The following is a 144,179-nucleotide window of genomic DNA, read 5'->3' on the forward strand; positions in this document are numbered from 1 at the left end:
TTGGATAGTGTCAAGTGGCATTCTCTGTGGTGGCTAAAAGCTAGTCATGTCGTTTTTGTTTTTGGTTCTGATTTGTGGTGGTTAAGACTCTTGGATTGTTTGGGTCTTGGCTAATTCTTGATTGACATTGTATATCTGTAATTTTTTGGGGTCCCCATGGTATACCTTGTACTAGGGAGAGTCCTTGGTTTGTTAATATAAGCTCCATTTTTTATTGATAAAAAAAAATAAAAAAAATAAACAAAGAGAAGTATACATAATACTTAACAAACCAAGCAGGAGAAGTGCGAGCGGTACTCTGCCTAACAACCAACTATAAAAAAACACCTAAAAAAGCATACAAAGAAGAGGTTTCAAGAACCACTCATATTACAAACAAAGACCCCCTTTATTTGTCCGTTGTATGTATTTCAACCTCTGTTGTTTCAACTATGATTTATTTTTTTTAAAAGAAATCATTCAGTTAAAATTAAATTTATTGAATAGTTAGTTTATGATTGTTATGGAGCAATTCGACATATGTAGGCATGGCAATGGAGAGATGTGGAGACAAATTTTACATTCCCCGTCGTCATACCCTACTCCTATATACATACATGTTACCTTATCCATATCCAACGAGGATGAGAAAATGAATATCATCCTCGTCCCTGACAGGTTTGGATATCTCCGCCCCATCCCTGCAATGCATAATTTTTTTTTAATGAGAGAAGAAGTATTTTTCAGCCCCTGACACAATGTTGTCGTATATTCTTTAGCAAATAGATGATGACAATTGATGCATATGGTGATGGAGAAGAGATAAACTGAGGGTGTTAGATGTAGAAGGAGTCTAATTGCTCCTTCAATTACTTAGTTTAGGTTTTGATGATGTTATGTGTTTCTTTGCTCTTGTTAAAATAGTATAGGTTTTGATGATGTTTTTTAGTTCTCTAAATTTTTTTCTTCAACTTTAAGTTCCTGTAAAAAAAATTAATCATTACTTTAGGTCCCTATTTTTGAGTTAATTTTTGTAATGAAATTGTGCATAAATGTGGAGAATTGTAAAAACCATTCGCAAAAAAAAAAAAAAAAAAAAAAAAAAAAAAAAAAAAAAAGTTTTTTTTTAGCAAAACATAAATTAAATATGAATATTTAACCATAAAAATTTATATTTAATTCATGTTTTGTTAAAAAATTCTAATTTTTTTTGTGATAGATTTTTATAATATTATTAATTTTTCTACAAAATTTTTTCAAAAATCTGAGTTCTACATATGAGTTTACTTTAAAGGAGGGATCGAAAGTGAAAATGAAAAATATATTATGGACTAGAAGTTGAAGAAGAATTTTAGAGGGATTAAAGCGAAAAGTTGACATATTTACAGGGATCAAAAACATATTTAACCCTTAAAAAAAGAAAAACAAAGGGACGATGGTAGACAACAACCACTATTCAAATAATAACATTCACAAACTATTTCTTAACAACATACCTCCAACAATTTTTAAGTTTGGCATTTCGAAGATTGAAATAGCAGGTTGCAATTGATGAAATCGCAGCAGTTGACGAGGAAATTGCAGCACCGCAAACAGGAAGGACGGAATCTCAATAGATGAAAGGTTGAAGATGTAGTCTACATGTCGTAGTTGATGAAATCGCAGAAGACGAGGGACGAAATGGAGGGAGATATAGGTCGCATGATGAAAGTCACGATGAGGTTTGCAGGATGAAGGTCTTGATGGAGGGTGTAGAATTGAGGACAAACGTTAAGAAACTCAATATCAAAATAAATATCTTAACATTCGTTCATTCAAATATTTAAAAGACATAATAATATATTCCCTCCGGTCCTATTTATAAGAGAATTTTGGGTCAACAAAAGTTGATGTATCTAGTTAAAAATTCAGTTCAAATACATTCACTTTTGTTGACCTAAATTTCTCTTATAAATAGGACCGAAGGTAGTATTTGTCAATGCAAAATTTCTATTATTAAATTTTTAACACGAGCCTTTAAAACACAAATTAGAAAATATCTAAAAAAAAAAATTATATAAAAATTAAACTTGTTTTTGATGTAAAAATTAAACTTACAATATCCTCATTTTGAATGAAAGAAGAACATATATATTTTGACCAACATAAAAAAGATGTCGGCATATATGATACAACGTCGGCATATATGAGACAATTGTACAATGTTGGCATTATTGTTTCTCAAGCTCCACCTGTCCATATTTTCTGTATGCTCACGTGCTTCTGCAAATGATTCTTCTCTTATATATTTTCCCATACCCTTTCAATTCTCAATATCTTGCATTCAACATACACAACTTGCACAACTTCTCTATATTCAGTTTCACTTTCTCTATTTGACAATTTCGCAATGGCATCATCGGCTACCACAATGAAGATCCTTTCCTTCCTTTTTGTTGTCGTCTTAGCCGTCAATGTAGTCTCGGCCCAAGACCTCAGTCCCTCGTTGGCTCCGGCACCAGCACCTGATACCGGAGCTGTTGGATCTCTTACAAATCCAGTGGCTATGATGGGAGCTTTGATTGTGTTGTCAATGCTTGCTATCTTTAAGCATTGAGAACAAGACGGTTCCACTAAATTTATTGTGGAATATTATTGTAGGTGTTAAAGAAAAATATGAAGGATTTTATTATCTTTGTGGTGTAAAGGATATTTACACCGTCATCCAATAATATTGTCATGTCAATTTCATGTATTTGAAATGAATTTAGTAACTCGTCTTTCTCATATTGAAGTATCTTTTGCAACAATATTGTTTTGTTTTGAGTTTTGGCAGTTCCACTCCCTGGCTTTAATTTGCTACTTCCTTTATTGAGTTTTGTGAGTTTGGAGGGATAGAGAGGGGAGAACTTTAATTTGAAATAAAGGAAGTAACAAATGGAAGTAACAAGGAGTTTTTGAAGGAGAGGGAAGAGCTTTGGAGGGTTTAGTTTCCTTCACAATAAAAAATCTTAATTTAGAGAAACTAAAAAATTGTGTTAAGGTAGTTTTGGAGAATTTTACGAGGTTTATACGAATTCTTTTAATTTAGTCTATGTTGGTATAATATTCTTAAAATTAAAAATATATTAATTATGAACATTAATTTATCATCATTATATAAAAACTAATGTTCCAACAATCCCCCACTTGAATTTAGAAAATGGTTTCAATAACAATGTCAAAACATTTCTATAAGGTCGCTAATAAACAAAGGTGTCGCCTACAACTTGTATCTTTGCATAGCGGATAATATTCTGATTTACAAGAGTTGCATACAGCATTGAACTCTATCTCAGACATAGAAACCGCACACAAACCTTTTCCTAAGGTATATATCTTTGGATATTTTATGCCTTTCAAGAAGTTAAAGGTGATGGGTATTTGAATGGTCATAGTACCATATAGATCGTTTGATGCTACAAGTTAGAATGATGGTGATAACATTTTTGAGTGGTCTCAACTCTCAATACCGTAATAGAATGCTCATAGTATCATAATTAATTGGTTTCAGTATTAAAAGACTGATTTTAGTAACCATATAGGAGGTGTAATTGTCGAGCAGTTAGCTACAGTGCAGTAGTTAATCGCACAGTGCCATGAAGCGTCTTAAAGAAAGAGTGATATTGTCGTGACTCAGCCTATAAACAACTTCAAAATTATTTTTTCAAAATAGAATTTGGAAATCCAAAACCATCATTTTTAAGATGGAACAATCATAATTCCAACAAAATGCTTGTTGACATTGATCATAAACCTAAAATTTTGATCCTAAGTACTGCATATGGACATTTAGGTGCCACTGCTATATATTGCAGCTAGTATCAAGGAGATTCTAAAACTTGAAGGTTTGTCTCTCTATATTTAGTCTTCTAGCAGACACATAATGTGGTTGTGGCTGCAAAAATCCACAAGCTTTTGTGACATTTTCCTTTCCTTTGCTTATGTGACATACTTCTGTGATATTTTCTTCTTTCTTGTTTTGTCTCTCAGCTGCCCATCTTTCCTCCAAAGATTTCCACTTCATCTCAAATAGCTCACTTAATTTCATTGCTATTCTTTGAATTTTATGGCTCATGTGATGCAACTTATTGGCATTGCAAAATATGATCCTAACATCACTTGCAAATTGATCTGTTGTGAGGTATAAACCCTTCTCCAACTTCAACTTTATGGTCTGAAATTCCATTAATGCTGGACCTGTTTTTAGATTATCCCAAAATCACAATAGCAGGAATTAGCATTGATTCCACATTAATCACATATATTTGGCTACTTTTAATCAAGTCTAGAATTAGCAAGAGTTACTAAGATAATTTAATTTTCATATTTGTGAAATAAAAACTAAAGTTCAGCTGACGAGGACAATGCATTATATATATGCAGGGGTCGAGATTCGAATTCCAGACACCCCACTTCTCCACATTTAAAATGTGTGAGCTCCAGTCACTAGGCTACTTGACAAAGAAACAATACAAAAAAAACTAAAGTTCATGATACCAAAACTATATATTTACACGGTAAATTCATTTAAAATCAGTTATTTCAGTTAACACTTGACAAATCAATTTCCCTTAAAAATAATAATCCTTGACAATCTTTTCAAAGTAATGAACAAATAACAAAGCTTTAAAATAACGAACATACCTGAAATATCATCAGAATAGCGACGAGCCAATCTCTTTGAAGCCATTGAATCCTTGAAATCTTCTCCATCCGGATTTAACATTAGCCTTTTCAAAGTAACAAAACATTGTTGTTTCTTAAACCGGTCCATTATATAACCAAGGAACCTTTTCTCTGAGTGCACTTTAGTATGTGTTTGTTGAATCTCCTTGTTGGAACGAGAAACCAAAACATCATTAATTGTGTGTAGTGATGTAGCAGACTTTGGTTTGTGATTTTTGTGCAAAACTTCATAGAAAAAGTTGTTTTCCATAGTGATTGTGTTGTGTACGTTTAACGCTCAATGACAAATAATATATGCGATACTTTTTTGTAGTGGGTTTTAGGGTTTTGTAAATAAAAAAATAAATAAAAAGAAATAGTAATAATGAAATAATTCTATTGGTTGCTTTCTCATGTCTAGGATCAAGATCCAAATACTCTTCCATCATAAACTCACAGCCGTAGATTTCCACTCCTATCAACGGTTCCTATTCTTCAATATATTTTTTTTGAAAATTTAGCTAAAATTTTGGTTGTGTTGATATTTTATCCCTTTTTTTGAGGGATTGTTATTCTATCCCTTGTTTTAATTTTCTCTTAACAGATTAACTTAAATTGTTTTGAATTCCTTTATTTAATAAATATGACAAGTGCACGACACGAATGCTACATACAATTTACTTATGTGAATTTTTTTATTTGGATTTTTATTTGTTAACCAGGGGTTGAACCCTAGCCACTACCAACAAAAAAAAAATCTCTTGAGTTCGAACTTCAGCCACCACTAAAAAAAATGTTTGATAGTACGTTTTAGGGTTTTATGAATAAAAATATATAATGAAATAAAACTCAATAAAAAAAATAGTAATGAAATAAAACTCAATAAAAAAAAATAGTAATGAAATAATTCTATTGGAGACTTTCTCATGTGTAGGATCAAGATCCAAATACCCTTATCTCATATATTGTATTTGAAAATTTAGCTAAAATTTTGGTTGTGTTGTTGTTATTTTATCCCTTTTTTTTCTCGTTACAGCTCATTTACTTTTTTTTCATGTCTAGTATATCTATTTTTTTTCACACAAAAAAAAAAAAGATATACTTACTTTTGATAGAAAAATACTAGATATACTTACATTGAAACCATGCAAATAAAATCAATTCTTCTAAATTCATACCCTAATTTGTTAAAAAAATTCTTTTTTAATTCTTTTTTCTCTATACGTTTTAGTATAGATAGATAATAAATATTCATTTTTTTATCCAATAAAATAATTATATTCACTTATTTGTCAAAAAAAAAACATCCACTTAGTCCACAAGTCGACTTACCAGGGTAATTTTTTTTATTTTTTTGGTACAACTTACCAGGGTAATTTAATTTCATATTGTAGAGAAATAAAAAACCAAAGTTCATAATACCTATAACATATATTTATATATTGTAAATTTTAGACAGATACTATTCACACCACAAAAAATTTAAGTTACACCCAAAAATTATCAATATATCCTTTAATTGAGTTCACGCGTTCACACACATTAGTTGTATATACATAAACTCAGTTTATTTAGTTTATGTAAATTAAGTATACATAAGTTAAGTAAACTACGTTTACATGTACATGTATAAATTGAATTTACGCATTCACGAACATTAGTTATATATATGTAAACCCAGTCTATTTAGTTTATATAAATTGAGTTATACATGTATAAATTGAATTCACGCGTTTACGCACATTAGTTATATTTATGTAAAATGAATTCACATGTTTGATACGTAAACTAAAGTTGCACTACCTTACTACTTAATACGTAAACTTAAATTATGTTACCTTGCGCAAATAATACATGTTTAATCTAAATTCACGTCTATCCTATATGTCACACACAGATCAGAACAAAACAAAATAAACGACATCGAACAAACAATAAATAGAAACTCTTCAATGAAGAATTTCATGAAATTCACTTATACTTGTATGAATAAAGTACGGATCAATGAAAAACATGATGATTCAATCTTTAATCATGGTAGGTATTGGTTGCACATCTATGGTGGAAGGGTAAAAAGTGGTCCAGGTTCAAAGTAATGATGAAAAAAGGTTTTAAAAAATTTACATTAAGAGGTGGTTTCGGTATTATTGTAAAATTTTAAGTAAATTTGGGTGTAATTAGAATTATATGATGTGAGACTAGAAAAAGTTTAAATTCTATTTAAAATCGGTTCTTTCGGTTAAAAACTTAACAAATCAATTTCCCTTTAAAGGAATAAATAAACTTTAACAAATCAATTTTAACAAACAGTGAACATTCCTGAAATCATATTAGAATCACAACGAACAAATCTCTTTGAATCCATTGCATCAATTTTTTATGCCAAATATATATTTATATATAAAATATAAAGGGGAGAAATCTCCTACAAGAGTCCAAACATACATACAAACTTGGTATATAAATAATATAGCCCAAAATGATTTTTTTAAGACTATTACTTCTCTAACCATGTTGCCTACTCGCGCGCCGTATAAAAATTCCAAAAATACCCCTGGTCCGGATTACGTATTCCGAACCAGATTGTTAGTGTTTCTGGAATATATAATCCGGTCAAATACGATATGAATATTGTGCATTTCTTTGATGTCAAGGGTCTCTGTTGACCGTTATAGGACCCCCGCATAAGCTGCAATGCAATTGCAGTGGTCGTATGAGCGGTCAACAATGACCGTGACACCACAAACTGTAACGCCCTCTTTGAATTATTAGATTTATTTCATTATTTAATTGAGTCTAAAATTTATTAAGAAGAGTTTAAAATATATTTATTTGATTATGTGATTTATTAAGTGGCTTATGTTGTTATTTAATAGATTAAGATTTGAAAATAGAAATAAGATTGAGTTGAGAGTTTGTTATGAGATTTTAGAGAGTTTTGGGGGAGAAAGAGAAATAAGATAAAATAGAATAAAAGATTATAAATAGGCTAGTTTAGAAAAATAGAACGTACGACCAATTTTGGAGAAAAGGGAGAAAAAGCCAAGAGAATGGAGAAGCACATAGAGGCTGCGATTTTCTTATTCTGAGGTAAGGGTGGGACTAACATTCAATAATCTTGAGTCTATGATTCTGAAAATTGTATTTAACATGTTGTAGGTTTTAGTTTTTGAGAATTTGGGAATTAGGGTTAAAAGTGATTAATTGATGATTTTCTAAAATAATGTTTTGGGTCAAGTTTTATGTGGTTTTGAGTCTCTTTTGATGTATATAAATGTTTAGACAAACTTTGGGATCAAATTTGGGCATAGGGAAGTTAAAATTGGGATTTTGGGGTGAAAAGTGTGTTTTTCCAAAGTTGCTCTCTGACAGCATGTTCTGTTTCATGTTCTTGCGTCTTTTTCACACGTTTCCGTTTTGAACTGGGTTTTGGTGTAAAGATGAAAGTTTTAGATAATTTTGTTAGCTTTCCAATGGCTTTGGTTTAGCGTAAAATTGATTTTTGGTTTAGGAGTTTTGATGAAAATACTCCAAGGAGGTCTTAGTGAATTTTTATGAATTTCAGCACAACTTTGTCCGAATTTGAAATGAAAACTGGTATTGATTGGTACAGAATTGGTCATAGGTGTAAACACGAAAGTTTTAGGTATGAATGTTAGCTTTCTAATGCCGTTAGTTTGACTTCAAAAGGATTTATAGAACTTGAGTTATAGTCAAATTACTGCACGTAGGTAACAGTGAATAATTGTATATGATTGATGAATTAGTATATGAATGTATATGTTGTGAATACGATATTGTCCATGATTGATGAAGTGTTATATGTATATATGATGTTTTAAGATGTTGATTATTATTTGATGTTGTTATACTGTGATATAATTGTATATGCATTACTTGAATTATATGTGAATAATTGAGACGTTGTTGACTTGCATTTGATATTATTATGTCATGCTGTTTTTGTATACTGTTGTGTTGCTGTTGTTATTTAACTAAAGCTGCATGAGTCGGTCTAAGTTGATTAAGATGATGAAGTTCCAAATTATTGGATTATATAAGAGGTTGTCGATTTAAGATGTTAAGAGGTCGAGTCCATGCATTAGCATTTCATTGTTGGGGGCTTGATGCCCTGGAGCCTTTGCTCAATTAAGTTGAGGGCTTGATGCCCTAGGAGCCTTTTTACGCTCAAATAAAGTTGAGGGCTTGATGCCCTGGAGCCTATTTACGCTCAAAGATTGGTACCACATGCATGATTAGAAGATTAAGTTGCATAGTCAAGAGGTTAAGTTGTCAAGTTATCAAGTTATCAAGTTGTCGAGTTGTTAAGTTGTTAAATCATGAAATTGTTTAAAGCTGTGATTCTTTATATGAACTATTAAAGAAGTGAATTATGATATATTATTATCTATGATGAATATTATGATGATTACATGATGTTGTCTATGAGTTGTTAAATATGATTGATGATGCTTATGTTGTTAAATGTAATTGATGAATTATATGCTTAATATTATTGTTTGTGAAATCTCACCCTTTCTGTTTGCCCACCATGGGTAACTAACAGGTAACCAAGAATAGTTGATGTCGTGTGAGCTTTCCTTCTCGTGTGTCTTAGGTGCTCTGATACGTAACGGGATGAGAACTTTGTTATTGCTTTTCTATTCTTTACGTATTGTTTTTGAAGATTTATGACTATGTTTTTAGATTGGATTTTTATGCGACATTTATGAAGAGGCCTTCGTGCCAAAGACTGTTTTAGTTATTGAAATAAATTCCGCTGCGAAGTATTAAAGATCTTGTATTTGAATTTTAAAACATAAATAGTTATTTATTCAGTTTATGATTTTAAGAAAAGAATGTGACATTCCGTTTATGTTGAAAAACTCTGATTATTTATGCGAAATTTTTATGTTGGGAAAATGGGGTGTTACACAAACACTCATAAAAGCTACCTAAAAAACTAAAATAAATTGAAGAAAATGTAAGAAAGGAGGATGAAGAATAATGAAGGAAAATGTTGAAGATCCAAGCCTGTTTATAGCCTAAAATAAGTCATAGGTAATTTGGAAGTCAAGGAAAACGTGTTTTTCATTCAAAACCGTCCAAAAAACGTATTAAAACTCCACTAACCGGCCTAACCTTTGGTGAAACGCCACCGGCCAAAATGTTTATGAGAGGTCCTGATTTTATAATTCGGAATGCTTGAAGCTATTCCGGATTGTAAAGTTTGAACTGCATCAGACTCTTTTGTTTGGATCGTTTTAGTTGCAATTGCCTTAAAAAAAATAGAACAAAGGTACATAACATAAATATTAATGTATTATTATAAATTGCATCTTTATTATATATATGGAACAGTAAGAACCAATATCTTTTATGAAAAACGAGAACTATTTATGTCAATCATCAGATTTAATAAACGTGTAAGATTTAATTGTTTCCTTGATTGCTCGCGTTTAATTGATACACAAGATTAAGTTAGCAAACTGAGTGGCTGAGCTGTGCTACAATCCCTCCTCCTTCTAACAACATAACTGCATAGCTGAATCAATTCTTTTGTTTTTTTTTTTTTTGTTTTGAAAGAACAACATGCCTTTTTATATTCCTTCATAAAAAAACATGCCTTATATATATACACACTCTGTTTCAAAATCTTAAATTGAGTTTTTTTTTTCTTTCTTTTCATCCAACCGAATGCATGCATCATCTGGAAAAATGCTTTTTATATAGTTTAAAACACTTTTTCTAATTAAAAATTACTAAAATAATTAATAATTTTATTTACATATAATTAGATTTACAATAAGAAAATTGGTGATCTATTCCATATTTTCTTATTAATTAACATCTTGATTCACTTATGATTAAAAATTGATTACAAAAAATATTAGTTTTTTTTAGGAAGGGAAACCATAGTTTGTCAATTGATTCAGCTATGCCGTTATGTTGTTAGAAGGAGGGGAGGGATTTGAGAAAAGTGTGCGAACTTGTAGCACAGCTCAGCCACTCAGTTTTCTAACTTAATCTTGTGTATCAATTAACGCCAGCAATCAGGGAAACAATTAAATCTTACATGTTTATTAAATCTGATGGCTGATATAAATAGTTCTCGTTTCTCATAAAAAATATTGGTTCTCACTAAATAAGTTCCCTATATATATATATATATATTAAGGAACCCTTCAAAAAATTTGACAAACACACAGCAGCCGCCGTTCTCCATCCTCCACTCCTTTTTTTTTTCTTTTCCAAATTGCTCCAGCGAGATGTAGATTCAGTTACGGTGGTGCGATGAGTACCTTTGTCCTTCGCACCACCTTTTAGTCGTCAGGTTTGTCGATTGGTCCGCTTTTTTTCATCTTTTCTCGCGGTCTGGCATATGGGTTTTATAATGCGTTGGTGTGTGGTTTGACCACCATCGTGTCTGTTCTGATCGGCGAACACTCTGTTCGACGTGGCCTATTTTCTGGTAGTGTCGAAAAGCCAAATAGGGTTAGTCCTCACATCCGTCGGTGTCACCTTGGTTTGCTCATGATCGTTTTTGAAAGGAAGTTGTTGTTGGTTTCATGATTCTGATCTTTTAAGGTATGCTATCGATTTGAGGTAGGCGTTCCGATGTTTTGACTCTCTGATCAATATCCATGTTTGTTGAGATCAACAGGTATCGAGATTAAGGTTTGCCTCCTCTGAACAGTTGCCGCCTTAATATCCGTATCAATTTTCATTATTGATTTCGGATTGTTTTAAAATCCTCATCATTCTATATGTTTGATGTGTGACTCATGGGCTCGAAAGAGTCGTGTAGAACTTGTTTATGTTTTTACGAATTGTTTTGTGCTGGCAGACGATTCATATGCCAGACTATGAACTATCATTCACTTTGTTTGATTGGAAAGTGAGGCTCGAAAGCGTCGTTTAATTTTTTGCCATTGTTGCAGGGAGTTGACGATACATGAACCACCTCCGTCTTGAGCGAGGGTTCAATCACAGCATCGAAGACTTTTAATTAGTTTTAGGATTAATTAGAGGTTGATACACTTGTATGTTGTTTTTATTTTTGTATCACCCGTTTGGGGTCGACCAACACTCTTGTGTGGTTTTACTGGGTTAAGTTTATGTCCCCTAATTTTTAGGTATTTTTTCCTTTTTTTTTAATAAAATTTATGAGCATTTGACAAAGATTAGATTATGATACCAACTTAGTTGGAAGCCTCTCTATCTGATATCATTTTGCTTTGGCCTTATAAAATAAAAAAAATAAAAAAAACAGTTACGAAGTCTTTATATAAAATAGAGGACTCTACTCAGTTCAACAGACTCAGTTGTGGAAAACTCTTTCTCTTTTCTTCCTCTTTCTGCTCGATGCATTTTTGTGCCACGTCTTCCTTTTCTTCTACGTCCCTTCGGAATTAAGAGTGTTCTTAAGATCATGGTCTCTTTCGAGATATAATGTCTCTTCGAAATTAATGATGATCGTAAGGGAATCATCCATTCGATAATCTATGTCTCTTCGGAATAAAAGAGTACTTTTAAGATCATACTCTCGTTTTTAGAATGAAAATGTCCATTCAGAATTAAAAATGATCTTTAGAGTATTGTATATATCTTTGGATATTTTATGCCGTTCAAGAAGTTAATGGTGTTGGTGATAACCTGTATTTGAATGGTCATAGTACCATATAGATCGTTTGATGCTACAAGTTAGAATGATGGTGATAACATTTTTGAGTGGTCTTAACTCTCAATATCGAAATAGAATGCTCATAGTATCATAATTGATTGGTTTCAGTATTAAAAGACTGATTTTAGTAACCATATAGGAGGTGTAATTGTCGAGCACTCAGCTACAGTGCAGTAGTTAATCGCACAGTGCCATGAAGCGTCTTAAAGAAAGAGTGATATTGTCGTGACTCAACCTATAAACAACTTCAAAATTATTTTTTCAAAATAGAATTTGGAAATCCAAAACCATCATTTTTAAGATGGAACAATCATAATTCCAACAAAATGCTTGTTGACATTGATCATAAACCTAAACTTTTGATCCTAAGTACTGCATATGGACATTTAGGTGCTACTGCTATATATTGTAGCTAGTATCAAGGAGATTCTAAAACTTGAAGGTTTGTCTCTCTATATTTAGTCTTCTAGCAGACACATAATGTGGTTGTGGCTGCAAAATCCGCTCGTGTCGTATTACAGAAACAAGGTCCAAATGTTTTCTGCTCCCCTAGGACTAGCCAAAAAAGCAACGAAAACACAAACTGCCTAATACAAACAGCTAAAAAGCCACACCACGCAGCAGAACAGCACCAACAATTCAGCCGACAGAAAGCAGCAACCACTTCCAACAGCCCCCAAAACCAGAAAAAAGACATCCAGACGGACCACTGATCTGCTGCAGCTCGACTCCTCTTCAATCATTCTCCCGGATCTCAACTCCATTCATAGAATAACCAAGGGCTCCCCTTTAAACGGCTAAGACTCCATTTCAAAGATAACACTTTGATCTCATCGACAATCTCTAGCCAAATTCTTGACGATCTTTTCATTCCTAGCCTTCCAAAGAACCCAAATAACGGAGTGCCATATTAACCAATAACCCCTCTTTGATATCACCAATGAACCTTTCTAGTTGCAAAAACAAACTACTTGGTCTAATAATATCTTTGATCACACCTTAAATGCAACACATAATATCTTAGATTACAGTAACTTATAATTGACCATCAATAACTGTTGAATGAGTATCAATGCTTCACAAACATCAAATAAAGACATTGGCAGTAATAACTATAAGAGTAACTGATAATATCTTAAACCAGACGTTGGCAGTAATAAAGAAACCAGACAAGCAATTGAGGAATAATGAGTGGATAAAATTTCATTATATATATTGAATATGAATATAAATTCTTACATGAAGTTCCTTCCTTTGATAATACATTACAATCAGCTGCAGTCATTCCTAAATATAAAAAGCTAATTAATCGAGAATGATAATTTCTCCTTCTTCCCAATCTCTGTTAAGAAATTTCTCCTCATTCAAATCTGTAACTCCCATAATATCATCCTTTAGAACCAACCCTACAAATGTCTTCAATGGATTCAACTTGTTGCAATCTTGCAATGAATGACCGCACAGATTCTCCAGCTCGTTATAAGACAACAAATTATCATCAATAAACGCCGTTCTTTTTATGCTTTGTATCATCAATTTAGCAGCTTCCCTTTGTTTCTTCCTTTCCAAGCTACCATTATTGCAACCAAACAAATTACTTTGTGCATCCAATATGCTATCCACAACATGTTGCTTCTTAACCTTCTTTTCCACGGAATTCGGACACTTCTTCTCTTCAAATTCAAACTTCCTTTTATTTCTTGCACTACAAGACATTGATCCACAAGCTTTTGTGACATTTTCCTTTCCTTTGCTTATGTGACATACTTCTGTGATATTTTCTTCTTTGTTGTTTTGTCTCTCAGCTGCCCATCTTTCCTCCAAAGATTTCCACTTCATCTCAAATAGCTCACTTAATTTCATTGCTATTCTTTGAATTTTATGGCTCGTTTGATGCAACTTATTGGCATTGCAAAATATGATCCTAACATCACTTGCAAATTGATCTGTTGTGAGGTATAAACCCTTCTCCAACTTCAACTTTATGGTCTCAAATTCCATTAATGCTTGACCTGTTTTTAGATTATTCCAAAATCACAATAGCAAGAATTAGCATTGATTCCACATTAATCACATATATTTCCCTTAAATCAGTTATTTCAGTTAACACTTGACAAATCAATTTCCCTTAAAAATAATAATAATCCTTGACAATCTTTTCAAAGTAATGAACAAATAACAAAGCTTTAAAATAATGAACATACCTGAAATATCATCAGAATAGCAACGAGCGAATCTCTTTGAAGCCATTGCATCCTTGAAATCTTTTCCATCCAGATTTAACATTAGCCTTTTCAAAGTAACAAAACATTGTTGTTTCTTAAACCGGTCCATTATATAACCAAGGAACCTTTTCTCTGAGTGTACTTTAGTATGTGTTTGTTGAGTCTTCTTGTTGGAACGAGAAACCAAAACATCATTGATTTTGTTGTTGTTATGAGAACTGTGTAGTGATGTAGCAGACTTTGGTTTGTGATTTTTGTGCAAAACTTCATAGAAAAAGTTGTTTTCCATAGTGATTGTGTTGTGTACGTTTAACGCTCAATGACAATTAATATATGCGATACTTTTTTGTAGTGGGTTTTAGGGTTTTGTAAATAAAAAAATAAATGAAATAAAGCTTAATGAAAGAAATATTAATTAAATGATTCTATTGGTTACATTCTCATGTTTTGGATCAAGATCCAAATACTCTTCCATCATAAACTCACAGCCGTAGATTTCCACTCCTATCAACGGTTCCTATTCTTCAATATATTTTAATTCAAAATTTAGCTAAAATTTTGGTTGTGTTGTTTTTTTATCCCTTTTTTTGAGGGATTGTTATTCTATCCCTTGTTTTATTATTCTCTTAACAGATTAACTTAAATTGTTTTGAATTACTTTATTAATAAAGATGATAAGATTAATGTTAAATCCTTCAAAAAAAAAAAAAAAGATTAATGTTAAAGTGCACGACACGCAAATGCTATATACAATTTACTTACGTGAATTTTTTTATTTGGATTTTTATTTGTTAACTTTTATATTTTCTTTTGGCAAACCCTGGCCACTATCAAACAGAAAAAATCTTTGGGTTCGAACTCCGACCACCACCAAAAAAATGTTTGATAGTACGTTTTAGGGTTTTATGAATAAAAATATATAATGAAATAAAACTCAATAAAAAAATAGTAATGAAATAATTCTATTGGAGACTTTCTCATGTGTAGGATCAAGATCCAAATACCCTTCTCTCATATATTGTATTAGAAAATTTAGCTAAAATTTTGGTTGTGTTGTTATTTTATCCCTTTTTTTTCTCGTAACAGCTCATTTACTTGTTTTTCATGTCTAGTATATCTATTTTTTTTCACACAAAAAAAAAAAAAAAAGATATACTTACATTTGATAGAAAAATACTAGATATACTTACATTGAAAACGAGTTGTACCTTACCATCCAAATAAAATCAATTCTTCTATATTCATACCCTAATTTGTTAAAAAAATTCTTTTTTCTCTATACGTTTTAGTATAGATAGATAATAAATATTCATTTATTTATCCAATAAAAATAATAATATTCACTTATTTGTCAAAAAAGATATTCACTTAGTCCACAAGTCGACTTACCAGGGTTATTTTTTTTATTTTTTTGGTACAACTTACCAGGGTAATTTAATTTCATATTGTAGAGAAATAAAAAACCAAAGTTCATAATACCGATAACATATATTTATATATTGTAAATTCTAGATAGATACTATTCACCCCACAAAAAATTTAAGTTACACCCCAAAATTATCAATATATCCTTTAATTGAGTTCACGCGTTCACACACATTAGTTGTATATACATAAACTCAGTTTACTTAGTTTATGTAAACTGAGTTTACATAAGTTAAGTAAACTACGTTTACATGTACATGTATAAATTGAATTCACGCGTTCACGCACATTAGTTATATATATGTAAACCCAGTCTATTAATTAGTTTATATAAATTGAGTTATACATGTATAAATTGAATTCACGCGTTTACGCACATTAGTTATATTTATGTAAAATGAATTCACATGTTTGATACGTAAACTAAAGTTGCATTACCTTAATACTTAATATGTAAACTTAAATCAAGTTACATTGCGCAAATAATACATGTTTAATCTAAATTCACGTCTATCTTATATGTCACACACAGATCAGAACAAAACAAAATAAACGAGATCGAACAAACAATGAGTAAAAACTCTTCAATGAAGAATTTTATGAAATTCACTTACTTGTATGAATAAAGTACGGATCAATGAAAAAGATGATGATTTAATCTTTAATCATGATAGGTATTGGTTGCACATCTATGGTGGAAGGGTGAAAAGTGGTCAAGGTTCAAAGTAATTACGAAAAAAGGTTTTAAAAAATTTACATGAAGAGGTAATTTCGGTATTATTGTAAAATTTTAAGTAAATTTAGGTGTAACTAGAATTATATGATGTGAGACTAGAAAAAGTCTAAATTCTATTTAAAATCGGTTCTTTCTGTTAAAAACTTAACAAATCAATTTCCCTTTAAAGGAATACATAAACTTTAACAAATCAATTTGAACAAATAATGAACATTCCTGAAATCTCATTAGAATCACAACGAACCAATCTCTTTGAATCCATTGCATCCATTTTTTATGGCAAATATACATTATATATAAAATATAAAGGGGGGAAATCTCCTACAACAGTCCAAACATACATACAAACTTGGTACATAAATAATATAGCCCAAAATGATTTTTTTTAAGACTATTACTTTTCTAACCATGTTGCCTACTCGCGCGCCCTGCAAAAATTCCAAAAATACCCTTGGTCCGGATTACGTATTCCGAACCAGATTGTTAGTGTTTCCGGAATATATAATCCAGTCAAATACGATATGAATATTTTGTGTCTTTCTTTGATGTCAAGGGTCTCTGTTGACCGTTATACGACCCCCGCATAAGCTGCAATGCAATTGCAGGGGTCGTATGAACGATCAACAATGACCATGAAACCACAAACACTCCTAAAAGCTACCTAAAAAACTAAAAAAAAAGTTGAAGAAAATGTAAGAAAGGAGGGTGAAGAAGAATGAAGGAAAATGTTGAAGATCCAAGCCTGTTTATAGCCTAAAACAAGTCATACGTAATTTGGAAGTCAAGGAAAACGTGTTTTTCATTCAAAACCGTCCAAAAATCGTATTAAAACTCCACTAACCAGCTTAACCTTTGGTGAAATGCCACCGGCCAAAATGTTTCTAAGAGGTCCCGATTTTATAATCCGGAATGCTTGAAGTTATTCCGGATTGTAAAGTTTGAACTGCATCAGACCCTTTTGTTTGGATCGTTTTCGTTGCAATTGCCTTGGAAAAAAATAGAACAAAGGTACATAACATAAATTGAAGCAACATAAGATAAATAAACAGTTAAAAAAAACGATAATAACAGAAATGATGAATCTTTTGGGAAGGTGTTTTCAAGAGGATTTCTTTGAGTTAGATCATGCTGCCTTGCCAAATGACATATTCATCTGGTAGGCAGCAAGATCTAACTCATAGCAACCTCTTGATATTTTTGAGTTATCTATCTATCAAGGAGGCATCAAGGAGTATCTATATATTTTTGACAGCATGATGAGGTTCTTCATCATGCTGTTATATAGAGATCTATATATTTAAAACAACATGAGAAAGATCCTCAGCACAATGACAAAAATTTGCATGGTCTCTTTGGTGTGTTTGTTTGTATTTTTGACAGCATGCTGAAGATCTTCATCATGCCGTCAAATAGAGAGCTAATTCATCTATTTGCGACGGCATGAGAAAGATCCTCAACTTAATGACAAAAATTTGCATGGTTTTCTTTGGTGTGTTTTGATGGTATTGAAACTGAAAATCGGGGTTTTGTAGAGGTCCTTGAATGTTGTGGATCACATAAACTCTTGGTGCAATATGGTCCACACAAAAGGATCCTATGCTGATGCTTTCCGGAATTTGAATTCTGAAAAACACTTACGCCCTATGTCAATCAGAAATATATAATTCGGACTGCATTTATTCAGTTATTTTAACGATTAAATGAACATCTTTGACGTAAATTAAAACGTAATGAAAGTTTAAATAATAATATATATATTATTCAAAACATAATGCAACAGCTTAAGTCAACAATACATAACTAACACACAATTAAAATAACATAAAACACGCGATTAATTAAAACATAACACATCATCACAGATCAATAGGGAAGGGGTCAGTCTAGGTGTGAGGTTGGTTTGTCTGGGTGTCATATTGACAATCATGGTCTCTTGTTCCCTAGAGGCCCATGTGCCCCCTCTGTCTCCCCACTAGCACCAAAGCTACTGGTATGTTCTATCAAGCAGCATTGTTTTCTTCTTCCCCCCCATCTTCTTTCCCCGCCCCCCCCCCCAATGGTTGGAGTCATCGGTATAGCTTATGTAATAAGATAAGAGTAGAAATAGATTTAGGATCTTATGTAATAAGCTTAAAAAGCTTGAAAATTATTGTAAAATTAATAAAATGAGTTGTTATTATCTTTTTGTCTTTTTATTTCTGTTTTATATGTTTATTTGCATTTATTTTACGAATTGTAAAGTTTAAAATTGCAAAAGTTATGGTAAAACACTATTTCGTATTTGAAAATCTGAAAACATCTGTAAAATTCTAACAATACAATTCGGAAAACGAAATCCGAACCAGGGGTAAAATTGAAAAAAAAATCGGGCGCGCGAGGAAAGGCATAGGGTCGGAAAAGTAAAACTCTTTTTAATTTGGGTCCAAAACAATTTTTTTTTTCTTAAAGCCCAATTGAATAAGAATTTTATATTTAGCCCTTTTTTTTTATCATTTGTTTAACAGATTTTATTGATTAAATAATAAAAAATATAAAATGGGGTGGTTGCCAACGCTGATCAGCGACAATCAGCATTGACCACGATGGTCCGACAACGGAGCGTTGGCGATTCACGGCGGCTCTTTTGTAGGTTTTCGGTGAACGACGACAAATGTTCAGTGGCTGACAACGGAGCACAGCGGAGGTCTGGCCGTGGTGTTGGTCAATGGTGGTTGCTGGCCGATCAACCTCCCCTTAATTTATTTATTAATTAATATTAAAAATTTAAATAAAATTGTTTTGGGCTTGGGCCCAATATCATCTTTTTTACAAATGGATTTAATGAAATTTTTTGTTTTTCACCCCTATTAAATTTCTATATTTTTATGTTTTGTATTTTCAAATTTTTCAATTTTTTAGTTCAAAACTATCCAATGGATTTTAAAAATAAACCAGATGGATTTAATCCAACCATATTTTTAAATGGATGGATGGAATCCAATCCATTAAAAAAAATGTTAAGAGTGTGTTTGGATGGGAGACTATTTTGAGGGAATGTAATGTTTTGATGGAATTCAACTACTTTAAGTTGAATTCTATTGTTTGAATTCACCTCAAAGTAGTTGAATTCCCTCAAAACATTACATTCCCTCAAAACATTCCCTCATCCAAACACACTCTTAATGAATGGATTTTGTAGCGGATGGAATGGATGAATATGGATTTGGTGGATCACTTTGCCACCCCAAACAATAAGTAGTGGGGCTAGCTAATAATGTGGCAACCCCTGCTAAAGTGTAAACTACCTCATTTGTTTGTCGCCTATTAAATTCAACTTTCGAGTTTGTGAAGTGTGAAGTCTACATTATCGAAGGACATGTCACTTAGCCATTCATAGTATAGTATAACGCCAAGGCTTCCTCCATTGGAATTGAACAAACAACTAAAAAAACTAATTTTATTGAAAAATATTTTAAAATGAAATTAGAAAAATTTAAGATATCATGAGTAGTTTGTTGAGATATTAATGCTACATAAAATATTAAAAAATATTTAGTGGATAAGATCAAAGTAATATACTCACTCCGGTCACATTTATAAGTAAATGTTTTGCTCTGATACCATAAAATAGTTTCAAATTCTGATTTGACAGTAGAGAGATACATCAGTATTTAAGGTACAAGAGAGGAGCTTCAGTTCCTAATCTTAAGGAGTGGAGCGTATAACTTATTGTTGTTGCTAACCTATTCCTAAGGCAGTGGCTATGACTCCAACAACTCAACACAGTCAATTTCCTGTTACTAAGGAATACTAACAATCAATACTTATCTCTATTTTACAATAATTTATATATTATGCTTATTACGCCCCCGCAAGATGGGGTCTCCATCAATGACACCCATCTTGTCTCGAATTAGAGTGAACCGCAAGCGTGAGAGAGGTTTTGTGAGAATGTCTGCCAATTGATCCTTCGTGGAAATGTGGGAAACCTGTAGCTATCCATTCTGAACCAGTTGACGCACAAAATGATAATCAAGAGCAATGTGCTTCATCCGTGAGTGAAAAACTAGATTGGCACAGAGGTAAGTTGCTCCGATGTTATCACACAATAGGACGGGTGTTGGAGTGTTGACTCCAAGTTCACCGAGGAGGTGGCTTAACCACCTAACTTCTGCAGCTGTATGAGCTACTGACCTGTACTCCGCTTCCGTCGACGACCGTGCTACTGTGCGTTGACGTTTTGACATCCAAGAGATTGGATTTCCCCCAAGATAGATGATGAATGCTGATGTTGAAGTTCTGTCATCGAGGTTCCCTCCCCAATCGGCATCACTATATGCTTCAAGTTTTAAAATCTTGGGATTTATGAGTTGCAGGCCATGATTGATGGTTTGTTTGAGGTACCTGAGTGCGCGCTTGAGCTGCTGGAGGTGAGTTTTTGTTGGTTGATGCATGAATTGAGACAACTTGTTGATCGGAAACGAGAGGTCTGGGCGAGTCAAGGTGACATACTGTAGAGCCCCGATGATACTTCGAAATTGTTTTGCATCTGTTGTAGCGGAACCCCAAGATGCAACTGTTTTTCAAGTTTATTGAATAACCGAAGACTATAATATAATGCAAATACTATAATATTGCTTATAAATTTGACCATATGAAGTACGAAGTTTGTTGAGATATCTATGCAAAATAAAATATCAATTTTAAAAAATAGAAAAAAAAGTAAATATATTGAAAATAAACGTGGAAATGACATGTGGCATAAGAACCTTACCTTAAACACATACTATACTATTGATTGACCGATGAATAAATTAGTTTTATTTTTTGTAAAATGCTCATTAGACACATAAAATTAAGAAGATCGTGAGTTTAAAAAAAGGATAATCATGATTTTTATTTTTTGGAGTACGATTTTATTATATTAGTAGCAGATTATCGGTGACATTTTTTTTCTTCTTTTTTTCACGATACATATTTACGAAATTTTCATCGCCATTTAGAAAAGACTAGGCTTCGTCTATGAAACATACAATATGTGTTTTCCTCTCCTAACCATGTTTTGAAAACTCAATATTCGACTTAAGAATTGATTAATCTGTCTAATCGTCCATTAGCAATGTCCCATTTAAAGTTAGAACAAAACTCTGTATGAACTTACTCCATCGAAATTAATATCAAGAATGTTAAGTTTGAGAGAAACATACTCCTATATCTCAAGCTCACACCACTCACTCAACCAAAAATTATTTTATAAATTGTTAATAAAATTAATGTTTCTTCCTAATCTTATATAGGAGCATGTCTCACCTAATCTTTTTTTTTTTTTTTTTATTAAAAAGTCAAATGGAGGAATTATTTTTTTTTTATTGAAAAGTCAAATCCATAGCAAAATTATGACTTACAAAAAACATATTAATAGTGCTTATTAAAAACAAAAATAGATTAAAATAATTTCATTTTATAAGTTAGCCATCAAACAAAGATTAAATTTTTTTGGATTCGTTAATCTCCTAAATCTTGAATCATCTGATCTTAATCAAACGATCCCGATATACTACGTACTTACTATACCTAATTCCATTCCACCAAAAAATCAACGGTGTACTTTCAATTCAAGTGTGCATCTACATTAGAACCTTCCGAGGGCTAACATAATTGGAGTAATGGACGGTGATGCGAGCATCTAAAAGCATGTGTATATCCTACGTGTACAAACCAAAACACGCCACGTGTACTCCGGACCCACCAACTTGCACCACTATACTCTTAACTCGCATATAAATTCAGGTCGAATTTTGCTCCGTTCAAAGCACGCAGCACGCCTCCACACAAATCTCTCTCTCTTTCTCTTCACATCCTTTCGCAAAAACCCTTCGTGAAAGGTAACACTTTCGTTCAGATCTGAATTTTTTTTGTTCATTTTGTTCAATTTTTTCTTCAATTGTTCAGATTTGTTGATGTATGATACTGTTGATTTGATTCATACGGTTTTTGATTTTGGTGTTTATTGTTGATTTTTTGTTCGATTTTTTGTTTTTTTTTTATTATTGATTTGTTTGTAACAGTTACATTGTTGTTTCATTGATAAATTGTAAGATGTGATAGATCTGAGACTGATTGTTTTTGTCTGTTCGGATCTGATTGGATCTGATCTGATTCAGATTGTTTCTCTGTGATTGGATCTTAGTCTTAGAGAAAAAAAAATGTTTTTTTTTTCTTGCTTTCAGAGTTAAATCGATCTATTTTTTAGAAATTATATGTGTAAATTTATCTCTACATTTTCCAATGAGTAGTTACAATTCTGTACTTGGTTTAGATCTTACTTTGCTTTTGATTTGTCTTTGTTTTTTAATTAATTAATATGATATATGTATATAAAAATTGTAGTTCATGTTTGCGTGTGTGAGAAATTTCAATTTTAATGTTTATCAGTTTATGACCACAATTCAGTTTACAAATCTTGGTTTTTTTTTTTTGAGTTTGTCTCGCTTATGTTATTTTTTGTAAACATGATTGAACGTTGGACTATGTTTTAAGATGGATTGGTATCAAGTCTTTGTTGTGGATTATACCTGTAAATGAAGATAATTTAGTTGTATGCTACTGAAATTTTGTGATCCAGATAAGTAGGGTTATTATTCACGTAGCTGTTGGTTGATTCTTTAGATTGTAGTTCTCTCGTTAGATTCAACTGAATGATTGATGTATTTGGTCTATATTATAAACCAGATTCATCAGTTATTCAGGGAATCTAAAAAGAATATATGCTTATAGTAGTGACCTGATGTAGTCCTTGATAAATCTTTCTTGTAATTTGTCATTTATTTATGAACTCATTTACTTTAATCTGATGCAAATTAGTGTTGCTGTTAACTTAATACTTCAGATTATGAACTCTATTACCTCTTGTTTGTCATAAATGAACTCATTGACTTGAATCTGATGCTATTTTTCACTGTTTTGATTGACTTCAATTATTTAATATCCATTAATTATTCTGTTTTTGATTTGGAGATTATATTGGATATGGATTTATGATGGCCTTGGTTTATTTATATTATCATTTATGAAACCTTATTTGACATTAGTTAGATTACATTTTTCAGGAAAGCAAACATGGTTGATCAGGTTAAGCAACCAACAATCATGGAGAAGGTCACTGGCCAGCTCCACCGTCGATCTGGTCTTTCATCTGGTATTAGGGGTTATGAAGGAACCTACCGCCATCCTGCCATGGCCCAAAGATTCTCCTATGGGAACTACTCAAACGCAGCATTGATGAATCCAATGGCACCAACTTGCAGGGCAACTGTTGATTTGTCTGCAGTTGCAACAACTGCTTCACCTGTCTTCGTCGCTGCTCCAGCAGAAAAGAGCCACTTTGTTATTGACTTTCTCATGGGTGGTGTTTCAGCTGCCGTTTCCAAAACTGCTGCTGCTCCTATTGAACGTATTAAGCTTTTGATCCAAAACCAGGATGAGATGATCAAGTCTGGTAGGCTTTCTGAGCCTTACAAGGGTATTGGTGATTGCTTTAAAAGAACAATGGCCGATGAGGGTGTTGTTGCTCTCTGGAGAGGAAACACTGCCAATGTTATCCGTTATTTCCCTACTCAGGTTAGTCGTTTTCTAGTTTTCAATTTTACTTGTGTCCAATTGTTTGTGTATTTAATGTGTTGCTGAATCTGTTATTTAAATTGTTGTAGGCTTTGAACTTTGCATTCAAAGATTACTTCAAGAGGCTTTTCAACTTCAAGAAGGACAGGGATGGTTACTGGAAATGGTTTGCTGGTAACTTGGCATCTGGAGGTGCTGCTGGTGCCTCATCCCTCTTGTTTGTTTACTCTCTTGATTATGCCCGTACTCGTCTTGCCAATGATTCTAAGGCAGCTAAGAAAGGTGGAGAAAGGCAGTTCAATGGTCTTGTTGATGTTTACAAGAAGACTCTTGCTACTGATGGAGTTGCTGGGCTTTACCGTGGTTTCAACATCTCCTGTGTTGGAATCATTGTCTACCGTGGTCTGTACTTCGGATTGTATGATTCCCTCAAACCAGTTCTTCTCACTGGAAAATTGCAGGTTTGTTTTTTTCCCCCTATGAACAAATGATATTCATTTTAACCAAATTATTATTTTTCGTTGCAAGCATGCCACTGCAAGATACTTTAGATTTTTATTCGATCGTCTGCTGAAATCTTTTGAATTCTTGACATTACAGGATAGCTTTTTCGCCAGCTTTGCGCTTGGATGGCTCATTACCAATGGTGCAGGTCTAGCATCATACCCTATTGACACTGTTAGGAGAAGAATGATGATGACCTCCGGAGAAGCTGTCAAGTACAAGAGTTCCTTTGATGCATTCCAACAAATCCTCAAGAATGAGGGTGCTAAGTCATTGTTCAAGGGAGCTGGTGCTAACATCCTCCGTGCTGTTGCTGGTGCTGGTGTGCTTTCTGGTTACGACAAGTTGCAGGTTCTTGTGTTCGGCAAGAAATACGGATCTGGTGGTGCTTAATTATTTAGTGTTTTAAGTCAAATTTATTGTTTTTAGATGGCGATGAAAAGCATTTAAGTTCCGAGAGTTAGACTAATTGCTGCAGCAAATTTTGTTTAATAAATTTACTCGGTGGGATTTTATCCCAAACACTTTTAAATTTTGGTTGGAAAGTTGAAATTGAAAGATGATTTATTGTAGTGGCAGGATAAGATGATTTCTGTCACTTTGAATTTCTTTTTAGTGTTTGAAATATATCAAGAATATTGTTGTTTTTCAAGAATAAAGTACCTAATGACTTTTATTCCATGATCATCCTTATTGGGAAGATCCTTACTCTGATGTCCAGTTTGATTGATATTTTATACAATCAATTGTATGATGATAGGGTAGGTATTGGTCAAGTATTCTATAGCTTTTTGCTATCTCTTGATTATTATTATATGGGGATGGTGTGGTTCATGCCTTTTTCTTAATGGCGTGGTTAAGGCGTGTTTATTCATTTGGTGTTTAAAGACATGCTAACTGGTGCCCCTGTTTTCCAGTTAAGAAGACCAAAAAGGAAATTTTTTTATGTTGAAAACCTAATTTTTTTACGCCTCTAATACTTTGACTTTGACTACACAAGTTTCAAGATATGTATGCTATATTGGTTTCCATCTTGGTTTCCTTAACTATCAAGCCAGTAATATTTGTCCTAGAACGATGAACAATTTCTGGTGAATTTTCTTCAAGATGGCTAAATCATTAGATCTTGCACATTAATTGAAGGGAAATATTAATGAGTGTTCTCTGTCTTAATACTATTTTGTGACAACTTTTGATATAACCATTGTCTCTTTTTATTGGTCAAGCAATGGAGAGAAAGAGTGTAAGAATGCAACGTGAATATAAGAGAGTTGTATGAAAATTGTCTGAAAAGTGTATAATAAAATATACGAGAAAATCCATTTCCATATGAAAAATCCTGGCCCGTCTTCGTTGATTGACAAAGTAAGAATGATAGTAGTGCCAATCAATCATTCATGACAAAGTAAAATCAAAATCCTGGCCTCTGAAACGTAGGAAATGTATGGCTACGTTTATTTCATGTGATTGTGATGTGCAGCATGTGCTTATTTATTGGTTAAGTGGGGCTAGTTGATTTTTTGGGCTAATAAAATCCTGGCCTCTAATTGATTTGGGGATGCTTGTTGATATTTTTTTTTTCCGGTCAAAATAGTCGAGCGTGAATTAACTCATGCAAGTGTATTTTCCAGCGTAAATTAACTCACGTAAGGCGGAAATGAACAAAAACAGATGAGAGAAGAGCAAAGATACTCGTTGAACCAGTCAAAGTGAAATATAACATCTAATTAATTTTTCAGAAAGTTAAATATATCATTTTTTTTCCTTAAAAAAAAAAAATACCATCTTTACTATTTTTTAACACAATATTTTTATATTAACTACTTTAACAAGTGCCTCAATAACACCCTTTAATATTTCCCATACAACAAACACGAGAGAAATGCAAAATAGTATCTGATTCAATATGACTCAAACTATTGAGTTTGAGTAAGTAAAAGAGGAAAACCACTTGGGAGACTTTAGAGGTTGGTGACTTAAATTTATCTCTTTTCAACAATCGTTCTCTCTACTAAATAATTTAATTTGATATTCCATTTATCTCATTTTAATTGTCATTAAACTAAAACTATTTTAATTGCAGGGACATTATTTGAATAACTAAGTAAAATGAAATTCAATAAATAGTAAATAAAATAAAATAAGCGTGCATTAATTAAAAATCTTTAAAAAATGTCTTTAGATGATTCACCGGCAAGACTCTTGAAATAAGACAGAAAAAGAGAGTAATTCATTCATTCCCTATGTGAGAATTAGAGGTGTCAAATGGGCCGGCCCGAGCCCGAGAGGCCTGCCTATAGAAATGGGCCAGCCCGGCCCAGCACGTTTATGATTGGGCCGTGAATTCTAGGGCCCGGCCCGGGTGGGCCATGGGCCAGCCCGGCCTGGCCCGTTTATGTTTTATTTTTAAAATTTATTCACTTTTTTTTATGTATTTTCTTATGTATTAGTTACTCACCATTATTTTTTTGCTAAAATATGATTGGATGGACATAAAAATATAAATAATTTTTACATTAACATTGAATATTAATTAAACTCTAGATTATTCTTTCGATTAAATCAAATTAATAATTTATAAACTTCAAAATTTTAAAACTCTAAGCTAAATTCATCCATATTTATTAAGTTTATTTATTTAAATATTTTTTTGTTAATAAATTTTAAATTAGTTGATAATTTTTGAAAAAAAAATGTTGTTTTTTAACAAAATAAAATGAAATATGGGCTAATGGGCCTGCCCGCCCAACTTTTGTATGGCCCAAATGGGCCTGGGCCGAAAAAGCCTGAGTGCATTTTTTGGTTAGTTTTTTAGGCCCGGCCCGGCCCAAAAAAATGGGCCGGCCCATTTTTGACAGCTCTACTAACACATTTTTTAATATATTTTTTTATTGGTTAAAATTCACATGGGTCCCACCAAATGATATGAGTTCCAGAGAAATTTGGTACTTCATCCGTTCCATATTAGATGACCTAGTTGACTCCGACACACGTACCAATGCATATGTTTTATCTTTGATATCTTGAATTTTCTACTAAAAAAAATTATGAAGATTTAATATTTTAAAAATATTCATCGAGACGAACCCAACATCTTACATGTATATTTATCTTTGTGAATTAGTAGAAAAATATTGTCAAAAAGGACGTTAAGTCATGGTGGATTGTCAATGATGTCATATTGAGTGACGGGAGTAATACATCAAAGTCATCAAGTATTACAAAAATAAATCTCCAACGGTCAGCACAACGTTCCCTCCGTTACATCACGTAACTCATAACGGTCACATTTACACTCTTCAGTGTCTTCTTCACTACACAATCCACCTCTCTCTCTCTCTCTCTCTCTCTCAGAACACTCACAGATTCTCCCTCTCTCTCTTCTCTCCAGCGTGATCAATGGAACCCGCGAAAATCGATTGGAAAAATCTAGAATGGAACTTCACTGTTGATGAACTCTACGAACACCTCAACGCACCCAAGTTTGTTGACTTCTTGTCCCTCAATCACAACACCAACAACAATGATGATGAAGCTTGGTTTTGCAAACCTGGTTAGTTTTCTCTCTTTCTTTCAAGTTATTCCTCAATTGGGTCTCTCAAATTTCGCATCTTTCTTAATTGGGTCTTGTTCATTTATTGATTTTGTAGCTGTAGATTGCATTTTTCACAATTGGGTTTGTTAAAGTTTTGATTTTTATTAATGGGTCTTATTCATTTCTTGATATTGTTGATTGCATTTTTCTCAATTGGGTTTCTCAAAGTTTGGATTTTTATCAATGGGTCTTACTCACATCTTGGTTATTATTGTTGTTGATTGCATTTTTCTCAATTGGGTTTCTTAAAGTTTGGATTTTTATTAATGGGTCTTATTCATTTCTTGATTTTATTGTTGTTGTTGTTGTAGATTGCATTTTTCTTAATTGGGTTTGCTAAAGTTTGGTTTTTAATTAATGGGTTTTAATCATTTATTGATTTTGTTTGTTATTGTTGTTGTAGATTGCAATCACCCCAAAACAGCAGAGGATTTTCTCAGATCACCAAGTCCTTTCAAGGTTTTCAATTCTTGTCTACTACATTTCTAATTTTGTTAATCATAGTTTGAGCTTCTAATCATGGTGTTAATTTAGCTGGTTTTTAACTTTAGCTGGTTTTCTTTTAAGATTCTTTATTTTCCCCAATTTTTTTTCTTATGTTACTTTTTATGCCTGTGTTCATAGTTCTGAGCTTCTATTTATGGTGTTAACTTAGTTATTTTATAACTTTTGTTTTTTCTGTTTTTTTGAGTTGAACTTTTGTTTTTCCTTTTCATGATGTTTAGAATTAGAAGTGGATTTTACATGTTTCTTATATAAGATTTTTTGTTTCTCCCTTTTTCTATGCTTATGTTCATTGTTCTCAGCTTCTAACTTTGGTTTTATTCTATTTAATTGTCTTGTAAATTATTTCTTTCTATTAATTTTTGTTTTGGTATTTTCCTTTTTTGAAGGCAAGAAGTCCATTTTATTTGTCAGAAAATTTTCCAAGTGGTGACCAAATTAGAAGGTACTTGTATCTAAACAACAGAACACCCTTTCCTTTTTCCATAGGAATTTGAGATTTTGCTGAAAAATTGAGACACTAATTAGTGTCAATGTGTTTAATATTTCTATAGAGATGGGAAAATCAAGAGAAGGGTGCCACCCCTTTCATCATCTTCTCCCCAAGATGATAAATTCAGATTCAACATCGATAATGAAAACCAAAACCCGAATTTGGTTACCCCTCAATTTAAGTCCATGAAGTCTTTGATCAAGTCAAGTGAAGAGAAGAAGAAGCTAGTTGATGACACATTGCAAGAGAGTACGGAGGTTCCTTCATTGAAATCAACTCTTTCTGCAAAGAATTTGTTTTCGAGACGGCCTATTCTGAATCAAATCACAGAATTCTGCAATGAATTGAAGAGATTGGCATTAAGAGCTCGGGAGAGAGAAAATGATGAAAATTTGAACCCTGTAGAGAGTATAGAAGAAGAGGTTGTTGTCGTGCATGAGAAGACCTCGCCGGTGAACGCTTTGGCAGAGTTGGATAGAAGAGAGAAAGAAAGGAAACCACTGCTTGAAATGGGTAAGGCTGAAAGGTTGGAAGGGATGTGTGTTAAAGGGAAGCTAAACAGAAAAAAGTAAGCATTCTCTCCCTTGTAATCTGTGTTTCTTTATCTTTAGTGAGTCGTGAATGTAGTAAAAAAAGTTACTTGAAAATTGATAATAATCTGATACTTCAAACTGATTTGTCAAGTTTATGATCCAAATCGATGTAGGACGACGTATGATGATGATTCAATTGATTACATTACTACTTATGTAACACCGGCACTTTAGTTTGAAGGCACGTGTGTTAAGTCTGGCACGTGTGACAATGTCTAACACCGACACATGCGGGTTGTTACGTTCAATCACTTTCAATTTTTTAAATTATTACCGTTATCTTAGTTTTAGTGTCAGTGTTTTATAGGTTGCTAAGGTAGGCAATCTTGGTCCAAGTTAGATGGGAAATTTGAAAGTGAAACATTACAAATATTCAGACAATGCATAACTTATACAAATTATTGGCTAAATTATCTTTTTATAACTTCAGTCGCTAACTCTTTGCTTTAGTTGTATTTACAAGAATCTGCATACAACACTAAGTCTTTTCTAATCACAAAGTAGGAACTAAACTATATTTCCCAGTACTACAATTCTTGTACTATTTCCTTGGTTAATCGTTTTTGTATAACCCTTGTATTGTGCAGAAGACCTGATGAAGCAGAAAACATGCCTATAACTCTTGACTTGGAGAATGTAAGACAAAAGAGGGAGAATAGCTTACTACAAGTTCGTACAAATCCTCCTTCTCCTCAGTGTTTTTCTGCTGGGCTCAATAACCCTAACCCGTCAAAAGGTTCCAGATCCCGGCTAATGGTATGTCTCAACCTATAACATTAAACTATTCATATTTATGAATTATTTGCAAGACAATGGTATCTTTAGATTAGTCAAAATCAAACTATATCATCGACATAAAATATAATAAGCCTAAAGAGATTCATTGATAGATTTCATGAACTGACATTAAGGTAGTTGATCCGTATCACGAGAGCAATATATTCTTTCTAAATTTTAAGTCAGTATAGTATAAATTTGACAAAATCAAACTATAGCATCAACACAAAATATAATAAGCCTCAAGAGATTCATTGATAGATTTCATGAACTGACATTAAGGTAGTTGCTCCATATCAAGTGAGCAATATATTCTATCTGAATTTTAAGTCAGTATCGTATAGATCATATCTATAGAATTTTAGATTTATCTAAAACAATATGTCAATTGGAAGAGGTCTGTGACCACGTTTAATTTGAATGAGGAGTTTGTGCACTCTTTTATGACTTCCATTTATAATATTCTAAAATGCAGGAGAGAGGAATACTTAAAGAAGTTGAGCAAAACAAGGAAGTTGCAAAGGACTCACCAGCACAAAACAACAAAAGTATTACAATCTCTGATGGAAGAGAAACAAAAGCCTTGGACATGTTTTGGTTCTTCAAGCCTTGCACAACATTATCAAGCTGATTCTCATTGAAATTAAACTTGGTCATTAGTGATTATAAATTCATTCATTCTTTCATTTGTTTTGTTCATTACTATTTATATATTGTACTCATGGAGCAAAAATGTTTTATTTAGGTGCAAATCATTCTTTATGACACATTATTGTACCAATGATATAAGAATCTGAAACTGATGATTCAATATACACCTGTACTGAACCTAAAATTTGTCAATAAATTACTTTCATTTGCCTCTGACTTATTTTTTGAAAGTGTAAGTCAAAAAAAACTTAGCCCTTACATTCAAGAATGACACACAGTTAAGTCATTTCATCAAACTATTTTGTTAGGTTACATTCAACAAACCTAATAAAAGACCTACATAACTTTTTTTTTTTCGAGGGAAAAAGACCTACATAACTTCTTGGGTAGTTTTTTAAGCCAAACATAGAACCTTCATTGTGAGAAGCGGGTATGATTTTTGTGCGTACATGTTAAAGAAAGAGGAGAAAGTCATTCTCTACCTTCTACATATACGGATGATATCTTGATAGAAAACTCTAGCAAGGATGAGATTGTGAAGCTCAAAGAAATGGAGAATTTGAGATGAAAGATCTTGGTCCGGTAGAAAGAGTTCTTAGAATTGATATCTTGAGGAGTTGAGACAAAGGCGAACTTTTCTTATCTCGATTGAGTTATTTGAAGAAGGTGGTGAGACATTTTAGAATGTCAAACTCTAAAACAAAGTTGTCCATAAAACAATGTCCTCAATCCGAGGATGAGAATGATGGAGTACTTCCTATGCAAGTGGTGTTGGAGGCATCATGTATGGAATTATTTATAGTAGACCAGACTTAGCTTATGCGGTTAGTATTGAGTTGGTTTATGGCAAATCTGGGTATTGTGCATTGGCAAGCTTTGATGTGGGTGTTGAGGTATTTGAATGAGTCTTTGAAGGGCGGTTTGAAGTACACAAGATGACCAAATTATCCTTTTTGTACTAAAACCCATTAAAATACACCCAATGATAAATAATCACACACAAGCACATATAAACACATATTAAAACAATTAAAAAATAATTTTAGCAAAAATTGGGCTGTTACAGACTACATTTTCTTCAAGACTTGTATCTGTACTAAGTTCAAGTTTCAGACTAGTAGGAATAGTGAAAATATTAACTTTGCTCATTTGGTTAATGAGATGAGGCAGCCACCGCCAATTTGGCAGTAGCTTGCGGTCCTTGCATTGAGGAACGATTGCGAGATAAGGCAGCCACCACGAAATTGGGATGGAAATTAGAAAATTATTCTCAAGATGAAGTTGTGCAAGAAGTATATAATGATCAGGTCATCTTAACAAATTCATAGGCCTAGTTTTAGTTTTATAAAATATGTAAACAAATTTATATCCTCGCCCAAACAAATTAAATAAGTCATTTAAAAAATATTATTAAAAAATGCATTTTAGTGAGACTTGAACACATAACTACACACTCAATGATGACTAGCCACGCCATATAACCGCTGTGAACAGATAGAAACATATAAAAAAAGTATTTTGGGTCTCAAAAAATTTGAGGCTCAGTGGTATAGCCCAACCTCGACGGGCAATGGACCGGCCCTGATAATGATGAGGAATATCCCTATGGTGAGAAATGTAGCCTTCTTAATGAGGGCCCTTCTAGGTTTAGGGATAATTTTAAGAAATTAAGAGATTGTTCTGCAATAAACATCGAAATTATTGGTTCTCCAAAGTCATTTAGAGCTGGTCTAATATTTAGAATCCAATATGGATTTGAGCAATCTATCAAGGGGAATTCCATCTCAAGTGGCAGCATACTGGAAGTTGTCACCATGGGGGAGGTCTGTCACTTAGCACATGGATAAACCTGTAAGGTTTTGTTTTTTTTATCATATAATTCACTATTTAGTTTCTTTAAACCATATAAAATTTATTTATTTAATTTTCTTTTTCTTGATGATTTATAAAAGGACATTTTATGTGATATATGATGCAAGGGTTACAACATTTGAATGCATTAAAATGTACCACATCCGTCCCAAATTATATGACGTTTTGGGCATTTCACACATATTAAGAAATGCACTTAATATTGTGTGGAAAAGATATATTATGAGTTGTTTTATAAAATTGTCCTTAATAAATAATACACCATGAGAAAGATAAATTAAAGAATTGAAAGAAGAGAGAGTAATAAATAACTAAGATTATAATAGTAAAAGTATCATTGATGTTGCATTGATATTGTAAAATGACATATAATTTAAGACAATTTTTTTTCTTCTTAAAGCGACGTACAATTTAGGATGAGGGAGTACGTTATCTTCGATGTTGTTTACGATGTTTTCATGTTTCCCCATATTCTTATTTTCCCATTTCCTTGTCTTCACAGTACGTGTCTTCCTAAGGTAGTTGAACGTATTAAAGGGACACGATTTTAACCTTGCATTTGATATATATATATATATATATATATATATATATATATATATTTCATGCAATAGACGCGGCTTCAACTTAAACATATTGGACTGCTTAAGTGCTTGTCTGTTTGATTAGTGATTACTTTATCTCTAATAGCGAAAACGCATCCGTCTTTCCGCTCATTTAATTGCGTTAACATTAGATAATTATGAACAATGTTTTTTTTATGAAATTTTAATTTTGATTAAAAGTAAAAATGTAAATATTTTTTCTTTCAAATTATAACAAATAAAACTAACGATGATTATCTATTTCAATTTCAATGAAACAAACAATATAACTAAAAAATATAATCTAAATTTTTATTTTTTTAATGACACCAACAACAATTTTTATCATAAAAAAAGTTATTGTTTAAGAGTATAATTGGGATAATGAAAATGTAAGTATAAATACACTAATCTAGTTTGTCACACTTTTTAAATGATAAAGAAAAAACATGACATTTGTGTTTGTTACATATTTATTTTAATATTTAAATTTATTCTTATTTATTTGTTACATGTGTTATTACTATTGAAAATTGATGATATTTTTAAAAAGAAAAATTTAGTCCAAAAAAACTGAAAGATGTTGTTTTCTTTATATATATATATATATTATATAGTATAGATTAGATAGATATAATACTATAGATTGATTTGTGGTAGAATTTCAATTGGAATGTTTGTTTTATTTTTAAATTGTTATGATTTATGTTCTAGGGTTAATTTCATTCCCCAACTTTAGACCCGTGCTTTATTGTTAGAATTTTTTAGGGGTTGGATCCAGTTTGTGGATCTTTTTTATTTTTGTTTTTATTGCTCTGATTTTGCCCGTTAGGGTTGTTAACTGAGTCAGGTTTTATGTCCCTTCAGTTTTTATGTAATTTTTCCTCCTTTTTTAATAATATATATGAGCAATTGACAACAAATAAGAGTATGGTTCCAACTTAGTTGAAAAATATTCTTTTTGATGTCATTTTGCTCTTGGCCTATAAAAAAAAAAATGTTCTAGGGTTAAGAGAGTTTTTGGTCCGTGAGTAAAGTTTGTGTGCATACCTTGGTTGAATCTCAAGTACTACGTTAGTTTCTTAGTTATTTTTATCTATTTTGATCATAAACGAGAAATATATGTAATGTGGATCAAGGTTGTCAAAATCAGGATTTTGCTTAGGTCGAAAGAGAAGAGTAAAATCAACAATCGTAAAATCGTAACCAAAATCGAAAGATTTGACTCAACTATTTTTGTAGAATCGATTATGAAATTGTAAAATCACAATCAAAATCGATAGATTTTACCAAAAACACAATAATATTAAATATGCTATACATGATATATAGTCATAAATAACTTAGTTTATAAGAAATCTATGTTAATTCAGATTTATACGTTTCTATTTGAATTTCAGTCCATTTGTCCTCTTAATAATCAATATGCATTAGTGATACAAGATAAAGAAGATATATTGTTATGACTAGTTCAAAAAAAGAAAGAAAGATATAGTTATGAAATTTCATGATCTACTTAAACCAACTCTTAATCATCTACAACCAAACTTGTTCTTTTTATATATTTAAATTATTAATTAAAAAGTTAGTTAAATTTCATTGAAATAGCAACAATTCTACTGAAAAAAGGAACAATATTAGACACTATAAAAATGGTAAATTTTAATTTTATTTGCAAAATATTTGATCATGATATATGATATATGCTAAAATTGGTATCTCTTTCAACACACACCCACGCGCATGCATCTAAGCGCAATAGAAAAGGGGATAGACAGACATGTCGGTGCTAGTTTTTTCACTAGTATCTATCTACTAGAAGAGTGATCCACCTGCCTATTATAAAAACAAAGGCTTAATTGCACTTTTGGACCCCTATCTTTTCAAAAGTTGCGGTTATGGACTCTTAATTAATTTAAATACAAAACAGCCCCCTATGTTTTGATTCTTTGGCAGTTTTGGACCCCCAAGGCAAAAAAAAATAAAAATTTTGACACGTGGCACCTCGCTTAGGGTGTCACGTCAGCGTTGACCGAGTCAACAATGGACTGGGGGTCCAAAACTGCCAAAGAATCAAAACATAGGGGGCTGTTTTGTATTTAAATTAGTTAGGGGTCCATAACCGTAACTTTTAGAAAGATAGGAGTCCAAAAGTGCAATTAAGTCAAAAACAAAAGGATCCACTACGCAATCTACCAATAATAGTAATTTTAAAAATATCTAAATAGCTAATAAAATACTGCATAATCTCTAAGAAAATATAGCTAGAGATTTAATGGAAATTGTTGCGGCAACATCATAGCTATATAGTTAGGAAACATAATGATGACAGTACTATTTTTAGAGTCTTTTTTAATTAAGTTTTTAGTCTATTTTATTAATTTAGTATTTAATTTATAGTTGTTAATTGTCGTTTTTAAATTATCGAGTCAAATAATGTATTGTTAGGATTATTATTATTATAACTATTATTATTATGTGTGAATGGACGGACATATGAAATAAAAGGTTAAGGCTCATGGATGACCCATTTTGGAGAATAGACGTGGCAATCCTTCCCTTGGTGGTGTGAATAATAAGTTATGAGCAAAAGAAATACATTGGGCTGAAGCAAAACATAAGAAAGAAAAAGCGTAACATTAGGACTTGAAAAGAAAGCTAGGTTACATGAAACTATATATAAGAAGCTATAGCCGCATGCAACAGGGGACAACCAGGAGGGAGAAAAACAAAAAGGCTTGCACAATGGAAACCGGAAAGAAAGAAGAACAACACGAATTGGAAGAAGATTGAGGAGCAACGTCGACATCGACGGAACTTTATCTGTTTATTTTTTTTACTATGTTGTTTATGTATTTAATCATGTCTAGCTAATTCCCTTTGATTGAGCCATGATGAACCTATTGTAATATATGAATCAGTAGTTGAAATCTCTTTATTATCGATATTACTCGGTCTTTATTCAGAATTATTTGTATTCATTGCTTTTCATATGATTGTTTGCATGACTAGTAATCCTAACTTCTTGCAATCACATAAATTGATCTTAGGAATTGAATGACTACTAACCCTAGCTTTTAATCCTGAAATAGTAATTCTATTTAATTCAACATAGGAACCTAGAGATAGGAAATTGAGGGTTATGACATATGAATTAACATTCTGACATCGCTTCCTCGGTTATTCAATCGGTTTAAGAGATTAAAAGGTTATAACTTAGGAAAGGATTTTGAGTCAAGAGATTGATCAAAACTAATTTGTCGTAAAGATTGAATAAGTTTTGAGAGTAAAGAGAGATAATCTATTTCACACAAAGCAATAGAGGATTCACTGACTTGATCATCTGTTTTAATCCCATTATCAAACTATTTTATTTCCTGTTATTTACTTTTATTGCACCCTAATCTACTGCCTAAGGCAACCCTATAAATTTAATACATCCTTGATTTTAACGTTTTTGCCGAGTAGAAATTGAAACAGTCCCTGTGGATACGAACTTATAAATTTTATTATTTCGATTTATTTTTAGTACACTTGCTAAAAGTTTATCAAATTTTTGGCGCCGCTGCCGGGGACTGTTGAATCATTTCAACTTGGCAATTTTGTTTTTGTTTAGGATTTCTGTCAGTTATATTTTTTGTATATATATATTGAAAAAAAATATATGATTTATGCTCATCCTTTTCTTTTCATTGTACTGTGCTACTAAAAAGTTTATCCAAGTTTTGCAGCTATGATAGACAGGTTATACCTCCATGACACAGAAGAGATTTGTATGTTGCAATATGAAAAATATATGCTATCTTTGAAGATAGAATATTTGGACAATAAAATCTCGAGATTAAATGAGAGATGTGGTCGTTATGAGGTGGATCAACCAGGTAGTAATTGTGAAGAGAAGAAAGAGGTTATCAACATCGATTACAATACTCAACTTCAAAATATTTTAGATGATTTCTTGGTGTCAAATCAAGTTTCATTTGAGAAGTTTGTTGTTCAGTGTGGTGATCTTGTTTCAAAAGCACATGAGTCTCAGAGGAAGCTGGTTCAGATGGAGACTGAGTGTCACGAGGTTGTGGTGGAAGAAAATCCCAAAGTGATGAGTGTTGATATTTTCCCAAAGTCTGAACCAACGGGAGTTAAGGAAATCACTCTTGTGCAAATAGATGCATGTCCTTATCTAAGGTGGGAGAGTTTAAATTCCAAAGGTTTAACGGTGGATGCATGGGAACATCTACTTCTTTGTGCTAAGTTCATGGAATTTCTACCAAACAAGAGGAAGAAGAAGGGTGATATATTCCTTCTATCATTTTTGCCACCCTAACAGTGGTTGAAGCGTCAAGCTCAATGACGTAAAAGAAAGTGCTTGGTGGGAGGCAACCCAACGGATCTTAGATCCGCTCAGGTATTGTTTTTATTTTTATTTTATTGCATTTTTTTTACATATAAAAAAAAATTCCAATGTCTGCTACGAACGTGGCACGAAATTTCCTTAACGCGGCACAATCTAACAAAAGAAGAAACAAGTTGCCACTGGAAATTTCGTGGCACGATTGGTCATCTAGCGTGGCACGATTTGAAAAGAAGAAAAAAACAACAAAGAAAAAAAAATGAAAAGATGGACGGAAAAAAAAATAAAATCAAAGTCCTCATCATTTCTTTTTCAATCACTCGTATTTGTCAGTTGAACTTTTAATTGTTGTGTTCTTTATTTGGATAACTCAGTTGTACCCCATATTATGTAATTGAATCTGAACTTCTTTATTATTGACGAATTTGTTTGTTAGTTGACTTTTTCCAGTTTAGTAACAATTGTTTGTTCAAGTGGTATTCCAAAAGTACATAAGGAGGTCGTGACTTGTATTTCAAAGGCGAAGCGTACGACATGTGTGATAGGTAGTCGCAACTCCCATAAATCTAACACTTTAAGGTTCATAGCCAAATTTTATTTTTTCAAAATACTTATATAGAGTGTTCTCTGCAACTAGATTTCTAGAACTTGCATTGTTTCTTTACTGTTAATTGATCTTTATCATATACACACTGAGGCAAAAGTGCTCGGTCCTGTGAGCCTTTTCAAGCCTACCCTGATATTGATTGAATTTATCCTTTTTGAAAGCCAATTTGAGCCGGTAGGTTTAGATCTTTTTGTTCGGTGACAAGCTACATATTGAGCCTAGGGACTTTTAGGATTTGACCCAAATATATTATATTCGAGTTAGGCTATGTAGGGTGTTGCTAAACAATAAGTTTGGGGTTGCTATTGGAATTTGCAACCAACTAAGTTTGCAGTGGAGGTACTAGAGAATAAAGAACAAATCATGAAAAATATACACTCAAAATCAAATGGTGTATCAAAAAAAAAAAAGAATGAAAAGCAAGGGACAAACAAAGAAAAATCTGAGTAACTTTAAACTCGATTGTCCCAACAAGTTACAAATAATCTCTAGTACCTTTACAAATGGTTGTTTCAAGGTTTGAATGTGGGATTGAATCTTTGCTTTAATTTATGTAGGAGTGCCTAACTCAAATTTTGTGTAGCCTACTTATCCAAATATTATCCCGCCTTTACCTAAGCCCCGTTATAACCCTTAAAGACATCAAAGTGTGTAATGACATTGATTTTGATTGACATTTAGAAATTTTTCAAGCGTATGGTAATATGTAGATTGCATGTCGACTGTGTGTGAACCCTTTCATATTTTTGCGTGGAGTTGTGAATTAGTGGATGCTTAAAAGTCAAACTAGCTCATCTTTAGCTAGTAAGGAGTTGAACTTTTGGGTACTATCGCTTGATCAGGTAATTGTTATTTTACTGTCGATTGTCAATTTTGCAAGTAAATTCCTTGAGGACAAAGAATGGTTCAAGTTTGGGGTTGTGATGACAGTCAGTCATGCACTATTTTTAGAGTCTTTTTAAATTAAGTTTTTAGTCTATTTTATTAATTTAGTATTTAATTTATAGTCATTAATTGTCGTTTTGGAGAATAGACGTGGCAATCCCTTGGTGGTGTGAATAGATGTAAGGCTCATGTCTAGCTAATTTCCTTTGATTGAGCCATGATGAACCTATTGTAATATATGAATCAGTAGTTGAACTCTCTTTATTATCAATATTATTCAGTCTTTATTCAGAATTATTTGTGTTCATTGCTTTTCATATGATTGTTTGCATGACTAGTAACCCTAACTTCTTGCAATCACATAAATTGATCTTAGGAATTGAATGACTACTAACCCTAGCTTTTAATCTTGAAATAGTAATTCTATTTAATTCAACATAGGAACCTAGAGATAGCAAATTGAGGGTTATGACATATGAATTAACATTCTGACATCTCTTCCGCGGTTATTCAATCGGTTTAAGAGATTAAAAGGTTATTAATTATGAAAGGGTTTTGAGTCAAGAGATTGATCAAAACTAATTAGTTAATTTGTCGTAAAGATTGAATAAGTGTTGAGAGTAAAGAGAGATAAGCTATTTCACATAAAGCAATAGAGGATTCACTGACTTGATCATCTGTTTTAATCTCATTATCAAACCATTTTATTTCCTGTTATTTACTTTTTATTGCACCTTAATTTACTACCTAGGGCAACCCTATAAATTTAATACATCCTTGATTTTAACGTTTTTGCCGAGTAGAAATTGAAACAGTCCCTGTAAATACATACTTATAAATTTTATTACTTCGATTTATTTTTAGTACACTTGCTAAAAGTTTATCACATAACTTTTAGACAATATGTTACTACATATTGACAGACAGCAAATCAGCTAGGATTTTTAAAATTTCAGCTGCGCATTAGCTAGGAATTTTTTTGTATATTATTTACCACCCAATCCATGTTGCGATAAATATGGCAGCTAATTCATAGTTAATATGTATTTATAAATTAGCTACTATTTTTGTCATAGCTAATCTTATATTTTCTTTTCGTGACAATAAAATATCCCGACCACGTTTAGGACAAAGAAATTGTTTGATTGATATACCCTAGTCTGCTGGTCGTATCGGTGAGAAAAGGCAAGCAAGGTTTGAGACAAAAAATGAAATAGAATCGAGGTGTGTACTAGTTGTATTTCTAGTAAAGCTAAACATGTGTTCATCATTATAACATAATATTTGAGAGGAGTGTTATTTGAACAACTAATTTGGTTGACAACTTATGTGACAACCATAATTTACAAAGAAAAAGTAAGTATTTACATGGAAACCAAAACAATAGATAGATAAAGTAAAAATGATGTGAGTAAATATCATTTCTCTAATATTGATTCACATTTTTCATGGGAGTAATGATGGTTGAACAACTTTTTTGCTACAACTTTTGGGACAACCTTGTTGTGCTCTCTTTTCATTGGTCAAAAACAATGAAGAGAGAAAAAGAAAGACAGAAAATAAGAAGATAATGTGAGTATGAAAGAGAAAATTGTACAAAAATTGTACAAAAATGGTTGTACAAATATCATTTCTCTTTGTGTGGCAAGTAATTCACTTTTCAGATAAGAGAAACATGGCTAGTTAGTTTATCATCTTTAAGAAACATGGGATTCGATATAATGCTATAAAGATATTTTTCCTCATTCATCAAGCAGAATTCATCAATAAGGGCTCTGTTGTATCTTCCTCAATAAAACCAACTGAGTCTGATTCAATTTCATTAGACTTGACTTCTAGGTCTTCCTCAATAATTTCATTTGGACAGAAAGAAGGTTTTGGAGGCATTTCAATATTCTCAATATTTCCTTCGAGCATCTCTATTACTTTGTTCATTGCAGGACGATCACTTGGTTTTAACTGTATACACCATAATGCAATTATGAACATTTTCTTCACATTACTGCTTTCCTCATCAGTAATTTCATCCATCTCTATCTCGTTTTCTTCAATCAATTGATTATAAATCCAATAGGGAAAGAAAAGTTGGCTTGAACGATCCGCATGTGGATTTAAATTTCTTCGCTTACTTGCCATTTCCATCAAAAGCATTCCAAAACTATAAACATCAGCCTTGTATGATACTCCACCAATATTTTTGTAGAACAACTCGGGAGCCATATAACCAATTGTTCCTCTTGCTGCAGTTAAATTTACAATACTATTGTCATTAGGATAAAGCTTTGCAAGACCAAAGTCAGAAACCTTGGGGATAAAGTTCTCGTCAAGAAGTATGTTATGGGGCTTGATATCAAAATGCAAGATTTGCATGTCACATCCTTGATGCAAATAAGCAATTCCACGAGCCACTCCAATAGATATCTCATACATTTTCTTATAAGTTAGATTAATAACATCATCTTTAGAGGAAATGTATTTATCAAGAGAGCCGTTGGGCATGAATTCATAAACAAGAGTACATTTTGATCTCTCCACACAAAATCCAATAAGTCTTACCACATTTGCATGGTGTATTCTTCCTATAGTTGCAACCTCACTAATGAAATCTTGTCCATTACCCTTAGACTTACCCAACATCTTTATGGCAACAAATGCACCACTTCTTAACTTTCCTTTATAAACAGAACCAAACCCTCCTTCACCCAACTTGTCCTTAAAACTTTTAGTCATCTTCTTTATATCTTTGTATGAATACCTGATTGGCATCAAGGTACTTCCACGAAGAAAAACTTCAATATTTTCGTAAGCTGAGGTATGTCTTCTTCTACATGTATATATCAATAGCACAAAGAAAACTACAAGGCCTAGCATAAATCTCATTATAAATGATGGCAAGAGATACCTTCCACTTATTCTTCCTAATTCAATGGCAATTTTAGAATCAGAAACTTTGGATAAATCAAAGGCTCCACCTAATAATACTGAACTTCTTTTCACGCCGACTATTTGGAGTAGTCCTGTACAAGTTATACCACGAAAAAAACAATAAGAACTTGTAATAACATTATTCTGTGACTTAACTTGAAATTTAAGATAAAGAACAATGAAAATAAAAACACAACAAACATTACATACTGATTTTTTTCACATCTCATTTTTTTTATGCTTTTTCTACATATTTAGTTTTGTAGGTGCCCCCACCCACCTTTGAAGGACAAGCCTTCACCACCTGAGTACCTCCTCTGTTGTACCGGTTTGCCGCAGCACGAGCACCGCAGCCGTGTCATCATTAGCTCTATTTTTGGACAGATCAGTTACCATACTACCAATGGTGTGTATAATTTTCAACAGTGTTATGGGTATATATAGAAAAATCATAATTTTCAAGAGTTTTAGAACTCTCTCTTGGATGCAATTTATGTAAGGGTTTATGCAACTTTAGAGCTAGCTCCCAAACTCAACAATCCAAATATTATTCTCTTCATTTTTAAAGTCCCAGTCAATCTCCATTCAATCTTTGGATGCATGTTAGCAAATTTTCCAACCCATTGAGTTCTCTGTTGAGTCTATATTTTCAAGTAAGGAAGATATTCATCCCATTCTTTGTCCATTAAGAAATGATTCTAACTTTAATAATTCACTTGGTAGAGTTCCTTGTTCATTTCTTTTGTCAATTTTGGTTTCCCACTTTTTTTTTCTTCATTTTTTTCCACAAATTTTTTCGCTCTTCCTACACTTTCCCTGAATATCCCAAAAAACATTGTTAAAAAAAAAAAAAGGTTAATGGTGCTTTATCCCCTGTAATATAGATCATTTCTGATTTTCCATTTTTTCATCGGAAATGATCTGTATTACAGGAAATAAAACACCTTTAACCCTAAAAAAAATCAAAACACTTTCCCAAAATATTTCTCTCAAACATAAACGTGATTTCTATCTTTCTCTCAAACCATGAAACTCAAAATCACTTCTCAAACTACCTAAAATCACGATTTCTTATCACCCTCACCAATCCATGAATCACGAATTTGTCACCCGTCACCCATGATCACTTCTCAAAATGGTATCCAAACCTAGAATTCCCAATTTGTGTTGTTCCTAAACCTAACAAAATCATTCCTAAAATTGTTCTTAAACCCATAATCGCTCTAAATCTGCGAAGGATTTGCTATTTATGTTCACCGTTTTTGTTGTTTTCGTACTTGTCATCTTCGTTCTTGCCGTTGCTGCCTTCAAGCTACTTGGTGTTCGCTAGATTTTCTCTTTTCAATATGTCAAACCGGTATACTTCTTTCCTCTCTCAACCGTTCTCTTCTCTTATGGCTTTGGCCATATAATGCGGAAGAAAGTTAGCATCCAAGAAATAAAGAACTTTTCTACATCGGTGAAGAAGAGTAGGATTTACGATGAAGATGATGGAGCTGAGAGAGCCCATCACACAAAATCAAAGATAAGAAGGCACAATCTCCTAGAAATTTTCCAATCATCCGACCCAAGTGAATAGTAAGAGGTGCTATTGGAAGCAATGATGCAATTGCTCCTATTCGATGTGGAAGGTGTGCCAAAAGAGGTCATACTACAAATAGGTGACTTCTTTCAACTGTAACAAGAAAGAGCACACCAGTATAACATGTACTGAACCCAAGAAATTATACCAGCAAGGAAGCTAAATAGAAATAATATAGTTGATGTACAAATAGAAATAATAACGTAGAAATGAAAGAAAAATAAAATAATAAATGAACGTAAAAAAAATTGACTTTGTTAAAAAAAAGAAATATAAATTATTACCTTTAACAATGCCAAGTATAACATCTGCAATGAATTATAACCAATATAAAAAATCAGAAGAGATAATATAACTAAAAAAAAAAAATCGTAACCACCACAACAAATAAACTTAAATTTATATGTTGGTGAACGACAAAACTTTCCATTATATCTAGATTAATTTATGCCGAATTTGTCTTTAGGTGATTAATCTTGAATGAGTTTGTTACAATGTAGATTTATATAGTATCTTGAGATTCTAACTAACTCTCATATAGGGAGGCAATTGGACCATGGTCCGATGGACACCTACAAAAAATATCCGCAATGGATAAGGTAAAATCTTGCTTTTATGGATATTGGCTTGGGTCCGAGTAATTACCCGCAAATTTAGATGGGTATGGGTGCGGGTAAAGGTACTATACTACCCATCCCCGCAACCCGCATGTACATTTTTATATAATATAATAAATATTTTATTTATTTTTGATGTACAATTATTTAATTTATTTAGCTATTGAAGCATAAACTAAACCTAAAAACTAATACGGTAATCGTGTCATCCTTAACTTCATAAGCTCACAAGGTATAAATTTATGATTTAAATCAATTTGATGTTTATTTTAGCATGCACGTTTTGATATGTATTTTGAATATTTTTATTTTAATTTTCGAGGAATATTTGGATGTTTTTTTATTCGGCTAAATACTACGATTTCTACTATTTTATGAGTAGCTTTAAAAAAAATTGGATCATAGTTTTATTTTAATTGTGATGTTTTTTATTGTCTTTTTATAATTAAAGTGTTGGTAATAAGTACGGGTATGGGCACTTAGGTGCCCATAGGGTATGGGGAAGGACTAAAGTTGCCACCCACGAGGATACAGACTCGGGTACGGACATTTTTTACAAACACGGGTATAAGGAAGGGTACTATAGTACCCTACCCTACCCATTGGTACCCATTGCCATCACTATCCTCATAGCTTCTAAATAACTAATAGCTATAACAGGATCAGCTCGTGGTGTTTTTCATTCAGAGACGACACTTTGTGATACAGGATGCGGTCATGTTGAGACAGCCGAACATTTGTTTTTATTTTGCCCAAATTCTGTTTTATTGTGGCAGCAGGTGCACAATTGGCTAGGTTTTATGGGGGTGGATCCTAATAATCTTCCTGATCATTTGGTGCAGTTTACTTATTTGGCAGGTGTTGGTAAAGCTAAACGTGCCTTTCTACAGCTAATCTGGATTCTTTGTACTTGGATTGTGTGGAATGAACGTAATAACCGCCTGTTTAATAATGTTGTAACGGATGTCCCGAGGTTGTTGGATAAGATTAAATTGTTATCTTTAGGGTGGCTGAAAGCTAAAAAAACCATGTTTGTTTATGGTACTCAGATGTGGTGGTCAAGTCCTTTAACATGTTTAGGAATTGGCTAACTACTGCTAGATTCTCTTATTTTGGACTTTGTAACACTTTGTATCTTGTAGTAGTTTCCTAGGCACACCTTATGCTTGGAAATTGCTTTTGTTGTGGTAATATAATCCCATTTTAATATGTTAAAAAAAAAAAAAACTAATAGCTATAACATATAGCTAGATACTCTAAGTGTGGTACTCTCATAGCTATAACAAGTTAACTAATACATAGCTAGTATTTTGCAATTTAACACCCTCCATCAGGCTTAGCACGGTGTAAGTCTAACATGTTAAACTTAGACATGAAGGATCATAAATCCTTTAGGATTTTAAAATTTTTTGATGATATTTTTATATTTTAATGATTTTATTTGACAGATTTTTATCATTTTTTTCTTTTGTTTTTTGTTGTTTTTAAAAGCAAAATTCAAAACTGCTGAAATGGGAGATATTATGATTGCTGATTATACATAAACATATTTAGGATTATAAAATCTGAAGTCACTTTGGATTTTTTAATCCGAACTCCCCTGAAGGCTTTTTTCGAAATTTTAAAAGTGCTTGAGAATGTCATATGGTGGGAAAAATAACAGTCTACGCTAATTGGTGTCGAGATGCATTCCCTTTTTTGCTTAAAAAAAAAAAGAAGATGCATTCCCTTTTAGAACAAGCTTCTTATAAATATAAAATTCAAAATATTTCTTTGCGATCAAGTAAAAAATTTGAAAAACTTATCAAAAGCTCTTTGGTTTACACTTTTAGCAACCTTTGAACCGTGACTAAAATGTTAATTTCTTTTCCAAATACTTCTGTTTATAATTTTGACTATGAAAGTGAATTCAAATAACAAATAATGTAAGATTAATTTTTTTTTATTTGTACTCCCTCTTGTCTCATAATTAAGTAAAAAATATTTTCTTAGGTTCATTGAATCAACTATATTAATTATTCAATGAATTTAAAAAAAAAAATTGCTTACATATAAAATCGTAGGAAGTAACAATGATGTTATTTTCTCCTCAAAGAGTGCAGGGGTGAAAAAGATTGTAGAAAGTATCAAAGTAACATCTTGGAGACGGTTTCTTGCTAAAAAAAAAAGGGGACTACGTTTTTATTATTAACGGTACTCAAACCATCTTCTTTGTTTAAATACTTAAGTTTGAGTTTGATTTTTTACGGGGCAAATACACTTTGTACTTTTCTCGAATTGTAGGTTATGTACTCTTTATACTTCTCTCATTTCCAATAAAATTGGTTGTAAAAAAAATAAATAAAGATGTGCACGGTAAGACTTTGTAACAATTATTGATGGTTCTCTTACTCTCTGTTTCCAATGTTTGGGCTTCTAACCAAATGAGTTGCACATCAAGGTGCACTCACAACTAAAAAGATAAATATGTTTTTAATCCTTACAAAGTAAGAGTTTTTAAGTTTAGTTATATTAAATTTTAATGATAGTTTTAGTCCTTGATAATATTGTAGTTTATAAGTATAGTTTCTATACAATTTTTTTTACAAAAAATGGACATTTTTTACTTCTCCAAAATAGTCCCTTAAAATATGAATAAGGACTAAGAATAAATAATTTTTTTGTAGGAAATAAATTTAAAAACTAATAATTTTGCAGGGATTAAAAATATATTTAACTCTAAAATAATATTATACTCATTTATGTTATTGAGAAGAAAAAGAAAAAAATATATTTTCCATGAAAAGAAAGTAAAATTTATTTCCAGAGAATTTCGTACCTTCAATCAATACGCGCATCTTTGACAAACGTTCTGAAAATGGGAAAACACAAACAAACAAAAAGTTAGCTCCAAGTTTGTTATAATAGAAACAAGACGACTAGTCAGGGAACTTTTTGTCTCAATTGTTTTTTTGTTTTTGTTAACCCTTTGTTCTCAAGGATAAGGATTTTGATAATATGAAGTTGGATTGGAAAGTAAGAACTGTTCCATCTAAAATTTAAACTTCGGTTTTAAATAGCTCTGTTGGTATGAAAAATGCATAATATATGCAAGGTTCGAAGTTGAAATTCGACCACCATAAAAAAAAATGTCATTGGTGAAGTTCATTAACTACTTCAATCAAATTGATTGATATTTTCAACAACTTATTTTGGTGATTTACATCTTCTTCTTTTTTACATGATTTACATCTTTGTTGAATAATGCAATTTATTAACTAGTTTAATATCACAATAACCACTTTTCTTTAAAATGTAATTATCATTTTCTTTCTCTTTCATGTTTGATGGTTGAGATTTTACTCGAGAAAACTTGAGATAATTTTGAATGAAGGGAAATTTTTTTGGGTCAAGTAGCCTAGTGTTAGAGCTATCACAATCAGATGTGGAGAAGTGGGATGTCTGCGGTTCGAACCCCAACCCCTACATAAAATAGACTTTGTCCCTACCAACTAAGAGAGAGAGATAGTTCTGTTTGGTGGAGGATGCTCTCTGGTATTCGTAGTGGTGTTGGTGTGGGAGCGGAGAATTGGTTTGAAGATAATATTCGTACGGCGGTGGGTGAAGGGAGCAATACTTACTTCTGGTTAGACAATTCAGTGGGGGGGGGAGCACCATTAAGAGTGCAATTTCCTCGCATTTTTTATTTCATTATAGACAAAGGGGCGACTGTGAGGGAGATGGCGGAGAGAGGGTGGGCGGTTGGTGGTGGTGCATGGGTGTGGAGAAGGCGCCTCTTGGCTTGGGAAGAGGAGACAGTTGTGGAGTGTGCGGGTTTGCTGGCTGACTTTGTTTTGTAGGAAGATAATACAGACAGGTGGCGATGGATCCTTGACCCTATCAAAGGTTATTCTGTTCGAGGGACTTACCAGTATCTCACATCACCTGATGCACCTATGGAGCGAGGCTTGTCAGACATGGTGTGGATGAAGCATGTTCCTTTGAAGGTCTCAGTGTTCGTTTGGCAACTTCTTAGGAACAGATTGCCAAAAAAGACAATCTTGTCCGTAAAATGGTCCTTCAGCATGCTAACACCACTTGTGTTGGAGGATGTAGCGACATGGAGTCAGCGATTTCATTTGATTTTGCGTTGCGACATCTTTGGCAGTTTATGGCATCTAATTTATCAGTTGGTTGGTATATCTTTCCCTTCCCCTGCATCGATTGTTGAACATTTGCATCAGTTTGGTCAGTTGGCGGGTATACCGCGACATGCTCATTCATATCTCTAACTGATTTGGCATACTTCAGTCTGGGTCATTTGGAAGGAACGAAACAAGGATTTTTTCAGGAAAAAGCACAGGATTTGACAAAGTTATTAGATTATGTTAAGTTGTTATCTTTTTTATGGCTAAAGGCAAAACTGCTTACTTCTACTTTCAGTTACTATGACTGGTGGCGGCACCCTTTATTATGTATGGGTGTTAAGGAGTAGTTTTTTCTTCGTCGTGCCTTATGATAACATACTCTTAACATTGTATTCATTTTTTGTGGTTCTTTTCGGCATTCCTTGTGCGAGTTGATCCACTCTGGTTGAGTAATATTTCATTTTGATTTTTTCAAAAAAAAAAACTAATAATGAAAGATAATTTCATTGATTTTTTTTTTGTCAGGTTGTCTAATGGTTTGAATTCACCTTACCTTATAAGGTGAATAACTGGGGTGTCCGAAGTTCGAACCCCGACCCCTGCATATAATAATACATTGTTCTACCAATTGAGACAGACATTTTCATTGTTAATCATACAATAATAATAATAATAATAATAATAATAATAATAATAATAATAATAATAATATATTGTTGGACTATATACAAGGACACATCGCTACCAAAAAAAATACCAGGACACATTATTATAGACACGTGATAAGTTATTTTGTCAAAATAATCTCAAATAGTTTCACAAGGATTTAACTCAAAAAAACATATTTTAAAATACAAAGTAGTATTCCCTAAAAAAAGAAAAATACAAAATAGTACTTCTTCTGTTTTAAAATGAGTGTCGCTTGATTAAGGAAGGTAATGAAATAATCATTTCACATAACATTTTTACTAAACTGCCCTTACTTTATTAAAAAAAAAAAACTTAAAATTGCATTGAAAATCGTGAAAGAAAAGTTGAAGATGGTAAAGTAGGAAGAAAAAAATTAAAGTTGTATTGAAAATATAAAAAAGATTCGTTTTGAAACAAATTATTTTGGTCAAAATGAGAGTCATTTTGAAACAGATAATAATAGTAAGTAATATTCTTCAAAATGAAAAGATGAAGTCTACTTACCACAACTGATATCAATTCCCAATGGAGTTGTGCAATAGTCAACTGTACATACAAGACCTCCGCTGTCGTAATTCATGTAGCAGTTTTGTTGGTTCATGTCACAAGAATCTTCACAAGGTTGTCTTATCCACGAAAGTTCAAATCCATAGCTTAGAAATCGATGAATTTCCACATATGAAAAAGGTTGAAAATCTTTCTTGGAGATAAAAGCTAAAGCTGATGACATAGTAACAAGCTTCACGCGGCAACCAACATTCAATTTAACAACTCTAAAGTCCCCAGCAATTGCATAAATATAGCTGTTATTTTCGGAGTTCAGTCTACACGTAGATGTATCCACATACATAGGATCGTTCTTCAGTTGCTTGCTACAGTTCAAGTATACTACATGCTCCGGCCTAGAATAATCATGGAATGCGTATGGATCCCCCTTGTACTCGTAATGACTGTAATAACTTGTGAAATTGGTTGCGGTTAAGAAATAGCGAGGAATGGTGCAATCACCTTCTTCTATTCCAGGATCAACTACTCTGATTGTGTAGTTTTTGTAGTTGATTGATTTCACATAGTATTTACCCCAAAACAGACTTAGCGTTGTGATGTTGTTTTCACAGGATAACTCGTACCTCGGATCACCACAGTTTGTTGGATCATTTTTAAGTCGGAACGGATGTTTTATGTTTCTCATTTTGCCACATGAAGAAGGTGGACATAATTTTTGGTTATCACTATTACTAGTTGCATCACATGCTTGATGATGATGATGATGATGAAGTAGTAGAACTACTACCATAGTTTGGAGAAAGGATAAGAATGATTTTTCTCTGCACATGATTGGTTCTCAAAATTGATTTTCCACTTTAGAATTAACTGATTATTATCTGAAATGGTGAGTTTATCTAAGGACAAAATAGTCACTAAGGATGATTTCACATATCAAAAGAAGGATCTCTTTCTCTCCAGTCTTCACATAATCGGTGCTTAAATGGTCTTTCAATTTAAAGCTACGAGCTAGAACATTTTATTTCTAACACTCACGTGGGTTTTAATAAAGCTTAATTGCACTTTTGGCCCTCAATCTTTTCAAAAGTTGCGATTTTAACCCCCTAACTAATTAAAATACAAAACAACCCCCTATGTATTGGATCTTTGGCAGTTTGGACCCCCAAGGCCACTTTTGACTTAGTCTTCACTGACGTGGCAACCACATCCCTTAAGTGAGGTGCCATGTGTCGACTATTAAGGGTGTCACGTCGGCGAAGACTAAGTCAAAAGTGGCCTTGGGGGCCAAAACTGCCAAAGATCCAATACATAGGGGGCTGTTTTGTATTTTAATTAGTTAGGGAGCCAAAATTGCAACTTTTGGAAAGATTGAGGGCAAAAAGTGCAATTAAGCCTTTCAATAAATAAGAGAGTAAATGTTAAAGAAAATATTAAAAAAAGAGTGTTCCTAACACTTTCTTCGAGCCATACATATATACCGGATTATTATTCGTAAAGCAACACGTATCTAAGGACAAAATTTATTTCTTGCCGTCCACGGATAATGAGAAATCTTTTAGCCTTCGTTCTTGAATTTCACCTGTATAAGTTAATTATTAAGGACAAAATTGTAGTTGTTGACTTGTTATATGTGAAAATTTTGTAGTGATGGTCTTGGACTTGGATGATTTTTAATCTATACTTATTGCAGCATTATTTTCAATTTTCTTACTAGACTACTAGTATATGTCTATTATCTTCTGCCTCCTCTAAGAGGGCTTACTAAGATATATATGAAATTATACAAGTTTGAAGAGTGATTCATTCAACATGTCACTCACAATTCATTCAACATGTCACTTCCCCCACACTTCTTCAACATGTATTTTGTGAACTTTGAACTTTATCATTTATGACTATATGCAATTTATAACATATATTTAACATTATTTTTGTTTTGGTAGAATCCTCGATTTTGATTGCAATTTTACGGGTCCCAATTTTGCTACTTCCTTTCGACTTGAAGTAAAGTTCCGATTTTGATAATCTTGTAGTTTCATCTGCCAAAGTTTTTTAGCCATCGTTCTTGACTTGATTACTCGTATAATTCTAAGTATTAAAGACAAAATTGTAGTGTGGGAGAATGGCTCTATATATCTTTATATGGCCGGCGTCCTTGTCTTTTTCCCTTAGATTATGTTGTGATATACACCCTCCGGTCACTATTATAAGCAAAAAATTACATTTTAGATTCATTCGTTAAATGATGTACGTGGTTTATAATAAAGACCACGTACATCATTTAATGATTTTGCTTATAATAGTGACCGGAGGGTGTACATCGTCTTGGACTTTGAACGATTCTTATTCATCTTTTTTTTAGCAGCATTACTTTCAATTTTAAATTCCCCAAGGCCCAAACAGGTAATTATGTTTCTTCTGTTATATATCTTCTGCTGCCTAAGCATGCTATGCTATATAAAAATTATACCAAGTTTGACTGTGATTCACAATTCAACATGCCACTCAAAATATTAGCACCGTTAATGATGCTGTTAACGAACCTTGTAATCAGTCAGAGTGATGAATCTACTCGATGCCCTTTCAAGCTCCACTGTGCACATAACAAGATTCTTGAACTTCCTACTCATCCGGTACCTGTAAAACTAATTGTCACTGACATTGATTATAGACTCCAAACATTTTATCTATCTGATCCTGGAAACTGTCTACCGCAACTCTTACTTGACAACAACTTTTCATCAAGTTTTCCTTTAAGGTCTTATGGCACTTTAACGTTTGAACCTTCCTATTTTAATAGTTTCTTCAATTGTTCTTCAGTACTGCATCTCAGGCAAGACAATATTATAATGCATGGTACGATAGATATGGCATCTTGTCCAATTTATGTCGCTGATTCGACAAACGAAAATATCATCCAATCTGACTTAGTATACTGCATCAAACTGTCTGACCGTAGTTCTCTATTCTCTGCGTTTAACATTCAATACAACCATCTCCCGATGACATGGTCTGGAACAAATTTTGACATAAGATGCTTGAAATGTGAGAACAAAACAAAGAAGAGGATAACACTCATTACTTTAACCTCAGCAGGTGAGAGCGAGACAACCTTTGTTCGTGTCCTCAATTTCATTTTTATTATAAAGCTGAAATTTTTAAGGATATTGAATGTTAAATTTGCAGGTGTAATAATTGGTTCAACTTTGCTAGTGCTTGTGCTCGGTGCTATTGTTCAAGTCCATCATCATTTCAAGATGAAAGGCGAAGATCATAAAAGAATCGAAAACTTTTTGAAGGATTACAAGGCTTTAAAGCCAACCAGATTCTCCTATGCTGACATAAAGAGAATCACAAATAAATTTAAGGATAAGTTAGGCGAAGGAGCTCATGGAGCTGTTTACAAAGGTAAATTATCAAGCCAAATTCTAGTTGGTGTTAAGATGCTAAATAACACAGAGGGAGATGGGAAGGAGTTCATAAATGAAGTGGGAACTATGGGCAAAATCCACCATCTAAATGTTGTCCGTTTGCTTGGCTTTTGCGCCGATGGATTTCATCGTGCTCTAGTCTATGATTTTTTCCCAAATGGTTCTTTGCAGAAATTCATTTCAATGACAGAAGAGGGAGACAAAGATAGTTTCCTTAGATGGGACAAGTTGCAACAAATTGCTCTAGGAATAGCCAATGGAATTGAGTATCTGCACCAAGGTTGTGATCAAAGAATTCTTCACTTTGACATTAATCCTCATAACGTCTTACTAGATGACAATTTCACCCCAAAAATTACAGACTTCGGTTTGGCTAAGTTGTGCTCAAAAAATCAAAGTACTATATCAATGACTGCAGCCAGAGGAACATTAGGATACATGGCACCCGAAGTTTTTTCTAGAAATTTTGGGAATGTCTCTTATAAGTCTGATATATATAGCTATGGTATGTTGCTATTGGAAATTGTTGGAGGAAGAAAGAATACAAACACAACCACAAATGAAGAAAATTTTCAAGTTCTGTATCCAGATTGGATCCACAGTTTGCTTGAAGGAGGAGAAATACAAATCCCAATAGATGATGAGGGAGATTTTAGAATTGCGAAAAAATTGGCAATCGTGGGACTTTGGTGCATCCAATGGCAACCTATGCATCGTCCGTCTATGAAAACTGTGATGCAAATGCTGCAAGGAGATGGAGACAAGTTACAAGTTCCTTCAAACCCTTATGGACCTACAACTTCATCTAATACAACTACTAATATTGTTGCACCACCACCTATGAATTTGCATCTTGAAGTGATTCAGGAAATAGATTAAATAGTTTGATTGTATAAATAAATTTTTATTGTCAATGTCTTGTCATGTTTTAGTAAAGTGCTTAATTTTGGTTTGTAAAATTAGGAATATATATATAGAACATATACTATGAGAATGGTGAGAATGAATTACAGTCATATAAAGGGATGAGATTAAAACATCACTTAAGTTAGTCATGTGCCATTTCCATTTCCCATTCAACTTCCCTCCACCGGCGACTCTCATTTCCGGCCGTCCTCTTGCCATCTCCTTCTTCTCATTTCCTGTTAAAGGTGTGTCTAGACCCTGTTTCTTTGTTTCATCCAATCTACTGCTTTATATATGTCTTACGATATTGTTAATTTTCTCTATCTCTTTATCATATATTTGATCGATTGCAATTTTTCTGTCTTAGACAAAACTGCAAAAACTGAGAACTAGGATGTACTGATTTAACATAACCTAGAAATTCTTACAATCATGGCAATATGATATGATGATTAATAGAAGACAAATTTGAACAGGTGATTGTAATTATCTCAAATAGTAATGTAAGGACTCGAATAGTAACCATCGTGTACTCATTTGATTCATTAATAATAATGCATATTAAAATACTTATGAAATATTCTTTTATGCTTTAGCTTGTATACTTGCATCTCTTGTATTCATAATCAACACTATTATACAGGTGCACCATTTGTAATCGATATTTTTTTGGCTTAGCTCAAAATAGGTTGTTTAAGACATTTTTGAAAGCAATGGGGACATAAACCTGTTATGATAATAACAGACCAAGACCAGGCTATGAAGAATGCAATCGAAGAGGTTCTTAAGGGGTCTTCTCATCGATTTTGCATGTGGCAGTATTATGAAAAAACTTTCTGAAAAGGTGGGTGGTTCCTTGAATGAGAATAATGATTTTAATAATCGTTTCAAGTCATGTGTTTGGAACTCATAGTCCTTGAAGAATTTGAATTAGAATGGAATAATCTTATTAGTCATTATAAGCTGGAAATGGTTGGCTTTCTACAATGTATGAACTTAGAAGCATGTAGATACCTGCTTATTTTAAAGTTACATTAATGGTTGGAGTTTTGAGAACAAGCTCAAGATCAGAGTGAAAATTCATTCTTTAGTAACTACTTGAATGTGAACCTAACTTTAGTGGAATTTTGGATACGATTTGATTCTGCTTTAGGAGCACAGAGACACAAAGAACTTCTTGTAGAGAATAATACACTTCATTCTAATCCAGAATTGAAGATGCACCTGAATTTAGAGAAGCATGGTAGAGAAGTTTATCCTCGTGAAATTTTTTATATATTTTAGAAGGAGTTGTGGAGTGCATGTGTAGATTGTGGGGCTTATAATTCATGTGTGAGTGTGAGTGTATGCGTGAATGGAAAATGAGAATGGCACATGACTAACTTAAGTGATGTTTTAATCTCGTCCCTTTATTTTAATTTGATGGATGTAATTCATTCTCACCATTCTCATGTAAGAATGTCATTCTCATAGTATATGTTCTATATATATACCCACTAACACGCTCTTTTAACACATCCAATAACAATCCACCATGTCATATTGAAAGACCAGCTTCAGTCAATCACAGATCCACACAATGATTTGTGTATCAATGTTGCAGACCCGGAAGTATGAATATTTTGGTTATTTAGATTTGATCATATTATTTGTAGGCATTTTGCCGTTGTATGTTATTAACTTAGGTTCCGTGAGTTTTTCGCATATTCACCCTTTACGTTTTCAGCGATGTTAATGATGTTATTGCACGCATCTGATGTATTTTTTTAATTTGAATTAATGAATATCATTTTACTTTTGTAAAAAAAAAGTTTAATGGTGGAAGGTTGGCGGTCCAAAACAACTTTGTACACATAATCAATCAAAATATTTTGATTTGTCACTTAAATAAAAAATATTAATTAATGTGGCGATTATAAATATTTTGATTGATTATGTATGCAAAATTATTTTGGATCATCAACTCATCATCATTAAACTCTATAATTAATTATATGAGTATGCTAAATTGTATAAAAAAGAAAAAATGAATATGCTATAATAGCTGGGAATAGTCGGCATGATACAAACAATTTATAGACTAGTTGGCATGATACAGAGTAGCTGGGTGTATATGTTTATAATTATATGAATATGCGTGTTAGGAGATAAATAAAATGAATATGATATAATAGCTGGGAATATCCTATTACAAAGTAATAATTCTAAATTATTATTGAAAAAAAAAAGTATATTATTTGATGAGATGAGTTTCTTTCGTTACAATTTTACATTATATGAGTGTTAGGAGCGCTCTATTTCTAACATTCATTACATATGATGATCTTGATGACATGTTTTTTTTTAAATAGAAGAGATGGTAAAACCATCATAAATTCACACACATAAAGTGGAGGTATCGGGGTTCAAACTCTAATCGGGTTCAAACCCTAATCATAACGTCTGATCTAACAATTTTGACATTTTTATCAATTGAGCTAGGATTTATGAGTCTCTTGATGACATGTTATAGCCTACCATAATTTATTTTAATGAAGTAGTAAGTTACTTGATGAGGGAGTTAACTTATGAGGTGTGTCAAATTCATGTATCGTCTATTGGTGGGTAGCGGTGTTAAACCATTTGCTTTAAATTAAGGCTTAAATATACAATCTGTTCCTATAAATTTAGACGGGTTTTGATTTTTGTTCTTATAAAGAAAAAATTAAAAACTTCTCTACAAAAAGAAAATTGTTTTAAAAAGGTCCCTGGCCCCACGTTTTTGCTGACATGGGATGGATTTGGCCACGTGGCCCTGATGTGGCAGTCCACGTCATTAAAAAAACTGAAAATAAATTAAAAAATCATAAAAAAATTCCAATTTTTTTTTTTGAAATATAAAGAAAAAAATTGGAAATTAGTGGTTTAAAAATCTAGAAATAAATTTTTGAAAAATAAAATTAAAAATTATATAATCTCAAAATTTATAACTTTTGAAAATATAATTTAATTTTCAGAATTAAAAAACAATGAATTTTCGAAAATTTAATTTTCAGTTTTATTTATGATTTTTAAATTTATTTTCAGATTTTTTAAATTTTAAAAAATGAATATTCAGAATTTTGAAAGAAAAAAAAAATTAACTAAAAATCGAAAATTTAATTTTCAGATTTTTTTTATTATTTTATGATTTTTAGTTTTATTTTCAGAATTTTATAATTTTAAAAAATGAATTTTGAAGAAAAAAATTAATTAAAAATCAAAAAATTTAATTTTCAGTTTTTTTTCCGATTTTTTATGATTTTTTAATTTAAAAAATAAATTTTTAGAATTTTGAAAAAAAAATTAATTATGTGGCATGCCACGTCAGAGCCACGTGGCAAAAGTTGCACAGTCAGCAACTGCCACGTGGCCAAAACCATGTCACTTCAACTGAATAGTGGGGTCAGGGACCTTTTTAAAACAAAAAAAAATATTTACAAGGATGTTTTTAATTTTATTTTTTTTACAAGGACGAAAATCAAAACGCGTCCAAATTACAAGGACGGATTGCATATTTAAGCCTTAAATTAACATCATTTTCAATCTTTAAAATTATTGTTATTATTCCTATACATCTTATACTATGAATATCCTTCAAACAAAATTATCTTATACTATGAATATTGAATTGAAATTTATTTTACAAAAAGCATGATGTTAAAAAATTCTCTCACACACCTTCAAAAAAAAAAAAAAATTCTCTCTATGTGTTGATGTTTGGGGCTTATAGTATACTTTAAAAACTTTAGGCCAAATTTAAAACAACTTTACGTCACATTTAAGTGTTTTATTTGTAATTTAATTCAAAAACAAGTATATATTAGGGATGTAAATGAAGATTCATGGGTGTAGATAGTATGATTCACGTGTCCGTCTTATTGGATAAATATGATATACGTATTTTTTTCATATCCGTACGGATATCCGTTAAGTTAAGCGTGTAATTCATGAATTTTGAGGTATCCACGAGTATATACAGATATCTATGGATAACATTTAAAAAATATATAATGATTTTTGTTAAATTATTTTTATAATTACATAAAATTAAACAACAAAAGTTCATCACATTCTTTTCTTTCGTTTTACCAAAACATAATAATATCCATTCATTTCATTTTTATCAAAAAAAATAATAATCACATTTAGCAAAAACAAAGTTCCTTGATTCAACAACAACATAAAAAATTTCATGATATATTAAACAAAAAAAAGTTCATCACATTGTTTTCTTTCGTTTTTTTTTTTTTTTGTCAAGTAGCCTACTGGCTAGAGCTCACACAATTTAATTGTGGAGAAGTGGAGTGTCCGGGGTTCGAACCCCGGCTCTTGCATATAATATGCAATATCCCTACCAACTGAGCTAAGCTCACGGGATTTGTTTTCTTTCGTTTTATCAAAACATAATAATATCCATTTTTATCAACAACAAAAAAAAAAAGTTAATCACATTTAACAAAAACAAAGTTCCTTCATTCTACAAAAAAATTAAAAAGTTCTTGACATTTAACAAAGACAAAGTTTCTTGATTCAACTAAAACATAAATAAAGTCCATCATATTCAACAAAAACATATCTTCTTGATTCAAAAAAATTGAGAGTGGTAAGATTATTTATGTAATTTACTTAATTTAATAGCGGCTACGAATATCTGTAGATGCGGAAACCATCAAATTCACATCCGTATCGATCAAATAACATGTTGAAATATTGGTTTATTTTATCTGTGAATATTCATTAAGGTATATGTGAATATTCATTAAGGTATCTGATCCATACCTCCAACCCAAAGACATTAGTATCATTGTATTTTTTTTGTAGGGGTCGGGATTTAAACCTCGTACCTATCATTGTATTTCACAATGCTAGCAAACATGGTAAAATATAGAAAATATACTATTGAGGAATAAATCACCAAATTAAAAGGCAACGCCTAAAAAATTTCGATTCAACTCAACATGATTCCACAATAACATCAAGTATTGTCTAAAAGTGCAGAGAATTAAATTCAAAGTAAATACAATGTAGAAGAGTAAAGGAACAGAAAGAAAAAAACATTTAAATTAAGATTTTACATGGTTCAAATGAAACAAAACCATTATTATATTATTGAATCTACCTTGTGTTGAAAGGTATACAATCCAAGATCCTAGACCAACCTACCTGTATTCGTGGATTCAACCTGTTGGTATACAATCTTAACTCCCTATTAATTTCTTCCATGGCTTCCACAAAGGTATTGAAGCTTCTGATTGGTGGAGTATAGAGAAAAAAAGGAAGGAAGTAAGGAGCAGTAGAGAAAGCCATGGTAAACAAAAATTCAAGCATTTTTCTTTTCTTTGGAATTATGTAATACCCAAGAGAGGAATCACATAACAAGAGACAAAGTTGAAAACTTTGATATCAAATTGAAACAGTGTATTCGGATTTTGTGCCTTTTCTTCTTGGATGGGTTATGTTTAATGCAATATTTAACTCAATGATTAAAAAGTTTAGATGGTGTATGATGAGGTTATAGACAGAGAGATATATTCTGGAAACTTCAAGGCTTAGTTTTTATATAGAGTCAAACTTTTTTTTTTTTTTTTTAATATAAAGAGCAGTAAAGAAAGCTCACATATTTTAAATATAGAAAAATGAAATATTTGAAGTTCTAACTCTACCAATTAAATTAAATTCATTTGGACAAAAGAGAAGCCATCATATGAGGTTGTTGCAACAACTATGAGACAAAATATTTAAAAATACAAGGATAATTAAAGGCTTCAAGGATTTAATTTTGTTGTTTAAGAAAATAACATAGATACTAGCAAACAAATAAATCATTAGCTACAACTCTGCCACGTATTCACATGCCAACGTGGTAGGTCAAACCTTCACATTCGCATTACCTTTCTTGATTCTACGATGTCGGTCTTTCCTTAGAAAGTAATAAAGTGACATCATGTCGGCCAGTCCTAAAACTTAACATTCTAATTCTCAAGTAAAAGCTTTGGATATACTCGATGTGTTATTGTATGTAAGTTCTCTTTGCATTTTTATTTTTGTTAAGAAAAGTTGTTAGTATAATTAATGTGTTAATATTATTAAATTATCTTTTATTTGTATAGTATGTATAATTTGACTTTTCATATTTTAAAACAAGTTAATAATATTAATTAGAAGTATGTTAAAAAAATAAATAAATGCATCTAGTAATTTAAAAAGGGGTTTACAGTTATGAAATAAAGTCAAATGAGTGCTTAGAAATATGAACGGAGAAAGTACATGGCTAAAGTGTCAATGAAGATTTAACCCACCAATGATCAAAGTCAAAAGAGTAAATGATCATTTATCCTAAATTGTAACTTTCTTAAAAATCTCTATAAATTTTACAAAACTTCAAACCCTATCCCTTGAAATTGTCAAACATTTGTCAAATACCCTCTCTGGTAGTTTTCTCTATCTAACATGGAGACGTTAACTACCCACATGGACAGAAAAGTTATGCTGCATCATAAGGGGATAATTGACTATATTGTTTAAAAGATATTTGGATATTTTTCTAAATGTAACACATTTGCGCACTCCGTCTGTAACGAAAATTGGGGCTTAACTCATCCTTACAAAGTCGGCCAACACTCGGTGGAATTTAGTCCCATATCGGATAGATAGGATTCTTAAGAAGAGTTTATAAAGAGGAGACACTCTTCACCTTACAAGCCAGTTTTGGAAGGATGAGTTAAGCCTCGAATTTTGTTACATGGTATCAGAACCTATCGGGTCCATCACCGGGCTTCCTGCATCATCCACGCTTTAGGCCCATTGGGCCGGACTGAAGCGTGACAGGTGCGTTAGCGGCCAACACTCGGTGGGATTTAGTCCCACATCGGATAGACATGATTCATGAGAAGAGTTTATAAAGAGGATGCACTCCTCACCTTACAAGTCGGTTTTGTAAGGATGAGTTAGGCCCTAATTTTACATGGTATCAGAGCCTATCGGGTCCATTGTTGGTCTTCCAGCATCGTCGACGATTCAAGCCCATTGGGCGGGGCTGAAGTGTGAGGGGATGTGTTAGCAGCCAACCCTCGGTCGGATTTACTCCCACATCGAATAGGGTGTGGTTATCATGCATAAGCCTAACTTATGCACCATGCATAAGCCTGCATTAATCCAGCCCATTATGCACCTTGCCCAATAGAATTGCTTCCTACATCCCAAAAGAATTGCTTCCTACACCATGCAAGCAAACAAGACAAAACAACACACATCACCGTCTTCCAACAAACGGTAACAAACACGACCAAACTTCCACCACCGCAAATCACGCCGGAAACAAACTTCCACCACCGGAAACCATTCCACCACTGGAAACCGCATTCACCATAACCGCATTCACGTCGGAAACAACGTTCACCACCGGAAGCAAACCACGTCGGAACGGTAACAATCACGTCGCAAACTTCCACCACTGCAAATCACGTCGGAAACAAACTTCCATAACCGGAAATCGCATTCATCATCTTCATCATCATCGCCGCAAAACAGTTGGAAATGATGAAAACAAAACAGGTTTCATCTGTAACCCTAAATTCACAGTTTAATTTCGAATTGGTTTAATTTCTGCAAATGGTTTCATAGTGTTGATTTGTTTAATTTCTAGAAATGGTTTCATAATTGTGCTCGTGATTTTCGGATATCAAACCATTAATTGATTTGAATCGTCAATCTTTGAACTCTCGATTTTTATTCTTGGGAAGGGAAAAAATGAGTAAAAACCCTTATCGAGACTTTGGATTCGGGGGTTGGTTATGTGAAGGGAAGGTGCTAGCACCCTAAGCATCTACGGTATTCCGTAGGAACCTCTTACCTAAATTATCTTGTGCTAAATTCATTGCTTATTTGAAAATTATTACCTAAAAATCTAAATGAAAGAATGGAGGGAGAAGAAGTATGTTTTTGGTTATTTTTATTTGATTTGGAAGGATAAAAAATCCTATGCCTACATACCCTTTAAGAAAAGGGATCAAAACCAATGTAGATCACCTAAAAAGTTTCTTTTTGGTGGGTTGGTTGATTTTAAATTTTAGAAAATGGTTTTAAGAAGGGATAAGAGGCTTCAAGGCATGAGAGAATATAAGGTGAGGTTGGTCAAATTTTAATTACAAGAAAATCAAGTCTATTATGAATATTAATTCAATTAAGCATTTGATTAAGAAAATAAAAGGAAAAACACTTGGGTTACAAACCAAGGTTTATTAAGAAAATATTTTTTGAAGTCTTGCATATTTGATTTTTTTTGGTTTCTAAACTAACGGTAAAAACTAACATAGCGGCGTAACGTAAGAAGAAATGAATGTGAAGTGTCGGTGCAAGTGTCGGTGCTTGTGTTACCTACAGTATTACATCAATTCCTAAATACAATCCTAAAGCCTTGTTGCCAAAATAAAAATGCAAGAAATAAATTTACATCCATCCCCTATTTATACACACTAAGAGCAAATGAATGGCAATAGGATAAAATGACAAAAATTAAACATGCATGATATGATTCAAATATACTATAACAATAAATGAAGAAAAAAAAAACAGTAAATAAATGTTTAACACAAAGTAAAATATCTTTTTGTAAATTTTTAGAGAAATTTTAAGTAAAAAAGGTTCAGAAAGTAAAAACAGAGGTGTAAAAAAGAAAACAGTAGTGAAATTTAAAAAGCAATTGGGCTCAGACTGGATAGATCTGGACCGTTCGATTAATCGGAGGATCCAAATCCAATCACAGGGAAGACTCATCACAGCCACTAGATCAAATGATCCAACGGTCTAAAAGAAGATCCGGTTCGGTTCACTGGTTTACAAAAACGGTTTGGTTTAGTCACAGTATAAAAGATTTCTCATGGTTTTTTATTCATTTGCAAGAAATTCTTCTCTCTCTAAACAATTGTTCTCACTTCTCTAAAACAAAAGAAACAAATCCGCTGCCCCCTACATACATTCCGGCGCGGTGGCCGGTGGTGCACCACCGTGCCGGAGTTTCAAAACTCCGCTGTTTCAAAAATTGTTTACGTTTTTAAACATCCTTTTTCATTCTTGTTTCAAGTCCGAACTCAGATTTTCAAAAACAACATCACACAAGTCTAGATCTGCAAACAAACAACGAAAATAAAACACTACCTCACTTTACCTGAAGATCTGATTTGAATCGGCTATGGCTTCAACTTCTTCTTCTTTTCTTCGATCTGGTTTCACGTTCGTGATTCCTCCTTACCCTTTCACAAACCGGTTATGACATTAATACCAATGTTACTCGACACAACTCTACTCAACTACTTGGCCGGACGGACCGACCTGCTCTGATACCAATTGTAACACCCCGTTTTCCCAATATGAAAATTTCTAAACATTTATCAGAGTAAACAACATAAACGGGATATCACATTCTTTTCTTAAAATCATAAACTGAATAAATAACTATTTATCCTTTAAAATTCAATAACAAAATCTTAAATACTTTGCAGCGGAATTTCTTCAATAACTAAAAACAATCTTTGGCACTAAGGCCTCTTTATAAATGTCTCATAAAAATCCAATCTAAAAACATAGTCATGAATCTTCAAAAACAATACGTAAGGAATATAAAAGTAATAACAAAGTTCCCATCCCGTTACGTATCAGAGCACCTAAAAACACATGAGAGCTAATCCACTCACAACAGCAACTTAAACTCGATCACCTGCAAGTTACTCATACGAAGAGCAACATTTCCAAACAGAAAGGGTGAGATTTCACAAAACAATAATATTAAGCATATAATTCAACAATTATATTTAATCAACATCAAATCATCTTAATATTCATTATAGATAGTAATATATCATTTAACACTTCAATCATAGTTTGTATAAACAATTACAACTTCACAACTTATCAACTTAAACATCCTTGACTCGACAAATGTGACTCCAACTCGATTATGCAACTTAGACCTCTTATATGCATGTGGTACCAATACGGAGCATCAAGCCCATATCGCTATTTGAGTATTATTATACTTCCAGAGCATCAAGCCCCAATCGCTATTTGAGTATTATTATACTTCCGGAGCATCAAGCCTCAATCGCTATTTGAGTATTATTATACTTCCGGAGCATCAAGCCCCAATCGCTGAATGCTAATGCATGGACTCGACCTCTTAAACATCTTAATTCAACGACCTCTTAAATAGTCCAATAATTTGGAACATCATCATCTTAATCAACTTAGACCGACTTATGCAGCTTAGTTAAATAACAACAGCGACACAGCAGTATACAAAAACAACATGACATAATAATATCAAATGCAAGTCAATCAACGTCTCAATTATTCACAAATAATTCAATTAATGCATATACAATTATATCACAATATAACAACATCAAATCATCATAAATCAGCTTGACAGATCATCATTAAAATGACTCGACAATTACGCATCACCCATTAACACATAATAACACATAATTATTTAAGCCAATTAAAATAGCTAATTAAATTAGTTATTCTCGTCTTATTCAATTAAGATGGATGGCTCAACAAACATGTACAAAAGAAAATAAATTATCACGTTACTATTTTATTTCTTCAAAAGTAGCACTATCAATGATTTTATTTAGAAAAATCATGTTCCCCTCTTGAATCCTCTAATCTAAAACTAGTGGCTAATATCATGGTAGATACAAAAGAGCAACAAATGAAATACAATTATACTGAACTATTCTCAATAGAATTTTAAATAACAAATTAAGTATAAAGCCATCGATGACACTATCATATATGAACAGAAAGTGATTATACATATTATACTTACCTTCTAATTGGGAATCGATGAATATATAATGAAGCCACCGAAATATAATATGAATATAAACATATAATCACAACAAGCACAGGAGAACACAATATAACAAAAATTCATCGTGAGAATAAATAAAACAACGAAAAATTAACAACCCTTCACTACCCACACGCGTACACAACCCTTATGATGAATGAAACTCTCCACTTACGTTAATTCAGTAGTTTACATACTCTTTCAATAATTAAATTCAATATAACCCTAATCTCTTTGACATCAAAACCTATTAACAACTACAAGGTTAAACCCTTTTTCAAATTCTCTAAAACCAATCCTACACTTGTTAAATAAAATCATCAAAATTATATAGATTAATAAAATTGAATGTTAGTCTCACCCTTACCTTAGAATGAATGATCGGCGGCTTCTCTCTCTCTTGGTTCTCCTCTTCTCTTGTTTTCTCCCTTTTTATCCAAAAAGCAGTTTCACCTAAAAAAGTTTCTAAACCTAGTTTTCTTCTTATATCTCTCCTCATTCTATTTTTCTTATTTCCTCTATTTCCACTAAACTCCTCTAAATTCCAAAACAGCTCCACATCTCAATATTTATTTTATTTTCAAATCTTATTCTATTAAATACTAAAATAAGCCACTTAATAAATCACATAATCATTTAAATATATTCTAAACTCATTAAAAATAATCAAATAAAACAAATAATTCAAAGAGGGCGTTACACCTCTTGCTAGTGAAACTACATGAAATTTGTAGTTAATAAGTTTACACATTGTTGCTTAGATCTTTTTAGTTTGTGCAGCACTTCTTTGGAGTCCATTAAGGAATGGTTTCAACTTCATGAAGGAATGTTTTCATAAAGTTTTACACCAAAACCATTTGGTGCTGGTAATTGTTTTCTTTGGATTAATGTCTCAAGTATAGTATAATCATCTGATGCTGGTAATTATTTTCTTTGATCCAGGTTAACAAATCTAACGACCTAGGGCCAATTCCAAACTTCAGTATTGGACTTACACCATCAGAGCAGGAGCAAGCATCTGATGACGATAATGGAAAAAAGAATGGTAAAAAGATGGAAAAGAAGCCGGATCAGATAAACCGTGGGAAAAGGAAACAACAATCTGATGAAGGAAGTTTAGATGACAAAAATGCAAAGAAGAGTGGTAAAAAGATGAAAAAGAAGCCGGATCAGAAAAAACAACAATCTCCTGGAGAAGAATCTGATGAAAAGAAGAGTATTTTTGTATACATATTCTTACTTTTATTATAGCTGTCATATGCTACAATACCATCTGCCATATTTTGTATACTAATTGCTGTAATTTTGTCTGTTAAGCTAATGAATTTAGAGTTCCCATACTGCATCAGTCCATCTGCATCATTTTATAGCCTATCTGTTACGTTTGTTCGACTAGTTTAGCCGTGCAACTTATTAATCCTAACTTGGTGAAAACACACCATTCTCCTTCATCACTTCCAATTGAATTCTAAGATGTTAATACTGTAAAATTAAAAACAGTTGGAATTAATGTCTCAAGTATATTATTAATATACTGTCTGAAACCATTTGGCACAAGGAATGGTTTCAGAAAGTTTTACACCAAAACCATTTGATGCTGGTAATTGTTTTCTTTGGATTAATGTCTCAAGTGTATTATTAAAAACTTTTTGTTTATCTCTCAGGAATAATATACTATTAATTCTGTGTTTCAATGCCTTTGTTTGTTAATACTGTAAAATTAAAAACAATTGGAATTTGTTAATACTGCCCGAAACCATTTGGCACAAGGAATGGTTTCAGAAAGTTTTACACCAAAACCATTTGATGTTGGTAATTGTTTTCTTTGGATTAATGTCTCAAGTGTATTATTAATAAATTTTGGTTAATCTCTCAAGAATAATCATTTGATGCTGGTAATTTTTTTTTTTTATCCAGGTTAACAAATCTGATGAAGCAAGTTCTGATGACGAAAATGGAAAGAAAAACTTGGATGTCGATCAAATGATTAAAAATAAGTAATTTTTTAAACTGCAAATTCAAATGATCATTAATTAACGGTGACTCATGAAGTCATAAACAAAGATGACCATATAGGCTCTACCATAACTCAAACATCTTTAACACAAAACATGCACAAGCAAATCCTTGAAAACATTCAACCATACTTTACAAATTGCAACTACTATTTCTGCATTACTATATATGGAAACCATTACAATTGTTTAATGGTTTCAAAATTTTATAAACTGAAACCATTTGTATTGTTAAATGGTTTAATCTATCAAAGTACGATTAATTCATGTCTAATGGTTTTGTAATAAACTCTAGTACAAACTTATAACATAAAAAACAATTAACAAATGTAAATATATCAATCAGTGGCCACTTTTCCTTTTAAAGCCTCGTCATCTCTCTTTTGTTTCTTCCGTCCTATAAGGAATTTCTGCCTTTGTCTAGCTTTTTCATAATCACTTTTAAGTCGCTTCTTTGACTTAATTGGATTTGGTCTTTCTTTGAACTTTGGTGCAGTAGAGTTCACCCTAGTAGATGATTCACCAACAACAGCTGCTTTTGAAGACTTAGATGGTGTCACGGAAGATGTGTCCGTATGAATACCTTTAGAAAGAAGCAACTCCTCTGCCTTTTTCCCAGCTTCAAGAACACCGTGAAGAAAAACTTGAGAAGCCTCAGGATCTGCGCAAACACGTGTAGAAAGCTGCACTGTAACAGCACAAATTTGTTGATATCGTTGTGCTTGAGTGGTTTCTTCAGTGCCAACACTGATGGTAGATTTCAGCTTATCAATAGACGGACGCACATCTCTAGTCCAACGCTTTAAAACATATTGTCCAAGTATCGTCTTCAAACAATGATATTGCACAGAACCACCTAAGAACTCCAAAATTTTGAAAACATGTCGACATAAGAAGCCCCTGTTCTCAAACATACGACATGTGCAGCTAAAACTTTTGCTCCTAATATCAACCGTGACAACCCTTTCATCAAGTCGATCATGATCTTCAAAACTTGGGAAAAGGTTTCCTTGATGTTGATATCAAATCCATGAAAACAGCAATAACACTATTAAGAACAAAAAACCATTAGATATGATAAATTGAAGCTAAATTGTTCATTTACATATGATAAATTGAAACTACAACTGAAGCTAAATTTACTGTGAAAATGGTTTCTGTGAGTTGTACTCCAAAACCATTAGATGTACTAAATGGTTTTCGAGTACAAAACCAAAACTCATAATAGCTAATCTTTTGTGTGGTTGAAACAGAAAAACACACAACAAATTCAATAAATTCAATCACAGAAACAGGAACATGTAACAGGGAATACAATCTATTGAATTTATTAAGAAATTCAATAAATTCAACAAATACAATCTATTGAATTTATTAAGAAATTCAATAAATTCAATCACAGGAATAGGGAATGGTTCATAAATCACCAAAAATGCGAAATTGAAAATCGATCCAACACAGAAAACATCACAAACGCGAAACCTGAAGGTTAATCGGAGTTGAGCGAGCGGCGAGCGGTAGAGAATGAGAGGCGAGCGGCGGTAGAGATTGAGAGGCGAGCAGCGGCAGAGAAGCGGCGAGCAGCGATTGGCGAGGTGAGAAGAGGAAAATGAGAGTATGAGATGTGAAGGAGAGTGTGAGCTGAGATTATTACACGTGTAAAACCAATCTGAAGGTTGAAAAGAGCTTATGCAGGGTGCATAAGGGAAGGACTTATGCACCATAACTTTTGCCATCGAATAGATATGATTCTTGAGAAAAGTTTATAATGAGAGGAACTCCTCACCTTTCAAGCCGGTTTTGTAAGGATGAGTTATGCCCCGATTTTTGTTACATGGTATCAGAGCCTATCGGGTCCATCGTTGGGCTTCCAGCATCGTCCACGATCCAGGCCCATTGGGCTGGGCTGAAGCGTGAGTGGGTGTGTTAGCGGCCAACCCTCGATCGGATTTAGTCCCACATCGGATAGATAGGATTCTTGAGAAAAGTTTATAAAGAGGAGACACTCCTCACCGTACAAGCTGGTTTTGTAAGGATCAGTTAGGCCTCGATATTCATTACATCGTCTGCCCTGATAACCTCTATTAACCCAATGTGCAAATATCCCCCTCAAATTTAAAACTTATATACAAATATATCCCTCAAACTTAAAAACTTACGTGCATATTTGCACCCTGAGTTATAAAACTTAGGTGCCTAGATAAAACTTTGGTATGGCAATTATAACTCATAACCATGGTATTTATTGAAATAATGCCTAAATATTTAATTCCAAGGGATGGGAATAGGATAGGTCAGGTCAGACTTTGATCGGCAAAAGTCTGGCGTACTAAAAAATTTACAAGTCTCAGTCTGACCTATGACCTTTCATATGCATTTTTTTTTTTTTGATTTGGCCTACTTAAAAACCTAGTTTGACCTAAAAGTTTATTTACATGCCTAATTCATATTAAAGTTATTAAATAATTCATTCTAACTACTACTATGTCTGCTTTGGATTCTGTGTCTATTCCTATGTCTACAGGTGAAGCTATGACCGATGCTAATTCGCGCCAAGCAATGGTGGAATAGATGGTTGCATTGCATTCAAATAATACTTGGGACATTGTTCCATTGCCTCCAGACAAAACCACAGTGGGTTGTCGATGGATTTATACAGTGAAAGTTGGGCCAGGTGGTAAAATTGATTGTTTCAAAGCTCGTTTGGTAGCTAAAGGTTACACACAAATATTTGGTCTCGATTATGGTGACACATTTTCCCTAGTGGCCAAAATCAGTTTTGTTCGCTTCTTTCTTGCAATGGTTGTAACACCCCGTTTTCCCAATATACAAATTTCTTAAAAACATTTATCAGAGTAAAAACCATAAACGGGATATCACATAGAAACGTAATCCAAACAGTTAAATAATAATTTAACTTTCACATAATATCTTAACATAGCAGCGGAATATTAGTTCGAAAATCATAAATCAGTTTGGCACGTAGGCCCCATCAAAACAGTTCATATCGTAATCCATAACATTATAAAAATAACATATTAGTCACGTAAGAGAATGAAGCATGTATAACATTAAACCCCATCCCGTTACGTATCAGAGCGACCTAGACGACACAGTGAAGGCAATGCCACTCACGACGGCCACTGCACACTAAGCACGATCACCTGCAAGTTACCCATACAAAGGGCAACATTTTCAAGCAGAAGGGGTGAGATTTCATAACAAAATAACATTAATCAATGTAATTGCGAATCATAAGTTAACATCATAATCATTTCTTTAACAACTTTGCATAATTGCTAAACAGTTATCACGTAATCATATATTCAATTATCATGAACAACATAACATATTTGATAAACACTTATCACGTAATCACACATTCAATCATTATCAACAAGGCTTCTTAATCATGACAATGCGACAATGCTCTTAGACTCCTTATATGCATGTGGTACCAATCGTCATCATAAGTATTAATATACTTTAATCGTGCGGAGGACAAAGCTCCTATAAAACGTGCGGAGGACAAAGCTCCTAATAATCGTGGTGAGGACTAAGCTCAATGAGATGCTATGCATGGACTCTTATGAACAAAACATCGTAGTCATCATATTCAACATGCATCCAATAATTTGGAGCTAAACGTCATCTTATTCATCATATATAGACATTATGCACTTAGTTAAATAACGGAAGCAGCATAAACAAGTCACATAACAGGATGATATCATTATATCAATAGCACATCAATTGCATCAAAATCAAACTTTCATATCTTGCATAATTATACAATACATTAGTTCATGTTCAATCAATATCGACATATCTTAAACAACTCTACAGACTGCATTTAACGTCATCATTAAGTCTCATTACCAAATAGGGGTCGACTCTTGATCAACACGTGCGACACAGATCGCACAAACACTCAAGCAACTACATTCTGGTTGTGCTCGCGAGGCGAGAGTTCTTACTCGCCATGGCGAGTACCACTCAACTCCCAAACTAGTGTTGTTCTGGGTTCAATCTGATCCTACATTCATTCCTAATCAATACTAGGTATGTTCAGGCACTCAAAGGCACTCAAGGTCCAACTAAAAAGGTCGAAACACAAAATCTAACATGCTCTCGGCCTTAGCTCGCTATGGTGAGTAAGGTTGCTCGCTATGGCGAGCGGTACCCAAAGGAACTCGCGAGGCGAGGATCATCCCTCGCCAAGGCGAGCGATGAACATAGGCTCGGGCAGAATACGGGTTTTCTCGAAATTCCATCAACTAACATGGTTCAAAGCCTAATTTTGATTCCATAATCCATCCTAAACATATTCTAAGGTTATAGGACGGTTTCTACATCAATCTAATCAAGTTTTACCGTTTGATCATCAATTTTAGGGTTTTGACCTAATTCCAAAACTTTTCTAAATCAATCCTAACTTTGTCAATTAATCATCAGAATTACATCAATTAACATTATTGAATTATTAGTCTCACCCTTACCTTGTATGAAGAAAATCGCAGCACTCCTAGTGATTCTCTCTTCTCTTGGCTTTTTCTCCCTTTTCTCCAAAAACGTACGTACAACAATGTTTTTCTAAAACTAGGTCTAACCTTTTTATATCTCCTCTTAATTACTTATCTTATCTCACTTTCTCCCCCAAAACTATCTAAAATATCAAAACAGCCCTCAACTAAATATTTTATATTATTTTCAAATCTTTATTTTATTTAACAATAAAATAAATCCCTTAATCTTATCAAATCTTCCAAAACTCATAACTTGTCACAATATCGACTAAACCATCAACATAAACGTAAATCATTCAAATCATACCATAATCATGCATATATTATATAAATATAATATAATCACCTAAACTCGATTAAATAAACAATTAACGAAAGTGGGCGTTACAATGGTTGCCATTTAGCATTGGTGTAACGCCCACTTTCGTTAATTGTTTATTTAATCGAGTTTAGGCGATTATATTATATTTATATAATATATGCATGATTATGGTATGATTTAAATGATTTACGACTATATTGATGGTTTGATTGATGTTGTGATAAGTTATGAGTTTTGGAAGATTTGATAAGATTAAGGGATTTATTTTATTATTAAATAAAATAAAGATTTGAAAATAATATAAAATATTTAGTTGAGGACTGTTTTGATATTTTAGATAGTTTTGGGGGAGAAAGTGAGATAAGATAAGTAATTAAGAGGAGATATAAATAGGAGAAGACCTAATTGTTAGAAAAACTATTGTACGTGAAAACTTTTGGAAAAAGGAGAAAAAGCTTAGAAGAGAGAAGATCAAAGAGAGAGCTGCGGTTTCTGCAAAACAAGGTAAGGGTGAGACTAATAACTCAGTATTGTTAATTGAATGTAATTCTGATGATTAGTTAGCAAGAATTAGGATTGAATTGGAGAAAACGAAAACTAGGTCAAATCCCTAAAATTGATGATTAAACGGTAGGAATTGATTAAATTGTTGTAGAAAGTGTTCCTGGACCTTAGATTATGTTTAGGACAAACTTTGGAATCAATACTAGGCTTAGAACCATGTGAATCGTCGGATTTTTGTGAAAATAGGAAGCCTGGCCGTAGCGACATTCATCGCTCGCCACGGCGAGCTATGAACCTCGCCTCGCGAGTGATGAACATTCATCGCTCGCCTCGCGAACCCTTTTTCCTCGCCTTGCGAGTTGTGCAATGCAGCTCGCCATAGCGAGCAACCTTACTCGCCATAGCGAGCTAAGGCAGAGAGCATGTTGGATTTCGTAATTTCAAATTTTTAGTTGAACCTTGAGTGCCTTTGAGTGCCTGAACATACCTAGTAATGATTATGAATGAATGTAGGACAAGATTGGACCCAGAACAACTGTAGTTTGGGAATTGTGTGGTACTCGCCATGGCGAGTAAGGACTCTCGCCTCGCGAGCAATTCCAGGTTGGAGTGTAATGAGTGCTTGTGTGATCTGTGTCGCACGTTTGGATCAAGAGTGAACCCCCTTATGGTAATGAGACCTAATGATGACGTTTAATGCAGTCTTTAAAGCTGTTTAAGATATGTTGATATTAATTGAACATGAATTAATGTATTGTACAATTATGTAAGATATGAAAGTTTAATTATGATGCAATTGATGTGCTATTGATATAATGATATCATCCTGTTATGTGACTTGATTATGCTGCTGTTGTTATTTAACTTAGTGCATAATGTGTGTGTGTATATATATATGATGAAATGATGACGTTTAACTCCAAATTATTGGATGCATGTTGATATGTTGATTACGGTGATTTGTTCATAAGAGTCCATGCATTAGCATTTCATTGAGCTTAGTCCTCACCACGATTATTAGGAGCTTTGTCCTCCGCACGATTTATTAGGAGCTTTGTCCTCCGCACGATTTATTAGGAGCTTTGTCCTCCGCACGATTAAAATATATTAATACTTATGATGACGATTGGTACCACATGCATATAAGGAGTCTAAGAGCATTGTCACATTGTCATGTCCATAATGCTATGTTGTTGATGACGATTGAATATGTGAATACGTGATACTTGTTTATTGAATATGCAAAGTTGTCTATGAATGATGATGTGATACGTGATAATTGTTTATCAAATATGCAAAGTTACTTAAGAATTGATTATTGATGTTAATGTTAATTATGATTCGAATTACTTTGATTAACGTTATTTTGTTATGAAATCTCACCCCTTCTACTTGAAAATGTTGCCCTTCGTATGGGTAACTTGCAGGTGATCGTGCTTAGTGTGCAGTTTCCGTCGTGAGTGGCCTTGCCTTCACTATGTCGTCTAGGTCGCTCTGATACGTAACGGGATGGGGCTATATGTCTTGCATGCTTCATTCTCTTACGTGAAACATTTATGTTATTTTTATAATGATGACAAACTTCTGAAATATTTTGATGGGGCCTGCGTGACAAAACGATTTATGGATTATGAAATAATTTCCGCTGCATTGTTTAAGTTAATTCGTTGAAAGTTAAATTCTTATTTAACTGATTTTGGATTATGTTTTGTATGTGATATCCCGTTTATGCTGAATACTCTGATAAATGTTTAGAAATTTTTATATTGGGAAAACGGGGTGTTACAATTGGCCCCTTCATTAGTTAGACATTAAAAATGCATTTTTACACGGTGAGTTGCAGGAGGAAGTTTATATGGATCAACCTTCAGGTTTTACTGTTCTTGGTAATTCTAAACTCGTATGTTGGCTTCACCGTTCTCTTTATGGACTGAAATAGTCCCCACGTGTGTGGTTTGGTCGCTTCAGCTCTGCCTTAATACAGTTTGGTATGACTAGATGTGAAGCGGATCACTCTGTTTTCTTCCTTCATTCCTCCACCGGTCGGTGCATATTTCTTGTTGTCTATGTTGATGATATTATCATTACCGGAGATGACTCAAAAGGTATCCAGCAACTCAAAGCCCATATTTTCGAAAACTTTCAGACAAAAGACTTAGGTCCGCTCAGATACTTCTTGGGCATTAAAGTCGCATAATCCTCATCAGGCATTGCAATTAACCAACGCAAATATGCTCTAGATATTTTGACTGAAACTGGTATGCTTGATTGTCATCCTATTGACACTCATATGGATCCAAATGTCAAGCTTCTTCCGGGTTAGGGGGAGCCATTGAAAGACCCGGGAAGATATCGACGTCTTGTAGGCAGACTCAATTATCTTACAGTCACTAGACCTGATATTACCTTTGTTGTCAGCATTGTGAATCAATTTCTAAACGCTCCTTGTGATAGTCATTGGGACGCAGTTATCCGCAGTCTCAGATATATAAAGAATTCACCAGGAAGAGGACTATTATATGAAGACGGTGGCGATGCTAAAATCACTTGTTATTCAGATGCTGACAGGGCCGAATCACCGCCAGATAGGAGATCCACTTCTAGATATTGTGTTCTTATTGGAGGAAATATGATCTCATGGAGAAGCAAGAAACAAAACAGGGTTGCACTATCTAGTGCAGAAGCTGAATATCGTGCTATGGCAGCAACCTTAAAGGAGCTTGCATGACTTAAGAATTTACTCTTAAAGCTTAGATTGGGAGACCTACAGGACACAAAACTCATATGCGACAATCAGGCTGCACTCCACATTGCATCCAATCCAGTTTTCCATGAACGAACCAAGCACATAGAGATAGATTGTCACTATGTAAGACCCAAAGTTCTTTCTGGTGAAATCACCACAGATTTTGTCAAGTTTGAAGACCAATTGGCTGATATGTTTACTAAGTCTCTCAAGGGCTCTCGAGTGAATTATATTTGTAACAAGCTCGGCTCGTATGACATATATGATCCGGCTTGAGGGGGAGTAATAAAAATCAACATTAGTCAACTGTGTATTTATTAGTTCTTAATATTGTAATTAATCATATTCAATACGTTACCAATTGTATACACAAACATATGAATATAAATAAACATTAAGTGTGGTCATACAAGAAAAACAACCATTATACAATCTCAATAATATCTATCATTGCAAAATTCATCTCATTTGCATTTGGTGGCTTTGCTTAAATTTTGACCATAATGTCTTTTATATATCTATCACTACAGAGTTCATCTCATTTGTATCAGGTGGCTTTGCTCAATGTATTAGTAATTCTTTATTCGATGCCTTAATTGCTCATTTTTGCCTACATTTTATATTCGTATTCTCCCGAACAATTTACTTTGAATTGAAGGTCATTAACAACACCTGAAGTGAGGGGCATGAGACGGTGGGGTGGTATTGGACTTTGTTTTTTCTTTTTAAAATAGACTGTGATTGTTATGATCCGCATTGTGATTGTAGCTAGAGTTGTCAAAAAGGATTAAGCGGCCCGTTTAAGGTCAGCCTTAACGGACTTTATCAATCTGAGTTAAAAAGTCGGTTGAAATACGGGTTTGAAAAATACTGTCCAAATCCGACCCTACACAGAATTTTCTTTTCGACATGAGTCATATTAAAGGAGCATGGCCAAAATTATATGATGCATATTCGTGCAATTTTACACATAATTCAAAATCACACAAATGTGATGCAATGCTTTTTATGGAGGGTGCCACTACAACAATACTAGCCGCAATTACTAGTGCCGACAACAATTTTAAATTGAGTGAGTATCCTCATCATTTCTTCTACAATGAAATTTAAAAAAATTAAAGGTGGTGTGCACTCCCTCCATTTTAAAATGGGTCTTGCTAACCAATGCCCTCGAAGCAATAATTAAGGAAACCAAAAATAGTAGTTTTACATAGAAAACTACAATTTTCACACATTTAAAAAGTTGAATTCATCACTTTTTACCACTTTCCAACATAATATTTCTATTATTGTTCACTTAACCAACACCCTAAGGGCACTCTTTAACATTTCCCTTTTAAAATAAATGCTGTTTAAAATTTTTACACAACATATTAAAAAATGCATTAATTAAAATAAAAAGAGATGTTATTTTACCAAATCATCGTAATCAACTATTGGTTTGTTTTTTATTAAAGAAAAAATAATATTTTGGAAGTAATGTATATAGTATTAATTGAATGATATATTTGAAAAGAAAAAGTTATTATTTCATTGAAAACTGAAAGTGACATTCATTTTAAAATAATTTTTTTTATTAAAATGACACTCATTTTAAAACGAATGAGTACCTTTTTATATTTATCTCTCATCAAATGACATTATTCATTTATTTTAAACAAATGAAGAGGATCATTCTCTTTAAACTTGTATCGAATTAAAGATTTAGGAATTTAGAGTTGAGTTCGATGAAAATGATATTTGTACCACTGTTTGACAACTTTATTTTATACTTGCATCATCTTCTTATTCTCTTTCCATTATTTTTAATTAATAATCAGATAGAAAAAACAAAAATTGACTCATGATTGTTGAAATATCACCAATGAGTTTAATCCCCCACCAACTCTCTCACAATTAACTAACTTTAGCCGGATGAAGGACATCAGTTTAGCTCCACCACTTGTTTAACAATATCATCATAAGTGTTTCACAATACTTTAGTAAACATGGTAAAATTAAGAAAATACTTCCTTCGATCATATTTACAAGAGACGATTTACTTTTAAGATACATTAAATAATTTATGTATTTGGTTTAAATTCTTGACTAGATACATACATTATTCAATGTATCTAAAAAGTCAACTTTCTCTTATAAATAGGATCGAAGGGAGTATACAATAGAGGAATGAATCACCAAAATGTAACCAAAAAAAAAATCACCAAATTAAAAGGCGTCACCTAAAACTTTTCAATTCAACTCAACATGATTCCACAATAACATCAAACATTGTCAAAAGGTGACAGAAATTAAAATTCAAAGGGAGTACAATCCAGAAGAGTAAGGGAACAGAAGAAAAAAAAAAACAGTTAAAACATTGTAATTAAGATTCTACATGGTTTTTTTTTATTTGGTAGTAGCCGGTGTTCGAACCCCAAACTTGCATATTTTATATATTTTTCTACCAACTGAGTTAAGCTCACGAGGACAGATTCTACATAGTTTATTTAAATCAAACAAAACCATTCTTATATTGTTGAATCTACCTTGTGTTGAAAAGTATACGATTGAAGATCCTAGACCAAGCTGCCTGTAATCGTGGATTCAACCCGTTGGTAAATGGTCTTGATTCTCTCTTAATTTCTTCCATGGTTTCCACAAAAGAATTCAAGCTTCTGATTGGTGGAATATAGAGAATTAAAGGAACAGCAGAGAAAGCCATCGTCAACAAAAATTGAAGCATTTTTTTCTTTGGAATTCTGCAAAAACCAACACAAAGATGTTAATTAATCACATAAAAAGAGACAAGGTTAACAACTTTAATATCAAATAGATAAAGGGTATTTGGATTTTGTGCCTTTTTTTCTTGGATGGGTAAGGTTCAAAGAAAATATTTAACTCAATGTTTAAGAAGAAGAAGGTAGATGGTGTTTGACAAGGTTAGAGAGATAGTGAGATATCCTGGAAAGTTCAAAGGCTTTAAAAAGCATAAATTTTTAAGGAGTCTATTATAAAAAAAAAGAAATTTAAAAATAAAAATATAAGTCAAACATACTATAAGAAATTTTAATAAAAATATAAATCAAATATATTAAAAGAAATTTTATTTTGAAAATAAAAATATAAGTCAAACATATTATAAGAAATTTTATTTTAAAAATAGAAATATAAGTCAAACATATTATACTTGTCCAAAAAAAAGTCAAACATATTATAAGAAATTTTATTTTAAAAATAAAAATATAAGTCAAACATATTTTAAAAAAAATTATTTAAAAAATAAAAATATAAGTCAAACAAATGTGAATTTAATAATTAAATAATTCTTTATGTAAAACAACTTTTAATTCTTTGAACAATGCCTCAATGACACTTACTAGTATTTCTCTTTAAAAAACACTTATATGTAAAATATATTTATAAATACATGTATACTTTTTTTTTTATAGGACAAGTATAATTTTGTTGTTGATATAAGAGATACATCATATCATGTCATGGTGAGAGGCATATAAAAAATAGAAAATAATTCTATATGAGAATCTGAGTTTGATTCTGAGTTGGACAATTTTTTTTTGTTAGATTTTATATAGTTTTTTGTTGAAATTTAGATTATCAGTCATCCTTCACTTGAAAAGTGAAGAATTAAAGAAAAAGAAAAAAGAGAGTATAATTGTACTTATCTCTCAATGCTCTCATTTGTGGTGTTTTGCGTTTTTTGTTTGCTTAAATGTTGCATTCGTTGTACACAATTTTTAGTTTTATCCATTTTAGGAAAACTGAGTTGTTTCAAACGAATTACAATAATATGCCTAAATGATTTGGAATTATATTTAATTCGTTAACAGTTATAATTTAAATTAATTTTCCTTTAAAAAAATTAAATTAATTTTAGAAAAATACAGTTTTTTTATAAAGTTCTAGAAAATACCATAAAAGTCAGCAGGGGGTCTGAACCCAAGATACACATTTGTTTGGACACAAATCCAAATGACATTTGAAGACACACAAAATAAAATAAAAAATTAAAGGAAAATAAAATTATAAGATATTAATTTTTTTTAGACAACAAAGATAAATATATTAAATAAAAATAAAAAGATACAGAGACTTGGGGGATATTGAACCTGACCCAGGTACAATTTAATTGGGGATTCATCGTGATAATACAAACCACGTGGACTAACCCTAATCAATCATGACATAACAACCACTCCTCACTGGCGCAACCTAGCGAACTCGCGTACGGGCGCGAAACCAGGTTACAAAAAAGATGAAGAGCGAGCAATGTATACAGATCAAAAAGAGTTTTAAATTGGTGAGTGGATCGACTGCCAACACGGTATCAAAATCCACGTACCAGCAGCCCCATGAACAAAACAACAAGAATAATAGCTCTTTCGAGCATAACAATCCGAGAGCATCATAAAACTGAGACGGATAAGAAGTCAACACCGAAGAGTGAGGCAGACCTATCACCTTGAGACCTGCAAATCTCAACAGACCTGGAACATCAGAGAATCAAACAGAAGGACACCAACACCACCAGTTTCGCAAGAACAAACCCTTTCGGGTTAACGGAACCAAACCCTTTCGGGTTTTTGAGAACTAACCACCACAAAAAAGGTCACAAGTCTATACCCACCCAAACTCTGATCCAGCAAAACAATAACAATAAAAATACAAAACACACTTTTAGAGAAACCGGCAACGATGAAATAAAACACAACTGGCTAACAAAATCGCTAGATGAGGCTGCACCAAACGAAACAAACAGAAGCAGTAACACAACAAAGCCACAAACACGAACACAGAACAGCCGGCGAACTCCACAACACAAACTCAGCAACACCGCAACGGAACAAAAACGAAGAACTATTCTAACATTGAGGAAGGTGAAAGCAACCCAAAGGAAAGGCAGATCCAAAAACCTAAGGGAAGAACAAAATAACGTCGGATCTGCGCAACCAGTCAACCACACCATAACCCATCGATAAACGGCAAGTGACAGACCAGAAGCAGCAGAACACAATGAACAGTTGCAGATGAGAGACGTTGAGTAACATTTGCCTCCGACGAACCGCCGTCGAGAGGTGATGCGGATGGGCGACCCACCGTCGCATCACCACCACAACCATCTACATCTTGAAAGGCAAATATTTGGATAGGAGGGAAACGGCGTGTAGTTCTTAGAGAGAGGTCAGAGGATTTTCTTTTAGAGAGAGAAAAAATCAAGTTCGAAGATATTAATTGATATGGCTAAATACTTTTTATTTAGTTTTATTGATTTCATGTGAGTGTATCTAAATAATATTTATTTGGTTTGTGTGCATGAAAGACTTTCCCCTCAACCCAATTACACCAAAGAATTACACAAAAGCCAATCTAAGACAAAGTTGACATGTTATCTCTAAAAAGCAAATGATGGCAGACATAGGTGTTATAAAGATAATGATACCTACAAAAAAGAAGGATAAAACAAAGCAACAAATTCTAGCAAACATGACAAATTAAGTGTGTTGTTCTCATTAATTTTTGAAGTTGCAGTCTCTGAGGCAATAAGGCAACTTCATTGAGTGTTGATGTTTTGGTTACCCGTCTTCAAACTCTATCCAATTAGGGTTTAGCCTCATTGGATCTGATTTATACACTTTGAGTTTTCTGGATCTATCCGTAATGATGGCGACCTTGATTACATGTTTTGGTTAATTGTTGAAAATAAAATTTTACATCTTTGTATCTGATACATTGAAGTGTAATAGTGTAATATGTTCGAATTTGTATCTGTAATCTTGCATTTTAATGAATCTGTGTCAAATTTGTGGATTGTTTGTTTAACGACGAATTTGTGTAATTTGAATCGGTTATGTGTGATTATGTTATTATGAATACTATGTTGTTTAAATGGTGTAACTTCGATAAATTATGAGAGAGTATTGATTATGGGTCATTGTGTCGGTAATGTTGTATTTCAATGAATTTGTGTTGAATTTGTGGATTGTGTATTTAACGACGAATTTGTGTAATTTAGATCGATTATGTGTGATTATGTTATGATGAGTATTATGTTGTTGAAATGGTATTTGGATTAATTATGATAGTGTATTGATTACAACTCATTAATGGTTTGGTTGCATGTAATAAATGACGTTTTACAGCAATACCAGAAGTCAACGTGAGTTAACTCATGTTATACCAATACAAAACATGAGTTAACTCACGTCAGAGCAACGAGAGTTAACTCACATTATACCAGTACAGAACATGAGTTAACTCACGTCGGAGCAACATGACTTAACTCACGTTGGTACAAGGCGAACATGACTTAAGTCACATTGGGGGTATTTTTTCCAGTTCATGTGGGAGTGAGCAATTTTGAATGGGAGAAGAGCAATTTTTTACGAATATAACGACATGTACATGGATTGGAGTCTTATAAATAATCATATTTTTTAATTCTTTTTTTTCTATTAGCTAATCTATATAAATTAAAAAAAAATTAGATAAGTATCTAATTGTTAATAGCAGAAAAATGTAATAAATTATACCCAAAATATTAATACAAATTATATATATGGTTTAAAATTTAAAAAAAAAAAACTAGTGCAATGGCATGCAGAAGCAGAACTTGTAGCTGAACTTGCAGTATTAGAAGGAGAAGGAAAAAATCTGACAACCGAGAATTATGATCAGGAAAAAGGTAGACATATCTACCAGGCTCGAGACGTAAAACATGTGTTGAATGGGAGGCAACCACGTTAGTTTATTTTTCTCTCTAATTTCCCTTTCCAATAAGTTTACGATTTTTTGTCACAAAAATTACTTTCTTTAACTGTTGTTACTCCTCATTATTATATTAAATTTTGAATAATATATAACCTTTCCATTTTAAGGTTTAAATTGTTTTAGTCTCATCAAGTTCTTTCAGAATATTTACATCAGAAGGCTAGCTTACCCCCCAAAGTTCAAGAGCGCGATAATTATTGGGGCTTGTTGTGGAAGATACACATCATAATAACCTCCTCTTTTATATATATCACAATCGGTGAGACTTTGATTCAAATATACATTTCACTCTTCTGCTATAATTTTGTCTATTTTAAGTGTTCCACGTGAATCTTATTTTTGCGCAGATTTACAGTTGTTCTTTATGGATTGTCGGTCATATTATATTATACACTAAGAAATTTTTGGGTACCTTTAGGCTTTTCAAGCCACCCTTATTACTATTTATTTTTCACTAATAACTATTATTTCAGATACTTCATGGTACGGAATTATTTGGACTAGAGATTCAAAAATAGATCTTAACTTAAATTTATATCCATTACTAACTTGGATTTGTGATAATTTATAAAATACATATGCGAATGGATAAGAATCTTGTGGGGTTGACACCCCACAATAAGAAGAAGAATTGACAATTAATGGAAAACAGAGATTGAATGTGCGAACCCTACCTTCTCTAATCCGTTTGACACGTGCAATTTCTTTTCCGTCGATACGTCCTGCAATTCCATAGAAAGTCAGGGTGACCCCTTGTGGCAAAAAAGGAACTACAAAGTTGTATTGAAGGTTATATCCTTTCTGAAATCGGTATTATTTTTCGTATTAATTCAGAACTATGTATGCAGGTATATTGAACTGACGTGGTTGTGAACAAAAGTAAGTGAACCAGTGATCGAATAGAGTAATCTCTTGGAGGTGTATTGCTTAGGAATCGTGAGATATAAAGACAAAGAGTGATTCTTGGAGTTCACGGAAGAGAAAATTATACATTTCTAACATGTTACTATTCCGTTCATCATTGATGCAGATGTTTGATATCTTGAGGAGATTGATTATGTGATTTTGTATATAAGTTTGTTGTTGTAATTTCGTTGAACTTGGTTCATAAACCAAATGAGTTACACTTGAGTGAAGATAGATCCATTGATCACGGGTCAAATCTATAATGTGATATGTTTTTTCTTATGGCTTATTTAACATCGATGAAAATATATAATATAACTTTTTGATGTCTATTATTCATGCGTCGTACGGGTTGAAAGTCTAATTAAGAGTAAAGACAACTTGTTGAAAACACAATTCTCTCGTCCACTATAGAGCTGCTAGTATTAGCCCTGATCACTTCAAGTTTCCCCTCCTTGGGCAACATTTAATGCGATCATCTCTCCCAACTAACTTCCAAAACCTTGAAGCATTTATCATGACCTTTGATATACCTTTATGCAATGAATAGGATATTCAAATTACTCAATCAGCATCCCTAAGTCCATAAATACATGCATCTATTCCCAATAAACATCATTCCCACCACTCTCACGATTCTTCCTTTTCTTCCTCTCAGTTTTTGCTTCTACATCTGTATTAATATAGTTATATGCTAAAATACGTCCCTCTATGTTCAATAAAATTGATTGACATGGCTCATTGATTATTCATTACAAGATCTTGAAAATTCTATAAGGAATAAGATAATCAAATTTATTGTTTTGATCTATACGGTAAGAATTTAGGGGAGTTTTATTTCTTATTTTTGTTCACAATTCCAATTTCTTTTATTGGTTTTCAATAATATTTTGTGAATTTTTCTAGGGTTCTCTTTTAGCAACACAAACTAGATTAAATAACCGTGCACAAACCTTAAACGACTAATATTGTGAAATGGATGGAGTAAATTGTTATCGAAAAAAATTGTCCTAAATTATAAGTTGTTTTACAATACCAATGAACATTAAAGTTACTCTTTTTAATTTTTATTATACCAGTAACTATTGATTACTCTTTCTTCTTTAATTTATATTTCTCATACCATTTATTAAGTACAATTTTGTAAAACAACTCATAATATATTTTTTCCATTTATAATTAATTACATTTCTAAATACTTGTGAAATGTCCAAAACTTTATATAATCTAAAACGGAGAGAGTATCAAGGTGTTCCACTGAATGATTTTATTTATGGAGTACTAACTTTTGCCCTTAATACACATGTTAAAAATTCCGCAAATATCAAATATTTATCATGAAAAATTAATTTTTAACTTCTTAAAAAATAAATGGGCACAATTTCCAATACCTCTGGTTCTATTTATAAGAAATATTTGACTTTTTTGATTCATTGCATAAATGATGTATTTTGTCTATATTCTAAACAAAATATATTAACTACATAATGAATCTCCCTAAAAAAAAAATTACATAATGAATCTAAAAGGTCAATTTTTTTTTATAAATAAGACTGAATGAAATATTTTAGATCTTTAAGGACACAAGTTAGTAATTCTCAATGTTTATTTTTTTAGCGGTCGTCGGGATTCGAATCATGTACACATATATCATTTATCAACTGAACTAAACTCACGATGACTTCTCCATATTTATTTGAAGATTATGTTGAGGAGATGAGTCAAATTGTTCACACATTTTTCACCATTGTAACTCTAAAAAATTCCTTTTCAATAAACCGCAACCTTTTTCAACAAAAACCACAAAGACAAAAACACCCTCCAACATTCACCAACTCTATAAAACCCATTCCAACCACACATTTTCATTTTCAATTTTCAAAACCCTTTCATCTTCAACTTCCGCGGGAAAATGCCTCGAAAACGTAAACAACCCATTCCAGGAGTACTATGGCGTCTCTTCCGAAACCGAGCAAGAACCCTAACAGAAACAATCCTTTCCTTGCTTCCATCTCCACATCCTTCTCCTGATCTGTGTTGCTGTAATGGGCGGATTTGTCTTGGTTGTTGCTCGGACGCGAAGTCGTTTCTCGTCAGACCGAATGATCCTGTTGGTTATAGGAAATTGCTTGAGAATTGTTATGTTGTTGTTAAGGAAAATGTTAATCCTATTTGGTTTTTCATTCCGTACTCACATTGCTCGCAATTTCAGGTTACATAAAATTTTTAAGTGTTTTTTATTTTTATGTTTCGTTTTTTTAACTTTAAGCTCCGTTTGGTAAAAAATAGCGAATAGCTAATAAACTAGCTTATAATAGATAGCTGATAAGCTAACTTATAGCGGATAAGTTAGTTGATTGAATCTGTAGTGTTTGGTAAAATTAGTTGTTGAACTAGTTTGTAAATATGAAATGACATAAAAATAATATATTTAATTAATATTTTTTTTTTCAGTTAGGATTGCCGGGGTGAAATTGAGATAAATACTAATTATAAGTTTTAAGCTAAAAGCTACTTGAATTAGCTTATCAAAAACCGCTATAAGCTAGTAAAAATAAGCTTTAAGCTCGTGAGAAAGTGACGGTTACTAAACGGGTCTTTTTTAGTAAAAAGAGCTTAAAGGATATAAGCTATAAGCTCAAAAATATTTCTAACCAAACAGACCCTTAGATTCAGCGTTACTGTTGATTGAAGCTTATTAGTGTTTTGAATGGTTTCGTTTCATTTGTATTGTTTATATTAAAGTCATTTCTATCTCTAGCACTAACACTTATGATGAAAGGTGTGTCTAGTGTTAAAGTGTCCCACATTGGATGAGATGGTCGAACACATGTTTATAATGGGGACAATCATCACCTCACAAACCGGTTTTCTGGGGTTTAGTCAGGTCCATCCACAAATTCTAAGATCTGGTGTCCACGACACGTCACTGACATGATACTTAGACATGTGATTATGTTCAATTAATTCATTTTTTCAAATTTTTACTAGTGTCCACGTGTTTGTGTCCGTGCTTCATAGATACTGTGCCAAGTGCTTTTTTATTTCACTTTCATTTTTAACTCTTGCAATCGGTGTTTATATTGATTGAAGCTTATTAGTGTTTTAAGTAGGCTTGTTTAAGAGATTTGGAATTTATGGTGCGTTTGATTCATAAAATACCAAGTACTGTACAATACAACCATGCTGGAGAGATAATATTTTTTATGTTGGAGAATAAAAATGCTAAATTAGTATTTTTGATATTCTATACTCTTGACGAAAGGTTTTTTTTAGATGACTCTTGACGAAAAGTTGTCCCATAGTATAGTAAGGGACAAAAAAAATTGTTTTTGTCCAAGCCCTTGCTACCTATTTTGTCCAGTTTCTAAATCAAACAGGGTGCAAATAAAAAGTTGTTCAGTCCAATCCCTTTTATTTAGCAAATGATGTGTTTGCAGAGTTTATCAACGAGTCATCTTTGTTTGGTTTGTAGACGAAGTGATAAGCACCACCTAACACCCCCCACACACAACTGTGAGGTGCAGGTTCGACCCCGGGTGAAGGTGTCCAGCCTAGCATTATTGACATTGTCTGTTTGAGCTAGGTCTTACAGACATTTATAAGTCATTTCTATAAGCATTTTTGTAAATATTTGAATAATTTTTGCTCCAATCTCATGTAAGCCTTTAAGGTTATGTCCGCTTTGAGTTTTTAAGTATTCACTATTTTTTCTTTAAATGACATGAGAGAGAGTGTATATAAACTACCGTTAATCTCGATTAGCGAGCAGTGAGCAACAGAATATTAGCCCCAATCAAGGTTGAGGGATTGAAGGTCTGTCATCTCTCGTGCGTGACTTAGACCCTGCTTCTAGTGCCAATGTTCTGACCGCAATGTTAGTAGTCTACTGGTAAACACTCGCTCTCTGCCATATGTTAGTATTCAGGAATCAGGATTTGAGTCTTGGACCTCCTTCTATCTTAAGAAGTGTTTTCAGTTCATTGATTGTGAAAATATATATGTCTTCCTCTTTCTATTGGGGATTGGACTTTTAAATTGAAGTCTGGAAGCTGGAGTGGATGTTTTAGGAATTTTTGTTTTTGATTTTCAGATTGTGAATAGCATTGTTGAACTGATGGGTGAAGTGGACCCAGTCTCCGCCAATGTCTTGTGCTCTGGTTATGATAAGGTGAGAAATTTCTTCTCTTCTTTAGTGCTATACAACTTTGTAGTTCATCTGTGCCACTTTTAAATTTCGAGCTTTTATTTAGTTTTGTAGTTTGTTTCAATTCCTGTTTTTTTGCCATTATGAGTGTATTCTTGAAGTTGGATTAGAATATTAGATATTTTCAAGAGGTTGTAATGCAGTGACTTTTCAGTTTTAATTTTGTTCTGCCCAGATTGATATGTTTTATTAGTTGCCGAGTTGTTTGTCCTGAAAATTTCAACTATGGTTATAAATCAAGAGGCGGGTTGGTTCTATGCTGAATGCTGATACATACCATAAGCCTGCATACTTTTGCATGGTTTTTGTTTGCCTATCATTTAAGAACTGAAGGCCATGCATGTAACAATGTAATCTCCACCTTCTCCTTACTATATGATACAATACAATCAGCAGATATGCCAGGGTTCATTATTATCAACATTATTAGAGGAAGTATAAGATACTAGTACTATAATATGTTTATCAAGATGTTATTACAAGATATCTTTCTATCTTCTGATAGTTCTCTTCCCTGACTTTTATTTAACTGTTGATTGTTGACATGATATCACTCGGAAATTGAAGGTTCCTTGTAGTGCATTGCTGATCAAAATGTGAAATGTTTTTGAGGACTTATAATTTTTTTTATAATGAAGGCTAATGTGTGATGTATTTTGGTTACTGGTTTTACTTTTGTTTATTTCACAATCACAATTAATAATTTTGTTCATCTGTGATTGAATTGGTTCACCAGATTGAAGGAGAAACATCTGTAAAGCAGAGTGAGGAAAATCAGTGTTGTCAATTGCGGATTGCATAAAAGTGATAAAACAGCGTTTCCTGAAATTACGCTACATGACAACACTATAACACCACTATAGCCTCTATTTGACAACACTTTGTGCAAATTGTGTATTGAGGAATAATAGCAATTTGTTTAAATTCTGCTATGCTATCACGATATATTGTTGTTATAGTTACTATTTGACAACACTAAAAAGTTATTCTTTTCAGTTCTACCAATTCCTAGGCAATGATTTGTTTTAAAGTGGCTTCCAGGGAATTCAAGTGTCCTGGCCTGTCCTCTCTAAACTTTCTGATTCCCAAAAAATTGTTTTTCTGTCAGCCAGCTGGTCTTTATATGGCTGCGGCCTAACTAATAGCCAGCAACTAAATCACTCATTCAGTTGCATTGAGTTAGCCACTCCCCTTTCTTTAGTAACAGAGACTCTCTTAACTACTGGCTGTCTATCAATATGCAGAGTAAATGCCCTAATGTGGAGCTTTTATCCTGTCCATCGTGGTGTCTTCTCTTGAGCAGGGTATTTAATTCTATGAAGATTTTTTTTAGAAGTATGATGTTATTTTTTTCATTCGTTTTCTATCAAAATTAGGTATAAACTTGTAATTGTATCCATGCAGGTTGGAGATGATCTAATGGTTTACCTACTAAAGAATACATCAATATTCCTACCCACTTCCCATGGAAAACACTACCAGGTGGCAGGCCCTCCAATCAGTCGTCTATGCTTTGATAAGTTAAATAAATGTTCATCAAAGTTTGACAATCAGCAGCCTTCACTTCATAAAAGCGGTAATAAGAACCTTTAATTAATCATACTGTGATCTCAGTAAACATTTCTATAGCATTAAGCACTTTCTATCTGAATATGGTTTTTCTTATTGCCAGAAAAGATATGCATTTGGCATATTTAAATTCCTCTAGTTTCTCTAAGCTGTTATGTTTTTGTTTTTAAACATATGGACTTCTAGTTCTATTTTCATATTCATTAGCTATATTGCTAAACTCTTAATTAATACTGTAATCACCAATTGAAATTACATGTGTCAGTCGGTATTCTTTTAGAAATTTCATTTTAAATTACCAGATATCATTAACTGATACAATTTAAAAATAAATACCAGTAACTTAATAAATTTGTGAATTGGTGACCCTTGTTTTATTTCTCTGTTAAACGTTTGTCTTCTTTTCTAATGTCATGAGTATTTGAGCAACAATACATACTAGAATATCTTTTTGCCTTTCGATTAACGGTTGATATATGGGGTTATGTTTGCAACAGGAGCACAAAAGAGAAAAAGATCTGCGGATATTGATGACACAACCGTACAAAAACAAAAGCGCCATATTTCTTGCCATACTGATGGTCCTGTTGGATTTGGAAGTAATGTAGGTTTGACTGATAAGTCTTCAATGCAACTGGGTAGGCATCATGGGAGCAGGAATTATGATGTCAGTGTTTCTGAAGCTCCTATGTCTACAAGAACTGTGACTGTTACAAGGAAGGCAGAGTTAGAAGGGAAACCAGACTTGAACTGTATTACAACTAAACCTGGAAAGCGATCTAGGCCTTGTCGTTGGAAGAGGCTTAGAGGAAAAAAGCTGAAGCAATCAACCGTTGAAGAAGATAATCTTAATATGCAATGCAATTTGCTTCCTACTAATACAGATGTCTTGCATGCTAATTTACAACATGACAACACCAGCTTAAGCTGTCATGAAAAGGTGACAAATTGTTTCTGTGAAAATTTGTGAAAGTCACTTACCAACTTTTGTCTTAAAATTCGGCAGGAATTAAATGCTTTTTTGCTGCATTTTCGTTTGTTTTTATAAAAAGAAAAATCTATCTCGATAGAAAAGGAAATAAAGTTAGCGTACGATCTTCATAGACTTGCAACAATCAGAAACGGGAAAAAGCAAAATGTGTGTACCGAAAAGATCTACTCAATCCTTTTGCAAGCTTTTCCTTGAAATACCTTTTAACATCCCATGAGCAAAGCTCGCAATGAAGCAAGGGAAACGAGCCTGTCTGGATGAAGCTATTGATAAACATTATTATCGTTGTGAAGTTCTGATTACTTAACAGCAGAAAAATTTATTTTTTTGATATACATATTTTAGAGGTCAATGAGTTGGATCCAAGTGGGATAAGGCTTGGTTGTTGTTGTTTTATATACATATTTTAGTTATGAAATGTGTTTATGATAAAGGGAGTGGGAATAGTTAGATGAGATGTTGATGATAGGTCACATTACCCAAATTTATTAGTATTGAAATGTGGGATTCTTTTCAATCTACATCGATTGTAATTTTCATTTTGATTTAGTGCATAAATTGTCTTGCAGATATAATTTTATGTTTCGTTATTACATCACATTTATATGTTGTTTAGCTGCAGATGTTGCGGAAATGTTCTTGCTGTTTGATCTTACATTCTCTTCCAGCTATTCCTAAGTGGACTGATATCAATAGGAAATACATCTTTTATAATTTGGAGTCTTCACTCTCAGTTCTTCCGAAGAAACGTATCCACCAATGACTTTTGAATCTAATATAGTGTACATGCCCACCCTGAAATGATTTTTTATATTTATCATTCCCATCTTTGATTATTTTTACAAGTAAGGGACCAAATTGGTTTGGGAGTTCTTTCGGAATCACCTGCCCTAGTTCACGTTCCTTCACAAATTATCTTCAGATATTTTACATTCCTTAAAACCAAATTTGGCTTGTTCGAAATTGCTCATTGGCAATATTTTTGGCTTCTCAGATGTAAATGCCAGTGCTCAGCCATTGCCATGTTCCCACAGCAGTGGCTCGTGTCTCATTGACTCTGCATGCCTGTAAGTTCAGGCAGGCCCTTTGTATAAGATCCCCAATTCATCTTGCTCTATTGTTCAATCTTCTATCTCCTTTGGAGTTTGGATTTCATGATGCTGCAGGACTGATATATAACTTTTCTATGATTGTTGGAAGATTCATTGATCTTAATCTTTTTGCTGTGTTGTGTGTTAAAGGCGTCTTCGTATGATTTCATGGAAAAGAAGTGCCTAGAACCTGGAAGTTGAATATTCTTTGGTCCAAAGGTTGCTATGTAGTGAGGGTTTAGATGGTTTCTTGATTGATGTTTACTGTAATTCGTGAATGATATGTTGACCAAGGAAGAAATGAAAAAAAGAAAAAGCTTATGGCACACTATTTCCTTGAACGTATAAATTTCTGTGAATAATGCCTTGATATGATTCCTTGTGCATAAAATGAAATCTGTATTGATTTGATGTAGAGAAGGTGAAGAACTACAAACAAAAAAAAAAATCAAAATCATTCAAATTCTTATAGTTGATTTGATGAGTTATAATGATAAAGCTCAAATAAATTTCAATATCATCAGCCAGATAATAAGCTTTTTATAAGGATTAGCATCCGAATTCAATAAAGAAGCTCGCATTTCTTTGAAATTGTAATAATTCAATGGTTTTTAGGTATCGTCTATTGTGAAGTGGTTTAAGTATCTCATTTGTAGGACAAAGTGTTGCTGGGATGCAAAGCTTTCGGATAAGCACTGTGTTCCATTACTTGATCAACATGGAAATTGAAGATCTAGCCCCAGATTTATCACATTAATATCTGTCTTTGAACACATAAGTTTTGATAAATAATCTTGGATATGGTTCCTTGTACATAGAATGAAATGGGTATTGAAAAGATGTAGAAAGTGGTGGAGGAATTAAGAAACAGATCAAAATTGTTCATATTCATATTAGTTGAATTTATGATTGAGCACAATATGCTAAGCAATACAATAATCCATTTTTAGTGTTAATATTCAAATTCAATGATTAGGCTCATACTCTTCCAAATGTTAATATTTGCAATGCTTTTTTTGTAGGTATCACTCTCTTGTTAAATGGTTTAAATGTTAATATTTGCAATGCTTTTGTAGGTATCACTCTTTTGTTAAATGGTTTAAGAATGTCATTCGTAGGGCACGGTGTTGCCAGCCTGCAAAGTTCTTGGATAAGCATTGTGTTGTTTCATCATTGGATCAACATACAGATGAAAGTAATAACTCCAGACTTGAGGTATTTCTTTTTCTCCTAAAGTTTTACTATTTTGGCTGGGTTGAGGTTACAAGATTTTTTTTTACCTTTTGCATTACATACAATTATTTTTTTATCATCAATTGAATATATGTACTACTTATCTTATCAGATTTTCTTATCGCAGGACAATGTATTTGACACAAATGTAAATAAGACATCTATGGAGTTTGATACCCAACATTCACAGCGTGAGGCAGTTGAGTCATTCTGCTCAAAAAGTCAAGTAGTATCTTTCATTTGGGCTGTTTCTAGAAGTTTACTTCCTTCTGAATTACTAGGTACTCCTTCGAATTGGAGAATAATGAGAAGAAATATTTCCAGGTTCATACACTTACGGAAATTTGAAAAATTCCCTTTAAAGCTATGTTTGCATGGGCTGAAAACATCAAGGTTTCCATTCCTATCAAATAAATATTTCTTGAGTAGTCAAAATGCTTCGATTCTGAAGTATTTAGAAGGACATGATGAAGTCCTTCATAAAGAATTCAGAAATTGGAACAATGATGTACATGGTGTCAAACGTAAGCTTCTGGAGAAGTGGATCTTTTGGTATTATTCATTTCTGGTTGTGCCTTTGGTGCAAGCAAACTTTTATGTTACTGAAAGTCAGCAAGGAAAACAAGATATTTACTATTATAAGAAACCTGTTTGGGAGAAGTTGACTAAAAGCACTATTGCTTGCCTCAAAGAATCAAGATATAGTCAGTTGGATGATGTGGCCTTGCGTAATATTCTTAGAGGTAGACCATTTGGATTTTCAAAGCTCAGAGTTCAACCTAAAGAAAATGGAGTAAGGTTGGTGGCGAATCTTCAAGGTTCTTCAAGATTGCCATTGGTTGAGTCTGGTATGGGAGTTCGATACTGCAAAACTCAAAGGAAAGAAAAACACCAGAAAATAATGTCTCAAAAGTACCACTCTGTAAATTACGTTCTTCGTGATGCGCATACTATTCTGAAAGGAATTCAGTTCAAGGAGCCTCAGAGACTAGGCTCTTCAGTATTTGATTACAATGATGTTTATAAAAGACTCTGCCCATTTTTGGTTAGCCAGAAGAAGGAATTGACACCTATGTCTTCCTTATTCATTGTCACGTCTGATGTTCTGAAAGCATTTGATTCTGTTGATCAAGATAAGCTGCTTGACATAATGAAAGAAGTTCTTTGGAAAAGCGAATATTTTCTTCAACAGTATGATCAAGTTATTTGCACAAAGAACTCTTTGTGGGTTCAAAAGCAATTTACTATGCGGGATGAAACGAGCAACACTGGCCATACACAGTTCAGATCATTTGCTCCATCCCGGCATGCTGTCTTTGTTAATCAGGTATATTTTTTCATTTTTCTTAATAGTTGCTGGAGAAAGTTATCTTATCTGGGTCAGTTTATTTGCATATTCTGTCATCATATGTTCTGTTTTGTTGTATCTCATGATCATAAGTCAGAATCCAATACATAACACACAGCTCAAATTTAAATGTCTTGTACTTATTCCCCTACATATTATACATAAATTTTTTATAACTTCTTTACTGTTGAATGGGTATCTGACATGTATCTCAATTGAATTTTTTTATGATTACACCCTTTGTTCACCCATATTTAAGCTGACAATAACATTAAAATTACAGTTCTTTTAGACTGAGGTTTTCTTTGATTTTGATACAATTAATGCAAGATTATGTGGTCCCAAATCAAACATGATTCAAATCAATGTTGTCCAGCTTGAGATCCTATCTAAGGATCAAGTGGAGGGGCGAAAGATTGTAAATATGTAATTGTAATGTCGATAAAAAAATCCTACAAAAAAGCAAAGCTATACTCTTACATATACATATGTATAAAACATAAAAAGATAACAGAGATATAGAATATTCATAATCATAAGTCATGATCCAATGCATAACACACAACTCAACATAAGCTCATCATAAAATCACACAACACGAGTTCATAATCAATCCAAATATGTAGACTGCAACTCTAAGTATCTTGTAATTAGGGTAGAAAGTCTTTCAATCCCCAATAAGGATGGTCATCCTCTGAAGAATCTTCATCCTCGTAACATAATATTAGAGCGATACCGTGAAGCTACTGCTGATGTTTCCACTTTAAATAGTGATGACAAAGAAAGTAAGGAAAATGATAACAATCATGCTTTGGATTCTGAAGATCTCTTCAGCATTGAGGAAGAGACAATAATTGTTCCACCATGGCTGTTGTTGGATCTAGAAGTGTATGTTCAAGGAACAACAAAATCACAGGAAAATTTTTCTTATGCTCTTGCATGTGCATTCGCCATCTTTGAAACCATCAACAAATCAAGGAGTTAATCACCAATCTCTTCAAGAAGGTTTACAATGATGGTTTTAGTACTGGATTGTCTTGTGTTTAAAAGAAATATAAAATTATTTAATTGGTTAGAAAAGTTAGTAACAACTTCCTTAGGTGAGTTAGTGGTAGTTAGTAAGTAGTTAGGTAGTGAATCATTCGTAAAATCTATATATAGAGAGCAATGCTTTTTTTTTTTTGTAAGGTATTCATTTTCATAATCTTTTCAATCCATTTGTTATTGTTGACCAATATGCAACCCCATGAGTATGAAAATGATCTCTATCTTTCCTATGTCTATGATCTTCCTCCCTTTGATCCATGGATTCAAAATATATTCCAAATTGCTCAAGTGGTAACATATTGTTTCTTTACTTTTGAAGAATATATTTAGTTAATTCTATTGGACAATAGAGTTTTATGGAAAAAGCTCCTATTCTATGCTTATGTTTACCTTTTTTATTATATCGTAGGAGTGGCAGAAGAATGTGAAAAAGAAATTGCTATTTTCATATCTAAGAGAGCATGTGAAGCACAATGTGTTGCAATTCGATGGAAAATTTTTCTTACAAGGTCTTGGTATTTCACAGGGAGGGATTTTGTCATCTTTGCTTTGCTCCTTATATTACGGGCATTTGGAGAGGCATGTGATAGATCCATTCTTTAGAAAAACACTTGAATCTGGCAGTTGCAAGGAGAATAATTCTGTCCAAAGCAACAGTGGTGACTCATCACCATGTTACCTGCTAATGCGATTTATTGACGACTTCTTTTTTATATCAAACTCAAAGAAGCAGGCTGCCAGCTTTTTCTCCAGGTTGAAAAGAGGATTTCGTGGTTACAACTGCTACATGAATGAGAAGAAGTTTGGTGCAAACTTTGATGCAGAACAGACACCAGCTTCCTCATTGAACAGAATTTATGTGGGCAAAGACAGTGCTACTTCATTCGTTCAATGGAGTGGTCTTCTTATCAATTGTACCACTATGGAAATTCAGGCTGATTACACAAAGTAAATCTCTATTTAAAGCTTTCTGATTGATATTATGGCCATATGTGTATACTTGTTACTAGCATGTTTCATACATTTATACTCTTCTGTATTTATGACCATCAATCATTGACTGCGGCGTTTTAAGCTTTTCATAAGATTTTCACTGTTTTATATGAAAAAAATCTACCATCTATAAATTTTCATAGATTTTCTGCCTTCAATTTTGAAGATGGGATTGGTGCAATTGTTTTACTGAGCTAGTAAAATATCTCTATTAAGCATGTTATGCTGTTTTATCTCAATTTGTTAATTCCTGGTTAAGAAAAGGGTTCTACGTAATATCTACCTTCTATAAATTTCATAGATTTTCTGCTTTCAATTTTGAAGATGGGATTGCTGTGACCTTTTACTGAGCTAGTAAAATATCTCTATTGTGCATATTATGCTGTTTTATCTCAAATTATTAACTTCTGGTTAAGAAAAGGATTCTACGTATGTTAAACTGAAATCTTAAGTCTTGATCCCAAAGTTTCTTGTAAGGGCTGTTCAGATGGAAAAGTGTTTTGTGAGAACTTATTTTAATATGAACTTTACACGCTGTGGCTTGTTATGCATGCATGATTTATCCGTGATTGATATCCTTTTGATAAGTTTTTGTTAGGAATAAGACCTGGGGGGAGGGTTTTATTAGTTTCAAGTATGGAATAGGAATATAGGATTGATTTGACAGGGCATTCTATCATGGCTTGATCCATGTAGTCAATTTCACTTATTCAGAAAAGTATTTGGTTGTTATTGTTGAAATCTTTTTATTCTTAAGTATTATTTACATTGTAGTTTTATTTGGGTTCTTTCTCTTGGAATAACTAATTCTATATTCCAAACAGGTACTTGAATAACCATTTAAGCTCAACGCTTACTGTTTGCTGGCAAGGAAAACCAGGCACTCGTCTGAAGGAGAAGATGCGTTTCTTTTTAAGACCTAAATGTCATCCTTTATTCTTTGATTCAAATCTCAATTCAGCAGCAGTTGTCAGATTAAATATTTATCAAATGTTTTTGATATGTGCAATGAAGTTTCATTGTTACATCCGCCACCTATCATTTGTTTGCAAACTTGACAAACAATATTGTTCAGATATTATTGAGAAATCCTTGAGGTATGGATGTAATATCATACTGATCAATTGGTTTTACCACTTTAGTTTCTCAATTGATTTACTTATCTTATTGAACCAATAGGCAATACTATACAAATGGTATCAATCAATTGATATGTATTTCTCTCTGAATACTTAAGCCAGTTATGTTTTCTTTCATGGTCAACTATCAGATACATGCACCTGCTGATAAAGAGGAGGATGCATTCAATGCGTCTGAATTCTAGTATCCGGCCAATTCTGAAGTTGAAGAAGGGGGAGGTTGAATGGCTTGGATTTCATGCTTTTGTACAAGTGCTAAAGAGAAAGGAATCACGTCATAAGAATTTGCTGCCAGTTTTGAAATCAAAGTTGCGGTCACATAGAATTTCTGGGAATGTGTCACCTGAACTGAAGTATGCTGTCGATGCCGAAAATTCTTCTTTGCTTTGGAAAATCAAATATTAATTCCTATAGGTAAGTTGTGATGATCGCACTCGTTCTTTCTTTGTATTAAAATAGGCAATGTGTCATCCACATAGTTAGTATATTGCAATATTTTACACATGGAACCATTTTGTAAATAACTTTGATCATCCATTATGCTAACTGTTTTTTTTTTACACAAGTGAGTAACTTGTCAAAGACTTTTAACGTTTCAGCAAAAAAAAACTAACATATTTCATTCAATTCCATTCATTTGGGTAAGGCAAATGTGCATGTAGAAATTATAGGTGTTTAGGCATAGACAATTACTTTTGCACAAATATTTAACAAAACTTGTGACCAAATTTACATGGAAATACTTACAACAGAATATCAAAATAGAAAATAGTAACATGTAAAAAGTGTACCTTTTAAAGTGCCCTACAAAATGCATGTGAGAGATCCTACATGGTAGCGCAACAAATCACCTTGCTTTGTTTTTTCGGGGTGATCAAATTGCCTTGCTAATGCTCATTTTTTCATTTGTTATTGTGTAGGTATACAGTTATGTGAAATGCAGCGTGATAAAATGGATGGTCGTATCTTGATAAAACTGATAGGTCTGAGTGGAATGGTACACATTTTTTTTGTTTCATATTAATCTTTTTAACTGTGTAAGAAAGAACATGAAAGACTGAAAGAGATTTGAATGTGGTATTGTTCAGTGAATGTTGAAAACTTGCATGATTTGAATGTAGTATTAATATTTTTTGCGCTCCTAGACTTGTATCAGTTAGCAGTAAATATGTTATCAAGTTTAACTGTGTAAGAACATGAAAGACTGAAAAAGATATTTGAATGTGGTATTGTCCAGTGAATGTTGAAAACTTGCATGGTTTGCCTTTTGTTTTCAAGTACATATCAAATGCAAATAATTTATACTTCTATGATATTCTTGAATATAAAATGTTCTATACCATGTGTGCAAATGGAAAAATTGGGAACAGAAAACAGCTACCAAGTATAAAATGGTTAGATCTGCATTCACCGATTAAAGCGAGAAAACACAGTTTGATAAGAAAAGGTTGGTAACTCTGTAGCACACTTTTGATCTAACACATGTCTTGGTGTACACCACGTGAAGCGCCACGACATTGACACATGTGATTCCATTGAATTATGTCATTTTCTCAAATTATTATCGTTGTCTATGTATCATTGTCCATGTCATGTCGGGTGCTTTGTCCATGATTCATAGTTGGAAGGAATAGATGTTGAATGCTTGATCCGTTATAAACCAAAGTCTGAAGACATGTTTGGTTTCAGAACATATTTGTTAAAGCAAGAGTGTTTAGTATCTCTCTCATATGTTATCAACTTTTTTTGACTAATACTGCATCAGTCCCAAAATATATGACCTAGTTGTCTGTTTCACATATACTAATGAAATTTTTGTCTTAAATATCTTTAATTATATATTAGCAAAAATTATAAAAATTTAATATTTTCAAAATATTTATTAAGGCGAATTCAACATCTTATATGCTGTCATTTGTCTCTATAACAGTAGAAAAATATGGTCAAAACATTGTGAATAATGCACACAGTCAACTCACTTATTTTGAGACGTAAAGAGTAATATACTTATGATTAAGCAAATATCACCAAGACTAAATAGTTGTTTGGTGCGTAGTTGTTGCTGGGCAAATCTAAGAGTATTAGGTGGACTCATCCAGGGTTGGTTATACTACTATTATTGGGTCAAGAGACTTGGTTTAAATAAAGAAGATTTGGTTTCATTAAAGTAATAGTAAACTGAAAAATTAATTTATAAAGTAAATACAAACAAGAAAAAACAACAACAAAAATTAAAATGACCAAAATAAATATACTTTTAGATTTGTAACGTTGACGTCAAAATCATTAATTGTACTTGTAATAGACTGAATTTGATCTTTAATAGAAATCTAACGAACACCACAACAAGATGATAAATCAAACAACGTTGCACAAGAGGACGAACAATAAAACGGTGTATTCAGACGACGAAATCACAATAACACAAAGTAAAAAAGGATTGAAAGAATGGAAAAAAAAAATGCAGATTTATAGGAATTTTGTCGGTGTATACTATTAACTTAAATGTTGTAAATTTGTTCGCATATTCATTTTTTACATTTTTAGATATATCTTGAATATGTAATTGTATTTCACGTGGTTTTGTTTTTGTAAACAAACAAAAAAGTTGATTTAATATTTGACCAATTAAAAAAATATAGCCGCCTTATTTGTTTTCCACTTAGGAGTTAAGACTAGTCAATAATCAAAATAGAGCACTTTATAATACTGTTTTATCCACTTTGACCACATACAATATTATAAGCTCACTAGCTTGACTAGTTCCCTATATAAGAAAGCACACATGTGTTTGCTCCAAAACACACAACAATTAAGCATAAATCAACAACAATTTATACACCAAAAAAATAACTTAAACAAATTAAGCAAATTAATCAGATATGTCATTCAATTACCTTCTATGCCTAATTGCTTTTGCACTTGTGCTTGGCAAAACAAATGTCAATTGCATAGAAACTATTGAAGTTGAGCCACTTCTTGATGTTGCTTCATTGAATAGAAACAGTTTCCCTAAAGGATTTATATTTGGAGCAGGATCTTCCTCATACCAGGTAGTTAATTACTCCAATTTGGTTTAAAATGAATTCTAATATAACAAACTTAGAAACTAAAATTAAAAGAAATTCTTACTAAATTTAGTGAGAAAATTAAATAATTTTTTCTAATAATATATGATATATCAAAGAATCTTTTTTTTTAAATGATAATAATTTTACATATTATATAAACATATAATCTTGATTATATATTGTGTGTTTCTAACATGAATGTAATTTATTTATGATTAGTTTGAAGGTGCAGCAAATGAAGGTGGTAGAACACCAAGTATATGGGATACTTTCACCCATAAATATCCAGGTATATATATAAAATTTACAATTTATCTATTTTTCTTATTACTAAAGATTTACAATTTTCAATTTGATATTTTCATAAGCATAATAATTTACAATTTGTGTAACTTTAATTGACATGCAGAAAAGATCAAAGATAGAAGCAATGCAGATGTAGCCATTGATTCATATCACAATTACAAGGTACACTAGCTTCAAAGTATATATTTGTGCTTTCTTACACTTATATCAAAGGGAATTCTTTTTATTTTAATTATTGAGTATAAAGTTATAAAGAAAAGTAATGAATAAAAGTTAAATAAAAGTAATTTTGATTTTGAGTTTAGGTGAAATAAAATAATTAATATATTGTTGTTCATATATATATTATAGGAAGATGTTAGGATCATCAAGGACATGAACTTGGATTCATACAGATTCTCCTTATCCTGGTCTAGAATATTGCCAAGTAAGTTTCATGTTGATAAATTACTATTCTCCACTAATTTTCATCTTATTGAAAATTTTAATTTAATTAACAATATTTTTACTATTTATCCATAATAGAAGGAAAGCTTAGTGGTGGCATAAATCAAGAAGGAATCAACTATTACAACAATTTCATCAATGAGTTATTGGCTAATGGTAAGATGATCTTGAGATTCAATGTTTATTTCATTTTGACTATATTACCCTATATTTTGTTGTTGATGATCATAATAATTTGTCAATAATTTTAGGTATAAAACCATTGGTGACTCTTTTTCATTGGGATCTCCCACAAACTCTAGAAGATGAGTATGGTGGCTTCTTAAGCCCTCTCATAGTGTGAGTTTCCAAAACAATAGCTTAATGTTTTCTTAGAAAATACTCCCTCCGGTCCTATTTATAAAAGACATTTTAGTCAACAAAAGTTGATGTATCTGGACTAATTTTATAACCAAATACATCAATTTTTGTTGACCTAAATTTCTCTAATAAATAGGACGGGAGGGAGTAAAATATATATATCAAGATGTGATTGTAACTTTTGTTACCATTTTTCAGAAAAGATTTCCAAGACTATGCTGAACTTTGCTTTAAGGAGTTTGGTGATAGGGTGAAATATTGGGTTACTTTGAATGAACCATGGAGTTACAGTCAAAATGGCTATGCAAATGGACGAATGGCACCAGGTCGTTGTTCTAGTTGGTTGAATCCAAATTGCACCGGTGGTGATTCTGCGATTGAGCCCTATATAGTCACACACTACCAACTTCTAGCTCATGCCGAAGCTGTAAATGTGTACAAGACAAAGTATCAGGTATGTTACTTTGTTGAGAATCTTATAGCTCAAACAATTGTTATACTTTTGCCATATAAAGTATCAACGAGTAGATGATTTATCGATAACGGTTTCTTTATATTTCTATTTAAAGATATTAAACGGTAACGAATAACTAAAGTATTTATATGTTACATGTGCAGGAAACTCAAAATGGTGTAATAGGAATAACCTTGGTAGCTAACTGGTACCTGCCACTCTCAGATTCGAAATCCGACCAGAAAGCTGCTGAAAGAGCTGTTGACTTCATGTATGGATGGTAAGAGCTTCTCTTCCCCTCACTCTTTTTGATTTATTTTCAAAATGTAAATACATATTTTGATTTTAAAAAGCAAAAACTCTTCGATGTGGTTTACAAAAGATAAAAATATGGATTAACATTAGGGTTTTGTTATCATTGGTTTTCTAAGGTCTATAAACATTTCTAGGTCATATATTTTTTGTGATATGGTTAAATGAATTTGTGGACAAAATGTTTAATCAAAAGTTGATTGATTACAGGTTTATGGATCCACTAACATCAGGAGATTATCCAAAAAGCATGAGATCCCTTGTTGGAGCAAGATTACCAAAATTCAATGCAAAACAAGCTAGGCTACTCATTGGTTCATTTGATTTTATTGGTTTGAACTATTATTCTTCAACATATGCCTCTGATGCACCACTTCTAAGCAATGCTAGACCTAGCTACTTGACAGATTCTTTGGTTAATCCAGCATGTAAGAAACTAATTTTCTACTATTCTATGAGTTTTCTAACTATTTATATACATTGAATTTAAAGATTTTGACAGTTGCATATCTTTTCTATTTGTGGTTATAATTGCAGTTGAGCGAAACGGGAAACCTATTGGTATTAAGGTACGTCATATCGACCTTTCTTCTAATGATCTTGCTGATTTGATTCGTTTCTAAAATATAAAACTAATGTGCTTCGATAATTATGCAGATTGCTTCTGATTGGTTGTATGTTTATCCACGAGGAATTCGTGATCTTTTGTTATACACCAAGGAAAAGTACAATAACCCGTTGATTTACATCACCGAAAATGGTAATAACACCTAGCGATAGAGCATATTTAGTTTGCTTAAATGTAGCATTGTACATCTTTTTATGTGATTTTTAAACTTGTTGAATCAAAGATGTATGACAATTGACGTGCATACTTTACTTATAGGTATTAACGAGTACAGTGATCCTACACTATCAGTCCAAGAATCGCTCATGGACACTTTTCGGATTGATTACCATTATCGTCATCTATACTATCTTCGATCCGCAATTGAGTAAGTAGTCTTTTACATCTCTAAAAGGTTTCTCTATTTTTCGCCAATCAATTTAACGATTTTCTAAACCATTTTCCTTTAAATATGTATGACAGGCAAGGTGCAAACGTCCAAGGATATTACATATGGTCCTTGTTCGACAACTTTGAATGGTGCTCAGGTTATTCTGTGAGATTTGGAATGACATTTGTGGATTACAAGAATGGTTTGAAAAGATACGAGAAACTTTCTGCATTGTGGTTCAAGAATTTTCTCAAAAAAGAAACTAAACTTATGTTTCTTGTGAGAAAAGTTATTAGTTTTATTCATTAAAAAATTTATTTGTAAATATTTATTTATTCTTTATTCATTATTTTGTTCTAAAGAGGTCCTATTCAACCAAAAAGGGAATGAAACATGGATGTGTAGATATACTGATCTTTGTAAGTTACAATTGATTCAATTTTAGAATGAAGGAAAATTAAAGTTGTTATGATAAATATATGCATTACAGTTATTCATATTTGATTAACTTTTCGTCTTATAATTTTTTCTATCGTACGAAAGTTAAAGAAAATACAACTTGTTATGTCGTGGTTATTGATTGAAAAGTTAGAGGATACAAGGAACTACAAATACTATGAATGAATCATTTAATAAAGAAACATTTTAAAAAAAAAAAACATGTTTTCTAAATTGGTTGAGACTGCAAGATGCATTTTTCATTATGATCAACTGAATTGTACAACAATTACTCTTAAACAATACTCCCCTCATGTTGGAAGGTATATTCCCAACCTGAAAATTAGAGACTGAAATAAGTTTTTATGCAATAAGTCTTTGTATATGTGGATCGGCCAATTGGTGTTTTGAAAGAATATGGATCGATTTCAAGAAGTCTCTGGTAACATGCTCTCTTATAAAACGGCAATCAATATCTGTGTTTTGCGATCTCATAGCTCATAAGATTACTTGCCATTTGAATGGTAGAAGTGTTGTAACAAAACCCTTTGCAAGCTGTTAGGTTGAAACACAAAACTTCCCCAATCGGCATTTTACTATGCTGAAACATGTGACTATGCTGAAACATGCAAATTTGAATTAGAGGACAAAAGTATACCTTGTCCTAGTGTTCCGTTCAAGTACTTCAACGTGTTGATGTATATATCTTATGAAGATGAGGTTGCCTAGACCGTGCCATGTATTGGTCGGCTTTGTTCACAGTAAAGGAAATATCTGACCTTGAGATGGTCGAATATAAAAGCCTACCGATTAATCTTATGTACTGAGATGGATCTTCTAGTAAAACTCCATCTTCATCATTAAATTTGGAAATTAAAATTTCCCTTTTGATGGATCATACGAATGGTCATGAATTCGCGATTGATTACCTCTCATAGCGCTGAACCGTTGCATGAACGACAATGAAGTATTTCAGACCACCTAACAGCTTGAGCAGACTCTGCAGTAACTCTTGAGTTTGCTGAATCCAGGTGGGATTTGAACCTGCTTGCACTATGTCATCTACATAGACTAACCGGGCAACAAAACAAGGGTCAATACCTTTGGTGAACAAGGAGTGATCAATTGATGATTTATGGAAGCCATGTTGAATAATGGTGGTGGAAAATGTATGATATCATTGTCTTAATGCTTGCCATAAACCATACAAGAACTTGTTAAGTTTACATACCATATTCTCCCCCTCACTTTGATATCGAAGCGACAAATCCAAGTATATTTCTTCAAATAGGTCTCCATTCAAAAACGCGTTCTTGATGTCTAATTATATCAATTTTGGATGATTAGAAATAGCTAGACTTAGGATCACCCTGACAATGATGAGTTTTTCTACTGGTGAGAAAGTTACGATGAACTCTAGGCCAGGTAGTTGAGTATAGTATTTGGCTATAAGCTGTGCCTTACGACTATCCAGTGATCCGTATCCATTAATTTAAACTTATAGATCCATCTGCACCCTATAGTTTTCTTTCCATGATATAAAGGTTGCATGAATGTTGTGTTTACGAAGATTGGTTTCGCCAAGAGTTGAAATTGTTGACAGTGAGAGGTTGTAGCGCTAAGATTACACCAGGATGATCATAAGAATGAATAAAGTATGGATCTTCATGGTTAACCATTGGAGGAATGGACGAGGAGAAGAAATATCATAAAGATCGAGAAAAGCGGAAGAAAGTTTGTTAAGAAATATCACATTAGAGTTGACACGATCAAGAAGAAAATTGGTTGACACTGCAAGATGCATTTTAAATATGATCAACTGAATTGTGTAGGTTGTGAGTTCATTAGATACATATAGCTAGTGAGGAAAGCTCTAACATGTAATTGAAAAATGAAATTAAACTGTTACAATCAGTTTTAAAATAACTACCATTTGAAATAACTAGAAATTGAGAGTTAACTAACTAACTAAACAACATAAATTAAATCAAATCACTAGTTGGAATCACCCTCAAGCTAGAGATTATGCCAACCTTTGGTATAGGCTACCTCAATGGTTGTCATGACACCAACCGGTTTGTCATGAGGTACATAGAACAAAGGTATTGTATAAAATATAAAGTTAAATATCGTTTTAGTCCATATATTTTGCGCTGCTTTGAAGAATAGTCCCTACATTTCATTAAATGTTTTTAAAATCCTCACATTTTATCTCCGTTATTAAAATTAGTCACTGTTGTTAATTCTTTAACGGAACGTTGATGTGGCAGTTAGTGGGTCCCAATTATTTTAGAGTTAAATATGTTTTTGGTCCCTACATTTTGCTGTAACTTTGAAGAATACTCCCTCCGTCCCGTAATAACTGAGTCATTTGCAAAAAAATATTGTCCAATTTTTTTTTACCCATTTCACTTTTCAACACAAAGATACTTACTTTTTTCCATTTATAACTCTAATTAATACTACTTTCATCACTCTCAATTCATTATATTCTACTTTGCATTTATGATAAGAAAGAATGCACCAATACTTAACGAGACACTCAAAACTATTTTTCTCTCTCTTTCACTTATACACTTTTTCTTAATATGTGTGAAAAGAAAAAAGACTCAGATAAAACGAGACAGAGGGAGTGGTCTTTATTATTTTAGGGATTTAAAAAACATTTATTGAAATGCAAATACTATTTTTCAAAGTCACGCAAAATGTAGGGAGCAAAAACATATTTAACCTTAAAATAATTGGGACCCACTAATTATCACATCAGCATTCCGTTAGAGAATTAACAACAGAGACTAATTTGATAACGAAGATAAAATGTGATGATTTTAAAAACATTTAATGAAATATAGGGACTATTCTTCAAAGGAGCGCAAAATGTAATGACTAAAAACATATTTAACCCTAAAATATAATAAAAAACATCTAAGAGTAGCAATATCAAGATTGAATAATGAGGAAAAAAAAATTGAATAAAAATCAGAAGGGCTTCTAAATTATATGTTTGGTCTCTTTAGTTAATGATCACTTAAATTTATTTCATTTCATTTTGATCTCTTAAATTACAATTGGTAAACAATTTGATCTTTTAAGTTCATTTTGTTTCAATTTGGTCACTTAACTTACAATTTTTTTTTTTATCCTTTTAAGTTACAAAATTTTGACACTTTAGTCCTTCTTATAAGAGACCAAAATATATTAATATTTGTAACTTAAGGAGCAAAATATTATACATTCATAACTTAAGGGACCAAAGTTAAATAAAAAAATTTAAGTGATCAAATTGTATAACGTTTGTAACGAGACCAAAATAAAACGAAAAAGATTTAAGGGGCCAAAACGAAACCTAGAAATAACTTAAGAGACTAAAAATGTAATTTAGCCAAACCAAAATCTAAAGGCATATAAAGATGATATAAGGTTGATTGTGTGGTTAAGGATTCAGAGTTAAGGAGCGAAATGATAAGAGGATCAAAGGTTTAATTGTACTCTCAATGTAATATTAACAAGACTTAAATGCAATTTTGGTTTTCATGTTTCACAATTTATCGGTTTTTCCCCCCTTAAGTTTCAATTGCTCGGATGTAGCTCTTGAGGTTACTCCATTTGCTAGTCGCTTGTTAACATGTTGACCGTTAAGATGTTGACGTGAAATTTTTAAATAAAAAATAATAGTATATATAAAGTAAGGTACTTTTTTTTATTTATTTTATCTTAATATCTCAAAAAAATACATATATTACTTTCATTATCCGTAAATTTGGAGCCCTAATATCGAGCAGTTGAAATTTTGGGGCAAAGATTGAACATTTGCGAAGCTTGGGTGCTAACATGGAACGATTTGGAGTCCTAATATCTCAAAAGAAAACTAAGAAAAATGAGTTGTTCAAGTTTGAGATCCATCTAAGACTCTAGAATAGAGTTTTTTAAATTCAAGAATAAAACTAAAATCATAATAAAATTTCGGGAGAACAAGGTAAGTAAACCAATTGGAAAATGATATAACAAAATTATAAATCTGATCATATGACAAATTTATTTTAGAAAAATTATAATGTATGTCAACATAGATCCCGCGAGCTTAGCTCAGTTGATAGAGATATTGTATAATATATAAATAGTCGATTTCGAACCCTAGACATTTCACTTCTTCACATTTAAAATGTGTGAGCTCATGCCACTAGGCTACTTGACAAAAAAAAATGTCAACATAAGTTAATGCATTAATTAAGATGCAATGACAATGCACAATTTTGATGAGTTAGTTTGTCTTAAAAAAAAACTTCATCTCACAATTAGGCATCAAAACAAAACCTGTATCCATGGTACCAGCCCGAACCAAAATTCAATTTGACGGGTTTTCTCAACTTTGATTGAGTTTGAGTATGAGTTTAGATTTTCCCCAATTTTAAAACACGGGTACATGATGAGTAACTGGCTATAGGTACTCACCCCAAACCCGTCTTGAAGGTAGAAAATCAATTTTTTTTTATTTTTTTGGTCAAATAGTTTAGTGGCTAGAGCTCACACAATTTAATTGTGGAGAGTGGAGTGTCCGGGGTTCGAACCCCGACTCCTGCATATAAAATACGATATCCCTACCAATTGAGCTAAGCTTATTACCCTTTTTTCATAAATAAAAACTCATACCCTAAATCATTCCACTCATACAGTCAGAGTCTCAGTCTATTTGCCGACACTTACCTCTATGATTTCTCTCTCGTCTCCTTCCACATCTCACACCCCCGCCCTTTCTTTTCTCCATCACCATAGCCATCGATTGTCATTATCTCTTTGCTGGATAATGTATTACAATATTGCCCCCGAGGTTGAAAAATACTTATTTTTCTATTAAAGAAACATCGTGGGGACAGGGATGAGATTCGATTTCTCATTCCCGTTGAGTTTGGGTAGGGCAACGGCAAGGGAGTAAGATATGGGGACGAGGAAGGTAAAAACCGTCCACACCCTGGTCCATTGTCATGCCTACTCACAACAATATCCTCTTTACTATTTTTCTTTGTCTCAAATTATTTATGTCTTTTTATAATACCAATACAATATTTTTTTTTTGAAGGAAATACAATATTTATTTTCTTTTCCACTAAAATCTTTTATTTATTACATTTCAATCATCTAATCTAACTACTCTAGTAACTATAATCAATAAAAGTGTTTTAATAAATTAAACATATTTTATTATTAAAATCAAAATTACTAATATTTTTTAATAACCATGTAAAATTAAAAAAATGGAATTCAATGAAGATTGTCATAATTGACAAGTAGTTGATTTAGCCGTAAGTTCATGTGTTCAACTTGTGTCGTTAATGCAAGTAGTAAGTATCTATTTGATGGGTGATATGTAAGTTATGAAAATTAAACTATTGAATGAGGATGATTATCTTTTTTTTTTTTTTTTTAAGAATTGATTATGTAACTTTTTTTAAAGGGATTATTTATTTATCTTTTTTTGTAAAAATTCTACACTAAAAAAATGGAATAAAAGATGAAAAAGACTTATTTACCCTTGACATGCTCAAGTTTCAACTTCACCTACATCTTCAAACACTTTCGTTTTCACTCTCCCAAACACAGAAAACGCAGAATCTTCACAAAACAGAAAATTAGGGTTTCAAATCGCTGTGATGGCACTGTACGGCCGAGTCAAATCAGGGATCTCTCTCTGCAACAAATTGGGGCTTCTTTCTTCTCAGAGATCCACTCTTCAACGCTCTCTCATTGCCCCTGCCATTTCTCAGGTCAATCTCAATTTCAATCTCTTATTCAACGCTATCGATTATCATTTGATTTTTGATTCAAATTATTAAATCAATGTTTATTATACTCGTAGATCGTTTAAGCTTTGAAATTTGCAATTTTTTTACCTATTGATCAAATGGGTCAGATTTAGAATTTGATTTTGATTTTTATGAGTGGTTGTTTGAGAAATGACCTAATGTATTAAATTGGGGATCCATTTTTTCTGGGAAATTTTTTCTACTTGATATTATATATTTTAGTTTTCAAAATTTACATTTTTTTTAACATTGATCAAATGGCTTATATTTAGAACTTGTATTTTCTGGAAAAATTAAATTTCTTATTACCGATTTTTATGTATGGTTGTTTGTGAAATGACCCCTTTTATGCATAGGAAGGATTAAATTGGTGATCCATTTTTGTTGGAAAATGTTTTCTCTGCCGATATATTATTATTTTTTTTGCCTCCATTTTTACGAGTGGTTGTGTGTGAAATGGCCCTTTTTAACTTGGTCATTTGTTTACGATAGAAATATGTTTTCTACCAGTTGTAGTGTTTTGTTATTGTTGTTGTTGCACTTGGACATGAGATTGAAGTGTATGAACTTGCATTCTCATAGTATAATTATGTCAACTGTTTTGAGCTTTCAAGAGTGATTCTTGCACACTGTATGTATCTAGTTGTCTGTGTCATATTTCAGCTTTTTATGTTGTTGGATGCAATTGTTTCATGGTAATAATGTGTTTCATTTTCATCTTATGCAGGCCACCAGAAATTATGCTGATGTACCAGGGGCAAGGGAAGCCAAGATTAAGGTAATCATTATATTTTTTCCTCCTGGCTCAGTAGTTGTTTATTGATTTTTTAATTTATGTTTGTTAATTTTGTTTTACCATATAGTTCTTTTTATTGGATTGATTTTTATCGGTCTTGTTTTTTAATTGTTGTTTTAGGTCCCTATCGCTATGTTTGGAGGTTCAGGAAACTATGCTTCTGCTTTGTATATTGCAGCAGTGAAAGCTAATGCAGTTGAGAAGGTTGATTCAGAGCTTCTTCAGTTCGTTGAAATGGTAAAGGGTAGCAAGATAACTTCACAGTTCATTAAGGACATATCTGTAAAAAAGGATGTCAGATTAAAAACCATCGAGGATATTGCCAGCAAAGCCAAGTTTTCTGAGACTACAAAGAACTTCCTTGGTAAGATAGGTTTTTACTTATTATGGTATTGTTTTAATTAGATTATTGTTTCAATTATGTTGCTAAAGTAAGTTAAAACTTGAAATATTATAATTTTATTATATGCTTGGGTTAGAGAAATTGTTACATTTTAGTTTTCTTTAATGCAAAAAGAAACTGCACGTCAATGATGTAAGCATCTACATTCACTTTCTGATGCAATAGAGGGATCTAATGTTAATTACAAACTTCTGACATTGGTTTTATTTTCCATAGAAAAAATATATATGCTCGCAATTCAAAGGTATAAGTGTATATTATAGAATGGGGTGGGATGAGTAGAGTGTTTTCAAAGATTGATTAGATGGCTTTATTGCATTTTGAGCCTCTTTGGTTTATCGTTTCTTGCACAACAAAATGATCCTTCAAACAAGTTTCAGGAAATTTATGTTTTAATTGGTGCCCTTCAGGAATGCTAATAATCTGTAAAAAATTGATCTAGTTATTAACTTATATTCTAACTTAGAACTGGAATAATAGCCTTCTCTAGGTTGATTTCTAGTCACAAATATCACACAAACCTCAATCTAAAGGGGCAAGTTACCTGTTCTGATATGTAATCCACTGGAATGATACATGTGAATTTCCTGCTGTCTCATCAACCCTTAAATGGATGTGAATGATTTTTCCCCTCATAGCCTCTATTACATAGCATTGTCCTACATTTCTCTGTATCCATTTTTTAATTTTCTACTCGAAGTTTCCCTTGCTTTCATTTATGTCTTTATTTTGTCATGTTATGTGAGTACATTAGAATTATTGGAGCCAATTCTGCTTGTGAAGAGCTCACATATTTCACTGGGTTATCTATGTTTCTTCAATTTACTGTCCTTATCACCCATTTACCTCAAATGTTTTGATAAAATTTATTTCCAATTTAAATATCAACTAAATTAAGGGATATAAAATGCCGAAAAATATTCATTTTCAACAATTTTCTCCTGTTCATAAATGTTAATTTGTTTTTCTTTCAGTCGTCTAGCACTTGCTATAGATATACTGTTACTTGAAGTTGGAGCTATTTTTAAATTTATTTTACCATCTAGTCTAGTACCATTAACTAATTCAATCCATTGATGCATTGCATAAAAATGAAACGGAGCTCTTTAAATATAATTTACCATCAAGTTTAGTAGCATTAAATAATTCAATTTCAATCCATTGATGCATTGCATAAAAATGGAAAGGGCTCCTGTTATAATAATAACAAATGTGGTGTCGTATATTGTAATCCTATAATACTGTTTGCAGTCATAGGACTCAACTGTGTGTATCAACGGGCTTCATATATTATACTGGATTATGTATTCCTTAATCCGCAGATCAATAGTTTGTGTTAGAAACCTGCTGCATACAAGAATTCACATATGTGGTGATTCAGACTTTTTTTTTCTTTTCTTTTGCACCTACTTAGAATGTATACATGGTCATTCAATAATAATAATATAATAGTCTAGCCTGTTCAAAAAAAATAATATAATAGTCTACCGTATGTAATGTCATTGTATTTGGATGTTTTGTTCTCATTGTCTTGGAAGTTGGAACACTATTAGTCTCCTAGTTACACAATTATCCTTAAAGCAGGACTTAACTATTTCTCTAGTACAATAAAGTATTTTTGTGTTATAAGATACGAAAATATTCATATCTTATAAGATGTGAAAATATCTGATAACATCTTGATATATTATATTGATTATCTTGTACACGGTCAGTTTAATCTTAGGGTATCTTTGACCATCTACACAAATTACTTTTAGTATTTCTTGTTTTTATCATGATTTGTTTCCCTATTTAATTGGATTTGGAGTCTTGTATTAGTGTAAGGGTTAGTGTTTAATCTTTTTGTATGAAATCATAGTCATCAATAATATCATACCATAGTCATAGTTCTAAGACTTCATTCTCTCTCTTCCCTTGTGAAGAATTCTACAACATAGAATCCTATAACTTCAACATGGTATCACATCGTCCCATCATGTGACTTATCCTGTTACTATTTTATTGGTAGTTCACCTAAGTCTGAAACCCCACTAAAATTTGAAACTCTATTTTCCTGACAGTCGTTCACACACTTGGCTTTCTCTTTCTTTGAGTTTGAACAAGTTTTCTGGGTTTTGAAGCTCCCCACTGTGATGTCACACATCTGCCTTGTTTTGAAACTTTCCTCCCCTGTGTCATCACATGTTCAAATTCTCTCATCTGCCTTGTCATCTTTTCTGTTTTGTTCATATTTTTTCCTCACTTGTCATCTTTCTGGTGTGTTGAAACTCCCTCCATTGTATTTTCTTTTTGGTTGTTCAGAATATCTAAGACTCGGTTTGTCATTGGTTTTGTTTCACTTGTGGTTTTGCACAAGTTTTGTTTCAGTTGCTGTTTGATACTGGTATTGTCTCATTTGGGGTTTGACACGGGTTTTGTCTTCGTTGTGGCTTGGCTGCGGCTTTGTCGTGGTTGCTGTTTGGCACCATTGTCTCTGTTGCAGTTTTTTCACTGGTTTCGTTTCAATTGCAGTTTGGCACTTTTCTTTTTCACAAATCTTGTCTGGCCAGCTTTTTTTGTAGTTTCAATTTGGTCTTGACTGTTGTTCCAGATGTACCTGGCCCTGACAATCTTAAGCATCAAACTATATTATTTGCTTACTTTTCTCTTTCAAAGGGTGCTCGCTAAGAGCTTAGTCAGCTTTAGTTTAAGGTAATGCGGTAGAAGATATTAAAATATGTTGATATATCTTAGAGTACCTTAAACTATCTCATATGATTAGTTCTTATCTTAGACTATCTTGGACTATCTCTTAAGACTTGTTTCCATATTTCTGTTGTTATTATGGTTTGTTTTTTAATGAGGACTTTTTTGTTTTGTATTAGCATAAACTGGGGTTAGTGTTTAGTATTTTTTTTTTTGGAATATTTATCCATTTACATACATGAAACTATAGTATTGTATTAACCCAGTGTCTTTATTCTTTTTTTTCTTTTCCCCCTCTTTATTTAAAACCTATAACATCAATGTGCTGATTAGTTCACTTGTTTTAAAGCTCTCCTTGCTGTGAATGGGAGGCTTAAACACGTAGAGCTCATTGCAAAGAGGTTTGCGGAGTTGGCAATGGCATACAAGGGAGAAGTGAAAGCAATTGTGACCACTGTTTTTGTAAGTTGTACTTCTTTGATGGCTAGCTTATTTATGAAATTAGTGCATCTTATCACATATTATACTCTATTAAATGCAGAAATTTGTTTAAAAAATTAATTTTTTGTAAAAGGATGATTACATTTGATATTATGATGTGAATCACTTTGGTTGACATAATACTTATCTTCAATTCTTTTATTATTAATAAAGACTTGGAGAGTCACTATTTCATATATATAATTTGTCAAATATTTCAATATGTCCTTGTCTCAATCAATTATTCATTCAAAATAATCAATAGAAATTAAATTCAACTGCATCTCTTTTCTACTATACCATACCTGGTTTATCCTCTCCCCTATTCTCATTATTTATCACATCCTTCAGTTTCCTAAACTACCATCCATGTATTGCTACATGCCAAGATTTACTCCTCTTACTCTTAAGATATGCTCTATCACTATATATATGATGTGTGTGTGTTATTGCTGTAAAACTTGTTTGCTGCATGTTTTTTATTGTACGATGTCTAAAAGCTCACATTCATTTCAATGCTTTCGTTATTTATTTAAGCATTGTCTTTTCATTAAATAGTAATTTCTACATTACGTAACTTCCCATATTCTTTTTCATTCCAGCCACTTCCCGCTGAGGAAGAGAACGCATTGAAGCAAACTGTTCAGGAAATGTTAGGTTCTGGGGCAAAAGTTAAGCTTGAACAGAAGGTATATTAAAAAATATATTCATACATGCCTAACTCTCATCATAAATAGTCAATTTTTTATTTTTTTAAACTCAAATCTAATCAAGATTAGCTCCTCTTATCCCATTATCACATTATATGCCGTATATTCACGTGCCTCTTCTAAGTTAAAGCTTTACACTTTGGTTTTGTATTTTAGATTGATCCAAGCATACTTGGTGGTATAGTGCTGGAATTCAGCCAAAAAGTCTTTGACATGTCTATAAGGACTAGGGCACAACAGATGGAAAGGATACTCCGAGAACCGATAAATATTTCCGTCTAGAAGACAACAATTTTCTCCTGACAATCTGTGTCCTCATCGTTTGATGAAAGAAATGTTACATTATTGTTTATTATAAAATTGTTTGAATATGGATTTGTATGGGATGGTAAATATGCCATCATTTTGCAAATAAAAAGCTACTTTTTCCAACTTTTTGTTATACTTGGTTGTTTCATGTGTCTGAATATATTTTTATTTGGCCTATTGAGGTCTGAATTGGCTCTGTTTTCAATTAATTGAGTGGCTAATGATAAGGATTGCAAAATTTCAACGTAGTTCGTGATCTGTGATTACTTTTGGTCGAGTTATCAACAGTTTGACATCATGTTATCTTATGGAACATATAGTCAGATTTCAAAATCGTCGTCGATAAATATGCCGAATTTCTTGGATGCCTTGTACTTTGTTATTACATGATTCATCAGGGACGGCTGTGACCCCATGGATCTGTTCAGCATCAAACTATTTGTTGCCAGAAAGGTTCATGATGGGTGCCTTTTGTAACCAAGTAGGTAGCTATGACTTATGGTTTTCGAGGAGACCATGATGCTTAGATCAAATATCATTTCTCATTATTTTCACCATTTCTAAAGTTTAGATTATGTAAATGCGCTTTTGTTACATTAGAAGTTTTGGGTATAAACGTGTGATTTAGTGATAAAAAAAAGTGATTCAGGTGAGTTTGTTTCAACTTAAAAAAATAGATCGTGTTAGAAAAATCTAGAGATTTATGTTTTTATGCTAGCCTTCAAAGTCATTTTTTTTTTTAACTTGTTCATATGTTACCTCTTATTTTTGAAAAAAAAAAAAGATTTTGGGAAAAGTTACTCTTAATAGCTTTTTATTTTAGAGTAAAAAATGTTTACGGAGCTGCTGCTACATGGTTGAAGTTCATGTAAAAAATATGTACTTCATAAAACAATTTTTTATTTTTTTTATTTTTCTTGTTAAATAATTTAATGGATAAAATTTTACCCTTGGGTGAATAAATAGAAAATTTAAAGTTCGAATCTCGGCTCATCTACTTTCAATACAATGTCCCTGCAAGTAAACTTTTGTTTGGGAATCACCTTTTTACCAAGTAACTGTTCATGTACTTTAAAATGACTTTGTTTTCATTTCTAGTTTTAAATGCATAACTGTTTTTTATTTTCAATGTTTATAATTATCTATTCAAGGAATAATAAAAACAAGTTTTTGAATAAATATATTTTTTACAATTAATAAGGTGATATAAAGATGATTTGGTAGTAATAAGAGACATCAAGAGTTTGATCTTCACATTTTGATCATAAATCTAAATACTATTAAGAGGTGGAGAGTAACAACACACATTTTTCAATGCGTTATCTTTCGGAACAGATTGCCTCGAGTTATTTTTTCCTCATGTTTAACACCCTTAATTTTACATTTACCTTTCTCTAATGCCAAATCAAGGGTTGGAAAGAAATAAAACTCAACCTCCTATCAATTGAGACAATCCTCTCCCCCTATCTTTTATTGGTTGAAATTCACATAACCTACTCTTACCAAATTATATGGCGTTATATGAATTTGGTGGGATCAATGCAAATTTTAATCAATAAAAAACACAAAAAAGAAACATCCTCCGATCATTTACACCAGCACACACCTATGATTTCTATCAAAGATGAACTCAAGTTTTTTAATATTTTTAAAACAATACAAAGTTATATTCTTGCTATTCTTGTGAAACTCTTTTGTAAGATTTAGCAACACTCTCTTTTAATTTTGATAAAGGAAATAATTAAGATTAGTAAACATGAGACTGGTAAACCTCAACCTTGTACTTCCATGTTTCTTTTTTCAAAGTACTCTCACCTTTTTAGCTCTTGATTTTGTTTTAAAGTACAAATACTTTTTGGCATTCTAGTATAACATATTTTCTTACTCTAAAAGTGCATACAATACAAAATGTAACACATAATAACCAGATGAGTTGTTTTTTCTTGTCTTTGTAACAAAGTAGAATGTTGCTTGGTACACCCTCATAAGCATTGAAAAAATAAATTATATTTGTTGTTTTTTTTTATACCCTCTTCTTTCTAGGACACTTGTAGATAGGAAAATTGATGCTTTAAAAACATTAGAGTATTTTGAGAGATTTCTCCTTCACTTTTGCTCAAAAGATTGAATACAAGTCTCTATCAAAATAGAGAGATTTGGACAAATGTCCAATAACTATATTACCCTTGTAGTATTTTGGAATTGACAAAGACTCCCCCATGTGTATCTGATTCTCAATGAAAGTGACTAATTTTTTAAGTTCATGATATTTTTGTGTAAAATAAAAATTGATACCTATGCAGGAGAATTAGGTAATGGAAAAGGAATCACTTAGGGAGATATATAATTTGACAGCTAGGAAGAAAATGATGGATCAAAGGATGTGGCATAGTTTATCTACACAGTTGAAAAATCTTAAGAAATGGATCTACTAATAATCATGGATCTAAACAAGGTCAATTTTCATGAAAGCTGTAATAGTTCACATTGTTTATACGAGAGGTTCAAAAAATTTCATTGTTTTAATTTTTGTTGTAAACATGTTATTGATGCGAAGTATCAAGCGAATTTATTGACGAATTAGCTTGATTGTTTTTAATGGAATCTCTATTCAAACGATTTTTACCGTTTTCATAGTTTGAACTAAAATCTTGTTTAAGATAACCGAGTTCAGTCTCACACAATAAAAACTTAATGTTGGTTTTTTTACTATTGTAATTATAATTTTAATTTGTTGTAGAAAAAAATAATTAGATTTTAATTTTAATGTGAAAGTGTTAGGAAAAAATAGAGATAGAAGGGTAGTTACTAGTTACTATGGATAAGAAATACACGTGTTGTCCTTGAATGACAAGCAGAAATCCTTATCAAACATTGAAGATGGAATAGAAAACCCTAAATTTAACCTTTGTTGTAGTCATTTTATTGTTGCGAACCTTTATATTGCAGTAAAATGTAGTTAAATATGGTAGATGCAGCTGCAAATTTTTTTTTTTGATCAAGTAGTATAGTGGTTAGAGCTCACATAATTTAAAATATGTTTTATCCCTATCAACTGAGCTAAGCTCACAAGAATAAAACTATTATATTGCGATCGCATACCACAATTTAAAATTTGATTACTTGTGCTTAGAAAGATGGTTACCATAATATCCTAAGGTTTTAAAAATGGAAAACCAAAAATATTTTGAGGGCATACACAAGAAAACTTTAATTTTGAAACATAACATATTATATGCAAAAAGTTTTTTCTTAACCTTTTAAAGGACCGACCAATGTTTTTCAACCCCAAAATAGAAGGACCAACCTATGTTTTACTTTTTCATTTTTTAAAATATTTTTAGGGCAAGTAGTAGACAAGGTGATCTTTTGATTGATACAATTAATCTTCATTCATAGAATATCTTTTGTGTTGCAACCAATTAACTTTTGAAAAGAAGTACTACTTAATAATTTTCAAAAATAATAATAACTTTGAAATAAAGTTTTGCAACATATATAATTGCAATTTTCCTCATTGAGATTATAGTGAATTTCAGAAGATTAGGAGGTAAAATTTTTGTACTTAAAACAGCTCAAAGTCATAATATCTTGTATGTCCTTTTCATCTTTACAAAATAAGAGCCTTAATCTCCAATGTATGTGAATGACAAAATTATGCCATGAAAAGAAAAGAAATAAAGGAAGCATTGCTTTGTTAGGGGGTGTTCATTGTTTGCTTGTGAAGTATGCCAATAAGTGGTTAGCCCCCTAATGAAACTCATGCAAAAAATGTAATCTTCACACAACAATATTTAAAAATAATATTTTTCACATTAACAAACAAATGTATGCTAAAAATGTAAGCTACACACAACAACATATAAATATAATTGTTCACATTAACAAACAAATGTGAATTGAATGCTTCACTTTTGCATTTAAATTAAATTAAAATACACACACCTTCAAGAACATCGGATGAGATGATTCGTATCTCTTTTAGTTTGTCAGATGAGATGATTCGTATCTCTTATAGATTAATTCTTTTTGGTGTAGCCTGAATATCATCTATTCGTAATTGCAAACACTAATTCTTCAAGTTTGGTACTACAAAGAAAATTTTCTCTCAAGATTTTTGACGCTGCCGCATTCCTAACTAGAGTTTTACTCAAATTCATAACCTCTTGTTAAGTAAGAAGAGACCCAAACTATCTCAATAATATCGGATCTCTCCTAACTTAATTTACATGTAGTCTCAAATATGAATTTTATCTAATAAAACAGCTCATCAAATATTGAACTCGAGAGATTAATCTTCCCCGTGCGCATTAGAGATGCCCCTTGTGCCAAATAAACAACCCATAGGCAGCATAGGCTTGTTTTGTTTCCTCTCTCTCTAGGCTCAATACACGTGAGATTCAAGTTTAAAATCAAATGAGAGAGAGTTATTATTATGTGAAGTGGAAGCAAAAGAGTTTCTGTTCCACAATATACATTATATAAAAGATGATGAATGATTACCTTGTGAGTGAAGTAAAATGTATCGAAAAAGACAAGAATTGAGTCAAAGACAAGAAGACCAACCATCCTTCTCTGTCTCTCTATCTCTTTCTTTTGGGGTCCCCCTCCAATCCGTTTTCCACTCTACCTATATATCAACCAACACAATATAATCCCTTCTCTCTCTCTCTCTCTCCAATACATATTCAAATTTTAAGCAAACCCCACAAACCATCACTACCATCATTACATTTTCCCACCCCATGAAGCTTTCTCTATTTGTCTCTTAAAAACATCATTCACCTATATAGCTTTCTCAAAGATCTCTTTCACAAATCACTCAAAACAAGAAAAAACAAACCCTCAAAGTGCTTCTTCATAAGAACTACTAAACTCTCTCTCTCTCTCTAATGCCAATGAGGAAACCTGATTTGATCATGGGAAAAGACAACAACAACATTAACAAGAGCAAGCTAAGGAAAGGGTTATGGTCACCTGAGGAAGATGAGAAGTTGGTAAGATATATGATAACTAAAGGACAAGGTTGTTGGAGTGACATTGCTAGGAATGCTGGTCTTCAAAGATGTGGCAAAAGTTGTCGTCTTCGTTGGATTAATTACTTGAGACCTGATCTTAAGCGCGGCGCGTTTTCGCCACAAGAGGAAGAACTCATCATTCATTTCCACTCCATTCTTGGCAACAGGTACATTCTTTTCTATTTTTATTTTCACTTCAAATTTCAAAATGCTAATTATTTTCATATGTGGACCCTTGGTCATGTAACTAGTCCACACCATAGTTATAAATTGCGGTCTACAAACCCTAATTGTAAACATATAATGATTTTAAAAGTCTCTGCAACCGCAATTTAAAACCAGAATTAATGTGACAATGATACTCTTAGATGAGAGGTCTTTGTTCGATCTCTTCAAAGCGGTGAAAAATACATGAATCTCCAATATACCTTCGAACGATGAAACCTTTGAGAGATCCAAAAAATATGAATGATTTTCTATTTTTCTTCCATTGTTTTGCTGAAACTGATACAATAATTAAGTTGAGAGTGATGCTATATAAAAGACCTTATTAATCAAGAAGTTATAATATTACTCTTTCCATTAAATAACAAAATGAATATACAATAATGTGTTATACAAAAAAATGGTCCAAAAAAAGTACACAAGCATTATTATTTATTTTTTTGGTGAATAAGTATACAAGCATTATATGCTACTGCAAAGTCATTGAAAGTATTAATTATTTATTTCAAAAGGGTATGTTAAATTAAAATGTTAATGGTATAAATGCATAGTGAAAAGAGATCCTTCTCTCAAAAAAATAAAATAAAAATAATTTCACTGCTTTAAGTACATTTCGTTTTATGATACTTCCTTCATAACAATAGCAGATTCCAAACCTTTTAAAGGGAAATGTACCCTTAATTTTTTTTTTTAAAATATATTTTAATTATTAGGACTTGATTTTCCAGATGAAAGTTTAACTTACATGCATATTCAATCACATAAGGTTTAACTTAATCATAAATATATCCCCCACTAAGATCTTAAGATTTATACGTATATACATACAGAATAATTTGGTTTTATGTTTTTTGTTGAAATTTGATTGAAAATAGGGTTTGGTCCAACTGGCTGTGTTAAATATTACAATATAATAAAATATTGACGTAGCATATAAGCATGTTAGGGTTTTTGGCAACATTAGCTATTATTAAGGTCTATAGCTTTCAACTTAAGAATAGTCTTACTCATAAAGCATCGATTATTAAGGTCATGTCTTGTGCAGTGGCTAAGCTTTTTATAATTAATTACTTATCCTAATTTTTCTAACTATGATATTTTAACACCCTAACTTTACATACACTCATTCAACACTTCATTTTATCTTCATCTCTCTTCTTATCACATCATCAACATATTACATCTACCACATTACTCTGTTTTTCCACTTTTACTATTTGTTTTAAGGTGTATACACCTCTATGGGATGTACACCAAACATTTTCCTTTTTTAATTCACTTTAATCTGTATTTGATGGATTTATCTGCATGTAATTAATTCCTTTATCGAAAAAATGTAATAAATAAAAAATAGATAAAAATATATATTATTTTTTCAAATAAAGTTGTTAAAAAATGTTACAAATAATTGTTAAATTCTATGAAAACTGTATACTTACCAGCCACCATTTTTAGTTTAATTCAAGATATATCGGATTCATATTATACAAAAGTTTATAAAGAAATATTGAAGGAATTATAATTGACAAAATATTTATGAATTGTGAGTGGAGCTCTTCCCTTCTTCAAATATATTTTTTGTTTTTTGAAGTCCCTTCTTCAATTATTTGCATTTTATTTTAATCAGTGTAACCTATTTTGGATATAATAAGATTTTGGATTTTTCTTCCTTCGGATCATTAACTTTTTACCATGAACAATCTCAGATGGTCCCAAATTGCAGCACGTCTACCTGGTCGTACCGACAATGAAATAAAGAATTTTTGGAATTCCACATTGAAGAAGAGATTGAAAACCAACAACAACAACAATTCTACACCATCTCCAAACAACAGTGACACTTCAGATCAACCAATAGATAATGTTTTTGATGTGAAAAATAACATGATCATGCCAATTCATGAACAAGAACTAATGACATTATGCATGGATTCCTCATCATCAACTTCATCATCATCCATGCAATCCATGCACATGCACATGCATACCATGGTTTTACCTGACCAATTTGATCCATTTTCATTGTTGTCTAATAACCATTATGACATGACAAGTTTCCATGCTCATGACTTGCCAAATAGTTGTTTAACACAAGTTGGTAATATGGTTGATGATATTGGGCTTCATAGTGACGATCATTATGGGATTTTGGAGGCTAATAAAATGGGGTTATTAGAAAATGATTTTGAACTTCCTCCACTAGAAAGTAGAATTAGCATTGAAGATAAGTGTGCCCTAATTGGTGATGATCATAATGTGAAAAGCCATAACAACCACTTCAATAATAGTTGCTTCAATAACACTAATCACATTCAAAACTCCAATGAGGACTTGTTTGGGTTTGGAAATCATGGGCAAGGAGAAAACTTAAGAATGGGAGAATGGGATTTGGAGGGTTTGATGCAAGACATATCCTATTTTCCTCCTCTTGATTTCCAAGTTTAATGGCCTTTTCATTCCTTTGAATTTCCAATCACCCCTTCTCGCCTTTGATCTCTCTCTAAATTGGATACTCTACAACCAACCTTATGGTGCAACCGGCTATAGACAACTATATCTGAATAGAGAAAATTTCTCTGTCTGAATTTAACGGTACAACCGGATGCATTGTAAAGCTGAATGTAGAGGATTCAAGTTCCACGCTTCCTTTCTCCTTGAATATCTTTGTGGAAATTAGATCCGCTATGACCCCTCTTACTTCCTCAGTAAAATCTCAACTTTTGGATTATTCTAACGGCTATAGATAATACTATAGACCATTGGATTAATTGAACAATTGAAATTTTGCTATAAGAGGTAGATGGGCTAAAGAGGATCTCGTCCTCTATGCAATCCTTTCAAAGTCGTTCTATCTCTCGTATTTTGTCTCTCATTTCTTTTCATTATCTCCTCAATTTCTCATAATTTTCTCTTTTATCTCCAATTTTCTCCTAGACTGTCTATCTTTCTTCAAGTTTATGTCTTCTCATAGTCTTTTTTTTATCCATTTTGCATATACACAAATGTCTTCAATCAATATGCAAGGTGACCAAAACACCTTATGGAATCTTGGGCACCCATTCTTTCTTGTCTTTAGTTCTTCCAAACTATAAACAAAGACAAGCCCTTTTGTTTCTTACATATATATTGTCTTGTCACATACATTGTTTCTTTTAATGTTACACAAAATTACAACCCAATTGTATGTTGTGGTAGATATGTATACATAGTCATGCTTCGGATTTTTTTTGCATTCTTTGTGCCCTTGTGGGTTTCCTTGTAAAGCATTTTGTGTAATTTTTCGGTATTATGTAGGTTGGTATACAAATAATCAAAGGATATCATATCTTCAAGAGAAATGTGAATAGTGGTCATTTAGAAAAGGCAAATAAATGTAGCTTAATTGAAATTGTATTTAGCATTGTTTATAGCACTAGGAACAATGTGGAGTTGTAAGTTTGTAATATTTTAGTGTTAGGTGATATAGGTGTACAACAGTACAAGATGCAATTGTAAACAATACAATAAATATCAAATTTGATTTGAAATTCATTCCCTTTGTCTTTCTCTTAGTTTGTGTGATTATTCTCCTTTTTTCCCCCTTAGTTGCAACAAGAAATTATATAAGGGGGGTTCTCTATTTTCCAAACATCATAGATCCATGAAAATGAAAGGATATTAAACTTATTTTGATAATTATTTTTTTTTGTCAGAACCCTCTTAAAGGGAAGAGAACTTTGTTATTATGAAGTTTAGTCGAAAGATAAGTAAGTTTTAACAAAAAATTATTTCAACAAATATTGAAACTTGAATTCTTCTAATTAATTGATTGGTTCCTTAAGTGGAGCTCACCAAGCATTTGGCTGAATCATTTGATTATTTTGATTAATGATTTGATAATAGCACATAGACACATATATTTGAGAAAAGATTGACAGTAAAGAATTAATGATGTGTATTTTTAAAATAACTAATTATTCTCTCCGATCCTACTTATAAGAAAAAAGTTAACTTTTTTGATTCATTGAGTAATTGATGTATCTGATATAGAATATAGACTAAATATATCATTTATGTAATGAATCAAAAAAGTCAAATATTTCGTATATATAAGACCGAAGGTTTATACGTGTTTGCCAAAATAAAGTGTCCAAATACGAATGATCATATAAGACTTCTTCTCATAATTCAACTGGTTTAACCCAAAACGCAGTATTTAGCAAAAAACACACCATATAATATATAATCCAAAATACAAAATACACTTTCCACTGTTTAAATGAAGTTGTTAACCAACGGGTGTGTATATGAAAGAATAGGTGTGAAAGGCAACATCAATATATCGATTAACTATATTAGGTTTATGTGAATCCATTATTTAAAGCCTAAGATATGGCCGAAAGTTTCAACAAGCCAATGTACAAGAGTTATCTTAGTGGTTATTAAGTTTTCCACCCTATGTGTTACTCACACACTCGATTTTATTTTTTTCAAAATTACCTTTTGCTCGGTAAATATAATCCGAACCATATTTTAGTTTATATAAGCTGAAACTTTATATTCCCAAAATTATAGGACATCATTGCCTATAATATTAAAAACGCATAATTGAAAATAACCAAAATTAAAAGAGACAAAAATGTAAATAGATAAATTTTTTGAATAAAACTCTCATTTTATAAATATATCATATCTTTCATAGTATATTTACATTAACATTGACGCTTATGGTGATTTTGCATGAGATAGAAGCTTTAAACGACACATTTGATGTTGGCAAACAAAGAAGAAATTGTGCTCCGATTTACAGCATCAGGCTACGATTTTACAGCAAATTTGAGACATTTTGTCTCGTAAAAAATCGTGCTCCGATGGAACCAAATCAGACTAAGATTTGGCAGACGCTCCAGCTCGGATCTAAGTTTAATGAAGCAATCGTGCTCCGATTTACAGCATCAGAGTACGATTTTAGCGTATCTGAGAATTTTTCTATAAAAGGGAAGTTGTTTTCTGAAGGAAGGGTTCTAAATTTTTGAGAAGAATACTGACTTTTGGAGCTAGAAATCTGAGACCAAGGTGGGGGACTATCAAAACTCATTGCCGGTTATCCGAATTCATGTAATGAAGCTTTCTTTTACATTAGTTATTTATGCTTTAGCCATGAGTAGCTAAATCCTTTGTGATTAGGTCAAGAGATGATTATGTATTAAGCTCATACTTATGTAACCTGAAACTCTTACTGTTTTATGAATGCCAATCTAGTTTATTCAGTGGAAGTCATTCTTCACGCTTTTATGATTCTGACCCAATATAATTGATTCAAGAGATTATATGACTATTGACACTAGCGTGTAACTCAGACATATTTATGTTGTTCAATCTAACGGACAATCTAGGGATAGAGCGTTGTTAGGTTGTGATAATTGAATTAACGAACTTAATAACCTTTGATGATTATAGGTTCACCTAAGGAATTATGGAATTATGGTTAGATAAGAGAACTTAGGATTAAGGGATTGACCTAAGTTAATTTGTTAATTCGTCGTTAACTTTGTGACATTCGTAGACTTAAGAAACAGGTTGCTAATGAGTGAAGTACAGATGAATCGAATGACCCATAGTCATCTCTCTAAATTATTTCTAAAACCAACTTTATTTTCGTCATTTTATTTACAATTGCACTAAAAACCAATTTGCCTAAGGCAACCCTCCCAATTTAATCACATCTTAATGTTAATGTTCTTGTTACGTAGAAATTAAAACAGTCCCTGAGGAAACAAATTATTTTATTACTCGATTCAAATTAGTACACTTGCTAATTTTCTATCAAGTTTTTGGCGCCGCTGCCGGGGACTATTGATTAATTTCAACATAGCAGCAACATTAATTGTTAAGATTTATGTCATTTATACATTTTTGTCTGTAAATTAAGAAATTTATTTGGTTGTTTATGGTGCAGTGCTACTAAGGTATTGTTTTGCTGTTTATGCGAGGTAAAGTCCAACCTTAGGACTTGTTGCACGATCCGGAGATTGAAAAGACCGCAAGGGCTAATCAGAGAGTGGTTCAGTTAGCTAGATCAGCTGAAGGAATATTACTCGATTCAAATTAGTACACTTGCTAATTTTCTATTAGTAGCAATAATAATTTAAGTAATATTATAAAAATATAAAATATTTTAAATAAATCGCCACAAAAACTATGTATCTATTTTATAAAAAGATATAGATTCGATCTAAGTTTGCTTTAAATTTAGGGTAAATTTGAGAGTTAAATTTAGGGTTAATAGACAACAATCCACAACTCATAACAACAACACGCACCAATACCCCAAAAAAGCAGCACCTCACAACATCTTTTTATATTTTGCAATCTCCTTCTTCTATCTTCTTTTTCGGTTTTCTTCCTAGATTTTTTTCAAGATCAACAACAACCCAAAAACTTCATCAACAACACATATGCAAGAGAGAAGAAAAAGGAAGAAGTAAGAAGAAAATGGTTTGAATCGAATTCAGATTTGGGAAGATTCAGATTCGGATTCAAATTTAGGGTATGAATCAGAATCGAATTTAGGGTTTGAATTGAAGAGAATAAAGAAGAAAAGGAAGAAGACAGAAGAAAAAGAATTGTGTTATTGTGGATTGTTGTGTGTTGTGTTGATGAAGGAGGAGAAAAAAAGAAGAGAAGAAGATGCGCTAGAGAAAGAAGAGGAGAAAAATAATTGGAATATTTAGAAGAATTTTTTAGTAAGTTTTATTTTTTAAAAAATTAATGACATATTATTCTTTTTAAGTTTTTTTAATAATCTTGTTTTTTTAAGTTATTTTTTAATTGTTTTTCAATAAAAAAAATTGTAAATAAAAAAAGATATATAAGTGAGATGTAATAAAAAAATTAAAAAAATTATATAATCAGCACGCCACGTAATCAAGAAAAGCTGACTCAGCACGCCACATATGCACTGAGAGGTGTAAACCAAATAATCTTCATTTTACAGGGGGAATCTCCAAAAAAAAATTGACAGGGGGTATCCCAAAAGTCCCCCAAATGGCAGGAGGGTAAAAGTCTATTAACCCTTAAATTTATACTGACTTATATGTAAAAAACATTTTTTTAGAGGATTTAAAAAAAAAATGTACACTAAGTTTGTATCATATATATTTTGTGTATAAGTTTATCTTCAATTTTATTTAAAAAAAATTATAAAAATTTTATAAGTATTCTACCCAAAATAATTATAAGTAATTTTTTTTTGGTGCTTGGTACATCTCATACACTACTACACATAAAAACAAAAAGATATACTACATTTAATACAATTTTCATATTGAATAATCATTTCTTCAAAAGAAACTGAACGATCATGGGTCAATGAAAATTTTGCTAAACAATGATGAATGCTTTATGAAAGCAAAAAGTTTGACAGAGTGAAAGGAATTTAGAAGATGTTAGCCTTAAGAGTTTCATGGTTGCATGTCAAATCTATCAGGCATGAAGCTAATGGGGTTATGAAGAGCTAATGCGATTGTGTGAAGAGCACATGCGATGCAATATTTTTTATTGTTTTTGGAAAACAATGTAATTAATACTTCCATATAGTAATGATCTCTTCAGTTTTTTTTTTTTTACAGTTTTTTTTTTTAAAAAGTTGTTGTGTCATTTTATAAAGTTGTCGGATAAATCTCCTAATTGATGATCAACCTGTCATTCATTATATTGTGGGAATTTTTGTGTGCATGTGTGAGTTAGAAGTTCCCCGTCGGATACAAAAGTAAAAGTTGAACACATTATAAATAAGAGGACTTATAAACCCACTCTCTCTCATTAGTATGGTTTTTCTAGCCTCGATGTGGACGGTCCCCCAAGCTCCCCTCATGATCCAACAGTAGTATCAGAACCTCGGTTCAACAAAGGGTACGATCGAGGCAGTCAGTCCGTTGCGCAGAAAGCAGCAACGATGATACAAAGCAAGTAAGAGTTTCCGCTTGAGGGGAGAGCATAACGAATGGATGGACTCACACTTGAGGAGGAGTGTTGTGTGCAAGTGTGAGTTATATGTTCCACATCGGATAGAGAAGTAAAAGCTGAACACCTTATAAGTAAGAGGACCCATAAATCCATTACCTTAAGATTTCGGATAAGAATGTGGTGTCTCTCTCAATAGTGCGGTTATTCTAGCCTCGATGTGGACAATCCTCTAAACTTCCCTCATAACCCAACAAGAATCATGCATTATCTTCTCTTTTTTTTTTAAAGAATCTTCTATTTTTTTAAAAAAAATTATAAAGAAAAAAGATAAAAAGAATACAATATTACATTGTTGCACAGGTCAATTTTATTTATTACTTTTATAGTTAAACATCAAAAATTGACTTGTAATAATTGTTTTAAATTTCTACTAACATGAAAAACAAAGTCACTTCAATTAATAGAAACACAGTTTAATTTTTTTTTAGAGAAATACGATTTAGGATTTGCTATTTATAGCCAAGTTTGCATGGAAATTTGGGTATTCTGTTTGTAAACGTATTAAATAAGTGTACAACAACAACTTGTAAAAAGAAAAAAGTCTACAGAAACAATAGATATATACAAACGATGACACAACATGATAGGAATGAAAAACTCATCAGTGAGGAGAAATATTAGGGATTGCTGCATTTTTGAGGAAATTTGTTAGGTTAAATTGGTGCACTACATTTTAGATGGAATTTGTTAGGTTAAATTGTTGTTAACCTAATGCAGCATTTTAGAGGGAAATTATTAGGTTAAGTTGTTGCAGACGTAATAAAATTAATAAATAAGGATTTAGAGAAAATTTGTTAGGTTAAATTGGTGCACTGCATTTTAGATGAAATTTGTTAAGTTAAATTGATGCTAATATAATGCAGCATTTTAAAGGGAAATTATTAGGTTAAGTTGTTGCAGAGCTAATAAAATTAATAAATAATGATGATAAGATTAAGAATGTTACTATATCAATCACATTAGTCATAAGTTCAAACCTTACCTAAATTAGTTGCAACAATGACAAAAAAAAAAAAAAAAAAGCCTTGGTGAAAAGATTAAGTTTCCTAATTGGTGTGGTCTAAATTTGCTGTCTAGATTTTTTTTTTCAAAGAGTTGTCTAGTTTTTTTTAGTGGCAATTTTCTTCAGGTGGCATGGCCTGTTTGATTATTTTTGGTGTAACCTTTTATCTAGGTCAAGCTCCTCACTAACTGGCCTCTTGAAGCCTTCTTAAAAGACGGAGAGTGTTCACTTATGGTGTTGATGCTAGATACTTTGAAGATTTTTTTTTATCTATACATCAAGAAAAAAATGATCGAGTGTAGACACACTCCTTGCTTTATGAGGAGATTTAAGCTCTGTTTGGGAGTTTGGAAGGGAATAAAGTGTAGGACTTTGGATACGAGAGTGGAGGAAAAAATAGAGAAATTTTCAATTTTTTAGAGGAAGTTTTTACGTAGATAATGATAAATAAATACTTATGATTAATATATTTTTAATCTTGAGAATATTATAACAACAAAGATGAATTTAGAAAATTTATCCAAACCCTCTAAAATCATTCTGCAGTATAATTTTTGAGCTTCCAAAATTAGGGAGATTTTATATCATGAAGAAAATAAATCCTCCAAATTCCTCTCACAAAGTCTTTCATTCTTTCCACTCCATCCTCTCTTTTCTCCAAAGTCTTCTCCTCCTAAACTCTCAAATAGACATTTCTTTTGTCATTAAAATGTCCAATTGCATAATTTTCAAAAGAACAACTTGCTTTGGTATTGTTGGTCACAATGTACGACCTCGTTGGTGGCGACAACCACAACGACTATATCAATGGCAAGTTTATTGATGTCAAAGATCACAAAAAAAAGAGATGAGGGAGATAAGAATGCAAAAAAGAGAGATGCTGAGAGATCAGAGAGATGATGGGCGGAGAGAGAATAAATTTAAAAAACTCAATGATATTGACATGGCTTAAATGCTCTTTTGATTTTTTAAGTATTTAATTGGTATCATTTTGGTCCCTTAACTAAAAAAAAGATTGTTTGAGTATTTAAGTTTTTTTTAGTCTCGTTTTGGTTTCCGTTGGGTTTAATAAAAACATTAAGTGTGGACACGTGTCACCTTGTCATTGGCTCTGAGATTTATTTTATTTTATTTTATAAAAAAAATTAATATTGTTTTTTTTTAAATATATATATATATTTTTAAAAAATCCCAAAACCAATGACAAGGTGACACATGTCACATTGTCGTTGGCTTTGAGATTTTTTAAAAAAAATATATTTTTTTGAAATTTTTTTTTGTAAAAAAACTCAGAGCTAATGACAAGGTGACACGTGTCCAGGAGTTAACTTTTTTTCTAAATCCTAACGGAAACCTAACTGAAGGGACCAAAACGAGACTAAAAAAACACTTAAATACTCAAACAATCTTTTTTTTTTAGTTAAGAGACCAAAGCGATACCAATTAAATCCTTAAAGGATCAAAAGGGCATTTAAGCCTATTGACAATAGTAAAAAGTAAAAATATGCAACTAAGATCTCAAGTGGAGACCACAAGAACAAAATGTACAAATATACTCTCTCTTAAAAGGATTTGTAACTAGTTCATCTGCCAACAAAAATAAATATCTTGAAGAAAAAACTTATAGCAGTTTATTTGCTTTAAAACATAAGAGAATGATTACTTGTGCCCTTAACACATAAGTTAATCAATCAAATATAATTTTTTTTTTTGATTTGGTGCATTAAATTTATTTTTTAATAAATTTAATAAAAAAATTAAAGATATTTTATTTATTTTTGAGTTCCTTAATGTTTCCATAGGACAGAAGTTAACATAATCCTTAAAATAACCAATTAAAGTAAAAAGATATACAAGCATAAATTTGCAGAGATGAAAATATGGTAGATTTTATTATTACTGGTTTCAAACTTTCTTTTTTGACAATTTTACAGATTTGAATTTATCAGCTAAAATATTACAAGCTATTGAAAAAAATTATCAACCTTATAAAAAAAACTCTAGCAATTATTCCTCAAATCATAAATGGCTAACCCCCTCTTAAATCTTAATACAATTTCTTTTAGAATAAAGACTTAAATTGATCTTCCACAGATACTTAAATATTATTCCAAAAATAATACTTAAATTAGTCTGTAACATTTTCATACGGAGTAAAAATTAGTTTTTAAACCATTATAAAGGAGAGATTAATAAATCTTTAATATAAGAAACTCATCAAAGGAGGAAATTGTAGATTTTAACAAAAGATGGTAGAGAGATGTAACTCAAGCTTCTTTTCAAAAGAGAGGAGTAAAATGTTTTGCATAAGAGGGAATAAGAATGTAATTAAAGTATCTTTAAGGGAGGGCTGGAGAATGAGTAATTAAAGTATCTTTTAAGGGAGGAGAGTGTAATTTGCTCTATTATTTTTATTGTGGACTAAACTGCGCCAAGGAATAATTGAGATGTACTAAATTGGATCTTTACTTTTTTTTTTTTCTTTCAACAAAGAAGTCAAACTAACCTATCAAAATTGGCATATGAGATAATCGAACCTAGGACCTTGAGTGAAACTCATTTCAAAGTCTCAAGCCAACATCACCATGGCAACCAAGTGGATTTCACCTTTTTATATATTTTTTTAACAAATCAAACTAACCCACCGTCGGATTGAGACAACATAATTCAAGGTTTCAAGTCAATATTATGGATCAACTCAAGTGGATTCACCCAATTCTTTTATTACAAACAAAAAGCTCAATCTCATACTTGTACTTCGTCTACTGAAATGAAATTGGATAATCTCATTTAATTAGGTGTTGAAGTTACAACTCTTAAATGTCTGATCTAGATCAACAGCTGACATCATTTTTATATATGATCTGCTACGATTTCAAATTAACGATTGAGATTAACTTGCTTGAAACTGTATGAATTCGGACTTTAGGAGATCCCCCAACGGAAACCCAAACACGAGTAGCATTTGCATGACATAGAATTGGTTACGAGAAAAAAAAAAAGTCACTTGTAATATTGTGGTTGACCAATATCACCAATTCTATGTCACCCAATTGCTACCCCGATAAATGTTGTTGTCAACAAGAAAATCATGAATTTCTCAACAATCTGTAACTAACAGCTTGTACTTTCTCAACTAAATGTCCATTATGAAAGCAATATTGTACGCAACAAGAAAGTTTTTTCACCAATCCACTAATTAATATCATCACAAACAATATTTCAATCTTCTCCTAAAGTTAATTGTAGTGGAAGCCGGACTAGTTATGTACGTTCTAACACAATCAACTCATATAATGATTTCCCAATAACCATGCATTTTGTCTATATATTCAAGCCCATGTTTCTTAATAATGTGGCAGACAGCAGAGAATTATCTGCACCAATTTACATTTCTTTATCTTCGTGATCATTAATTTTAGACAAATATTAATAAGTATTCTTAAAGTACGCTTTACAGACTTTAAATAATAAATTTTTATGGATACTTGTGTACTCAATGCATTAAAAATTAAAGTATTAGACCTATATTTTTATTTTTTATTTTTATCTTAATTTTCCAATTTTTATGAAACTAGACAAGTATAAGCGTGTTCAAGTTAGCAATAGAAAAAGATTGCACGCGTCTCAGCGGATTAATCTACTTTGAAATGCTTGCTTAAAAATAAGTTAGCAATGGAATTTGAATACTGCAAAGTATTATTGGTATTTATTATTTTTTTAATAATTTTGTCAAATTTAAAGAAAAAACCTTGCCACTCGATTGTGGGTTCTTTAACTCCTCCGAATAGTGGTAAGTGTATATATATATATATATATATATATATATATATATATATTGGTTTTATGTAAGCTATATACTAAATTGATGAAAAGATAATTGAATTGAAAAGTAGATATATAAATTTAACTTATGAGAAAAATGGTAGGATTGATTTATTTGTATTTGTCAATAAAAATATGTACAATGGATATATTTTGGCAGAGGTAGTATGGTACTAGCCAAAACATCATATACTACAAATGTAGCCCTAATTGTTGTATTCGGCTATTCTACCATGGTATTCGAGTTAGTTTCCGTTGATAGGACCGGCCCAACATATCAAGAGGTTTAAAACAAATTTTATAATGAAGCGTTTTGGAATTAAACCTTAGGTCGGTCCTCATGGATGTACGTGAGGTCTCATATTTGACTTGGATTCTCCTATTTTACAACGTTTCTATTTCCATTTCCATTTCTCTTATACACACATTCTTTCATCATGCTCCGAAAATATAGTTGTTTTCAATGCATGGAGCTAAAATCAATAATGAACATGAATTTTTGCTGTTGAATTATCAATTCCACGTGTCCTTTGAATGAATTTGACACCCTTACGACCTTCGTGGAACTTAGAAGACTTGAGAAATATTTGTCTAACTCGTTTACGGATGTTCTTAATTTGATTGACCCTTATTCGTCAACTTGAGCATTTGTCCATCTTCTACTAACAACTTAGATTATTATTAAGTTGAAATAGTTTCAATTAGTCAATCAATGAAACCCACCCGCATTTCGTACAAAAAAGTAGAAAATTGTAAGATCAAACTCGAGCCTCCAAACACATCAAATATCTTCGCAATCTTTTACCATTTGCGTTGTGCTAATTGTGGAACAAAATAATCCAATTTTTTTTAGATCAAAACAATTCAACTTTAATTAGCTAAATACATTAACTACTTAGGTTCAACTAAGGGGGTTGAGTAGCTCAATTAATTTGAACTAATGAAAATGAAGTTTGAGGTTATGGGTTCTAAGTCGAACAAATAAGTTAATATTAATCTAACAAACTAACTACTAACATTTACCATTTAAAAAAACACTCATGTTCAATCAATTTAGCATTTTCCCATTTAAATGAAAACAATTTACTATTTTGCTGCAAGCAACTTTTTTCTTTTTGTTGACAAATGCTGCATGCAATTTCTTCAGTGTGTAACTATTTTCTTTCCTTAGATTATGTCGTTATTGATATTTGTAAAATGTAACCAAAACTTCCATATATTTATTTGCTAGAAAGATATTGTTCTCTCCAACATTCTTCCAAGGACAAGTTTGTCTTCCAATATCTTTTGAGTTTGAATGTCGTCCAGTCTACTATACATTATTGAGTTCAAGGTTTCAACATAAGCTATGATGCCATCATTTTAACTAGACGAATTGATCAACTAAATTAAATTTTGTCATACTATACTTTTATAACTAGATTAAATTTTTTGAATCCATTTTTTGTCAAGATTTTTATTAGATAATTAATTGATTTGAGTTCAAATATAAGTGGATGCCACCGATTACTTGTTTCAAAATAATGAGAATCTTAATTGATCATTATTCTATGTATAGTCTATATGAACTCCAATATGTTGAATATACAACATATTATCTGTTATCTTTTTTTTTAAGAAACTAATGGAAATATATTAAAAATCAATCCCTCAAGTACAAGATGTGCCTGAGAAATCTGATAATGTTAAATACAATACAAAAAGGCTATGCAAGCCATAAAACAGAAACCAAAGACAGACTTTACAAAACAGCCTGTAAACAAGGTAAAGGATTAATTCTCCAATACGAATAATCAAAAACGAACAAGATGTAATTAGCTTTCAACCACCAATATGTTTGAAGTTTGACTCTTTCAAGTAGAACCTCCAAAAGAACACTTTGGTTTTGGAATATCCTCCTGTTGTGATCTTTCTAAATAGTATATAAGACCGATCTTATCTCTATCTGAAGAACATTTAAGACATAAGAAGTTCTGATTGGAGAAGAAAACCAAGCTACCAAGTGTTCATTACTCTTGTCTTTTTGTGTGTTTTGATATTGCTATCAATCCTATTTATTAAATGGAAATGTTAACGAGTATCATTAAAGTATCGTTTAAGCATTTAAAAGTAGTAATTTTTATTCCTTCGAAAAAAAAAAGTAGTAATTTTTATATAAAAAATTATGTAGTTATGACTTTTATGCGTGTTTCATTTGTATTTTCAAGATAAAATTTATGTGGATTCCTTAAACAATGTTCTTAGTACATTTGTTAGCAAAATCATTTTGAATAACAACAATTATTTATTAAAAATATGGGTGAAAATAGGTTAGGCCGGACCGGACTTTGTAAGGCCTAAATTTGACCTACTTAAAAAATTATAGGCCTGAGTCTGACTTATTACCTGTCATGGGCTCATTTTCAAGGTCTGGCCTGATCTTTTTAAAGGTCTAATGAAACATGAAAACCTACTTAAAAGTCTATTTTGCACTAAGACCTAGCAACACCTATAAACCTACTACTAAGTAGGCTAAAATTTATGAAGACCTAAAGAACACATATAAGTTTTCTACTAAATAACGAAATATTACGAAAGTCTAATCACATCAATATACCAGCTACCAAATAACTAAATCTTATGAAAGTTTAAGTTTATGAAGGAAAAAATAACTTCAACAAAAGCTTAATAGGTCAGCCTAATTGTTTAATCAGCTTTTTTGTAAGCCATAACATTTCCTATTTAAGTAAATAGGCTTTATAAAAAAGTTTGAGCCTGACCTTTTTATTAAACGAGCTGGGTCAAGTTAGACTCTAAATAGGTTAGGTCGCAGGCTCCTGTCGAACGGCCTGACCTGTTCCTACCCCTAATTAAAAAATTATATATTTAATATAAAATTTACAAATTTCAAAACAGCTACTATTTTAATCATTTTAACATATGCAAATTTGCACATGATAGAAAATCCACAAACTATTTATTTACTCAACTTTGAATTTTTATACTTTCAAAATAAATCAATTTTAAGTGAAGTGACCATAGGAATAGCAATTCCCATATGAAAACACATTTGTGGAAATAATGAAATACTCTTTGTTCCGTTTTCATAATCATACGTTATTAAATTTTAGTTTTTAAAATAGTCTAATAGTTAAAAATCCACTTTTATAAGGAGAATAATTGTGGTGTCTAGAATTCGAACTCCAACTTTACATATATTACATAATATCTCTGTCAACCGAGTTATACACTTGTCAATCATCTTAAATGTTATTTAACATTAGTGTATGATATCAAAAATATGAAATATCTAAAATTTCTGAACAACAAGCATAAGTGGATCCATAAACCACTAAACATAACATATCATAAGTTCTTTTAAAAACTATATAACATAACTATTTCCAAAAATAAATTATATAAAGAAAATGCTAACCATTACCTTTGGGGCATTGGTTAAAGTATTAAAATAAATAAGTTTGCATCGAAAAGTGGTATAATCATTGATAAGAAAAAAAGTAAAATTTTGTATTTTCAAGATAAAATTTAATCGGGTAAGCAAGACGCATGAATATGGAGAAGGAAGGACACATGCCCCACCAAAGTAGTTTGGGTCATCAACGGTGCTATTGTACTGGCCTTGACCATGTTTAATTTTTATATGAATAATTCGTGGCCAACATTTGAAGAGAGACAAAATAAATGAGTACCACAATATATTAAAGTACATCACTCACATATGTAATTCTCTTTGAGAAATTACAATAAAAGAGTGGTTCATGTTGTCGAATCACAAGCTAAAGCAATGCTCTCATCATTAACTCACTTGGAAAAATATTAAACTTCAATGATTTAAATTAATCTATCCTCATGGAAAAGTATATGTTTGTATTATTATTTTATATTTCTTGTTTTATAATGCGCATTTTGGAGTTAAGAAAAAGTTGTCATGGCAACACTTCCAATTTAAATTACCATGCACTTATCACACTAATTTTAAACATGGTTTGTTATGTTTGTCCGCTTTATGCATATCTTTGTATTCTATTATAACGTACAACATAGAGTATCGGGTTTTTACATCACTACCATAAGCAAAATTAAACAATGTCCTACATATAGTAAGAAGTTTTAGATCACAAAAGATAATATTTAAAAGTCAACGCTATTACTTTTTTCACTCTATCGGTTTCTCATGCGTCTTTTTTTCTACCAATGTATATTTACAGTTTAGAAATTATGATCTGAACTGTATGTTAAATGCTCGGTTTATATAATTTGAATTGTGTCTTTTTATACAATGCAAAATTGATGAATATGTGTTCACTACTTAACACGCCTACGACCCCTACCACGCCTACGACGATATACAATCCATCCCTGAGTCTCACGCCTACAAGCCGGAATTCCCTCCACCACCTGACCACTACCAACGATGAATCAAATATTTAAATATCACCGGTTATGCAATACGTAATTAAAATGATGAATTTTTTCTAAGTATCATCGACATCAAGTCTCAATAGTTATTGTGCTCTTGAACTTTGGAAGTTAGCTAGTCCTCTGATGTTAATGGTTGGAATCATTCTCTGAAACTAAAACAAATTTTTTGGAATATTTGGAAAAGGAAAGGTTATACAGTTCATTTAAAAGCAACGAGCATAGCCGCGAGTTAACAAACAACAAAATTAAAAGAATTGTAATATGGAGAGGCTATGTGAAAAATAAGTTATTAAAATTTAAATAACTAAAAATAAATTTATGGGTTGTGTCTCATTCATCGCGTGTTTAGCATCGCGAGCTTGACGGGTATGTCTAAGTTGAACTTGGAAGCCCCAAACCTTCATGCTACCCCTCCTCCTCCTCCTTCTAAAGTGAATTGTGGTCAACAATGTTAATTGTCGTCGAACATAAGCTTTTGAGTGATAGAGAAATTCATAACCTATACGGATAGGATTTCTAAAGTGAATCTTATTTTTTTGCTTCAGCATTAACGATTCTATTTATAGAATCATTTTTGTACACCGTATCTTACGGTGCATCGCACTACACTAATATGCACCATGCCTTATTGTTTCCTGTTTTTATCTTATGCGCGTTTGTGCATCGTGAGATCACACTAGCGAAAAATAAATAAGTCATATTTATTTAACTTCTCATTTATTTGTTCTTATGAGTGTGACCTTGTAGGTTTTCAGAACGTTGACAATAATATTAAATAACACATTTAATATTATAAACATAAAATAGTATCTAGTAACACGTCACTTCTATCCAATTGACGAGAATTTCATGTGATATTGGATAACCTTTTTTTGTGATAATGATCATGTGGATAGTTACCATTTTTATTCTAATGTCTCTATTGAACCCAAGACATAATCTCTGTTGACCTAACTTCTATAGTTCAATATTATATTCTTTGATACCCGAACCGAATTAGTAACAAATAAGCTTGATATGTCATATAAACCTATGCATGACCATGCATTTATACCATTTCACTCTATGAAAGGTCCCAAAGACATTGCTTATATTATCAAGGGGCCCAACTTATTTTCTTTAGAATAATTCGCGGAGTGTCCATCAACTGACCTTATAATCAGTTTGAGGACATTGTTTAGAAAATATAATGAATATAATTTACAAATATGGTATAAGATATTTTTACCATCGAAGATACAATTAGTGGCATCATAAACTCATAATGTCAACATCGAAACGACATATGTACTTTAATAAATTTCATTATACTAATAAAAAACTAATGTAATTTCTAGAACTTCTGCAAATTTTTAGTGTTCAATGTCTCACAGCTGGTTCCATTTAGTTTGAATCTTTTTAAAATATGAATATATTACTGTGCTGCTGGATCAAAATTCAAAAGTGAGGATTGCACTATTTGATTCATGATTTCATTCAACTTCCGGAGCCAAAAACTAATTATCTTTTTTGGATATGCATTTTCTGCTCCTATTTTTGCAAAAATAAATAAATAAAGCTTTAGTCTCTTATTTTAAAAAATGGGTTGGTTCTTTAATATAATATCTCTTCTTTTTTCAAATTTTTTTGAACAAGTCTTCTTTTTTCAAATTAAGCACTAATATTTGACCAAATATCAAATATTGCCGATCCTATGAGAAAGTGAGTATTTGATAACCTTTAATTAAAATGACAAAATTTGCATGAATTTTGAACTGTAAATTTCTCTAGGCGAGCCACATTGGCCCAACGGAACTGCCTTATTATCCAAAATTTAGTTCAGTATTGAATCACAATGCAAATTGTATATTTATTTTTTTTAATTATAAAACTTTGAACCTTCATTCTTTACTCAAATATTGTCTCTTGTCTAAGGATCGGTGACCACCTGTTTGATAAATGTGGTTTTATTCATGTTGGGAGATTGGGTAAGGTTTGTAATCTTTTTTTTTTTTTGGTGGTCGGGGATTGAACCCTAAAAAGTTTGTATATATTATGCATTGTCCCTACCAATTGAGTTAAGTTCGCGAGTTTGTAATCTATTTATAAGTCAAGTGACTTGGTGATTTTCAAAAGATGAAAAGAGAAATAAAAGGAAAAAAAAACAAAAAAAGAAATGAATAGAAAAAAAAAAAGTTGTCAAAGAATAGTTTTTTTTTTTTTTGAAGGAAAAAAAAAAACTTGTCAAAGAATAGTTCATTCATATATTATCATATCACCATTGGGTTTTTTTTTTTTTTTTGAAAACAAATAAAGGGGAATTGTATATTTGTATACTTAGATTGGTACATATTATACATAGATACTAAATATTGTGTACATGATTGTACAAATGTAAATAGTAGTGAATTTCTTAGAAAAACATTAATTTCTTGTAATATGGCCCGATAAGACTTAATTGATCTATATTTCATGCTTTTAAATAAGGCAAATTTTACGGTACACTCAACATATTTGAGTGTACCGGTACACCAACCTTTTAATTTTATAAGTAAATGAGTTGTTTTTTGAAAAAAAATATTATTTTTTATCATTTATAATTATAATGATTAAATCTTATTCATCAAAAGTGTAAAGGAAATATTTTTTTTTTTAATTTTTATCGCTCATAAAAGAGAACTTTGATTATTTTATACGATAATATGTAAAAAAAAAAATTACTATGATTCTTATAAACAATGAATGATGCATTTTTCTTCTGAAATCATATTTTCTAAAATATTGCCGACAAATAACTATTTATTTCATAAAATTGATCGTTAATTTATAGATATATGAAGCAAGAGTACCGGTACACCTCAATTTACGAGTGTACCGTAGAAGTTCCCTTCAAATAAATATGGTTGAATGTATGTTTAACTTGATCAGGATGTTACCACATTATTAGATGTGAGTCCCGCTTCACATATGAGCGTAAATTTCACTTTTTACCCATGAGGATTGTGGTATGATTCAAACTTAACCATCTATTGATCTCGAATGAATGAAATTTTATTTACATTTAGAATTTGTTTAACATTAATATTTTGATCCTAGGATAATTGTAAATGTGATCCTTGCACAAGCAACTTAAATTGAATCATGCATTATCAAATCTTTCTAATCCAATTGTATGATTTACTACTAAACTTGTGAAATCTTTTTGCATTCATTATGAATTGAGTGAACTGTTTTTTTTAAGACTTTTGTTTGAGCACAAGGAAAATTCTAAGTTGGGGAGAATAGATAAGTGCCAAAATCATATTATTTTCATTAGCATTTATTGACTTGTTTTTACTAGTAATCTTTATGAAAACCCACAATACAAATTAGTATAATTTTATTCCTGAAGATCAGTTGGTTTTTCCCTCCACTTGAAGAAACCTTTAGTTGCTTGGTGAGCATGATTTCACCCAATGATCTTGCACATTTTGTACTTGTATAAATAGGATTGTGATCAGATTTTAAAATATATTTTTGATACCTAAGTCTCGTTTTAGAGATAGGGAGTGTGAGAAGTTGTGTTCACCATTGGAAGCTATTGAAGCTTAGATTCAAGCTTGTTGATGTTCCTCCTTCATCATTCTAATTCTATTTGCTAGTTACCTCAATCATGGCTAACTAATCTCTCATGTTTGGGATTAGATGTAGGTAGCTAGGATATCAATGTATTACTATTGATTTGGCAGGTTGTATACAATTTATTATTCAATATAAGCTCTGGTTTAATTCTATACTTAATGCTTACATAAGTCTTTTGGCTTAATTGCCATAATAGAAGTATGCTTAAATACCACTTTGGTCCCTTAACATATTCTAAAAGTTCAGTTTGGCCATGTAATTAACTCTAAAATAAGTTTTAGTCTTTTTGAAGTTGAGTTTAGTCTCTTAAGTTTAAAATCGATCAATTTTGTCTCTTAACTTAGCTAAGTTATCACAACTTGGGCCTATCATATCTATCTATTGAGGGACTAAGCTTAACTATTAAAATATGTAAAGAACTAAATTGATCAATTTCAAAGATAAACGACCAAACTGGACTAGTAAGATAAGTTAAGAGACCAAAGTAATTGATTTTAAAGTTAAGAGACCAAATTGAACTTTAAAAATAAATTAAGGGACCGGACCGGTATTTAAGCCACACAAGGTTTATTATTATTTTTAAACTAACAAAAGTAAATAAAATTACCCACTGTTAATAATAAGCTTGAATTATTTGTGTATTGCTTATATTTGAAAACAAATGGAGTCAAGTCAATTTACATTTTACACGGTGCCTTTAGTTTACCCCATCCGTTTTATTTTTTAAATACTATTTGTGGCCTTTTAAGTTAAATGTTTGTAATAATGTAGTTTTTATGTTTGTATTAAATATGTTTTTAGTCCTTATAAATATGTTAATTTTTCGTTTTAATACCTCTAAAATTTTCCTTCAACTTTTAGTCCTATAAAATTTTTAATCTTCACTTTTGGTCCCTCTTTTAAAGTAAACTCATATCTAGAATTCATATTTTTTAATAAAAATTTTCATAAAAATTTAAAATATTATAATAATAACTTCAAAAAAAATTTAGAATTTTTTAACAAAACATGAATTTAATATGAATTTTTATATTTTTACGGTTAAAAATTCATATTTAATTTGTGCTTTGTTAAAAATTCTAATTTTTTTTAAGAATTTTTTTAGAATATTTCACACATTTCTGCACAATTTTATTCAAAAATACAAAAATTAAATTAAAAATAGGGACCAAAAGTAGTAATTGAAAATTTTATAGGGACTAAAAGTTGAAGGAAAATTTTAGAGGGACTAAAATGAAAAGTTGACATATTTATTGAGACCAAAAACATATTTAACCCTTTATGTTTTGCAACAAGTTAGTCATTCAAGTCATAAAATATTTTTATCATTTGACTTTAAAATACCCTTCTTTCAATAAACTCGATTTAAAATTGCTTATATGGACCTTCTTCATTCTTCAGTTTGCGGGTCCAAATTCACTAGTCTAAAAACTAAGGTTAATATGTATTGTTTAGAACAAGACCTCTAAAAAAAGGTGTATTATTCAATCTTGGTTTGAAATAAAATTGGTTGATTAATGTAACTATTTTATGACTTGAATACCAAAAAATTAAATAACTAATTTGTTACCAAAAAATATATTAATCACTAATTTGTTAAAAACATCTTATTTAATGGACCACATGAGGTATTTGACCGGGTAAAAAACTTGTTGTTTTGCATAAAAAAAAAAAAAAAAATCTTAAGTCTTTCTTGTTTTTTTTTTTTGTTCATTTTCAAAAGTTTAATGCATAATTTATTATTATTTTGTCAATAGTACACTCAAAGTATTACTAAATATAGTAACAAGTGGAATATGATGATAAAATGTTAGAAACTAATGTTAGGTAGTTTGAGCATGCAGAGAGAATATAAATTGATGATAGTATCTATCATAGAGAAATGGTAGATACGCAGCGTAGATGACTTGGATATGTAGAGAGAAGACATATAGGTTCTTTAGTAAAGAGAGTATATCTAATGAAAAATAGTCAAATCATTAGAAGTAGAAAAAAATCTAGAAAAACTATAAAAGTTTTTATTAAAAAAGAGCAAGAGAAAATATATAGAATATTAGGATATGGGTCATCTCTTTCCATTCTCTTTCTCTTTCTCCTTCCTTCCACTACTTGTGTCTATCTCTCTCTAAATTTTAGAGAGAAGATCAAGAGAGAGAAAATATATGGATAAAAGATAGAGAGAGAGGGAGAAGATGAAACAGATTGGATCCTCTTTTTCATCTTTCTCTCATTCCCTCTTCTAAGTCTCTATTTGTCTTAATCTCACTCCTATCTTTATTAGATTTTTATGTTCAATGAAGAGAGTGAGTTTAAGAGAGAGATAGAGGGATCGGAGAGGGAATGAGAGAGAAAGGTGAAAGAGATTATCCATATCCAAGATCAATTGAGAGATAGACACATTTTTTGGAAGAAGATAAAATGAGAGAGTGATTGAAAGAATAGTAATTGGAGGGTGAAGGAGGGAGTGATATGAAATGAAACATAGACACGTTTTTATGGTATCGCTTGATCTATGTAGTCAAACTTACTTAGCGGCGGGATAAAATTTGGTTGTTGTTGTACGATGATAAATGTGAAAAAACAATTATAAAATTTATGAGTTAGTATCTATAAATAACTTTTAAAATAACAAATAAAATGAAACATAAGGGTGCATACAAATACAATCTTCATTATTTTCCTTTGATTAGCTTTGTAAAAATAAAACATACAATCTTCATTAATGTGTATAGTGTGTCGCTGCAAATATTGAAGGTTCATATACCTTTTATTTAGAGTTTAGCATGCCACTTTCATTAAAAAAATGAAGAAGGTTTAGCATGCTATTTAAAGATGAAATATAAACTATGAATATATTAACTTTACATGATTTCATTTGGATCTAGTTTTTCATATGGTTTTTAAAAGAAAAGACCCATGTATAATTTATAAATATGTGTCAAAAAGGTATACATCACTACTCTAAACATGGAATAGTTTAATGAAGACATGGTGAACAACATCGCGTTGTTAAACTATTTTACACACAAAAGACTACTTTTTGTGATTTTTATATAGCTTGAACGCGTGCCTGACACACGAAAGTGGAATGACCAACATTAGGCAATAATTCCACTAAAAAAAACAAAACTTTATGCAATTAAAATAGATAAGTAATATATATACTACATATAAAGAAGAAGAAAAAAAGCAAAATATATACCACATAAAAAGAAAATACATGAATTTAGGCTGGCTTTTTCTCTTTATAATATTATCCTTCATTCAATCCTATCAAGGCCGGCCCTAAGCTCGGGTAAAAGGAGAGGGTTGTGTTAGGCCTCAACAGCCAACGTAAAATTTTGTCGAATCTCTATGGCATAGACCAAATAAGAAACAGTGTGAACAATAGATCGTTGTCTGGAAGCAACACACTCTATAGTTCGAGTATAGTGTCAGATGAGCAAGGGCCACTGCATTGCCGTCTGAATGCAATGAAAAATAAGTAAGGGTTCCCACATATTTTTGAACGGGTGCGAGTAAAGATGTTAGTTCATGTGAATAGGATTTGTTTTGGACCATGGAATATAGGCGCTCTAACAAGTAAAATCTATGGAAGTATTAGACATTATGACTAGGAGGAGGACTAATTTTATGTGCCTACAAGAAACTAAGTGGGTGGGAAAAAGCCGAAAGAATTAGATAGTTCAA

The 144,179-nt window shown here is 32.0% G+C and overlaps 9 protein-coding genes across 11 annotated transcripts; 8 read left to right on the forward strand and 1 right to left on the reverse strand.

The window, feature by feature from the left end:
* Window positions 1–22,441: 22,441 nt before the first annotated feature.
* Window positions 22,442–25,546, forward strand: LOC25488760 (ADP,ATP carrier protein 1, mitochondrial). The gene is made up of 4 exons (XM_013603711.3): window positions 22,442–22,599; window positions 23,824–24,334; window positions 24,424–24,795; window positions 24,935–25,546. The coding sequence occupies exons 2-4, from the start codon at window positions 23,834–23,836 to the stop codon at window positions 25,229–25,231; spliced, it is 1,170 nt and encodes a 389-aa protein (XP_013459165.1). The 5' UTR covers window positions 22,442–22,599; window positions 23,824–23,833; the 3' UTR covers window positions 25,232–25,546.
* A 2,523-nt stretch (window positions 25,547–28,069) lies between these two features.
* LOC25488761 (uncharacterized) lies at window positions 28,070–31,667 on the forward strand. Of its 2 annotated transcripts, none has more exons than XM_024778177.2 (6): window positions 28,070–28,391; window positions 28,837–28,892; window positions 29,327–29,382; window positions 29,492–29,998; window positions 30,614–30,779; window positions 31,276–31,667. In XM_024778177.2, exons 1-6 carry the CDS (start codon window positions 28,238–28,240, stop codon window positions 31,429–31,431), a joined length of 1,095 nt encoding a protein of 364 aa, XP_024633945.1. In that variant the 5' UTR covers window positions 28,070–28,237; the 3' UTR covers window positions 31,432–31,667. The 2 variants fall into 2 exon arrangements, with proteins under 2 accessions (XP_024633945.1, XP_013459167.1); XM_013603713.3 differs by having other exon boundaries at window positions 28,074–28,391; window positions 30,611–30,779.
* Window positions 31,668–41,499: 9,832 nt separating this feature from the next.
* LOC25488764 (rust resistance kinase Lr10) lies at window positions 41,500–50,988 on the reverse strand. The gene is made up of 2 exons (XM_039831879.1): window positions 50,196–50,988; window positions 41,500–42,767 (listed from the first exon to the last, which is right to left on the reverse strand). Exons 1-2 carry the CDS (start codon window positions 50,986–50,988, stop codon window positions 41,500–41,502), a joined length of 2,061 nt encoding a protein of 686 aa, XP_039687813.1.
* Window positions 50,989–53,065: 2,077 nt separating this feature from the next.
* Window positions 53,066–54,542, forward strand: LOC25488766 (rust resistance kinase Lr10). Its single transcript, XM_039831880.1, has one exon. It carries the CDS (start codon window positions 53,066–53,068, stop codon window positions 54,506–54,508), a length of 1,443 nt encoding a protein of 480 aa, XP_039687814.1. The 3' UTR covers window positions 54,509–54,542.
* A 7,513-nt stretch (window positions 54,543–62,055) lies between these two features.
* On the forward strand, window positions 62,056–67,412 carry LOC120579488 (protein PIF-like). The gene is made up of 3 exons (XM_039831881.1): window positions 62,056–62,110; window positions 66,354–66,635; window positions 67,329–67,412. Exons 1-3 carry the CDS (start codon window positions 62,093–62,095, stop codon window positions 67,410–67,412), a joined length of 384 nt encoding a protein of 127 aa, XP_039687815.1. The 5' UTR covers window positions 62,056–62,092.
* A 17,636-nt stretch (window positions 67,413–85,048) lies between these two features.
* On the forward strand, window positions 85,049–97,960 carry LOC112419959 (telomerase reverse transcriptase). 2 transcript variants are annotated; one of them, XM_024778322.2, is made up of 13 exons: window positions 85,049–85,410; window positions 87,292–87,369; window positions 88,650–88,709; window positions 88,810–88,981; window positions 89,472–89,914; window positions 90,582–90,714; window positions 90,888–91,032; window positions 92,133–92,271; window positions 92,417–93,616; window positions 95,094–95,632; window positions 96,502–96,774; window positions 96,948–97,230; window positions 97,737–97,960. In XM_024778322.2, the coding sequence occupies exons 1-12, from the start codon at window positions 85,111–85,113 to the stop codon at window positions 97,219–97,221; spliced, it is 3,756 nt and encodes a 1,251-aa protein (XP_024634090.1). In that variant the 5' UTR covers window positions 85,049–85,110; the 3' UTR covers window positions 97,222–97,230; window positions 97,737–97,960. The 2 variants fall into 2 exon arrangements, with proteins under 2 accessions (XP_024634090.1, XP_024634091.1); XM_024778323.2 differs by having other exon boundaries at window positions 90,588–90,714.
* A 1,647-nt stretch (window positions 97,961–99,607) lies between these two features.
* On the forward strand, window positions 99,608–103,242 carry LOC25488770 (cyanogenic beta-glucosidase). The gene is made up of 13 exons (XM_013603721.3): window positions 99,608–99,869; window positions 100,107–100,176; window positions 100,297–100,355; window positions 100,545–100,620; window positions 100,719–100,796; window positions 100,892–100,979; window positions 101,199–101,454; window positions 101,619–101,734; window positions 101,977–102,194; window positions 102,304–102,335; window positions 102,424–102,526; window positions 102,653–102,761; window positions 102,857–103,242. The coding sequence occupies exons 1-13, from the start codon at window positions 99,699–99,701 to the stop codon at window positions 103,071–103,073; spliced, it is 1,593 nt and encodes a 530-aa protein (XP_013459175.1). The 5' UTR covers window positions 99,608–99,698; the 3' UTR covers window positions 103,074–103,242.
* A 5,506-nt stretch (window positions 103,243–108,748) lies between these two features.
* Window positions 108,749–114,637, forward strand: LOC25488771 (ATP synthase subunit O, mitochondrial). Its single transcript, XM_013603725.2, has 6 exons — window positions 108,749–108,964; window positions 109,731–109,781; window positions 109,920–110,163; window positions 113,240–113,352; window positions 113,973–114,059; window positions 114,237–114,637. The coding sequence occupies exons 1-6, from the start codon at window positions 108,851–108,853 to the stop codon at window positions 114,360–114,362; spliced, it is 735 nt and encodes a 244-aa protein (XP_013459179.1). The 5' UTR covers window positions 108,749–108,850; the 3' UTR covers window positions 114,363–114,637.
* A 4,477-nt stretch (window positions 114,638–119,114) lies between these two features.
* LOC25488772 (transcription factor MYB83) lies at window positions 119,115–123,163 on the forward strand. Its single transcript, XM_013603726.3, has 2 exons — window positions 119,115–119,574; window positions 121,339–123,163. Exons 1-2 carry the CDS (start codon window positions 119,282–119,284, stop codon window positions 122,075–122,077), a joined length of 1,032 nt encoding a protein of 343 aa, XP_013459180.1. The 5' UTR covers window positions 119,115–119,281; the 3' UTR covers window positions 122,078–123,163.
* The last annotated feature ends 21,016 nt before the right edge of the window (window positions 123,164–144,179 follow it).

The sequence above is a fragment of the Medicago truncatula genome, chromosome 3 (genome assembly GCF_003473485.1).
Source record: "Medicago truncatula cultivar Jemalong A17 chromosome 3, MtrunA17r5.0-ANR, whole genome shotgun sequence".
Classification (NCBI taxonomy): Eukaryota; Viridiplantae; Streptophyta; class Magnoliopsida; order Fabales; family Fabaceae; genus Medicago; species Medicago truncatula.

Bases quoted from the DNA above. Each gene is read 5' to 3' on its own strand.
- LOC25488772 (XM_013603726.3), top strand. From the start codon at position 119,282: ATGCCAATGAGGAAACCTGATTTGATCATGGGAAAAGACAACAACAAC. The intron at 119,575-121,338 runs GTACATTCTTTT...GAACAATCTCAG, and splicing joins CACTCCATTCTTGGCAACAG to ATGGTCCCAAATTGCAGCAC.
- LOC25488761 (XM_013603713.3), top strand. From the start codon at position 28,238: ATGGAACCCGCGAAAATCGATTGGAAAAATCTAGAATGGAACTTCACT. The intron at 28,392-28,836 runs GTTAGTTTTCTC...TTGTTGTTGTAG, and splicing joins AGCTTGGTTTTGCAAACCTG to ATTGCAATCACCCCAAAACA. The intron at 28,893-29,326 runs GTTTTCAATTCT...CCTTTTTTGAAG, and splicing joins GATCACCAAGTCCTTTCAAG to GCAAGAAGTCCATTTTATTT.
- LOC25488764 (XM_039831879.1), bottom strand. From the start codon at position 50,988: ATGGTAGTAGTTCTACTACTTCATCATCATCATCATCATCAAGCATGT. The intron at 42,768-50,195 runs GTAAGTAGACTT...TAACTTGTACAG, and splicing joins GGGAATTGATATCAGTTGTG to GACTACTCCAAATAGTCGGC.
- LOC25488771 (XM_013603725.2), top strand. From the start codon at position 108,851: ATGGCACTGTACGGCCGAGTCAAATCAGGGATCTCTCTCTGCAACAAA. The intron at 109,782-109,919 runs GTAATCATTATA...TTGTTGTTTTAG, and splicing joins CAAGGGAAGCCAAGATTAAG to GTCCCTATCGCTATGTTTGG. The intron at 113,353-113,972 runs GTAAGTTGTACT...TTTTCATTCCAG, and splicing joins CAATTGTGACCACTGTTTTT to CCACTTCCCGCTGAGGAAGA.
- LOC25488766 (XM_039831880.1), top strand. From the start codon at position 53,066: ATGGCATCTTGTCCAATTTATGTCGCTGATTCGACAAACGAAAATATC.
- LOC25488760 (XM_013603711.3), top strand. From the start codon at position 23,834: ATGGTTGATCAGGTTAAGCAACCAACAATCATGGAGAAGGTCACTGGC. The intron at 24,335-24,423 runs GTTAGTCGTTTT...AAATTGTTGTAG, and splicing joins TCCGTTATTTCCCTACTCAG to GCTTTGAACTTTGCATTCAA. The intron at 24,796-24,934 runs GTTTGTTTTTTT...TTGACATTACAG, and splicing joins TTCTCACTGGAAAATTGCAG to GATAGCTTTTTCGCCAGCTT.
- LOC112419959 (XM_024778322.2), top strand. From the start codon at position 85,111: ATGCCTCGAAAACGTAAACAACCCATTCCAGGAGTACTATGGCGTCTC. The intron at 88,982-89,471 runs GTAATAAGAACC...TGTTTGCAACAG, and splicing joins GCCTTCACTTCATAAAAGCG to GAGCACAAAAGAGAAAAAGA. The intron at 96,775-96,947 runs GTATGGATGTAA...GTCAACTATCAG, and splicing joins ATTATTGAGAAATCCTTGAG to ATACATGCACCTGCTGATAA.
- LOC120579488 (XM_039831881.1), top strand. The intron at 66,636-67,328 runs GTATACATATTC...TTTTTTATCCAG, and splicing joins ATGAAAAGAAGAGTATTTTT to GTTAACAAATCTGATGAAGC.
- LOC25488770 (XM_013603721.3), top strand. From the start codon at position 99,699: ATGTCATTCAATTACCTTCTATGCCTAATTGCTTTTGCACTTGTGCTT. The intron at 100,177-100,296 runs GTATATATATAA...ATTGACATGCAG, and splicing joins TTTCACCCATAAATATCCAG to AAAAGATCAAAGATAGAAGC. The intron at 102,762-102,856 runs GTAAGTAGTCTT...TATGTATGACAG, and splicing joins TATCTTCGATCCGCAATTGA to GCAAGGTGCAAACGTCCAAG.